At 42.5% G+C, this 143,730-nt stretch overlaps 8 protein-coding genes across 20 annotated transcripts; 5 read left to right on the top strand and 3 right to left on the bottom strand.

Annotated features, from left to right (window-relative positions):
• The first annotated feature begins 3,358 nt into the window (after nucleotides 1-3,358).
• Nucleotides 3,359-19,205, top strand: LOC111979256 (segment polarity protein dishevelled homolog DVL-3). 3 transcript variants are annotated; one of them, XM_024009670.2, is made up of 15 exons: nucleotides 3,359-3,971; nucleotides 8,562-8,631; nucleotides 10,929-11,050; nucleotides 13,863-13,975; nucleotides 14,341-14,473; nucleotides 14,592-14,682; nucleotides 14,775-14,844; nucleotides 15,038-15,177; nucleotides 15,400-15,476; nucleotides 15,714-15,781; nucleotides 15,918-16,067; nucleotides 16,354-16,485; nucleotides 17,024-17,191; nucleotides 17,294-17,515; nucleotides 18,019-19,205. In XM_024009670.2, exons 1-15 carry the CDS (start codon nucleotides 3,811-3,813, stop codon nucleotides 18,387-18,389), a joined length of 2,088 nt encoding a protein of 695 aa, XP_023865438.1. In that variant the 5' UTR covers nucleotides 3,359-3,810; the 3' UTR covers nucleotides 18,390-19,205. The 3 variants fall into 3 exon arrangements, with proteins under 3 accessions (XP_023865438.1, XP_070305069.1, XP_023865437.1); XM_070448968.1 differs by having other exon boundaries at nucleotides 14,308-14,473; XM_024009669.2 differs by having other exon boundaries at nucleotides 10,929-11,059.
• A 24,079-nt stretch (nucleotides 19,206-43,284) lies between these two features.
• Nucleotides 43,285-53,495, top strand: LOC111979606 (AP-2 complex subunit mu-A). The gene is given in 12 exon segments (XM_070449103.1): nucleotides 43,285-43,499; nucleotides 44,523-44,641; nucleotides 49,999-50,264; nucleotides 50,364-50,446; nucleotides 50,598-50,603; nucleotides 50,726-50,861; nucleotides 51,151-51,295; nucleotides 52,239-52,364; nucleotides 52,550-52,685; nucleotides 52,893-52,990; nucleotides 53,146-53,265; nucleotides 53,360-53,495. Coding segments are annotated over 11 exon segments (1,326 nt in total). The 5' UTR covers nucleotides 43,285-43,499; nucleotides 44,523-44,567.
• A 2,094-nt stretch (nucleotides 53,496-55,589) lies between these two features.
• Nucleotides 55,590-61,717, bottom strand: pcyt1aa (phosphate cytidylyltransferase 1A, choline a). 5 transcript variants are annotated; one of them, XM_024010200.2, is made up of 10 exons: nucleotides 61,356-61,717; nucleotides 59,551-59,687; nucleotides 58,766-58,886; nucleotides 58,526-58,625; nucleotides 58,234-58,350; nucleotides 57,872-58,023; nucleotides 57,674-57,752; nucleotides 57,431-57,573; nucleotides 56,583-56,771; nucleotides 55,590-56,367 (listed from the first exon to the last, which is right to left on the bottom strand). In XM_024010200.2, exons 2-10 carry the CDS (start codon nucleotides 59,559-59,561, stop codon nucleotides 56,188-56,190), a joined length of 1,092 nt encoding a protein of 363 aa, XP_023865968.1. In that variant the 5' UTR covers nucleotides 59,562-59,687; nucleotides 61,356-61,717; the 3' UTR covers nucleotides 55,590-56,187. The 5 variants fall into 5 exon arrangements, with proteins under 5 accessions (XP_023865968.1, XP_070305058.1, XP_023865971.1 ...); XM_070448957.1 differs by having other exon boundaries at nucleotides 59,607-59,687; nucleotides 61,356-61,446; XM_024010203.2 differs by lacking the exon at nucleotides 59,551-59,687 and adding an exon at nucleotides 59,004-59,073 and having other exon boundaries at nucleotides 61,356-61,431.
• Nucleotides 61,718-64,344: 2,627 nt separating this feature from the next.
• On the bottom strand, nucleotides 64,345-67,479 carry LOC111978927 (stress-associated endoplasmic reticulum protein 1). The gene is made up of 3 exons (XM_024009175.2): nucleotides 67,216-67,479; nucleotides 66,787-66,862; nucleotides 64,345-65,035 (listed from the first exon to the last, which is right to left on the bottom strand). The coding sequence occupies exons 1-3, from the start codon at nucleotides 67,297-67,299 to the stop codon at nucleotides 64,995-64,997; spliced, it is 201 nt and encodes a 66-aa protein (XP_023864943.1). The 5' UTR covers nucleotides 67,300-67,479; the 3' UTR covers nucleotides 64,345-64,994.
• Nucleotides 67,480-69,004: 1,525 nt separating this feature from the next.
• On the top strand, nucleotides 69,005-73,252 carry LOC111978926 (thioredoxin reductase-like selenoprotein T1a). Its single transcript, XM_024009174.2, has 6 exons — nucleotides 69,005-69,364; nucleotides 70,222-70,332; nucleotides 71,026-71,152; nucleotides 72,135-72,222; nucleotides 72,352-72,517; nucleotides 72,812-73,252. Exons 1-5 carry the CDS (start codon nucleotides 69,225-69,227, stop codon nucleotides 72,474-72,476), a joined length of 591 nt encoding a protein of 196 aa, XP_023864942.1. The 5' UTR covers nucleotides 69,005-69,224; the 3' UTR covers nucleotides 72,477-72,517; nucleotides 72,812-73,252.
• A 7,349-nt stretch (nucleotides 73,253-80,601) lies between these two features.
• On the bottom strand, nucleotides 80,602-91,003 carry LOC111979036 (glutamate-rich protein 6). 2 transcript variants are annotated; one of them, XM_024009322.2, is made up of 12 exons: nucleotides 90,951-91,003; nucleotides 90,742-90,859; nucleotides 90,431-90,489; nucleotides 90,210-90,338; nucleotides 89,773-89,859; nucleotides 89,363-89,532; nucleotides 88,967-89,034; nucleotides 88,609-88,775; nucleotides 86,297-86,379; nucleotides 86,048-86,200; nucleotides 85,730-85,952; nucleotides 80,602-84,331 (listed from the first exon to the last, which is right to left on the bottom strand). In XM_024009322.2, the coding sequence occupies exons 2-12, from the start codon at nucleotides 90,851-90,853 to the stop codon at nucleotides 84,065-84,067; spliced, it is 1,518 nt and encodes a 505-aa protein (XP_023865090.1). In that variant the 5' UTR covers nucleotides 90,854-90,859; nucleotides 90,951-91,003; the 3' UTR covers nucleotides 80,602-84,064. The 2 variants fall into 2 exon arrangements, with proteins under 2 accessions (XP_023865090.1, XP_023865091.1); XM_024009323.2 differs by having other exon boundaries at nucleotides 89,363-89,514.
• A 14,539-nt stretch (nucleotides 91,004-105,542) lies between these two features.
• On the top strand, nucleotides 105,543-111,276 carry LOC111979712 (major histocompatibility complex class I-related gene protein). 6 transcript variants are annotated; one of them, XM_024010386.2, is made up of 10 exons: nucleotides 105,543-105,719; nucleotides 106,374-106,628; nucleotides 106,708-107,004; nucleotides 107,314-107,604; nucleotides 107,823-107,987; nucleotides 108,248-108,313; nucleotides 108,399-108,422; nucleotides 108,608-108,658; nucleotides 109,573-109,602; nucleotides 110,567-111,087. In XM_024010386.2, exons 1-10 carry the CDS (start codon nucleotides 105,548-105,550, stop codon nucleotides 110,596-110,598), a joined length of 1,383 nt encoding a protein of 460 aa, XP_023866154.1. In that variant the 5' UTR covers nucleotides 105,543-105,547; the 3' UTR covers nucleotides 110,599-111,087. The 6 variants fall into 6 exon arrangements, with proteins under 6 accessions (XP_023866154.1, XP_023866156.1, XP_023866157.1 ...); XM_024010385.2 differs by having other exon boundaries at nucleotides 105,547-105,719; nucleotides 108,608-108,667; nucleotides 110,567-111,276; XM_070448956.1 differs by having other exon boundaries at nucleotides 105,547-105,719; nucleotides 108,260-108,313.
• Nucleotides 111,277-121,145: 9,869 nt separating this feature from the next.
• On the top strand, nucleotides 121,146-142,716 carry LOC111979065 (schwannomin-interacting protein 1-like). Its single transcript, XM_070449037.1, has 7 exons — nucleotides 121,146-121,471; nucleotides 127,871-127,983; nucleotides 135,564-135,681; nucleotides 135,937-136,140; nucleotides 141,754-141,877; nucleotides 142,172-142,280; nucleotides 142,665-142,716. Exons 1-7 carry the CDS (start codon nucleotides 121,202-121,204, stop codon nucleotides 142,714-142,716), a joined length of 990 nt encoding a protein of 329 aa, XP_070305138.1. The 5' UTR covers nucleotides 121,146-121,201.
• Nucleotides 142,717-143,730: the final 1,014 nt, after the last annotated feature.

Raw genomic sequence — 143,730 nt, 5'->3', positions numbered from 1 at the left:
TTGATCATTGTTATACAGCCATTTTCATGTCTTACCAAATATTTTCAAGCCGATTTAAGTCAAAACTCAGGAACATTCAATCTCGTCTTGGTAAGCCACTCCTGTGTATATTTGGCCTTGTGTTTTAGGTTATTGTCCTGCTGAAAGGTGAATTTGTCTCCCAGCTCGTTCCAGTGTCTGTTGGAAAGCAAACTGAACCAGGTTTTCCTCCAGGATTTTGCCTTTGCTTATAGCTATATTCTGTTTATTTTTATCCGGAAAAAAAACACTCCTTAGTCCTTGCCGATTTAAAAAAATATATATTAAAAAAATTGAACCTTTATTTAACTAGGAGGCAAGTCAGTTAAGAAAAAAATCTTTTTCCAGTGATGGCCTACCAAAAGGCAAAAGGCCTCCTGCGGGGATGTGGGCCTGGGATTACAAATACAATTTAAAATATAAATCTAGGACAAAACACACATCATGACAAGAGAGACAACACTACATAAAGAAGACACCTAAGACAGCAACATAGCATGGTAGCAACACAACATGGTAGCAGCACAAAACATGGTATAAACATTATTGGGCACAGACAACAGCACAAAAAGCAAGAAGGTAGAGACAACAATAGATCACGCAAATCAGCCACAACTGTCAGTAAGAGTGTCCATGATTGAGTCTTTGAATGAAGAGACTGAGATAAAACTGTCCAGTTTGAGTGTTTGTTGCAGCTCGTTCCAGTCGCTAGCTGCAGCGAACTAAAAAGAGGAGCGACCCAGGGATGTGTGTGCTCTGGGGACCTTTAACAGAATGTGACTGGCAGAACGGGTGTTGTATGTGGAGGATGAGGGCTGCAGTAGATATCTCAGATAGGAGGGAGTGAGGCCTAAGAGGGTTTTATAAATAAGCATCAACCAGCGTCGTCTGGGTTAGGGGAGGATTTGGCCAGCAGGGAAGTCCTTGTCCCATCACGCAATAGCGACTCCTGTGGCGGGCCGGGCGCAGTGCACGCTGACACGGTCGCCAGGTGTACGGTGTTTCCTCCGACACATTGGTGCGGCTGGCTTCCGGGTTAAGTGTGCATTGTGTCAAGAAGCGGCTTGGCTTGGCTGGGTTGTGTTTCGGGGGACACACGGCTCTTGACCTTCGCCTCTCCCGAGTCCGTACGGTAGTTGCAGCGATGAGCCAAGACTGTAACTACCAATTGGATACTAGGACATTGGGGGAAAAGGAGTAAAAAATGTTTTTTAAAGACCCAGATGTTTTTTGGGGGTCAAGTTTCAGGTGCTCTTTTAGCACCTCGGACTCAGTGACAGCCTGCAGGGAGAAACTTTGTAGCGGGGCAGGGGAAAAAGAGGGAGAAGCATCGGGGATAGTCACATTAGAAGGAGTGGGAGATGAGGAAATGTCAGACGGGCAAGGAGGCATGGCTGAGTCAAATAGGAACCCTGACTTAATGAAGTGGTGATTAAAGAGCTCAGCCATGTGCTTCTTGTCAGTAACAACCACATCAACTTTAAGGGACATGTGCAGATGTGAGGAGGATTTATTCTTCAGGTCTTTAACTGTTTACCAGAACTTCTTGGTGTTAGACCCACAGAGAGAGAACTGCTCCTTAAAGTAACTAACTTTGGCCTTCCGGATAGCCTGAGTGCACTTATTTCTCATTTGCCTGAACGAGAGCCTGAGTATGCATGTGCCGAGCCTTTCGCCAAATGCAATTCTTGAGGTGGAGTAACTCTGCAAGATCACGGTCGAACCAGGGGCTGAACCTGTTTTTAATTCAAATTTTCTTTATGGGGGCGTGTTTGTTAACAATACCACTGAAAATATATAGAAAGAAGGTCCAAGCGTCTTCGACAGAGGGGATGAAACTGATTCTATACCATTTTACAGAGACCACTTCATGAAGGAAGGCTTGCTCATTTATGTTTTTTAGCAAGCGTCTATGACAAATCAGGACAGGTCGTTTCACTGAGCAGCCATTATGAACACAGGCTGTAAAACAGTGATCACTAARGTCATTACAGAAAACACCAGACTGATACCTATCAGGATTATTTGTGAGGATAACATCAAGGAGAGTAGCATTTTCTGGGTGTTTGGAGTCATACCTTGTGGAATTGGTAATAATCTGAGAGATTTAGGGAGTCCCATTGCTTTAGGACTTGGTAAAATGGTTTAAGCATGTCCCAGTTTAGGTCACCTAGCAGGACAAATTCAGACTTAGTGTAAGGGGCCAGGAGAGAGCTTAGGGCAGGTAGGGTACAGGCCGGTGCTGATGGAGGACGTTAGCACCCAGCAACAGTCAACAAAGAGCTATTTGAAAGCATACCCATAACATGATGCAACCACCACCATGTTTGAAAATATGAAGAGTTGTAGTCAGTGATGTGTTGTGTTGGATTTCCACCTAACATAACACTTTGTATTCAGGACAAAAAGTTCCTTTCTTTGCCACATTTTTTGCATTATTACATAAGTGCCTTGTTGCAAACAGGATGTATTTCTTGGAATATTTGACTTCCAGTCATTGCACTAACACAAGATTTATAGGCTACAGTCTCAAATGGGAACAAATTAGTCATAGTGGGCAGAACAAGCAAGAAGGTGGGCAGAGCCAGAATGGCGCTTCGGTCTAAGGCACTGCATCTCAGTGCAATAGGCGTCACTACAGACCTTGGTTCAATTCCAGGCTGTATCACAACCGGCAGTGATTGGAAGCACCCATAGAGCGGTGCACAATTGGCCCAGCGTCATCCGGATTAGGGTTTGGCCAGGATAGGCTGTCATTGTAAATAACAATTTGTTCTTAACTGACTTTCCTAGTTAAATAAAAGAGCCGAAAGCGAGATCCTATTGGCGCGTTCTAGCATAATCTGTGTATTTCCGTTAGGGAACACCTCTATGAAGTGCGCGTGTGCAATAACTAAATTCGCCTTTGCACTCCTAAACAACGCGATTTTGCAAAAGGTAAAGTCTACAACACACTGTTCATAACATATTCTAGTTTTGGGAACAGAAAGCTGTATTGAGATCAAATGTTTCATCAATGATAAAATGTTCAGAATGTCGGCCAAAATCCATCTCTTTCCATCTTCTCCCACTGCTGGCCAGTGGGCTTCCTCCCCAGTTTTATGCTACACATTTATACATCCAGTGAAATATCTGTCWCGACATTGTTCTATCTGTGGTGTAGACACATACAATTTAGCAATGACTCGCGAAACTGTCTCTAACTTGCCGAGACATAAATATTTATACATTCGCTTATTGACTCTGGGGAAGTAGAAAACGGGTTTCATTGCCAAAATCCCGAAGTAACGTTATTCCTTGAAAAGCCATTGTGATTCTTTTTCTTTCCTCCTCTCCGGTAGAGGGAGCACTTTTAGCTTAGGGTTGGTGGTTGTTTGTTGTAGACTGCATTCTGAACTCAGGAGGAAAGATTCTTCGTGTTTATTCAACAAAGTAACTGCCAGCTAGCGTGAACAACTACTGCCTAAATTCACATTTAGTCAAGATTGGAAAGTAGATACATTTGGTAGGTTGCGCCCTTTCAAATTGGTAACATAATATCCGGGTACGTAATAGTCTTCGTCTGGCTGAACCTTTGTGGAGCGAGGTGCTTCTAAATAGCTAGCTAATACTAGCTAACGTTAGGTTGCTACCGTAGCTAGCTAAAAGGATTCAAAATAAAAACTGGTAGCTAGCCGGCTAGCCAGAAAGCCAGGGGCATCACAGCAGCACCACGGGGAGCCGAGGCCCGAAAGGGAGCCTTCCAGGACCGCGGCTTGATGTACCCTGCCTGCCTCGCCCCAGCATCCCACAATGGGGGAGACCAAAGTCATATATCACCTCGACGACCAGGAAACACCTTACCTGGTCAAATTGGCAGTGCCCGCGGACAGGGTCACACTTGCAGACTTCAAAAATGTTCTGAAGAAACCTAACTACAAGTTCTTCTTCAAATCTATGGATGACGATTTTGGGTGAGCATTGTTAGCATCTAAACAGTCTGCTACGGGAACGTTAGCTATTCTTTCACAATGAAATTATAATTTGTCAAAACGGGTTGGCTAACGTTAGCTAATCAACGTTTTCATGTTAATCATGGCATGAGTGTTATTCCTTTGTTTAACGTTATTCGTCGCTTTTTTTATATTACACAGTTAACGTTAGTTTGCTAGCTATTGTAACAGTTATATATTTTAGCTAACTAACGTTCAAATGATATACGAAACTAGGCAACATTGTCAATTTTCCTATTGCACAAGATTCAAGTATGGATAATTGAGATAGGTGGGCTATCTAGTTACCTATCGGTTGTATAATAGCCAGTGAAGTGGCTTACATCAGGGAGAAGGCCAACAGACCAGACCAGGATAATGGTCTCTTCTCTTCTCCTGCTGTTGTTGTCAAAAAAAGGGATGCAGTAGACTGGTTGGTTGGACATAAACCGTCGGTCACTTACTCTGGAATGCGCTGTTGTTCACTGGCATGTTTACAAGCCAGCCCTTTGCGTGTGAAATGGTAAAGGTAATGATTCCATGTCCCATTAATCACTGAAAATGGCCTTAAACTTAACAGTAAGGTGATTTGGGATAGATCTTGTGTTCCTTCAGAGCGTTTGGGTGTTTCAAAATACAGTGCATGTCATAAATGGGTAACATCAGTGTTGAATATTTCGTTGAGTAAAATGTAAAAAAGTGAAACACCTCAATGGCCTGTTTATAGAGAATGGCTAAGGCCTAACTGTCTATCCGGACGGTGGGGAACTCCCAAAGGGCTTTGCCAGATTGAGCTCCTGGTAGAAGTCCAACTCCTCAGATTGAGGGTCAGGACAGGTTATGTATTTAATCTCAAACCGGTCTGCAATGGGACTGAATGCACCACTGAGATGCAGTGCATTGGGAAAGTATTCAGACCCCTTCACCTTTTCCACATTTTGTTACACTACAGCCTTATTCTAAAAAATGTCCTCATCAATCTACACACAATACCCCATAATGACAAATCCAAAACAGGTTTTTAGACATGTTTGCCAAACAATTAAAATTATATAAACATAAATACCTTATTTACATAAGTATTCATACCCTTTGCTACAAGACTTGAAATTGAGCTCAGCTGCATCCTGTTTCTATTGATCATCCTTGAGATGTTTCTACAACTTGATTGGAGTCCACCTGTGGTAAATTCAATTGATTGGACATGATTTGGAAAGGCACACACCTGTCGATATAAGGTCCCACAGTTGACAGTGCATGTCAGAGCAAAAACCAAGCCATGAGGTCAAAGGAATTGTCCATAGAGCCCCAAGACAGGATTGTGTCAGTGCACAGATATGCGGAAGGGTACCAAAACATTTCTGAAGTGTTGAAGGATCCCAATGGTCACTCTTACAGAGTTCCAGAGTTCCTCTGTGGAGATGGGAGAGTCTTCCAGAAGGACAACCATCTTTGAAGCACTCCACCAATCTGGCCTCAATAGTAGAGTGGCCAGACGGAAGCCACTCCTCAGTAGAATGCACATGACAGCCCGCTTGGAGTTTGCCAAAAAGCACCTAAAGGACTCTCAGACCATGATAAACAAGATTTTCTGGTCTGATGAAACCAATATTGAACTCTTTGGCCTGAATGCCAAGCACCTCTCATCACCTGGCCAATACCATCCCTACTGTGAAGCATGCTGTGGGGTTGTTTTTCAGTGGCACGAAATGGGARACCGGGTCAAGGGAAAGATCAACGGAGCAAAGTACATAGAGATCCTTGATGAAATCCTGCTCCACTCACGACCTCAGACTGGGGTAAAGGTTCACCTTCCAACAGGACAATGACCCTAAGCACACAGCCAAGCGAAAGCAGGAGTGGCTTCAGTACAAGTCTCTGAATGTCCTTGAGTGGCCCAGCCAGAGCCTGGACTTGAACCCGATCGAACATCTCTGGAGAGACCTGAAAATGGCTGTGCAGCGATGCTCCCCATCTAACCTGACAGAGCTTGAGAGGATCTGCAGAGAAGAATGGGAGAAACTCCCCAAATACAGGTGTGCCAAGCTTGTAGTGTCATACCAAAGAAGACTCGAGGCTGCTAAAGGTGCTTCAACAAAGTACTGAGTAGAGGTCGACTGATTAATCGGAATGGCCGATTTTAATTAGGGCGATTTCAAGTTTTCATAACAATCGGAAATCAGTATTTTTGGACACAGATTTTTTTTTTTTACACCTTTTATTTAACTGGGCAAGTCAGTTAAGAACACATTCTTATTTTCAATGACGGCCTAGGAACGGTGGGTTAACTTTCTTGTTCATGGGCAGAACGACAGATTTTTACCTTGTCAGCTCGGGGATTCGTTTTTGCAACCTTGCGGTTACTAGTCCAACGCTCTAACCACCTGCCTTACATTGCACTCCACGAGGAGCCTGCGTGGCAGGCTGACTACCTGTTACGCGAGGGCAGCAAGAAGCCAAGGTAAGTTGCTAGCTAGCATTAAATTTATCTTATAAAAAACAATCAGTCTTAACATAATCACTAGTTAACTACACATGGTTGATGATATTACTAGTTTATCTAGCGTGTGCTGCGTTGCATATAATCGATGCGGTGCCTGTTAATTTCTCATTGAATCACAGCCTACTTCGCCAAACGGGTGATGATTTAGCACTGTCGTTGCACCAAACCTAACCAGAAACATCAATGCCTTTCTTTAAAATCAATACACAAGTATATATTTTTAAACCTGCATATTTAGTTAATATTGCTTGCTAACATGAATTTCTTATAATTAGGGAAATTGTGTCACTTCTCTTGCGTTCCGTGCAAGCAGTCAGKGTATATGCAGCAGTTTTGGCCGCCTGGCTCGTTGCRAACTKTGTGAAGTCCATTTWTTSCTAACAAAGACCGTAATTAATTTGCCAGAAWTGTACATAATTATGACATAACATTGAAGGTTGTACAATGTAACAGCAATATTTAGACTTAGGGATGCCACCCGTTAGATAAAATACGGAACGGTTCCGTATTTCACTGAAAGAATAAAAGTTTTGATTTCGAAATGATAGTTTCCGGATTCGACCATATCAATGACCAGAGGCTCGTATTTCTGTGTGTTATAATTAAGTCTATGATTTGATATTTGATAGAGCAATCTGACTGAGCGATGGTAGGCAGCAGCAGGCTCGTAAGCATTCATTCAAACAGCACTTTCGTGCATTTGACTGCAGCTCTTCGCTGTGCTTCAAGCATTGAGCTGTTTATGACTTCAAGCCTATCAACTCCCGAGATTAGGCTGGTGTAACCGATGTGAAATGGCTCGCTAGTTAGCGGGGTGCGCGTTAATAGCGTTTCAATCGGTGACGTCACTTGCTCTGAGATTTGGAGTAGTTGTTCCCCTTGCTCTGCAAGGGCCGCGGCTTTTGTGGAGCGATGGGTAGCGACGCTTCGAGGGTGGCTGTTGTCGATGTGTTCCTGGTTCGAGCCCAGGGAGGGGCGAGGATTTGGACGGAAGCTTTACTGTAACACTGGCAATACTAAAGTGCCTATAAGACCATCCAATAGTCAAAGGTATATGATATACAAATGGTATAATAGAGAGAAATAGTCCTATAATTCCTATAATAACTACAACCTAAAACTTCTTACCTGGGAATATTGAAGACTCATGTTAAAAGGAACCACCAGCTTTCATATGTTCTCATGTTCTGAGCAAGGAACTTAAACGTTAGCTTTCTTACATGGCACATATTGCACTTTCTTCTCCAACACTTTGTTTTTGCATTATTTAAACCAAATTGAACGTGTTTCATTATTTATTTGATGCTAAATTGATTTTATTGATGTATTATATTAAGGTAAAAGAAAAGTGTTCATTCAGTATTGTTGTAATTGTCATTATTACAAATATATATTAAAATGTTTTATTTGGTCCTCCAATAATCGGTATCGGCGTTGAAAAATCATTATCGGTCGACCTCTAGTACTGAGTAAAGGGTCTGAATACTTATGTAAATGTAATATTAGTTTATTTTTTATAAATGTCTAACAGTTTTTGTTTTGTCATTATGAGGTATTGTGTTTGTGTAGATTTAGGAGATGTTTATTTTTTTTAATCCATTTTAGAATATTGCTGTAACGTAACAAAATGTCACGGGGTCTGAATACTTTCCAAATGCACTGTGTGTGTGTATGTATGTATGTATGTTCGGCCTGCTAAATAACGTGCTCTATTGACACCAGGCTAAATTGAAATTTGGCACTGCAGGTTTGTTTCGCACACGACACACACGTTGTAGAAAATCAAAGCTTAGTAATTGAACTAGCTAGCGCAGTTATTTAACAAAATTGAGACTTAGATCTTGGCCCATATGTTTCTACCACGAGGTGAATTATTAGAATGTCTTTTGTCTTTATGGGTTTGGCCTAAAGCAGCGAATTATAAAAAAATAAATACCATTTTAAATTTTTTTAGACTGTTGGTTTCCCTATTGTTGGGACTGGGAGTGTTTCACCCTAGTGTCAGTGCATTCTTTACCAGCATTTGTGTACACATGTTGAGTAAATGTTGTTCTCTCTTTTCCTCGCAGGGTGGTGAAAGAAGAGATATCTGATGACAATGCCAAACTCCCTTGTTTTAATGGTCGTGTGGTATCTTGGGTAAGCACACACACACCACCTTTGTCTTAAGTGTTTGTCAATGAAACCCATCTGTTGTGGCTGCTATTGACTCCGAACATCACTCTGTCTCTGGGGAGGAGCCTCACTCATTTGTTTGATAATATCATTATTACTAGGGCCGGGATGATACCAGTATTGCGATACTCGTAAGTATTGTGGCAAGGAAACAACACAAAGCATAATTAACTTAAGAAAACAGCCCAAATGTTGGAAACAAACAACATTATGTTGTCCTCCAGGGTCATATCTATTTATTTTCCTAGTTATAGCACACAATATTATATACTGAACAAAAATAGAAACTCAACTTGTAAAGTGTTGGTTTCATGAGCTGAAATAAAAGATCCCAGAAATGTCCAATACGCACAAGAAGCTTATTTCTGTCAAATTTTGTTCGCAAATTTGTATACATCCCTTTTAGTGAGCATTTCTCCTTTGCCAAGATAATCCACGAACCTGACAGGTATGGCATATCAAGAAGCTGATTAAACAACAGTATAATTTCACAGGTGCACCTTATGCTGGGGACAATGACAACACAATGTCTCAATTTTGATCGAGCGTGCAATGGGCATGCTGACTGCAGGAATGTCCACCACAGCTGTTGCCAGAGAATTGAATGTTCATTTCTCTACCATAAGCCGCCTCCAACATTCCTTTAGAGAATCTGTCAGTATGTCCAATTGGCCTCGCAACCGCAGCACACGTGTAACCACGCCAACTCAGGATCTTCACACCAGGCTTCTTAAAAATAAACTTTTTTATTATATTTTATTAAAACATGCAATCTACTTGCAGTGAAGACACTCAACATTTACACCTGGCTTTTTCACCTACCGGATATTCTGAGACCAGCCACTCGTACAGCTGATGAAACTGAGGAAACTCGTTCTAATTGTTTGGGCCTGGCTCTCCAGTGTGTGTTCCTGGCTCCCAAATGGTTGGACCTATGCCTGCCCAGTCATGTAAATTCCATAGATTAGGGCTTGAAATGTATATTTAAATTGACTGATTTTCGTATGAGCTGTAACTCGGTAAAATTGTTGAAATTGTTAAATGTTGCGTTTTTAGATTTTTGTTAAGTATACATAGAGCAGGGGGTTTAAAAGACCAAAGAGTTTAGTCTGCTTCGTGTTTTCATTTTTGCCATTGAAAAAAATATCGCAATACTGGTATCGTCCCGGCCCTAATTACACACACACGCGCTGTTTCTCATTCTCTTTATTTCTCGTCAATCTTTTTAGCTGTCTTCCAAATACACTTGTTGTTTGTTTCCAACTCATACGTTCTCAGTACACACAGACCAGTGTGTGTCTTCGTGACTGAGATGTGTTTTTCTGCACCTCCTTGCTTGTCCTCTTTCTCAATTGAGTTCTGATTAAGACAAACTGAAATCACAGGATCATAGACATCACTCTCAAATAAAGAACTTCACTGCACCTAATGAGAAGATTGAATCACAGAGAGTGGCAAAAGAAAGTGAGGAGTGAAAGGGTGGTTTGTTTAAGAAGGAAATGGTGTATGTACTCTGAGATTCATTTTGGAGACATTAACAACTAGTGCAGGGTTCCCCAACTGACACCCCCGGGTGGTTTAATTTGGCCCCCCAACTTTTCTGAGCAAATTTTTTAAATAACGTGGTTTTTTGGGGGGGGGGGGCGACATAATAGACTGTAAAAAATCAGCTCCAAGTGATTTTAATTTATGAAATCTGTTCTCAAGTATTCCCACGTGATTTTATACAAATGTAAGCAAGGTTTGAAATGATTGTTTTAGTCAAACATATCTGTTTGGGCTTCTTGCAGTCAATTTTCAGTCTACAAATTATTCGTAATTATTTTCCGGACCCCCCCAACCATCCGCTCAATAAAAAATTGTCCCGTGGCTGAATCTAGTTGATGATCCTTGAACTAGTATGTATTTGTAAGATTGACAAGGAGAGGGACTGTGTGTGGAGGGAGAGGGTGTAGGCCTACCTTCTTACTATAACTAGGAATATCTCTGGGCCCTAGGTTATTGGCTTTCTTCCATACAGTACATGGTCAGGAAAGTATGATCATCATCTCTGGTTGTGTCTATGTATATTTATCTGTCTGTATGTGTCAATTGGCTTTGTCTGTCTCGGTCTCTGTCTGATCAGGCTAAAATTAAGTTCTAGTGAAATGTGTTTAGTATCGTTGTAAAACGCATTTGTAAAAATAGCTGTATAGTGCATGCAAATACAATTTGAGGGTGCATGATTGTTGGAGTCTCAACGTTGGTTTCTGTGTCCTCAGCTGGTGTCAGGGGACGGTGCTCACTCAGACGGGGGCTCGGTGGTTGAGAGTTTGTTGGAGCTGCCGCCACCCCCCCTGGAGAGGACTGGGGGCATCGGGGACTCCAGACCACCATCCTACCAGTTAGTTGTGTGTGTGTGCCTGTTCAGCTGTGTGCGCAATGTACTGTTGTGACTTTACTTTCATTAATCTGATGACTGTTATTTATGTAATCAACTATGTTTATTTGTTACCCGATTTTCAATTAATCATGTAACAATTAACTCATTAGGAATTGGGGCACCACGAAAGTTACCATCTCCCGAATTAAACTCTAAAGGTCTTTAGCTATCACCGCCATAAACAGTCAACGGATTAATCATAACCTCGTATCATATCATCATTCTGAACAGTCGTAACCTCCTGTATCTGCAAAAAACCCAGCCTTATGATTCTGTACTACACAAATTAGTTTAATTATTTATTTACTAGCTAACTAAATGGTAAGACAGGATAAACATACACACTTAATACATTAGAAACAGGTCCCTAGTGGACTGACTCAATATGGCGGCTTGTTACAAAGGAGATGGAGAAAGATAGGCTAGCCAGCCGTGTCGATGGTTCCCATTGGTGATGAGAGTAGTAGAATACGGTGATTTGAGAAGAGTAGCTCCCACTTAAGTTCACTTTTCTAGATGCTTAGCATAGCTAATCAGCCGTACCAGTGATTGTCCGGGAGGTGACTACCTTGTTGAGATTTCAGAGTTCCAACCACTTTGGACGTGTGCTGCAGCTCAACGCCTCTCTGGTCTCATATGTTAATTCTTAACCCACCTTTTTTAGACGGTTCATCCTAAAGGGGTGGTTCGTGAGCCTGACACGATCTCTGACCTCACTCAAGGGGGCGGTGACTACTCACTTGTACAAAGTTATAGAAATAATTCCCTCTTATAGTTTCTAAGATCACATACCTCTCTTAACAAAAATGTTGCGTTTGTCCTATTTCATACACAACGTAGAGGATGGACACTTTGTACATGTAGTATGTATACTTTCTAAGTTACAGTATTTCCTTTATAACAATATTTAATGATGTCACAATTACATTATTATTCTTTAGATGGCCTCTGACCATCCCCCACGTTCTATGTTAGAGATATTGTTCCAGTATTTGCTATAGGATGTTTTAGAGTTTTGTCGGGAAAACCTCTGTGAAACAAAGGCACACTCCTGTGTGAATTTGGAGAAGGAGACAGCTGAAAGTTCTAATCCTTGGTTTACAGCAGGGTATGAGCTGTCGACCCCCCCCTACCAGTTCCCTCCTCCACTCTCTGTGGGTGAGAGAGGGTCTGGTTGAAGTCATCCAATGCAAAGCTGATCCGACCCATCTGGAACATCACAGTACAAGAGAAGTTGTATGTGTGCTTGTGAATGAGTGTGTTTCTGTCTGTCTCCAAGACTCTGTATATGTCTTAGGGTGTGTTTGTAAAATCACCCTAAAGTGTCAGAGTGCACTCTGGGCCCATTCATAAATTGGCAGAGTTTCGTTCTTGGTGCGGTCAGAGTGCACACTGGATGCCCTGACCGAGGTGGACACTGAGGTTTAGAACACTCGAGGTGGACACTGAGGTTTAGAACACTCGAGGTGGACACTGAGGTTTAGAACACTCGAGGTGGAACTGGTGAAGTTTTAGAACACTCGAGGTGGACACTGTGAGGTTTAAACACTCAAGGGACACTGTGCAGGTTTAGAACACTCGAGGTGGACACTGAGTTTAGAACACTCGAGGTGGCACACTGTGAGGTTTAGAACACTCGAGGTGGACACTGGAGTTAGAACACTCGAGGTGGACACTGTGAGATTTAGAACACTCGAGGTGGACACTGAGGTTTAGAACACTCGAGGTGAGACACTGTGAGGTTTAGCACATCGAGGTGGACACCTGAGGTTTAGAACACTCGAGGTGGACACTGAGGTTTAGAACACTCGAGGGTGGACACTGTGAGGTTTAGAACACTCGAAGGTGGACACTGTGAGGTTTAGAACACTCGAGGTGGACACTGTGAGGTTTAGAACACTCGAGGTGGACACTGTGAGGTTTAGAACACTCGGAACAACGGAGGTCAAACGCCCAAGCTAACTGGCTAAAGGTGGCAATTAAAAAAATATGATTATTTAACAGTTAAGAACAAATTCTTATTTACAATGACGGCCTACCAGGGAACAGTGGGTTAACTGCCTTGTTCAGGGGCAGAACGACTGATTTGTACCTTGTCAGCTCGGGGATTCGATCCAGCAACCTTTTGGTACTGGCCCAAAAATAACCGCAAAAGCTACTAGCTTCCAGACACAATGAAAGAACACCATATAATCGCTTGACTCCTAAGTTTACTTTGATGGGTATTCTATCAATATTTGTGCATAAAGGCGTTTCCACCGCCATTTCTCTCATAATTAATTTTACAGACACAAAAAGACCCCACCATGTCGAACGAACAAATTACCTGATGGCATGTACAATTTTTACCAGAACTTCCTGTTTCTATCACAGCTATTGTGATTTTTCTTTAAAATACGGTATGACTTTACTCACAAACTGTGGATGGAAACGTGCTTACTGGCCACAAATATATTTTTTGCCAGTGTTTTCTTAAACCTGCCATAACAACCAAGTTTATGGCGTTTGTAATTTCCCTAAATTATTCTGTGCTTTATCAAACCAGCTCTTAAGTCGGTGTAGATTGACAGGGTGAATTTACAAATAATGTATCCTTTGTGCTTCTAACATCTGCCTAATAACCATGACAACCGTGAGCACAACTACTTGCTCAATGGAATAATTATTACTTTTGTGACACGCCACTCTTTTCTCTCTCCCCCTCTGACCCACTCTCAATTTCTCTCCCCTCCCTCATCCCTTTCTCCATCCGTTTCTCCATGTCGCACTGCAGTGGGAAGGCCACAGGTGGACGAGACTCGTTGGACAACGAGACTGAGACGGGCTCGATGGTGTCCCAGAGGAGAGAGAGGGAGCGCCCGCGCCGGAAACCCACTCACCAGCCTGGTCTGAGAGCAGTCTGTCCACTCCTCTCTTTAGTCACTCACTCAGCATCTCTCTTTCACTCCTCTCTTTAGTCACTCACTCAGCATCTCTCTTTCACTCCTCTCTTTAGTCACTCACTCAGCATCTCTCTTTCACTCCTCTTTGACATACTCTCTTAACTCTACCATCCACTTCCTAGTGGAAGATGTGACAAATGAACGTTTTTGGATAGGCTTGGTGGAATATGCACCTATCAAGGGGCAGTGGGAAGCTATTACCACCATTTGAAACTATCCAGCTTTATAGTTATCCAAACTACATGACGTTTCTAGGGCCTGGGCCTATAGCGTGAGGCCTTTCGCTCAGTGCCGTGTCGCCCCCTGCAGGTGGGAAGAACGGTTACTCACGAGTGGGCCGAGGGGCTGAGCTGAGCCAATACGACAGCTGCTCGTCCTTCATGAGCAGTGAGCTGGAGTCCACCAGCTGCTTCGACTCTGAGGACGACGACGCCACCAGCCGGTGAGGCCCTCCACCTAACCGTCACGCAACGTTTGTCTAACCTCCACTTTCTTGCCTCCTTCCAGTGGGAACCTTTGCCTTATGTCTACTGTGACCCTTTTGGGCTTTCTCCTCCCAGCTTCAGCAGTTCCACAGAGCAGAGCTCCTCTCGCCTGATGAGGCGACACCGCCGGCGCCGGCGGAAACCCAAAACGTCCAACATGGAAAGGGTGAGATGGGCGGACACGCACACAGTATTTTGATATGTAAATTACCTTATGTCTCTCGTCACGCTTCTTTGTCTCCCGCTCTTTTTTTGTAGTCTTCATCCTTCAGCAGCGTCACAGACTCCACCATGTCTCTGAACATCATCACTGTCACACTGAACATGGGTAAGTATTTCCTTTGCTGTATTTCYCACTTTTCCTGATAAATTGTAATAAAACTTTGGATAGTCCTCTCTGTTCATAGTTCTCAAAGCGTTTTTTGACAAACTGGAATATGAACTAATTAACTACAAATATGAAGTAGAAATCCTACACTGTCTCAATGTGCCTCCTCTCTCTCTATCTTTCTAACTTGTAGAGAAGTATAACTTCCTGGGCATCAGCATCGTGGGGCAAAGCAATGAGAGGGGAGACGGCGGCATCTACATCGGCTCCATCATGAAAGGAGGGGCTGTGGCCGCAGACGGACGCATTGAGCCCGGAGACATGCTGCTGCAGGTGTGTCTGTGACTCCAGAAATGTGTGGCCCCCATTCAACATTGGAGCAGGGTGATCAAGCAGTTGAATTCAGGGTTGAGTTCATGATGCATTAAATGGACTGAAACAGGGTGGAACTACCTGAATATGTCCAATAAGAAAGTGCTTGTTTTGCTACAATTTGCTCTGGTGAAACCTAATAGGTACGAACCAGATCAGAGATTGTCTCCTCACTTCTAACAGGTGAACGACATCAACTTTGAGAATATGAACAACGACGATGCGGTTCGAGTGCTGAGGGACATCGTACACAAGCCAGGGTGATTCTCTCTCACATACACACCTGTGTTCTTTCACAAGCACATTTACAAACACACACAAGTTGCAACCACAGTCTTAGGACAGAGAAAGAATGTTGTATTTTATACTTTCACTTTCTTTGGTATTGTATTCTGTCTGTAAAAAGACAGGTGTAGGTTTAGCAGCTTTACCTTATAAATGTGTGTTGTGTGCATAGCCAGCTCTGTGTTAAGTGTGTGTGTAAACTCTGTTTACAGTCCCATCACTCTGACTGTGGCTAAGTGCTGGGACCCCAACCCCCGGAGCTGCTTTGCTCTGCCTAGAAGTGAGTATTCTCCTGCTGTGTCTTCCTCACGCAACACGCAACACACCACTCAAAATATGTTAATGTTTGTKAATATTTGTGGTGGTTTTGTGATATCTGTGTACTATGTCCCTCTAACCCCCTTTTCTCCCACCAGGTGAGCCGATCCGGCCCATTGACCCTGCTGCGTGGGTGTCCCACACTGCAGCGATGACGGGGGTGTACCCTGCCTATGGCATGAGCCCCTCGATGACCACGGTCACCTCCACCAGCTCCTCCATCAGCAGCTCCATCCCTGAGACTGAACGTGAGTCACACCTACACCTGGGTCCCATCAAAACTCATGGAAACACTCTATAATACCTCTTGTTTTATTGCGTCATGAAGCAATCGACAGTCTAGTATGTGAACGAGATCCTAATGTGATACCTTTTAATAAGTTCCACTAATCTTTGAAAGGAACCCACAACTGTCATACTGGGGAAAACCTGCGTCCTAACTAAAGAGTCCCACTGTCCCATTCTAAACCTGTAAGCCATGGTTGCTACCCTGGCTAAACTCAGTAACCCACACCTCCCGTTTGCTCCTCACAGGCTTCGACGATTTCCACTTGTCCATCCACAGCGACATGGCAACCGTTGCCAAGGCCATGGCTTCCCCGGAGTCGGGCCTGGAGGTGCGAGACAGGATGTGGCTAAAGATCACCATCGCAAATGCTTTTATAGGTATGCTCACTCTCTTTTCCTCTTTCTCTCTCTCTCTCTCTCTGTCTACCTCTCTCTCTCTGTCTACCTCTCTCTACCTCTCTCTGTCTACCTCTCTCTACCTCTCTCTCTACCTCTCTCTACCTCTCTCTCTCTCTACCTCTCTCTCGATCTCTCTCTCTACCCCTCTCTCTACCTCTCTCTCTACCCCTCTCTCTCCTCGGCTCTATCCCTCTCTCTGTGTCTCGCTCGCTCTCTTTGTCTGTCTATCTTTCTCTCTACCCCTCTCTCTCTGTCTACCCCTCTCTCTCTCTCTCTCTCTGTCTATCTTTTCTCTCTCTCTCTCTGTTCTACCCCCCTCTCTGTCTACCTCTCTCTCTCTACCCCCCCTCTCTACCCATCTGTCTGTCTTCCTGTCCTCCAGTTTTTCACTTTCTCATTTTGTCTAGATGTCTTTCTAAATTCCCCCTGCCTTACTTTGTCTCTTTTGCAGGTTAATTGCCATTGAATGTGTATGTTTGTGTCTAGACTCATTGTGTGCGTGTGTGTGTCTTCCCAGGCTCAGACGTGGTGGACTGGCTCTTCCATCACGTGGAGGGCTTCTCGGACCGAAGGGAAGCCAGGAAGTACGCCAGTAACCTGCTCAAGGCCGGCTACATCCGCCACACCGTCAACAAGATCACCTTCTCCGAGCAGTGTTACTACATCTTCGGAGACCTCTGTGGCAGTKAGTGTTTTCAGTAGATCCTCATATTTCCTAGTTTGAAAACAGTCCCTAGTCCGAAACTACAACATTTATGTTCTTGACCTCTCTCTGTCTCTCTCTCAGACATGACCCACCTGTCTCTGCAAGACCACGACGGCTCCAGCGGAGGGGCGTCGGACCAGGACACCCTGCCCCCTCTGCCCCACCCTGGGGCGGCCCCCTGGCCCATGGCCCTACCCTACCAGTTCCCCATCGCCCACCCCTACAACCCCCAGCCCCAACACGACCTGCCCCAGGGCTTCCCGGGAGTAGGGGCGGGCAGCGCTGGCAGCCAACACAGCGACGGTGAGGAGAGCTGGGACTCACCAGCAGAATTCAGTCAAACCCAGACACAGAGAGAGGGGGAACTAGTTTCAGTTAACCAACACTACAGCCTAGGACAATGCAACACTTTGAGTTAACACACATTGTAAAAGATAATCATAATACAATCGTAACAATATTTCCTGTTGATTTAAAAGCTATTGAGCTATTTATCTGCCGCATTTGAACTTATTGGCCAGTCAATATCAGTCATTATGTGTTGGCCCCGGCATGAATCAGCACTACCATGCCTGACTTGAGTCACAGCGTAAATAAATGATATAGAAAAACTTCAGAAGGAGATTTTAAGATTATACAGGAGTGTTGCTCTAATAGATAAATGTATTTGAATATATATACAAGTCATGTACGCAGCAAAGCCAGAACGTACACACAGTCAATCATATAAAACATTTGCAGTCATGTATGAAGGTCAAATAGTTGGATGTTAACACACTTTGTTTGTTTTCCTCCCCTGACTCCAGGCAGCAGCGGCTCCAACTGCAGTAAGACCGAGGGCAGAGGCGGTGCCGGGGGCTCCAACAAGTCGGGTGGTAGTGGCAGCGAGTCAGAGATCAGGAGCCATCGTGCCCCCAGTGAGCGCTCTGTGGCCCCTAGCGAGCGCAGCACCCGCAGTTCCTACAGCCATCGAAGCGCCCACTCACTGTCCTACGGCCCCGGCTTGGTCTATGCCCCCCCAGGCCTGCCCCCTCAGCCCCTCCACCTGGCCACAGCTGCCCCCGGAGCACCCCCAGGCCGAGAGCTGGCCAACGCTCCCCCAGAGCTCACCGGCTCCCGCCAGTCCCTGCGCATAGCTGTGGGCAACCCTGGCGAGTTCTTTGTCGATGTCATGTGACGCAGGTCATGTCATAGGCACACCACAAAATGGTGGATAAGAATTGTTTTGTTTAGTGCTGAGAGGGACAGACAGGAGGAGGAGGTCTCTAGAAAATCATTGTTGGGGTCAATTCCATTTCCTTTTTGAATTGGCAGAATTAAAATGTAATTGAGCCCAACCCTGCTGGAAATGTCCTCTCTTGCTCTTCTGCTCTACTTTCTTCAGTGAAGAAACCCCCCGTCAGTTTCCTCCCTGTGAGGAGAGTTGTGTTTGGGTCGTGACCGGGAGGGAGGCCGGGGAAACAGCTGAGGATGACTCCGCGCTTTTCTACTTGGATGTTTTTAATTTGTTATTTTCTGTCTTTCCTCTCCTTATCTGCACGTCCTCTGTCCTCCCCAACCCCAGTCCATCAGAGACAAAGGTTAAAAAAGCTTCCTCCCTCCCTCCATACTTTCTTTCACCTAAAATGGTCCCTTAACAACAGATTTATGTTTGCAAAGTGAAAGAAATAGAAAATTAACACTAATCTTAAATTGACTTGTTTGTATGACTTTGTTTGACTATGAAAATGTAGTGCAAGAGACCTGATTCCCTTTCTGTTCTCTTGTGTTTATCATAGCTGGTTGCAGATACATGTAGTTTATTTTTCAACACTTAACATGAGCTTCCAGCTTAGACTCATTGTTAAAGTATATTTGTCTGTTAACCAGAGGTATATTTGTGTCTCTGTCATGCGATAATGTACAGTGGAGAGAAAAAAGGTTTTCTTACCAACTCTCACTACTCTTTTATTAAGAAATGTGTTTTTATTTATAAATAGTTTTATGACTTTAATGTGTTGTTTTGTGTGTGTGTGTGTGTGTGTGTCCGCAAGAAACCTGGGGAAGGACATTATTTGCACTTTAAAGCAAGCAAGGAATTGTGAGTGTGTGTAGCTTCCTTTTAACTGGTTGATCCACTGCATCAAAAAGCTTCCAAATGTAAAGGTCTGGATATGACACTTTATGAAGGGAAAATGCTAAGGGAGCATGACTTGATCATGCAGTTCCAGGATACATATTTTGAGATGAAGTTGGTAGGACTGCTGTAACATCAAATTCTATTAGTCATGTGTCGAATACAACCTTACAGTGAAATGCTTACTTACGAGCCCCTAACCAACAATGCAGTAAAAAAAAAWAWATAAGTTAAGAATAATAGATAAAAGTAACAAGTAATTAAAGAGCAGCAGTAAAATAACAATAGCGAGACTATATACAGGGGGTACTGATATAGAGTCAATGTGCGGGGGCACCGGTTAGTTGAGGTAATATGTACATGTAGATAGTGTTATTAAAATGACTACGTGTAGATGACAACAAAGAGAAGCAGTGGGTTAAAGAGGGGGTGAGGGGGGGCACTGCGAGTAATCTGGGTAGCCATTTGCCTAGATGTTCAGGAGTCTTAGGGCTTGGGGTAGAAGCTGTTTAGAAGCCTCTTGGACCTAGACTTGGCGCTCCGGTACCGCTTGCCGTGCGGTAGCAGAGAGAACTGGCTGGAGTCTTTGACAATTCTTAGGGCCTTCCTCTGACACCGCCTGGTATAGAGGTCCTGGATGGCAGGAAGCTTGGCCCCAGTGATGTACTGGGCCGTTCGCACTACCCTCTGTAGTGCCTTGCGGTCAGAGGTTGAGCAGTTGCATTACCAAGCAGTGATGCAACCAGTCAGGATGCTCTCGATGGTGCAGCTGTAGAACCTTTTGAGGATCTCAGGACCCATGCCAAATCATTTGTCTCCTGAGGGGGAATAGGTTTTGTCGCGCCCTCTTCACGACTGTTTTAGTGTGTTTGGACCATGGTAGTTTGTTGGTGATGTGGACACCAAGGAACTTGAAGCTCTCAACCTGCTCCACTGCAGCCCCGTAGATGAGAATGGGAGCGTGCTCGGTCCTGCTTTTCCTGTAGTCCACAATCATCTCCTTTTGTCTTGATCACATTGAGAGAGAGAGAGGTTGTTGTCCTGGCACCACACGGCCAGGTCTCTGACCACCTTCCTATAAGCTTTCTTGTCGTTGTCGGTGGTCAGGCCTACCACTGTTGTGTCATCGGCAAACTTAATGATGGTGTTGGATTCGTGCCTGGCCGTGCAGTCATGAGTGAACAGGGAGTACAGGAGGGGACTGAGCACGCACCCCTGAGGGACCCCTGTGTTAAAGATCAGCGTGGCAGATGTGTTGTTACCTACTCTTACCACCTGGGGGCGGCCAGTCAGGAAGTCCAGGATCCAGTTGCAGAGGGAGGTGTTTAGTCCCAGGGTCCTTAGCTTATTGATGCGCTTTGAGGGCACTATGGTGTTGAACGCTGAGCTGTAGTCAATGAATAGCATTCTCACATAGGTGTTCCTTTTGTCCAGGTGGGAAAGGGCAGTGTGGAGTGCAATAGAGACTGCATAAGTTACAAACAAAGCAAATAAACAAACAAAACACTCGGCTGCCTCCTTCTCCGGTGCCATCTTACACATTCATATATGGAACTGATGTGGAATCCTTACATTATGTAGGGATACAATTGAATGTTCTGGAAACAATATTGATTTTGCTCTCCTTTTCCAGTAGACAGAATAAATGACCAATGTGCTTATCTTCAGGGTGCGGTTTGACTGTTCCCAGTTCAGTTCAACCGTGCCTTYTCCCAATGGTATCCAGCTGCAACACCGGCGTAGCTGTGACTAAAACCAATACTAACTCAATCTACTGGCCGTGGTTAATCCCTACCACATTTATTTGTATTTTATTTAACTAGGCAAGTCAAGAACAAATTCTTATTTACTGGCAAAAGGCCTTCTGCGGGGACAGGGTCTGGGATTAAAATGAAAATATAGGACAAAACACATCACGACAAGAGAGACCGCACTACGTAAAGAGAGACCTAAGATGACAACAGCATGGCAGCAACACATGACAACACAGCATGGTAGCAGCATAAAACATGGTACAAACATTATTGGGCACAGACAACAGCACAAAGGACAAGAAGATAGAGACAAGAATGCATCACACAAAGCAGCCACAACTGTCAGTAAGAGTGTCCATGATTGAGTGTTTGAATGAAGAGATTGAGATAAAACTGTCCAGTTTGAGTGTTTGTTGCAGCTCGTTCCAGTCGCTAGCTGCAGCGAACTGAAAAGACGAGCGACCCAGGGATGCGTGTGCTCTGGGGACCTTTAACAGAATGTGACTGGCAGAATGGGTGGAGGATGAGGGCTGCAGTAAATATCTCAGATAGGGGGGATTGATGCCTAAAATACATGTGTACTCATTTTCTTTCCTAGATTGTTTTCCTCTCTTTCCGTTCCTAGCTTCCTCGGCTTAGCTTTTTTATGGTTATTTTTGCATGAATTCTTACTTTGCTTGCTCATGTTCGTGCAATAATTTTCTATGACCGACAAACCTTTCTAGATGATGAATTGGAAGCTACACACTTCTCTCTCAGCCTCCCAGATCAGGAATACTACATTTGCACCTTTGATCCCCGCACAGCGTGTTTACCTGTTGCTGCTGACCAAGATGACCGGTGAAGAGGAATGAAAGGGAGACTCCAAGTTAGGCTGAAAAGATGGGATACACGACCTCTTCCTAGTATCCTGATGGTTAATGTCCAGTTGCTGGAAAATAAACTTTGAACTCAGAGCAAGGCTTCAATCGCGGAGGGACATCAGGAAGTGCTGTGTGTGTTTTTACAGAGACATGGCTTATGGATGATACAGTCTACTCAGCTATTCAACCAGACGGCTATCCCATTTTCCAAATGGATCGAATGGCGGCTTCTGGTAACAGTAAGCAGGGAGGGTTATGTTTCCTCATTAACAATTCCTGGTGTACCGAAGTTGAAAACATCTCGAGTTCCTGTTCACCCGACCTGGAGTGTCTGATGCTAAACGCCGACCCCACTATATACCGAGGGAATTTACGTGTGTTATCACAGCTGTGTATATACTGCCACAAGCAAACACCAAGGTAGCACTCAGCGAACTGAACAAGATCATCCTGTTCTGGATGACTGTGTGATAACGCTCTCGGTAGCCGATGTGAACAAAACCTTGAAACAGGTCAACATTCACAAAGCCTCTGGGCCAGACGGATTACCAGGACGTGTACTCAAAGCATGCGTGGACCAACTGGGAAGTGTCTTCACTGACATTATCAACCTCTCCCTGAACGAGTATGAAATACCTATATGTTTCAAGCAGACCCCCATAGTCCCTGTGACCAAGGAAGCAAAGGTAACCTGCCTAAATGATTATCGCCCCGTGGCACTCACGTCGGTAGCCATGAAGTGCTTTGAAAGGCTGGTCATGGCTCACAGCAACAGCATCCTCCCGAACACCCTAGACCCACTCCAATTCGCATACCGCACCAACAGATCCACAGATGACGCAATCTCAATCACACTCCACACTGCCTGCCCTCTCTCACCTGGACAAAAAGAACACCTATGTGAGAATGCTATTCATTGACTACAGCTCAGCGTTCAACACCATAGTGCCCACGAAGCTCATCACTAAGCTAAGGACTCTGGGACTAAACACCTCCCTCTGCAACTGGATCCTGGACTTCCTGACGGACTGCCCCCAGGTGGTAAGAGTAGGCAACAACATGTCTGCCACGCTAATCCTTAACACTGGGGTCCTTCAGGGGTGTGTACTACGTCCCCTCCTGCATTCCCTGATCACCCACGACTGCGTGGCCAAACATGACTCTAACACCATCATTAAGTTTGCCGATGACACAACAGTGGTAGGCCTGATCACCGATAACGATGAGATGACCTATGGGGAGGAGGTCAGAGAACTGGCAGTGTGGTGCCAGGACAACAACCTCTCCCTCAATGTGAACAAGACTAAGGAGCGGATCGTGGACTACAGGAAAAGGCGGGGCGAACAGGCCCCATTAACATCGACGGGGCTGTAGTGGAACGGGTCGAGAGTTTCAAGTTCCTTGGTGTCCACATAACCAACAAACTATCATGGTCCAAACATACCAAGACAGTCGTGAAGAGGGCACGACAAAACCTTTTCCCCCTCAGGAGACTGAAAAGATTTGGCATGGGTCCCCAGATCCTCAAAAGGTTCTACAGCTGCACCATCGAGAGCATCCTGACCGGTTGCATCACCCCCTGGTATGGCAACTGCTCGGCATCTGACCGTAAGGCGCTACAGAGGGTAGTGCGAACGGCCCAGTACATCACTGGGGCCAAGCTTCCTGCCATCCAGGACCCATATAATAGGTGGTGTCAGAGGAAAGCCCTAATAATTGTCAGAGACTCCAGTCACCCAAGTTACAGACTGTTTTCTCTGCTACCGCACGGCAAGCGGTACCGGAGCGCCAAGTCTAGAACCAAAAGGCTCCTCAACAGCTTATACCCCCAAGCCATAAGACTGCTGAACAATTCATAAAATCGCCACCGAACAATTTACATTGAACCCCCCCTTTTGTACACTGCTGTTACTCGCTGTTTGTTTGTTACCTATGAATAGTCACTTCACCCCCACCTACATGTACAGATTACCTTAACTAGCCTGTACCCCAGCACACTGACTCGGTACGGTGCCCCCTATATATAGCCTCGTTATTGTTATTCTTATTGTTACTTTTTATTATTACTTTTTATTTTAGTCTTGTTGGTAAATATTTTTTTCTTCTTGAACTGCACCGTTGGTTAAGGGCTTGTTGTATTTTGTTGTATTCGGCGCATGTGACAAATAAAGTTTGATTTTATTTGAAAATCATTAACCAGTAAGAATCTTCTCACCCGGAAGCAGTCTTATTGTAGCGTGTGATTTAAACCAAGAACGTTTCAAACACATTTTTCCAAAATATCACCAACATGTATCCTGACCCACAATAGTGCTGACCATCTACAGTATATTTTTTATCTATCTAACTAGACAAGTCAGTTAAGAACAAATTCTTATTTTACAATGACGGCCTACCCCGGCCAAACCCTACCCTGGCCAAACCCGGATGATGCTGGGCCAATTGTGCGCCGCCCTATGGGACTCACGATCATGGCCGGTTGTGATACAGCCTGGGATCAAACTAGGGTCTGTAGTGATGCCTCTATCACTGAGATACAGTGCCTTAGACCGCTGCGCCACTCGGGAGCCAGTGTATAGCTAACAACGTCACAAAGACGATGCACATGGTTCAATGGTGCAGAAGTCTGTGTTGTTCATTCTGGATGGCCAGACAGCTAGCAACATGACAAGAAGTTGCCGTGTGGGGAATCAGGTGGCTCGTTTCAGCTAGTTTTAACTTGTTCTTCATACCATGTCTTGTTTTGACTGATGTCATGTATACTGAACAAAAATATAAATGCAACATAAAACAATTTCAACGATTTTACTGAATTACAGTTCAGATAAGGAAATCAGTCAGTTGAATTAAATTCATTAGGCCCTAATCTATGGATTTCACGTGACTGGGCAAGGGCACAGCCATGGGCAGGCCTGGGAGGGGATATGCCCACCCACTTGGGAGCCAGGCCCACCCACTGGAGAGACAGACTCAGGCAATCAGAATTCGTTTTTCCCCACAAAAGGGGCTTTATTACAGACAGAAATACTCCTCAGTTTCATCAGCTGTCCAGGTGGCTGGTCTCAGACGATTCTGCAGGTGATGAAGCCAGATGTGGAGGTCCTGAGCTGGCGTGGTTACACGTGGTCTGTGGTTGTGAGGCTGGTTGGACGTACTGCCAAATCCTAGAGGAGAGAAATTGGTAGAGAAATTAACGTTCATATCTCTGGCAACAGCTCTGTTGAATATTCCTGCAGTCAGCATGCCAATTGCACACTCCCTCAACATTTGAGGCACCTGTGGCATTGTGTTGTGTGACGACAACTGCACATTTTAGAGTGGCCTTTTATTGTCCCCAGCACAAGGTGCCCCTGTGTGATGATCATGCTGTTTATTCCGCTTCTTGATATACCACACCTGTGAGGTGGATGGATTATCTTGGCAAAGGAGAAATGCTCACTAACAGGGAAGTAAGCAAATGTGTGGCAAACATATTTGAGAAATAATATTTTTATGCAAATGGACCATTTCTGAGATTTTTTGTCCACCTCATAAAACATGGGACCAACACTTTACATGTTGCGTTTATATTTTTGTTCATTATAATATGGAAAAAATGTGCTAGCTAGCTAACCAACAACTGTAACTATGTATGTGAGAGACAGGAGCTCATTGTCCAAATGTATTTATGGTTTCAATAAACATTGGAGACGAAATATACACTACATGACTTGCTCGTTGAACATCTCATTCCAAAATCATGGGATTAATATGGAGTTGGTCCCCCCTTTGCTGCTATAACAGCCTCCACTCTTCTGGGAAGCCTTTCCACTAGAACATTGATGTGGGGAACATTGTTTTGGCGACTTGCTTCCATTCAGCCACAAGAGCATTAGTGAGGTCGGGCACTGATGTTGGTCGATTAGGCCTGGCTCGTAGTGGGCGTTCCAATTCATCCCAAAGGTGTTCGATGGGGTTGAGGTCAGGGCTCTGCATGCCAGTCAAGTTCTTCCACATCGATCTCGACAAACCATTTCTGTATGGACCTCGCTTTGTGCATGGGGGCATTGTCATGCTGAAACAGGAAAGGGCCTTCCCAATAACTGTTGCCAAAAAGTTGGAAGCACAGAATCATCATTGCATGCTGGAGCATTAAGATTTCCCTTTACTGGAACTAAGGAGCCTGAAACATGAAGAACAGTTCCAGACCATTATTCCTCTTCCACCAAACTTTACAGTTGGCACTATGTGGTCGGGCAGGTAGAGTTCTCCTGGCATCCGCCAAACCCAGATTCGTTCGTCGGACTGCCAGCTGGTGAAGCGTGATTCATCACTCCAGAGAATGCGTTTCCACTGCTCCAGAGTCCAATGACGGCGAGCTTTACACCACAATGCCAAGCCAGCGCATGGTGATCTTAGGCTTGTGTTCGGCTGCTTGGCCATGGAAACCCATTTCATGAAGCTCCCGACAAACAGTTATTGTGCAGACGTTGCTTCCAGAGGCAGTTTGGAACTCAGTAGTGAGTGTTGCAACTGAGGACAGATTACTTTTACCCGCTTCAGCAGTCGGCGGTCCTGTTCTGTGAGCTTGTGTGGCCTACCACTTCGCGGCTGAGCCGTAGTTGCTCCTTGAACTTTCCACTTCACAATAACAGCACTTACAGTTGACTGGGGCAGCTCTAGCAGAGCAGAAATTGGACGAACTGATTTGTAGGAAAGGTGGCATCCTATGACGGTGCCATGTTAAAAGTCACTGAGCTTTTCAGTAAGGCCATTCTACTGCCAATGTGTGTCTATGGATATTGCATGGCTGTGTGCTTGATTTTATACACCTGTCAGCAACGGATGTGGCTGAAATAGTCGAATCCACTGATTTGAACGGGTGTCCACATACTTTTGTATATATAGTGTACACTGAGTATACCAAACATTAGGAACACCTTCTTAATATTGAGTTTCCCCTCCCCCTTTTACCGTCAGAACAGCCTCAGTTCGTCTGGGCATGGATTCTACGAGGTGTTGAAAGCGTTCCACGGGGATGGTGGCCCATGTTTACTCCAATGCTTCCCACAGTTGTGTCAAGTTGGCTGGATGTCCTTTGGGTGTTGGACCATTCTTGATACACATGGGAAACTGTTGAGCATGAAAAACCCAGCAGCGTTGCAGTTTTTGACACAAACTGGTGCACCTGGCACCTACCCTGTTCAAAGGAACTTAACTATTTTGTCTTGCCCATTCACCCTCTGAATGGCACACACACAATCCAAGTCTCAATTGTCTCAAGGTTTAAAAATCCTTCTTTAACCTGTCTCCTCCCCTTCATCTACACTGATTGAAGTGGATCAATAAAGGCTCATAGCTTTCACCTGGATTCAGCTGGTCAGTCCATGTCATAGAAAGAGCAGGTGTTCTTAATGTTTTGTATACTCTGTATAGTTTACATGTCAACAATCTAAGCAAACCCTGTCTGTTTTGCCCCATAGTTGCGCACATTTGTTTTTGTTGCTAAACAACCAACCAGTGTGTACAAACTTACAAAGTCATACCCTGCCCCCACTTCGGCCAATCAGATCACGTCTCTCTGTTCCTACTCCCCGCCTACAAGCAGCAACCCAAGAGGGAGGGTAAAAAATAGTGAAGGGCTGGACAGAGGAGGCAGACTCAATGCTACAGGATTGTTTTGAGAATACTAATTGGAATATGTTCAAAGATTTACAATGACATAATCCACTGATGTTTGGTACATTAGGGGAGGAGTGTATTTGTATATATTATGGATCCCCATTTGCTGCTGCCAAGGCAAAAGCTACTCTTCCTGAGGTCCAGCCAAATTAAGGCAGTTATACACAATTTTAAAAACATTACAATAGATTTCACAACACATTAAGTATGTGCCCTCAGGCCACTACTCTACTACCACATATCTACAACACAAAATCCAAGTGTACGTGTGTGTATAGTGTGTATGTTACCGTGTGTGTGTGTCTCTTCACAGTCCCTGCTGTTCCATAAGGTGTTTTTTAATCTGTTTTTTTAAATCAGATTTTACTGCTTGCATGAGTTACTTGATGTGGAATAGAGTTCCATGTAGTCATGGCTCTATGTAGTACTGTGCGCCTCCCATAGTCTGTTCTGGACTTGGGGACTGTGAAGAGACCTCTGGTGGCATGTCTTGTGGGGTATGCATGGGTGTCTGAGTTGTGTGCCAGTAGTTAAAACAGAAAGCTCGGTGCATTCAACATGTCAATACCTCTCACAAATACAAGTAGTGATGAAGTCAATCTCTCCTCTACTAATGTTAGCTCTCCGTGTACATTTAAGGGCCAGCTGTGCTGCCCTGTTCTGGGCCAATTGTAATTTTCAGTCCTTCTTTGTGGCGCCTGACCATATTACTGGACAGTAGTCCAGGTGCGAAAAAACTAGGGCCTGTAGAACCTGCCTTGTTGATAGTGCTGTTAAGAAGCCAGAGCAGCTCTTTATTATGGACAGACTTCTCTCCATCTTAGCTACTGTTGCAGCAATATGTTTTGACCATAACAGTTTACAATCCAGGGTTACTCCAAGAAATTTAGTCTCCCCAATTTGTTCAATTCCCACATTATTAATGACAAGATTTAGTTGAGGCAGGGTTGCAACATTCACTGGGGACAGGGGGACATGTCCCCCCCACATTCTGAAATTGCATTTTTGTCCCCCCCAATTTTATAATTGGAATGTGATACTTGTGCTTTAGGACCATAGGGATGCCTCCAATCGTTGGGTAGGCTGTTTGGAGTGTTTATCCGACTGGATAAAAATATATATATAATTATAATTGTGTCCTCCCCACTTCTATAACTAAAGTTGCACCCCTGAGTTGAGGTTCAGAGTTCAGTGAATGATTTGTTCCAAATACAATGCTTTGAGTTTTTTTTTAAATATTTAGGACTAACTTATTTCTTACCACCCATTCTGAAACAGAACTGCAGCTCTTTGTTATGTGTTGCAGTGATTTTACTTGCTGTGGTAGCTGACATGTATAATGTTGAGTCATCAGCATACATAGACACACAGTCTTTACACAGAGCCAGTGGCAGGTCATTAGTAAAGATTTTTAAAAGTAAGGGGTATAGACAGCTGCCATGCAGAATGCCTGACTCTACCTGGATTATGTTGGAGAGGCTTCCATTAAAGAACACCATCTGTGTTCTGTTAGACAGGTAGCTCTCGATCCACAATATAGCAGGGAATGTAAAGCCATAACACATACCATTAAAAAGTTTGGACACACCTACTCATTCAAGGGTTTTTCTTTATTTTGACTATTTTCTACATTGTAGAATAATAGTGAAGACATCAAAACTATGAAATAACACATATGGAATCAGGTAACCAAAAAAGTGTTAATCAAAATATATTTTATATTTGAGATTCTTCAAAGTAGCCACCCTTTGCCTTGATGACAGCTTTACACATTCTTGGCATTCTCTCAACCAGCTTCATGTGGAATGCTTTTCCAACAGTCTTGAAGGAGTTCCCACATATGCTGAGCACTTGTTGGCGGCTTTTCCTTAATTCTGAGGTCCAACTCATCCCAAACCATCTCAATTGGGTTGAGGTCGGATGATTGTGGAGGCCAGGTCATCTAACAGATGACATTCATATTCTGACTCTCTGAAACTCACTTAGATAATACCTTTGATGATACAGTGGTAGCAATACATGGTTATAACATTACCGAAAAGGCAGAAATGCCAACGGAGGAGGTGTTGCTGTCTATATTCAGAACCACATTCCTGTAAAGCTTAGAGACGATCTAATGTTAAATATTGTTGAAGTAATATGGCTACATGTTCATCTGCCTCACCTAAAGCCCATTCTTGTGGGAAGCTGCTGTAGACCACCAAGTGCTAACAGTCAGTATCTGGATAATATGTGTGAAATGCTTGATAATGTATGTGATATCAACAGAGAAGTATATTTTCTGGGTGAATTAAATATTGACTGGCCATCATCAAGCTGCCCACTCAGGAGAAAACTTCAAACTGTAACAAGTACCTGCAACCTGGATCAGGTTGTCAGTCAACCTACCAGGGTAGTTACAAACAGCACAGGAATTAAATCATCAACATGTATTGATCACATCTTTACTAATGCTGCAGATATTTGCTTTAAAGCAGTATCCAAATCCATAGGATGTAGTGATCACAATATAATAGCTATATCTAGGAAAACCAAAGTTCCAAAGGCTGGGCCTAATATAGTGTATAAGAGGTCATAGAATAAGTTTTGTAGTGATTCATATGTTGATGATGTAAAGAATATTTGCTGGTCTGTGGTGTGTGATGACGAGCAACCAGACGCTGCACTTGATGCATTTATGAAACTACTTATTCCAGTTACTAATAAGCATGCACCCATTAAGAAAATGACTGTAAAAACAGTTAAATCCCCTTGGATTGATGAGGAATTAAAACATTGTATGGTTGAGAGGGATGAGGCAAAAGGTATGGCAATTAAGTCTGGCAGCCCAATTGATTGGCAAATGTACTGCAAATTAAGAAATAATGTGATGAAACTAAAAAATAAACTGCACTATGAAACAAAGATAAATTATATAAAGAATGATAGTAAAAAGCTTTGAGGCATGTTGTGGCATTTTCCTGTATTACCAAATTAGGAGAGTTACAAACTACATACCAGTCAGAGTTATACTTAAACTTCATCTTTAATGAGCTTTAAGCTTTAGCCTTTTGACTCTCAGATCAATTCAGTGTCTATAATGAATTCTGAGAGTGACTACAGAAGAATACAAAGATATTTTATAGCCAAGATACACCCCTCTCAACTTACATGACGAACCACTGATAATAGGAACTGTTCACAAAGAAAGACTTTTACTTGAGAGAGGAGTATCCCATAGCCAGATAGCATTCGCTATAAATTATTGTTCAGTTTGGTCTCTAAGATGAGGTTTTAATCTCGTTCCTGGTACTTCATAGTACAAAACTATTACCTCATCCAATGACATAACTCAATTGTCAACTCTAGATACTCCCATCTCAAGTAAACCCCCTCTTGACCCCACTCCTGGACAAGCTCACTGAGGGGAGTGACTTGCGCACAGACATTGTGGAGACAAGTAATTGGTTCCCCCTTAATCACGCCCTCCCTTCACATGGTTTAACAGACACATTCACATATGAAGACAATGTTCCATCCTGTCCTCTTCCCTTTCTGATATTCTGCATAGCACCAGAGACATGTAAAAGACAAGCCTGACCTCTCCCCTCTCTGGGCCCCAAATGACTGAGCCCCAGCTGAGGGAAGAAATGCAACTGCCAACACTAGAGTCTATTAGAAATACATTCTAATAAAAAGTATATCACATAAGAATATTATGCAGATATGACATCTTAATTACTTATGTTACCCAACTAATTCTGATTCATCCACCACAGGCACCTTAAATGACATTTGTGTAAAAAAGCCAACTTGGCTCCCTCATTCATTGAATCAGATGGCTCATTCATCACAAAGCCCAGTGATATTGCAAACTACTTGAATTACTTTTTCATTGGCAAGAATAGCAAATTTAGGGATGACATACCAGCAACAAACGCTGACACTACACATCCAAGTATATCGGACCAAATTATGAAAGACAAGAATTGTACTTTACAATTCTGTAAAGTCAGTGTGGAAGAGGTGAAAAAATTATTGTTGTCTATCAACAATGACAAGCAACAATGACAGTCTGGATGGAAAATGACTGAGGATAATAGCAGACGATATTTCCACTCCTATTTGCCACATCTTCAATTTAAGCCTACTAGAGAGCGTGTGCCCTCAGGCCTGGAGGGAAGCAAAAGTCATTCCACTACCCAAGAATAGTAAAGCCCCCTTTACTGGCTCATATAGCCGACCAATCAGCCTGTTACCCGAGCCTTAGTAAACTTCTGGGAAAAATTGTGTTTGACCAGATACAATGCTATTTCACAGTAAACAAAGTGACAGCATGCTTATAGGGAAGGACACTCAACAAGCACAGCACTTACAGAAATGACTGATGATTGGCTGAGAGAAATTGATGATAAAATGATTGTGGGGGCTGTCTTGTTAGACTTCAGTGCAAATTTTGACATTATCGATCATAGTCTGCTGCTGGAAAAACTTGTGTTATGGCTTTACACCCCTTGCTATAATGTGGATAAAGAGTTACTTATCTAACAGAACACAGAGGGTGTTCTTTAATGGGAGCCGATCAAATATAATCCAGTTAGAATCAGGAATTCCCCAGGCTAGCTGTTTAGGCCCTTTGCTTTTTAAAATATTTACTAACGACATGCCACTGACTTTGAGTAAAGCCAGAGTGTCTATGTATGCGGATGACTCAACACTATACACGTCAGCTACTACAGCGACTGAAATGACTGCAACACTCAACAAAGAGCTGCAGTTAGTTTCAGAGTGGGTGGCAAGGAATAAGTTAGCCCTAAATATTTCTAAAACTAAAAGCATTGTATTTGGAGCAAAACATTCACCAAACCCTAAACCGCAACTAAATCTTGTAATAAATAATGTGGAAATTGAGCAACTTGAGATGATTAAACTGCTTGGAGTAACCCTAGATTGTAAACTGTCATGGTCAAAACATATTGATGCAGTAGTAGCTAAGATGGGGAGAAGTCTGTCTATAATAAATCGATGCTCTGCCTTCTTAACAACACTATCAGCAAGGCAGGTCCGTTCAGTCGTGTGTTCAGGTGCCACAAAAAAGGACTTAGAAAAATGCATTGGCTCAGAACATGGCAGCACGGCTGGCCTCTGGATGTACACAGAGAGCTAATATTAATAATATGCATGTCAATCTCTCCTGGCTGAAAGTGGAGGAGAGATTAACTTCATCACTATTTTTATTTTTGAGAGGTATTGACATGTTGAATGCACCGAGCTGTCTGTCTAAACTACTGGTACACAGCTCGGACACAATTTATACCCCACAAGACATGCCACAAGAGGTCTCTCCACAGTCCCCAAGTCCAGAACAGACTATGGAGGCACACGGTACTACATATAGCCATGACTACATGGAACTCTATTCCACATCAAGTAACTGACTTAAGCAGTAAAATTTATTTAAAAAACAGATTAAAAAAAACAACTAATGGAACAGCGGGGACTGTGAAGCAACACAAACATTGGCACAGACACACACACAATAACATACGCACCATACATACACATGGATTTAGTACTGTAGATATGTGGTAGTGGTGGAGTAGGGGCCTGAGGGCACACAGTGTGTTGTGAAATTGTGAATGTATTGTAATGTTTTAAAATGGTATAAACTGCCTAATATTTTGCTGGACTGCAGGAAGAGTAGCTGCTGCTTCGGCATGGAGATGGAGATCCATAATAAATAGAAATATAAAATACAAAGCCGCACCATCACTCTCCTTCTTGGTCAAATAGTCCCTTACCCAGCCTGGAGGTGTGTTTTGGGTCATTGTCCTGTTGAAAAACAAATGATAGTCCCACTAAGCGCAAACCAGATGGGATGGCATATCACTGCAGAATGCTGTGGTAGCAATGCTGGTTAAGTGTGCCTTGAATTCAAAATAAATCAAACAATGTCACCAGCAAAGCACCCCCACACCTCTTCCTCCATGCTTCACTTTGGGAACCATACATGCGGAGATCATCTGTTCACCTACTCTGCGTCTCACAAAGACACGGCGGTTGGAATCTCTCAGCCAATCATCAGTAATTTGTATACTGTAAGTGCTGTATATGTTGAATGCCCTTTCCTATAAGCATGCTGATAATCTGGATCTGAAAAGCCCTCAAAGTACGAAAAAGTGCTTGCTTCATGATTATTATGTGTTTGTGTTGGCTTAGCCTACATGTTCACACGTTTTATATATGTAATGTATACAATAACTATGTATTCATACTATGACTCTTCCATATCCATGGGATGTCCACTGCCCTCATATGGCAGGTCTGCTTAAATGTTTTCTGGTTCTTCAATGACAGAACGAACAGACAAGGTTAACTTTGATTCTATACAAGTAAAGGCCAACAAAATCTACTTTATTACATGCAATGTTCACAGGCTTCATGATGGCAAAAATAAGCATAATGTTCTTGAACATTTGAAGAGATTGTCAGCGAATGTGGTTTCCCTGCAAGATCTTCACTTCAAAAAAGGAGAAATTAAGCCTCCCGGGTGGCGCAGTGGTCTAAGGCACTGCACCGCATAATGATTATGGATCATTCTCATGTATCATCTTGCTTAAATACACCAACAGAAAATACACTTAGGGACAAAATATGGAGAATGAACAGAGCGCATCTTCAAGAACCGAAATGTATTAAAAATGTAAAAATAAAGAGACTCTGGGTTCGAGCCCAGGCTCTGTCGCAGCTGGCCGCGACCGGGAGGCCCATGGGGCGACGCACATTTGGCCTAGCGTCGTCCAGGTTAGGGACGGTTTGGTCGGGAGGGATATCCTTGACTCATCGCGCACTAGCGACTCCTGTGGCGGGCTGAGCACAGTGCGCGCTGACCAGGTCGCTAGGTGTACAGTGTTTCCTCCGACACATTGGTGCGGCTGGCTTCCGGGTTGGATGCGCGCTGTGTTAAGAAGCAGTGCGGCTTKGTTGGGTTGTGTTTTGGAGGACGCATGGCTCTCGACCTTCGTCTCTCCCAAGCCCGTACGGGAGTTGTAGCGATGAGACAAGACAGTAACTACTGACAATTGGATACCACGAAATTGGGGAGAAAAAGGGGAGAAAAAAAATAAAGGAGAAATTGAATATTTAAAGAGGAGCTGGGTTGGTGAGGCCTATCCTGCCACCTACTGTAGTACCAGCAGAGGTGTAGGCATCCTGATAAATAAGAATGCACACTTTTCCCTTATATCCCAGCAAACAGACCAAGAAGGACATTTTAAAATGTTTMATTGTACACGTTGATTTCATTGTATATCCCTCCTCGGCTAACAGATAGAATTCAAGTTATATTAGATCAAACCCAGAAAATAGCTATTATTTTAGCAGGTGACCTAAATCAAGCATTCAGCAAGTTAGACAGACAGCAATAAAAAAAGGCCAATTCATGGAGCCTCTAATCAGGCTTAAAATGGTCATCTCTACAAATATTTTACAGGACACCTGGAGATTATTCTTCCCAACTACAAAAGAAAAGACTACTCCTTTTTTTCTCAAAGTAAGAAGCTATTCAAGAATTGACAACATTTTTATTTCCATAAATACACTCAACAATATACTGGGTTAAAAAAATCCATGATATAATGATTATGGATCATTCTCATGTATCATCTTGCTTAAATACACCAACAGAAAATACACTTAGGGACAAAATATGGAGAATGAACAGAGCACATCTTCAAGAACCGAAATGTATTAAAAATGTAAAAAKAAAGACCTTTACCATTACAAATGTAGACACAGAGGACAGAGAAAAGCCGACCCCTGACATAATTTTGCGTGCTTTTAAGGCGTACATTAGGGGAATGGTAATCTCATACTCGGCAAAAGTTAAATCTGAGTTTGTGATTTTGTTAATTTAAATGTATATCTTAGAAAAAGACCATAAAAAATATTTTCAAGGTAAAGAAGAAAATACAATTTCTGAACCTAAGACAGAATATAATCTTTTACTTTTGAAGAGAGCCAACAACCACAGGTTAAACTAAAATAAATCATACTATTTAATGCCAAATAAACCTGRTAAACACCATGCAGCCYTCACAAAATGAAWWCATGCCAAACCAGTTATCATTTTAAAAGATAAGRATACAAATGCTTTAACTAGAAACAGCAATGCTATTAATAACAATTTTAAAAGATCATATGAAAGAATGAAATAACAGTTTGACTGATCCTACTGTCACGCCTGCTCCCTCTCCCGCTCCCTGGCACTCGAAGGCGCCAGGCTCCCTAGCATTACGCACTCCTGCCACCATCATTACGCTCACCTGCCTTCCCCCATCACGTGCATCAGCAATTATTGGACTCACCTGGACTCAATCACCTGTGTCATTACCTCCCCTATATCTGTCTGTTCCCAAGCTCTGTTCCCTGCTTCAGGATTCATATTTGTTTGTCTTTGTATACTTTTCATAAAAATATTATAGAAATATCCTAAAGAAAAAATACACACAAATAATAGATTATCTGATGAAATTGCTTTTGAAAGGGGCACAAGACAGGAATGTCTTCTCTCCCCCATGCAGTTTACAAAGGCAGAAAGAATTAGACAGGACCTAAACATAAGGTATCAGTATTGGTAAACATGAATATAAACTAAACTTATTTGCCAACAATCTCCTGATATACAGCTGACGTCAAAAGTTTACATACACTTAGGTTGGAGTCATTAAAACTCGTTTTTCAACCACTCCACACATTTCTTGTTAACAAACTACAGTTTTGGCAAGTCGTTTAGGACATCTACTTTGTGCATGACACAAGTAATTTTTCCAACAATTGTTTACAAATTATTTCACTTACAATTCACTGTATCACAATTCCAGTGGGTCAGAAGTTTACATACACTAAGTTGATTGTGCCTTTAAACAGCTTGGAAAATTCTAGAAAATGATGTCATGGCTTTATAAGCTTCTGATAGGCTAATAGACATCATTTGAGTCAATTAGGTGTGTCTGTGGATGTATTCCAAGGTCTACCTTCAAACTCAGTGCCTCTTTGCTTGACATCATGGGGAAATCAAAAGGAATCAGCCAAAACCTCAGAAAAAAATTGCTCCTTGGGAGCAATTTCCAAACGCCTGAAGGTACCACATTCATCTGTACAAACAATAGTACGAAAGTGTAAACACCATGGGACCACGCAGCCGCCATACCGCTCAGGAAGGAGACGCGTTCTGTCTCATAGAGATGAACGTACTTTGGTGCGAAAAGTGCGAATCAATCCCAGAACAACAGCAAAGGACCTTGTGAAGATGCTGGAGGAAACAGGTACAAAAGTATCTATATCCACAGTAAAACGAGTCCTATATCGATATAACCTGAAAGGCCGCTCAGCAAGGAAGAAGCCACTGCTCCAAAACCGGCATAAAAAAGCCAGACTACGGTTTGCAACTGCACATGGGGACAAAGATCGTACTTTTTGGAGAAATGTCCTCTGGTCTTGATTGGAACCAAAAAAGAACTGTTTGCCCATAATGACCATCGTTATGTTTGGAGGAAGGGGATGCTTGCAAGCCGAAGAACACCATCCCAACCGTGAAGCATGGCAGTGGCAGCATCATGTTGTGGGGGTGCTTTGCTGCAGGAGGGACTGGTGCACTTCACAAAATAGATGGCAAGGAAAATTATGTGGATATATTGAAGCAACATGTCAAAGACATCAGTCAGGAAGTTAAAGTTAAAGCTTGTCGCAAATGGGTCTTCCAAATGGACAATGACCCCAAGCATACTTCCAAAGTTGTGGCAAAATGGCTTAAGGACAACAAAGTTAAGGTATTGGAGTGGCCATCACAAAGCCCTGACCTCAATTCCTATAGAAAATGTGTGGGCAGAACTGAAAAAGCGTGTGTGAGCAAGGAGGCCAACAAACTTGACTCAGTTACACCAGCTCTGTCAGGAGGAATGGACCAAAATTCACCCAACTTATTGTGGGAAGCTTTGGGAAGGCTACCCGAAATGTTTGACCCAAGTTAAACAATTTAAAGGCAATGCTACCAAATACTAATTGAGTGTATGTAAACTTATGTGTATGTAAACTGAGTTTAAATGTATTTGGCTAAGTGTATGTAAACTTCCGACTTCAACTGTACCTGACTAATATTGAAAACTCAATGTCCCCCTTGTTAAAAATATTTTCGGAATACTCTAAAATCTCAGATATAAAATTGACTTGGAAAAAATAAATAATGGCAATAGGAAAATAAAAAATAATAACTCAGGATCTACAGCAATCCTTTAAGTGTGTCACGTCTCGCTCCCGCTCTTCCTCCCCCTGCGCTTAGGGTGGCCAGGTTGCCCTGCATCACGCACTCCTGCCATCCATCACGCACACCTGCCTTCCCTCGTCACGCGCATCAGCGTTATTGGACTCACCTGGACTCACTTATCACCTGTTAATTTCCTCCCTCAGTTCCCCATGCTCTGTTCCCCGCTGCTGCATTGATTGTTTTTTGTCTTTGTTTTCTGTTTGCTGACGCTGTTCCTGTCTCATTCCATGTCCGTTATTTATTAAATGTTTGACTCCCCATACCTGCTTCGTCTCTCCAGCATCAACTCATGTGACAAAGTGGACCACAAAAAATATGAATTACTTAGGATGTTTAGTAAGTGACAACAAATAAACTCAGCAAAAAAAGAAACATCCCTTTTTCAGGACCCTGTCTTTCAAAGATAATTCGTAAAAATCCAAATAACTTCACAGATCTTCATTGTAAAGGGTTTAAACACTGTTTCCCATGCTTGTTCAATGAACCATAAACAATTAATGAACATGCATCTGTGGAACGGTCGTTAAGACACTAACAGTTTACAAACGGTAGACAATTAAGGTCAGTTATGCAAACTTAGGACACTAAAGAGACCTTTCTACTGACTCTRAAAAACACCAAAAGAAAGATGCCCAGGGTCCCTGCTCATCTGCGTGAACATGCCCTAGGCATGCTGCAAGGAGGCATGAGGACTGCAGATGTAGCCAGGGAAATAAATTGCATTGTCCGTACTGTGAGATGCCTAAGACAGCGCTACAGGGAGACAGGATGAACAGCTGATCATCCTCGCAGTGGCAGACCACGTGTAACAACACCTGCACAGGATTGGTACATCCGAACATCACACCTGCGGAACAGGTACAGGATGGCAACAACAACTGCCCGAGTTACACCAGGAACGCACAATCCCTCCATCAGTGCTCAGACTGTCCGCAATAGGCTGAGAGAGGCTGGACTGAGGGCTTGAAGGCCTGTTGTAAGGCAGGTTCTCACTAGACATCACCAGCAACAATGTCGCCTATGGGCACAAACCCACCATCGCTGGACCAGACAGGACTGGCAAAAAGTGCTCTTCAATGACGAGTCGCGGTTTTGTCTCACCAGGGGTGATGGCCAGATTCGCGTTTATCGTCGAAGGAATGAGCATTACACCAAGGCCTGTACTATGGAGTGGGATCGATTTGCAGGTGGAAGATCCGTCATGGTCTGGGGCGGTGTGTCACAGCATCATCGGACTGAGCTTGTTGTCATTGCCGGCAATCGAAACGATGTGCGTTACAGGGAAGACATCCTCCTCCCTCATGTGGTATCCTTCCTGCAGGCTCATCCTGACATGACCCTCCAGCATGACAATGCCACCAGCCATACTGCTTGTTCTGTGCGTGATTTCCTGCAAGACAGGAATGTCAGTGATCTGCCATGGCCAGCGAAGAGCCCGGATCTCAATCCCATTGAGCACGTCTGGGACCTGTTGGATCGGAGGGTGAGGGCTAGGGCCATTTCCCCCAGAAATGTCCGGGAACTGGCAGGTGCCTTGGTGGAAGAGTGGGGTAACATCTCACAGCAAGAACTGGCAAATCTGGTGCAGTCCATGAGGAGGAGATTACTGACTATAGAATACTGACTGTTATTTTTGATTTTGATCCCCCCTTTGTTCAGGGCCACATTATTCTATTTCTGTTAGTCACATGTCTGTGGAACTTGTTCAGTTTATGTCTCAGTTGTTGAATCTTGTTATGTTCATACATATATGTACACATGTTAAGTTTGCTGAAAATAAACGCAGTTGACAGTGAGAGGATGTTTCTTTTTTGCTGAGTTTATATATAAAAATATCCCATTACTCAACAACATGAAAGCAGATCTAATTAAATGGAACAATCTCCCCATACATCATATAGGTAGAATAAACCTCTTTAGAATGGCATGGCTCCCAAAGTTTTTATTTATTTTCGGTAACACCAATTACCCCACCTAAGACATTCTTTAAATAAGTATACTCAGCCATTGTCACGCCCTGATCTGTTTCACTTGTCTTTGTGCTTGTCTCCACCCTCCTCCAGGTGTCGCCCATCTTCCCCATTATCCCCTGTGTATTTATACCTGTGTTCTCTGTTTGTCTGTTGCCAGTTCATTTTGTCTGTTTTTCTCCTTGCTCCTGTGTTGTCTTAGTTTCTGTTTTCTATTTTTTTTCTCGGCTTTGACCCTTCTGCCTGTCCTGACCCTGAGCCTGCCTGCCGTCCTGTACCTTTGCCCCTGTTGTTGTAATAAACATTGTTACTTCGACACAGTCTGCATCTGGGTCTTACCTTGAAAGGTGATAGCCATAACAAACGTCATATGGGCAAATAAAACTCATAGACTAATTAGGAAAGTTTTACATGTACCTAAATCTGAGGGTGGTTTAAACCTTCCAGATATGGAATTGTATCAACTTGCCACCCAAGGCTTTTACTTTTGACATATTGTTAAATGCACTAATTGTCAGGTTTTGGCCAGGACTGTTCAGGTTTTGTTCACTAGATGTCCCCCTTGCACCTTTTTTGTACCTTTTGTTTTTCTTGCCCTAATTATTGTTTGCACCTGTAAGTCATTCCCTTGTTAGTATTTAAACCCTGTGTGTTCCTTAGTTCCTTGCTCAGTGTTTGTATGTTAGCACCCAGCCCCAGCCCAAGCCTTGTTGTGATCTTATATTTTCTCTTGTTGGATTTTCCAGAGGTTCTCTGGTTTTGTTCTCGTGTATTTTTGGATTAGTCTTTTGAGGTTTGTTTTTTCCCTTGCTGTTTTTACCACTTTGTGGATTTTCTTTGTATTTTGGAAGATATCTATTTTTATTAAACCACCATCTCTAGTACTGCTGTGTCTGCCTCATCTTCTGGGTTCTGCCAATTATTAGTGACTGTTTCTCGCACCGGGTCCTRACACTAATGAGGAACAATGGGTACATGTTGAAGATACGCATACTCATCCCTAGAATCTTTTCACGTGTCTGTTTTCTAAGGATGTAGCTAAGAACATTAACAACTTGATAGTTAAGAACACTATAACAACATGGAAGAAAATTAAACGGATTCCAAAATAACCAATATCCCTCCCTAAAAACACATCTCTATGGAACAATCCTTGGATAGTTTTTCAGAATTCACTAATAAATTGGCGCACGCGGAAAACTAAAGGCATAGCAACCGTAAATGAAGTAGCAATAGGAATTATTATATTTTCCATGACAGAATTAAAAATCAATTTTGGATTGACCATTGTAGACATTTTCAAATATATGCAACTTAAAAGTTTTATATCACAACATTTCGACCTGGAAGCTTTAGGACATCAGAACAATGTTGAGGGAATCCTATTTGTGTGAGAAAAAGATACTCATATGACAGGTAAGATATACAAAAGATATACAAATGCTGAACTGTAGTCAATGAACAGCATTCTCAAATAGGTGTCCAGATGTGTCATGAAGTGCTTTGTGAGCCTGGTCATGGCCCACATCAAGGCCAACATGCCAAGCACACTGGACCCACTCCATTTTGCCTACCACTCCAAAAGATCCATGGAAGCTGCCATTTCCATCACTATTCACATGGTCGTAATACATCTGGACAACTGCAGAAGAGTTACAAGGTGTGTTGAACGAAAATATCCCATCCTCCCAGGCCATCAGCTTGGTGTAGGATCAGTTAGGGTCAAAGTAGTGGAATGGGGTAGTGATTGTTATTTTATGAAATAGTGGTATAGGTGTTGGTTAGTTGGTGGTGCAATTTTTTCCTGTTTCCACTTTCTATTTTCATATCACAAAATGTAACGCGATTGACCACACACTACCTGACAGTAGGTGGAGGTCTGCACAAACAAAATGTGCGAACACCATGATACCAACAAAGAAGAAGGAGTAACAATGGTCAGCTAGTGGGATGCTGGTACATGAGCAGAATTGAGCAATCGGAAATCCCTCTCAGTGGTGTGCTGGGGCCTCCACCTCCTTGCCTCCTTGCTCAAAGAAAATAAATGCCTCTCCAAATTCATTAAATTCATAAAAATCACAATTTAATCAACACCCATCTATTTTTGTGACTACCTGGACCTACCATTTGGTTTTAAAGTATTGAAACCAAACCATATGACATGAATGAAAAGTACTTTAATAAACATGAAAAGGTGAATGTAATAAGCGCTCATCATTTCAAATAGGCTACATGTTATATTAAACAACATATAAACAATCCAAATAGGTCAGGAACCAGACAGGGAGCCTAAGAAGGAACGGCAATTAATAATGTAGGMTATGTTATTTCAATTATTTTAAGGCTATAGCCTACAAAAAATACATTGTGAAGCATTTGCGAGTGTGACACAATAGGCTGGTAGGAACAATTTTACCTTGTGCACTGGTCAGTAAAGGAAGAGGTGGGAAGTATGGGATGTAGGAAGTTTTGTGGAGTAGACTATGGGTTGGGCACACAGGGTTGAATRCCACGTTGTGGATGATAGTGCGACATGAAACAGGTCTGTGTGATGAGTGTTAAGTGGAGGAAACGGTGGAGTATGTGTTGATATATTGGGAGCTGTATGATGTAGATAGGGAAAGATTGTGTGAGGGGTTCGAGACGGTGTTGCCAACTCATTTTCAGGGTAARTTGCTAGTCAGGTTGATTTGTTGCTAAAGGTTGCTAAATGACGTTGTGATGTCATTGCGTGATAACGTAAAACTGCGTCATTACGTAGAATACACAATAACGTTACTCAAATTGACTGGCCATCTCTGCAAAAAAAATGTTTAGGTACAGACTCCCACTCTTTTCTGTACTTCTGGCTGTACATTTTTGATTGAGACATGTTGATTGATGTTGTAAGTTCTGTTCAAGATCAAACATTCGTGACCAACTATATTCATTGGGTTTGGCTCGTCGAACACGTACTACTGCTGCTGCAGTCAGCCAACAATGACTGGCAATTTGCTGAAATTGCTGCTGCCTGTGCACGAACTGAGCGCCTGCTGATGACGTCAATCACAATGCATTTTTGCAGCCAGGCGCGTGTGTTGTGACTGAGTGTGTGACAGAGAAATCGTTTTTGTGTCATTTAGAAAGAAAATGCGTGTATTTTAGAATTTGAGTCACTTTTCAAAAGTTGCTAAAAGTTCAAAATAAAATGTTTAAAGTAGCTAAATTTGTTGCTAGGTACTGTTTGAAAAAAATGTTGCCAGGGTAGTCTGAAAAGTTGCTAAATCTAGCAACAAAATTGCTAAATTGGCAACACTGGTTCGAGAGGCTTTGACGGGGTTTGAGTGGTGAAGTGGGAGGAAAGGGGGCGTGGCCTTCAGGGCTCTATTTCAATTTCTTAAAAGGACTGGGACTAATGAAGATAGTTTAATAACTGGGTCGTGATTGGCCTCACACTCCAGTACAGTTGGTGGCGGTGTACTCACCAAGAAGAAGAAGACGGTGGTCAGCTGACGTCTAAAGAGGAGGGGAAAGCAATAGGAGCATAATTAGCTAGTGTGTGTTGTAGAACTTTTGCTAACGAACCCTGAAATATATCGGAGAAAAAAGGGACGTGAACTTAGGTGTGTGAGAAGACTGAGGTAAGATTGTAATTATATCGAAGACAAACAAGTCTTAACATATGCAACAGTTAACACAGTCTAGCTAGCTACCGGCGTTTATACCAGAGAGGCGCTAGTTAGCTAACGTTCATTTTAGGCTGGCTGGCAGCTAGCTAACTATAGTATCTGTCTTGCTAACTCTCCATCCTGTTTATCCCAAACCGAAGGTCAACTATCCACTAAAGTTGTAACGTTATGTGTAGCTAGCAAGACATGGTGGAGTATACGTGTTCAGTTGTGCGTTAAAAATTGAAGGGAGAATATAAACAATTTATGAAATTGTCGAGCTATCTTTTCCGGTCAGGCAGACATCTTGGTGGGGCAATAAAACAGCGAGTAAACTGCTTAACGTTAGTGGCTTCATGCCAAGCACACCATGTCCGCTAAGTCAAACATCCTCCTTTCGTGGAAGGGAAATTATCTTGCTAATCCAGCTATATGTGTGTCCAACTAAGTAAAATCATGTGCTGGCACGGGAAACTGTCTCGCCTTCTGTTACCGTACCTGGTCACAGCTAGAATTCCAGGAATGTCTTTCATTCATGCATATTATTCGTACGCCTCATTATATTATAAACTACAGAAAATGATTAACGTTAATACGTTATTTGTCCCCCACCGCACTTGGCATAATAAGGAAATTCTTCAATCCAATACCAGCAACCGTCCATATGAACTTGAAACCACTCCCATACTATTCATAGCTAGCTAGCTACTGGGAATTCTGCAAAACATTAAGACTAACTAAAATGGCTCTCATTATCATATCTAAGCTACTACTCATTAAACCTACTTTGGATGCGAGGTGACATGAGTTTCTGTGTGTACACATCACCATTGTGACTGAGTGATCATCACTAAGTGGGAGTTAATATAGGATTCTCTGCTGGAAACATCCTAGATATTTGGGTCGTTCAGAATCACCATTATTTGCGAAGTACATTTGCATGTAACAGGAATTTGACTTGGTGAGATGTCATATCACCCTTTCGCTCTTCGTTAGGTGGGTGTTTTCACCATGGCCAGTTTGGACTAAGGAGCAGCCACGATGATTGGAGGACTGTTCATCTACAACCACAAAGGGGAGGTCCTTATCTCTCGTGTCTACCGCGATGACATAGGGTAAGTGAGGTGGTAATTGGTTCTGGGGATTATAGAAGTGGGTTCTGTTACGAAGAGGGGAGAAGGAGATAGGAAATGGTGTCCATCTGGTTGGCCTGAGGTAAGTTAAAGAGATGACTAAGATGATCACTTTATTTGTAAATTGTACACAAGGGGGGGGGGGGTAGGTGTCTTGCTCAAGGGCATAACGGCTGGCAATAGAATCTAGGATTTGATAGACCCAACCCTTAGCTTGCCAGCTCACTTCCCGACAGCTCTGCCTTGAAGTGATCCCTGAAGTTCAATGTGAACTGATCAGTGTAAGTAATCACACAGCTTTCACCTGTCAAGCCCTGTCTGATCAGGTTTGCTTCAGGGGAGGGATCGGGGAAGGATGCATTTGTATGAGAGGGAGCTGTCCCTAAAATGTTGGTCGACCAAGAGTTTGTTCTTTCGACCCAACGATTGGTCGAAATTTTAAAAAGTGTTTTTCAATGTAGACATCCTGTGTTTTAATCAAGTCAAGTACAGTGTATTCAACGTATTCAGACCCCTTCACTTTTTCCTCATTTTGTTACGTTATAGCATTATTCTAGAATTGATTAAATTACTTTTCCCCTCAAATCTACACACAATACCCCATAATGACAAAGCAAAAACGGGTTTTTAATTTTTTTTTTCAAATGTATAAAAAACAAACTGAAATATTCACATAAGTATTCAGACCGTTTCCTATGAGACTCGAAATTGAGCTCAGGTGAATCCTGTTTCCGTTGATCATCCTTCAGATGTTTCTACAACTTGATTGGAGACCACCTGTGGTAAATTCAATTGATTGGACATGATTTGGAAAGGCACACACCTCTCTATAAGTTCCCACAGTTGACAGTGCATGTCAGCAAAAACCAAGCCGTGAGGTCGAAGGAATTGTCCRTWGAGCTCCAAGACAGTATTGTGTCGAGGCACAGATCTGGGGAAGGGTACCAAAACATTTCTGCAGCATTGAAGGTCCCCAAGAACACAGTGGTCTTCATCATTCTTAAATGGAAGAAGTTTGGAACCACCAAGACTCCTAGAGCTGGCCGCCTGGCCAAACGGAACAATCGGGGGAGAAGGGCCTTGGTCAGGGAGATGACCAAGAACCCCATGGTCACTTTGACAGAGCTCCAGAGTTCCTCTGTRGAGATGGTGTCCTTCTGGAAGGTTCTGCCATCTCTGCAGCACTTCACCAATCAGGCCTTTATGGTAGAGTGGTCAGACGGAAGCCACTCCTCAGTAAAAGGCACATGACAGTCTGCTTGGAGTTTGCCAAAAGGCATCTAAAGACTCAGACCATGAGAAACAAGATTATCTGGTCTGATGAAACCAAGATTTAACTTTTTGGCCTGAATGCCAAGTGTCATGTTTGGAGGAAACCTGGCACCATCCCTACGGTGAAGCATGGTGGTGGCAGCATCATGCTGTGGGGATGTTTTTCAGCGGTAGGGACTGGGAGAGTAGTCAAGACCGAGGGAAAGATGAACGGAGCAAAGTACAGAGATCCTTGATGAAAACCTGCTCCAAAGCGCTTAGGTCCTCAGCCTGGGGCGACGGTTTGCCTTCCAACAGGACAACGACCCAAAGTACACAGCCAAGACAACGCAGGAGTGGCTTTGGGACAAGTCGCTGAATGTCCTTGAGCTGCCCAACCAGAGCCCGGACTTGAACCCGATCGAACATCTCTGTAGAGACCTGAAAATAGCTGTGCAGCGACACTCCCCATCCAACCTGACAGGGCTTGAGAGGGTCTGTAGAGAAGAATGGGAGAAACTCCCCAAATACAGGTGTGTCAAGCTTGTAGCGTCATACCCGAGAAGACGAAGCTGTAATCGCTGCCAAAAGTGCTTCAACAAAGTACTGAGTAAAGGGTCAGAATACTTATGTAAATCTGAGATGGATATCCATCTATTTTTTGTTGTTGTGCCGGGCTCAAACTTACTGCGCTGTCTGTGTTGCTTAAGCTCAACATAATTACAGCCATTTCTGATTGATAAGTTCTGTTAGTGAAATCCCTCATATTTTTGGGAAAAACATTCCCTATTCCATCAACCCTTGCTCTCTACAAAATACATGTATGCATCGTGTGCACATGACCAATAGGGCCTGACCTGTAGCATAGCATAATCATGTCAATAAATAGCTTATAACAAACTATGAATGTTTGGAACAATGTAAACAACACCAAATACATTATAAGCGTACCGGAGTCTGTTTTTTTTGTTTTGTTAAGCCTTTATTACAGCAGCCTAAACAGTCGCAATCATTCGTGAATGCAATTTCCGAAATGGAATGGTTTATTATTGTTTAAGCAAATAAAACATTTTTTAAACTAAAATGCTTGATTGCATTTCAAATCACGAATGACTCATATGCTGTGTGACGATTTATTGATACAGTAGCCTATAAGTATTGAAATATAGGCCTAAGTTACGGTATTAAGACAAAACAGAATGTACTCATATGCCTACAGCTTGACCGTGGTAATACAAGACTACTATACTAAGCCTACTAATGATGATTACATTACTTATTATTAGAATGATCATAATATTAACAATAAGGAAATCAAGAAAAAGGAGCATTATTACCAGAAATATAGTTTTTCGGACTATTTGGAACAATGTAAACAACACTAAATATATGATAAATAATACCAGAAGCTGTTCTAATGAAAAAAAGTAAAGCCTTTACAGCGAAGATTAAAAACAACCATTTGTGTAGTTGTTTACTTGACATGTCGTTGCGTGAGGCTTCGTGCTCACGGATTCAGTAGGCTATTAAACACACTCACAGGAAACAGAAGCAGGATCTGTACATAATTAAGTTGGGATTTCCTCACTTTTCTTAGTCAATAAGGCAAGGGCTGTTTTTTGATCTCTTCATTCTGCTGCTGCCTCCACTGCATTGTTCTCAACACCAATATACTGGTTAACTTTGCTATTATGCACATAGCAACATGGTCTAGGAAAAGATAATTCAACAGCGCATTGATGTGTTTCAGAACCACGGAGAGCAACCAGTATCCAACGCGGGAGAAAGAGCATTTGTTATAAAATATTATTTGTATTATTGTTGCACCATTGTTCTTATGTAATATAACCATATACGATTTCCTTAGACTAATGGACTGTGCCATCCCCACGGCCTCCACAATGGATTAGTCCACACAGACACCAATCAGAGAGGTGTATTGTACACCATGATATTTAGCAACAAACAAAAATTTGCTACTGCTCGACTAAAGAAATCTGTCGACCAACAGACTTGACCAAACAATCGACCAGTCGACTAAATGGGGTCAGCCTAATAAATAAATAATTGTAATTACTTATGTTAACTTTGATCTTAAAACAAGTGTAATGCCATTTAAGTTATTGGTCTTTTCCTCCAATAGGTGATGGAGTGTATGTGTAAAATTTTTACAGGCATCATCACCTCAATGCACTGTGTATCAATCACTCTAATTCTAGCCCCTTGTCAAACCTAACCTCTAATTCGCAAGATCATAGTTATAGTAACTGCTTTCATTAGTCATTCATGTCCTTCCTCTTTATCTAGTGGTTAGGAAAGTGAGGTGGAAGGCAGTTTTTACATGTAGAGGAATTAGTGTAAACCGGTTATTAGAAGTACAGTCGAGCCTTGTAAGGCTTTATTTAACATGGGCTGGTAATTGTCTTTTTTGAAATTGAGAACAATGTTTTTACTACCGAGATATTGGACTAGCATTACAAATATATTGTGAAAGCTATATAAATAACAATGGAACAAGTATTCATAGTTCATATTGCGTCTGAGAAATGTTGGAATGTTTTATTGTAACCTTGGTTGTCAGATGAAAATTTAGAAAAACGTACTCTAAATTGACTCTTTGATAAACAAAACAACTCATCCAACAGGAAGATTTCAACAGATGGGTCCACTGATTTTTGCACCCACCAAAGAAAATAACTGGGCTAATAGCCCGACTATATCATCTTGTGGATAGTCGCTATTGTATCGGGTCTCAGACATGGCAAGCTCTCTGGAGTAGCAAATGCTCAACCAACTATCTAACCACACCACTACAGCTCGGATTGATGCAGAATCAATACATTCAACTGCCAAGATTTTCCAGATGAGACTCGACACATTCAAGCTGCTTAAGATTTTAAGACAAGTCTTAAATTCAACCACATTGGTGATAAAAGTAATTCATTTTAACACAAACTGCATTTGGTTGCCGACTACAGTGTTCCTCTTCCATGGATGGTATTTCAACACAATGTTACTCGCTCTATGTACATGCACAAAAATGTATTTGTGTGCATTTTGTCTTTCTCTCCTTTACATCATCCCTCTTTATCCGTTTGCCATTTTTCCTCCATATCGCCATCTTTGACACTGTAGGAATAGGTAAGCAATGCACCAGCCTATCGAGCATGTCCCCTGACCCATGGTAACCAATTCCTGACTCCCAATGCATGACCTCTGACCTACAGCAACTACCTGATGACCCTTTCAGCATGTCACCTGACATATCAGTGACCGAAGAAAACAAAGTTAATTATTGCAACCAACTAATGCCCCACTGATTTTATACACATTAGCAACAGGTGTGGCTGAAATAGCCAAATACACTAATTTGAAGGGGTGGCCACATACTTTTGTGTATATATAGTGTCTTTTCCCTCCTTAATGGACATTACCTTCTGAAAAAACAGCAGGACAGACTCTGTTAAATGAGCTAGTATGGTACCAGTGCCCCATCCATCTTTACCTCCATCTGTCTTAACTAGTGCAGTCCTGACTCTGCAGAGTCTGTAATCTGAAATTGGTTCCAGAGATTCATATTTCTGGGAACTATTTCCCTGGATCGGCTCTGGTTCCAAATAAAGGTATGATTGACCACAAAGCTACTGCTTAGTAGTTAATATCATTTTCACTACTGTCAAGCTCACAGAAGTTGTGGACCCGGCACCTAAGGATCTATTCCAGAATATTGCACATCACTGATTGAGAATCGTCAGTCTTGTCTGGACATGCTGCCTCATCTGTAGTAAGAACTGTAGTGATTTATACATCTTGGATGTCAAGTAGAAGGTCTGAAAAGGGAATGTATGGAAGGTAGTGTAGGTGATTAGTGTGTGACTATCCCTCTGAAAGCCTAGAGGAGACTGGTAATTTATACACATTACTTTACAGACTACTTATGTATATGTGCGTATTAATCAAGAGCGTGTTATTATGAGTTTGCTTTTGTTGTGATCAACTGCAGATAGGAGGAAGATCCTCTTCCACATTTGCTCCTTACTCCTGACATAAGTCATCCGTATCTTGCTCTCTCTACCTCCTTTTCTCAGGCGCAACGCGGTGGACGCATTCCGTGTGAATGTGATCCATGCCCGGCAGCAGGTGCGCTCTCCTGTGACCAACATTGCACGTACCAGCTTCTTCCATGTCAAGCGCTCCAACATCTGGCTGGCGGCGGTCACCAAGCAGAATGTCAACGCTGCCATGGTGTTCGAGTTCCTCTACAAGATGTGTGACGTCATGGCCGCCTACTTTGGCAAGGTCAGCGAAGAGAACATCAAGAACAACTTTGTGCTGATCTATGAGCTGCTCGACGGTAACTGTCACTTCGCACAGTCATGCCTTTCGGATCTTCTTTACTCTCTCTTACCCTTCATCATTTATTCATGGTTTGGTTTCTTTGTTTTGTGTGCAGAGATCCTGGACTTCGGGTATCCCCAGAACTCTGAGACCGGAGCACTAAAGACCTTCATCACCCAGCAGGGCATCAAGGGCCAGGTGAGGATGAGAAGTATCTCCTTGTCACTGTTGATGAGCTCTGCAATGGGCTCTGTAGCAGAACTGTGTGCCGTCTGTTTTCCAACTGTTTTCTAAAGGTTTCTCCTATTGTTTCTTCTTTCTCTGGGATTGTGGACACGGCCGGCTGCAGCATCAGGTAATGATGAGCCTCATTTGGTTTGGGCTGTTGATTTCAGTTCTATTTGGGACATTGGGCCTGGTTTCAACCATATGTTGTTTTTTCCACTTCATATCATGTTGATCTGCCTCTTTTTCCAGACAAAGGAAGAGCAGTCTCAGATCACTAGTCAGGTGACTGGGCAGATTGGTTGGCGTCGCGAAGGCATCAAGTATCGGCGCAATGAGCTCTTCTTGGATGTGCTGGAGAGTGTCAACCTGCTTATGTCGCCTCAAGGTGAATGTTGGTCATAACACTTGAAAGTAAACTGCCTAAACAGGTGTTGAATATGCTAAGAGCAAAAATAACTAGGGGAAGTGTAGGAGTAATGTTTCAATGGGAGAATCACAATGGCATAGTGCTCACGTCCTCTCTCCTCGCCGTCTCAAAACCCATTGAATGAGAAAGCCAGAGGTCCCTCCCCTCTCAGCTTCTCTTCCAATGGTTTTTGAGGAGAGAGGACACGAGGAGTATGCGATTGAGAAAAGGCCCTAATGATTGAACCTTTCACTTTTATCCCCTCCAGGTCAGGTCCTGAGTGCCCACGTGTCCGGCCGTGTGGTAATGAAGAGCTACCTCAGCGGAATGCCGGAGTGCAAATTTGGCATGAATGACAAAATTGTCATTGATAAGGCGGGTAAAGGCGGTGTCACTGATGAGGTGGGAAAGAGGTGAGTAAGAGGGGCTGTTTTTGGATGGACCCAGGGTTGGTGTTTATTCCTTTTCAATTCAGGAACTAAACTGAAATTCCAATTGCCAATTTCATGAGGAGAATTGGAATTTCAGTTTAGTTCCTGTTCTGAATTGAAAAGAATTTGAYCCCAACTCTGGACAGAGCTTGTCATTAAAGGGCTGGAGCGTAATACAAGAGACTTGTGCTGCAGAATCAGATAAAGAATGTATTTCTCAATTGATTTTCAACTTGGACTATTCAGACTGATAGGCAGTGGTGTTGATTCTGATTTAACCTTCTGTGGAAATAGGAATGTGATCTTTATCAGACCAACTGTCAGTCCCTGGACTAAGACCTCTATATAGAGCTTGTGTTGAGACTTACCATTTTTTCCATTCGATACATCTTTCTTTCCCTCTCTTGTTCTGTACCTCAGTGATTTGGGGGGAGGAGGAAGGTACTGTATTGATATCTGGCCTTACTCACATACCTCCCTGCTGTCTTGTCTTTGGTGTCATTAATGGCGACTGCTTTACTAAGCATTTGAGGAGGCTCCCAACATTTACTGTATTAACCGAATAGTGTGACATTCTCTTCAATTAGCRAACTAGCCTTCTCAAATCTTTAGTGGACTTCCCAATGGTTGTGTATTTCTTAGTCATCAGTGAGAGTCTTTATTACCCACATTCCCACCCGCTTGACCCTTAACCCTGACCCAGTCTTTGACAGGGATAGCATCCACTGGGTTGCTGTGTTGCCATGGTATCCCTTTTTGTGTGTCTATGTGTTGTGAGTGTGTTTGGGTGGTGGTGACGTGTTAGGAAGTGGGGCATGTAGAGTAGTGCGTTTTTAAATGACTGGTTTGTGTTAGTTTTGAATGTCTGTATGAACAGGTGTGTATGGTGCATAGACAGTCAACCCTTCTCCCTCTGCTCCTGTAGTACCAGTGGTAAGCAGTCCATAGCCATCGACGACTGTACATTCAACCAGTGTGTGCGTCTCAGTAAGTTTGACTCGGAGCGCAGCATCAGCTTCATCCCCCCGGATGGAGAGTATGAGCTCATGAGGTAAGTGTCACAGGCTAAACTTCAAACCTATATTACCCTGTGAACGCGCATGTCATTTCGCTTTCTGTGTGCATTTATTCAGATGTGCCCGATGATTTTACCCGGCCTATATCTTTGTACGTCTTTGTACTCTGTTGCCCCCTGCGTGTGTCTGCTTTGACATGAGTTTGGTGTGGTTTTACCAGGTACCGTACCACTAAAGACATCATCCTACCTTTCCGAGTCATTCCGCTGGTCAGGGAGGTGGGCCGCACAAAACTGGAGGTCAAAGTGGTCATCAAGTCCAACTTCAAACCCTCGCTACTGGCCCAGAAAATTGAGGTAGCTATTCAGCCTTTTGTCTTTTTAGATTGTGGTTAGTAACCTTGGGGTAAACCTGTTCCTCTTTTGAAGTTACCTTATGTTTTGTCTCAGACCAAGAAAATACCAGGTTTATGTTCATTTCAGCTATTGTTATAAAAAGTTCAGGTTTAGACTGCTGTATGAGAATTTGTTTATCGTGTTATGACATGTTTTCTGTGGCTCCAGGTGCGCATTCCCACGCCGCTCAACACAAGCGGTGTCCAGGTGATCTGCATGAAAGGCAAGGCCAAGTACAAGGCCAGCGAGAACGCCATCGTATGGAAGTTAGTGTTATTTTAACCCTCTCCTTCTCCATCACAGTATCAAAGATCACACTCTTGTTTTGTATCTCCTTCCTTGATTGTGAATGTCTCTTTCTGATGTTGAATGTGTGTGCCCCTGATCTTTTGTTGTATTGGTGTGTGTTTCCTGTATGTAGGATCAAGCGCATGGCTGGGATGAAGGAATCTCAGATCAGTGCTGAAATCGAGCTACTGCCCACCAACGATAAGAAGAAGTGGGCCCGTCCTCCCATCTCCATGAACTTTGAGGTATGGCTGTAGTCACACGCAATGATAATTGAGCATTTCAGCTTAACGTATTAATATGCAGTTGCGTACAACTCCTAACCTGGATATCTTTGTCCCCCGCAGGTTCCGTTTTGCCCCCTCTGGGCTGAAGGTGCGTTACTTGAAGGTGTTGAGTCCAAGCTGAACTACAGTGATCTATGATGTTGTCAAATGGGTGCGCTACATTGGCCGAAGCGGCATCTACGAGACTCGATGTTAGACCGAGCTGAGGCATACCTAGCATTTCTCCCTCCACACTTTACATTTTTTCTTATGTCCATCTCTCTTCCCTTTATTCCTCAATGTTAGGGGATATTTAAAAAACTGGCATAATGTACAGATACTGTATATGCAAAATGTGAACCATAGTATGGCATCTCTTACTATAGTTAAAGGTAGACTCGGTGATATGATGTAGAAAGTAAACAGCATAGTGGGTCATTTTCTGCAGCAACTAAGAGCGTTGAAGCGCGAGGGCTCAACTTCTCTTGCTATTTTGGTGCCCTGGCTACCACGCTGTGAACCCCTGCACTGTTTGAGCTAAGTGTTGCATCTTGCTCATTTCAATAGCCAGTGCTGCTCATGGCAACATCATTTCGATGAGTCTACCTTCAACTTGCAAACAAACTGCTCCTGTAAGAAAGAATACAAATAACCTGAAAACTGGCAGGGGTGGTATTGAAGGGTCCATAATGTTGGAGGAAAGTGGGGGTCAGTGTTATTGTCCAGTCTGCAGTTTTTATTATAGGGTCAAGGTCTTTGAAGAGTCCCCTTGTGATCCATCCTTTTTCTAAAATGGCCTTTTGAGTCCAACATCCTCTCTTACCTGTGAAATGCATCTAGTGTAGCTTAATTAGCAGTTTGTTTCATTGGGTGGAATACAACCTGAGCACTACAGTGGCTTGGCACTGACCTGCCTTTTCAGAGCCTGTGATGAGGTCGCCCCCCCCCCCCCCCCCCCCCCCCCCCCGGTGTCACATTGCCTCGTCTGGCTCTCCTTGTTTGTAAAACCTGGTGACTGTCCAGTAAAATCCCATCATGTAACCAGCTCCGCTTGTCATTGTCTTTTTCACGTTTTATAAACTGGGTGGTTCATGTCCTGATTGTCTGACAGCATACCACAGATGTTACAACTTTTTACTGCTCTGATTACGTTGGTAAACAGTTTATAATAGCAATAAGGCACCTCGGTGGGGGTTGTGGTATATGGCCAATATACCACAAACCCTTGTGCCTTATTGTAAGGTGAGAAGTGATTGAACAAATTTCTAAACAAAGTGACATGTCAAGCAATGACTTGGGATAGATACATGGTTTCACATGCATAAATGTTTGCTCTTGATAAAAATGCATACGTGCTGTCTGCCTTGCGAGAATACATTATGGAAAAGATGTTTCTGAACGATACAACATGACCTGGCGTAGATTACTGTTGATTTGACGAGGGTCACAGCCCAATCAATCTCAATATTTTACAAAACCCGAAGGATAGGTCCAGCTAATGCACTGAGCAGGGTTCTCTGATTTAATGTGTGGCTGGTCTGGAGTGTAGTAACTGTTTCTCGGTCGTGTGATCAATGAGCATTGAGTTTCACAATCAAGCACATTAATACAGCAGGACCAGGGATTGAGGATTCAACATGGTTAACTTTATTTATWCCATTTACATGTTCTACTGGTTTCTCTTAGCCCTGCACATTCAGGAGCTAAACAAATTCAACCCAAACAGTAAAACATTGTTCTTGTATCCATGTATATAGTGGAAGGATAGTTAGACAACTCTTGCCACCAAGTGATCTATAGCCCATGCCCCTACTGAGAAGCAATTTTAACTGATACATTTTAGTGGACTGATTCTTTAATCTAACATGGTTACAATACTATGCTTAAAATAATCCCATATTTCAGCTACCCTACTGTATATAGGAAATAAAACAAACACTCCTGCTTTGCCACCATCGAGACAAAGACCAGTAAGGGGTGGGCCAACAGCCAAAAACAAACAATGCCCAACTACAGGAGGAGAGATGGGACCGGGATAAAATTGTATTCCAGTCGTTTTTTTAAATGAAGTCTTGTTATTGGGCACATTTTGGGGGGGGGTTTACYAGAACCTCCTGGAAATAAGTTTTCCCTTTGAGCCCTACTGAACGAGATCTAGTTCTGTAGTTCAAACGCTGGGCACTATACTTTGAAGTCCACTGTCCAAAGACTGACCATCAAAACCAACTAAGCATTATTATGTGCAAAACAGGTCAAGCTGAATCCAGGTCAGTCCATAGATGGAGGACATTGACATGCCTACACAAACTAGCAGTTTACACACATACATGCACACACTCAGACACTAACACTTCAAGGGGAGATCAAGGGACTGATGGTTCCTACATTGCAAAGAAAAAGACTCAGCTCTGCTGAGAAGGAATTCAACAGTGCACCGAACACCCCTCAACACAATATGTATGAATATGAATTCCCCACTAAACTCAAGGTTAACAAAATAAAATCACCTCGCTAAGATTAACATCTTGAGTAGGAAGTGTGCATCAGAAATGTTCCTATCAGTGAGAAATAATATATGTGAAATTAAAATTTAAAAGTGACAAATGTAACATGAAGGGTAATGAACACACAGCTCCAAATGCCTCCAGTGAGTAGTGGTTACTGACTGAATAAAATAAAGAGATGTGACCGCTACAATGTGCATTAACCCCCCTCTGACTGATGAAGTAGTACAGTCCATAAATGGACACCAATTGAGAAAGGGAGTGAAAAAATGAAACGGGTAGAGCAAATTAAGTGAGAGACAATGCTATACAGATATAAGTGGACATACTGATGATTTGTTTGGAGGGGTTGAATGCTGATATTGTCGAGGGGCGGGATTAACAGACTAAAAAAAAAGGGGAGCCTTAATCTTCATCAGACTCATCATCCTCGCTGATGGGGTATCCCCGTGCTGCGCTGTGGTGGGATGGAGGGGAAGGTGAGGGCTTGTTTAAGAAGGGCGAGGGGGAGCGCTCGCGGGTGGGGCTGCTGCTGGGGCTGATGGCCTGCAGCATGCGGCCTCTGCCCTCCTTCAACATGTGCTTCTAGAGAGAGAGAGAGAGAGAGGTGGCATCTCAGTCTAGATTTCAAGTTAATTTGTTGTTCTTAGGCTATAAAACAAATCCACGTGGATCTACAGCATGACATCTTCCATTGAACTCTACACTATATTATTCTCCAGAGCAGTAAATTAGGATTGCCACAAAAGACACCATTCTAGTCTACATTACAATACACACACAAAACAAAAAGTTCTCACCAGTGCTCCCTCAGGGCCGAACATCTGCAGAAAGTTGCCAATGAACTCCCGGGACTTCTCCTCCCACTTCTGGATGAGGTCGATGCTCTTGTTCTCCACCTTCTGCACAAACTCTTTACTCTTCTCCTCCACATCTTTCACCTTCCTCTTCACCTTGTCCACACGCTCTTGCAGGTGGTACTTCTTCTCCTGAAAGACAGGGACACAGTGTCATACCAGTGCAGTGTCATAACACCAGACCTTGGCAAGTGAGGCTGCACTAAACTAGTAAACAAATCATGTTTCCTAGCAGCTTTTATTCAAATACAACTAGTACCACAACTAATTCTGATTCCACTGTCACCCATGACAAATATACATTTTTCACCCCAATTTCATGGTATCCAATTGTCCCATCGCTGCAACTCCCCTACGGACTCGGGAGAGGCGAAGGTCGTGAGTCATGTGTTCTCCGAAACACGACCCTAACAAGTCGCACTGCTCGCCTAACCCGGATGCCAGCCGCACCAATGTGTTGGAGGAAACACCGTCCAGCTGACAATCGAAGTCAGTCCGCCACAAGGAGTCSCTAGAGCGAGATTGGACAAGGAAATCCCGACCGGTAAAACCCTCCCCTAACCCGGACGATGCTGGGCCAATTGTGCGCTGCCTCATGGGTCTCCCGGTCATGGGCCGGCTGTAACACAGCCTGGCATTGAACCCGGGTCTGTAGTGACGCCTTAAGCACTGCGATSCCAATGACAAATAGCTACCTCTCACAACTACTGCTCCTTATGACTCATCAAAAGTCGGCACAACCAAATACCATCATTACTACTAATAAGAATGATAGTAACATGAAGTGTTACATTGATGAAGCTGACGTTGAGCTCCTTGGCCGTGTAGCCGCGTTGCAGGTTGCGTCTCACGTACACATCATAGTCGCGGACGATGCGCGTGATGATGTCCGAGGTGGAGATTCCCTCCGTTCTCTGGGTAGGTGCAAACATGCCTGTAGGTACAAGGGGCCAAACGGTGAGAGGTCATCGTGACAGACACACGGTACCAGGACATTCATTTTGGACATTCCTGCTGGTTGTCATGATACCCACCCGCCTCCTTGATGTGCTTGTAAACGTCGTCCTGGCCTGCTGATGTATATGGGATGTCGTCATGGGCAACAAAGTCGATCTGGTGGGGTGAGGGGGGTGAATGAGAGAAGGAATACATTATACACTGCACAGACAAAATACACATTCTGAACGCACAAAATTGCGTTCCATTTCCCCCCATCCTTCCCTCTCTCTCACTCTGTGCTTGGAGAGGAACTCGGGTGTAAGCGTCCAGGGCGCGTTCCTGACTACCTCGTCCACGTAGCGGCAGTGGCTGACTGCGTCGTAGCGCTCATCCTCGTTCATCACCGTGAACCCTTTGAACTTGTGTGTCAGGTCATCACTACACACTGAGACGAGAGGAAAAGAAGCMCGGGGGTTCAGGGGAAGTGAATAAACTTGAATTAGTTCTAGCACTTTACATAGAGGGTGCTTGGCATTATGCCTCCGAAAAACTATTTCCTCGAAGAACCAAATAAATGGACAGACAGTAAACCAGCAAGAGGGCACTCAAGGCATGTTGAGCAAGGAAAGGTTGACAACCAGAGTGAGACACTCACCGCCCACAATGAGGTGTGTGTTCGGAAAGAGGCCCTTGGCCTGCATGAGGGCCCGGGCATGGCCTGAGTGGAACACATCAAAGATGCCATCTGCATATACCCGAACTGGCCTATCAACTGTGGGAGAGTGACATGATGGTGATGATAGCCAATCACAGGTCACGTCAAAAGAGAAACATTCCTTATATTTTCAGAACTGTTCATGTCTTTTGAATGGTGCTGCTTGCTACAGTTTGAGAGTGATTCAGATGTGTTTCTGAGTGTAGTGTGTGTTGATGTGTGTGCGACTCACATGGAGTTCCCCTCTTGGCCTCCTCCATACTGACTCGCAGGTATGGAGTGTCCTCAGCTGACTCTAGCTCATCAGCATAGGGGGCGGGATCTTTTAAACCCTAGTGTACGAATACACATAATTACCATGACAACCATGAGAAGGGTTTCCTTCCTAAGAATCATGACTCACTATCTTATCTTAACCAACACACATCAACTCCCTGTAAATGCTCACACACAAAGCCTCTTTCTCACTCACCACGGTGGATCTTGGGACTTTCCCTGGCCGTTCTACCTCCTCGGTCTCTCCGTTAGACCCATCTCTCCTCCTCTTCCTGGACAGGCTGGACCGGCTTGAGCTGTGGGCCTCCATCCCGGGGCTGAAATGTTACACACACACCATAACAGCTATCATCTTGCTTAAAGAAAAAAAGCAATAAGATGCACTATTCCAAAAAAGATAATTTGCTGTCTGCATGGACAAAAACAACATTCACCTGTAGCGGGATGTGCAAACAAGGAGTCTTATTGCAGCTACTGAAGGTTATACCTTTGTAAGAAATAAGCCTGTCAAAATAAAGGAAACACCAAAATAAAGTGTCTTAATAGGGCTTTGGACCTCCATGAGCCACCAGATCAGCTTCAATACACCTTGGCATAGATTCTACAAGTGTCAGGAACTCTATTGGAGGGATGTGACACCATTCTTCCATGAGACATTCCATCAGCTGTTTTGTTGATGGTGTTGGAAAACGCTGTCTCAGGCGCCGCTCCAGAATCTCCCATAAGTGTTTGATTGGTTTTAAATCTGGTGACTGACACACACACACCCTTTAACCCCCCTGTTTCAAAGTCACTGAGATCTCTCTTCTAGCCATGGTAGTCAAAATGATGGGCAACTGGGCATTTATATACATGACCCTAAGCATGATGGGATGTTTCTTGCTTAAATAACTCAGGAACCACACCTGTGTGGAAGCACCTGCTTTCAATATACTTTGTATCCCTCATTAACTCAAGTGTTTCCTTTATTTTGGCAGTTACCTGTCTGTCATAGATCAGTCTCTCCCCAGTGAGTCTACATTGAATGCAATTCACACCAATTCCATTATCCACCACAGGGCGGCGTCCATCCACTAGGCACTACAAGGAGGTAGAAAGGTCGAGTGGTGTCTTTGCGTCTGCCGGCAGGGTCGAATGGTGCGGTTACATAATAACCCAGGCATGTTCTCGGTGAACACGTTCACTGGCCTTTCAATCACCCACACTTTCAAGTCGACACTAATACCGTTCAGGTTTCATGCACGGACTGGTGTTGAAATAATAAATATGCAAATTTTAAGAATTTAAGATATGTATTTTTTGCCTCGTCTAATTGCACTAACAAAAGTGATAGGCTACTTGAAATGTAAACTGGTGCCAAACTGAAACAGTTAAAACACAACGTTCTCATAACTATTTACCCGTGTGTATGTTCCATGGGACCAGTTAGCCACTTTAAACTACAAAAAGTATTCCATTCCAGTCTACATCATCTAGCAAAGTGACTGTGTGGGCTTGTACTACTATCTTCATGGGTACCGGAAATCCCCAAAAGTCCCCACAAGGATAGAAAAACAAGGAAAAGTCTCCCTCATTGGGACAGTTCCCACTTCCCCACGAGTACAGAGGCTATTTTATGCTTAGCGGTTAGGTTTGGGGCTACAATTACGGTTAGGGGATAGTGATATGAGTTAGGGATTATTGAAAATATGATTTTTAATTTAAATCAATTTTAGGTTCACACACGGATAGTAAAACGTATGGTGTGTGTATGTATCACCAAAGTTGTCACTCACTCACTCCCTCCCTCCCCCACCCACTTTGCTAGAAGATTATTGTCTGTAGACTGGAAAATAATAATACTTGTAAAGTCACAACCCACTACTGATCTCATGGAAGGCTCACCTACAGCTGCACAAGGGTCAGACGGGCTTCCTGTGTCGAGTAAAGGCGTCCGCATGCTTACTTTCCAAAAGTTTTTTCCCCCGGTTGTTCATGCACACAAAATATTTTCTCGAGACGAACCTTCGACCTTCACTTGAAAGTATCTATACTTGAATAACAAGAAAAAAAGCAGCAATATTACTGTTTACCCATCTTGAGTCACTGTAGCCACTTTCTCAAAATAGTCAGAATGAATCTAAAATAACTAAAGAAATCATTAATTTTGACGTTTTTGCCAAGGAGATCTGTCTCGCAATTTTACATCAAACTGGGATGTTTGGTGCAGTATTTCTTAAGTGAAAAAAATTGCATGAAAATGTGTCATCTCTTGTTGACTGACAACAAACACTGACAACAATCACCAATAAAGGAGCATTGACTCAAAAAAAAGTGTGTGCACGACCAGCCAACAAAAACCTTGCCGAAGACCAAAACGTCACAAACTGTTGTCATAAAATATGCTTAACTGTACCAAACTGTTTGGATGGAAGTATGCCAATGGATGCATTTACACGGGAAGCCTGTCCGACCTTGTGCAGCTGTAAGCAAACGGGGCGTATCTGCTGGCTACAATCTACAGCAATCGATTGTCATCTAATAGTAGAGAGAAAGGCGGAGGTAGGGGTTATCACACGTAGCTAGCTTCGTTTAACTGACAAAGAGAGAGTGACCTCGAAGTGCAGATGTCCAGTCTTAACAAGCTGTCTTCCATATATTAGTTTGACTATCTCTGACAATCCAACAAAGTACGTAGCTAGCTAGGTAGCCAGTTGTGCCAAGTATAACTCTCTGGAAAACCAATCTGATCACACTATAGCTAGCTAGCTAAAAATACTTAGCTGTAATATGATTTACGAACTTACCGTTGTGCTTGGCCTGGGGTYTGTAGTGTAGAAGTAGCTAACGTTACTGTTGCAAACTAGCTCATAGGCAGTGTTCTATGAAAATCTTTGCTACCTACTGACTGTGAAGTTGGTGCGCTTTCTGATGCTAACTAGCTAGCTGTTGGCTAACGCTAAATTCAACAACTAGCTAGTATAACAATTTACCGAATCCCAACATGCCGGTAACGTTAGTCCAATGTCACGAACTGTGCCAGCAGCTCGATATGTAGAGGGGAAGAGCAGACGGATTATCAACACAGTACTTCTGCAATCCTCGGATTGACAGGTTTACTCAAAGACATTACAGTATGTGGTTTACTCCACATAGGAACTACAACAACCAGAACATTTTTCCAGGAAATGACGTTATTTTTTATGCGTGGTCTGATGTTTCCGGTGAATTTTACGCTAAAATCTCTGAAGTCGGAGAACGGTATTATTCTGCCACCTTGAGGCAACTAACTATTCAGGCAAATTCTTTTCAGGAAACTACAATATTATGTATGTATGCATGCCAGTGGAGGATGTCTCATAATAATGGCTGGAACGAAGTGTTATGACTGGAATGTAGTGAATGGAATCAAACATCAAAACCATGTGTTTGATATTAGTCCAGCTATTATTTTGAGCCATCCTCCCCTCAGCAGCCTCCACTGATGTATGTGTGTGTACATACAGTTGAAGTCGGAAGTTTACATACACTTAGGTTGGAGCCATTAAAACTCGTTTTTCAACCATTCCACAAATTTCTTGTTAACAAATTATAGTTTTGGCAAGTCGGTTAGGACATCTACTTTGTGCATGACACAAGTAATTTTTCCAACAATTATTTACAGACAGACTATTTCACTCATAATTCACTGTATCACAATTCCAGTGGGTCAGAAGTTTACATTCACTAAGTTGACTGTGACTTTAAACAGCTTGGAAAATTCCAGAAAATGAAGGCCTACCTTCAAACTCAGTGCCTCTTTGCTTGACATCATGGGGAAATCAAAAGAAATCAGCCAAGACCTCAGAAAAAAAATTGGAGACCTCCACAAGTCTGGTTCATCCTTGGGAGCAATTTCCAAACGCCTGAAGGTACCACGTTCATCTGTACAAACAATTGTACGCAAGTATAAACACCATGGGACCACGCAGCCGTCATACCGCTCAGGAAGGAGACGCGTTCTGTCTCCTGGAGATGAACGTACTTTGGTGCAAAAAGTGCAAATCAATCCCAGAACAACAGCAAAGGACCTTGTGAAGATGCTGGAGGAAACAGGTACAAAAGTATCTATATCCACAGTAAAACGAGTCCTATATTGGCATAACCTGAAATGCCGCTCAGCAAAGAAGAAGCCACTGCTCCAAAACCGCCATAAAAAATCCAGACTACGTTTGCAACTGCACATGGGGATAAAGATCGTACTTTTTGGAGAAATGTCCTCTGGTCTGATGAAACAAAAATAGAACTATTTGGCCCTAATGACCAAAGTTATGTTTGGAGGAAAAATGGGGATGCTTGCATGCCGAAGAACACCATCCCAATCGTGAAGCACGGGGGTGGCAGCATCATGTTGTGGGGGTGCTTTGCTGGAGGGGGGACTGGTGCACTTCACAAAATAGATGGCATCATGAGGTAGGGAAATGATGTGGATATATTGAAGCAACATCAGTCAGGAAGTTAAAGCTTGGTCGCAAATGGGTCTTCAAAATTGACAATGCAGACCCCAAGCATACTTCCAAAGTTGTGGCAAAATGGCTTAAGGACAACAAAGTCAAGGTATTGGAGTGGCCATCACAAAGCCCTGACCTCAATCCCATAGAACATTTGTGGCCAGAACTGAAAAGCGTGAGTGAGCAAGGAGGCCTAAAAACCTGACTCGGTTACACCAGCTCGGTCAAGAGGAATGGGCCAAAATTCACCCAACTTATTGTGGGAAGCTTGTGTAAGGCTACCTGAAACATTTGACCCAAGTTAAACAATTGAAAGGCAATGCTACCAAATACTAATTGAGTGTATGTAAACTTCTGACCCACTGGGAATGTGATGAAAGAAATAAAAGCTGAAATAAATCAGTCTCTCTACTATTATTTTGACATTTCACATTCTTAAAATAAAGTGGTGATCCTAACTGACCTAAGACGGGGAATTTTTACTGGGATTAAATGTCAGGAATTGTGAAAAACTGAGTTTAAAAATGTACTTGGCTAAATTGTATGTAAACTTCCAACTTCAACTGTACATGCAAATATGTTCGTATTTATTCTGGGTGATTGGTATCTTACATAAGAAAAGCACACAAAATAATGTACCAATTATCATATTTAATTAATTTCGCTCTTACATTGCCAGCATACTTTATGCACAGTAAAATAACCAGGTTGACATTTTCATCCAGCCCTTAATATTTACTTCTAAACACTGGTTTAGTGAAGATAATTACAGTTTATCCAGTAAGCTTGAGCCTTGAACTGTTTCCGTAAACATGAGGACAGGACGTCAGATCAACTATCAAAGCTTGAAGATGTCCTTCTTACTTTTACTGATCCATATTCAACTGACTGTGGATCAGTTGACAATCCCAAAGCCCCAAGAATAGGAGGGCCAATCAATAGATACAAAATATTTAAAAAGTAGATGAGGACTAGACCGCAAAAAAACAATAGGACTGCTTATCATTACGTACCACTAATTTCTACCAAAACCATATAGAGTTTGCCCAACTTCTTAAACCAACACCATGTTAGCGGCTTTGAGCATTTCATTTATATGACAAGTATTTTAATTATAGACATTCAGTTACATAGCATTGTTTAAAATTTAGAAAATTCCATGAACTGCTATTGGTTAATATTGTCCATAGGGAGCTAACATGGCTGCCATATGGAACTCTTTGATTATACGGTGTCATGTAAATGGATCATAATGCCATAACTTCAATGTCCTAACTTTCTAAATACATGGCTCTGGTTTCTACCATTTAGTTGTTCTTTTGGCATGAGTATTATATCCAGCTTCAAATCTTGTGCTAAGATTTGTGTTGCTGAATTTCTTTCCAGTCTGACCAAGACATTTGGTCATTCTACCAAACAGAAAACATGTTCAAAGCAAAACAGAACATTTCTTTCAATACACTAAATGAAAGAAGAAATTGTAGTTCATATTACACACTGAAATTACAACAAAGTGGTGGCAAATAAGACTTCCAGAAAGGACCACCAAAAACAGAGCTCACAATTCCACAAGATGGCCAACTTGCCTGAGATTGACAGAGCACATCACCTTATTATTTCAGAAACCCCACTATTGGAATGCAGCTTGAATGGCTTTTTGTTGTGTGCTGAAAATTGTTAACCTCTATCATTTAAGGCACAAGGTAGGAATGACTTGACAGAGCTTGCCAAAAGTAACCAGAAAGACAAATAACAAAGGTCAAACAAAATAATACAAATTAAGAACAGAAAGTCACTAAAAGTGCAAGACAGTGGCTCATCGTCCTTGGCCTAGCTGTGTGCAACTTAAGAAGACTGAGAATGTTGAGTGAAGGATAATGGGACGTCATCGAGCTGAGAGAGGTGGTACTTGGTTCGGCGGATACTGAGTGGAATGGACGGGGTGGACATGTCATCCTACATGCCCATCCGAATGCTCTGAATGATCTGGAAGATAGCTGTGGAGAGAGATAATTCTGATGTTAAGAAAACAAATCTACACTGGAGTTCATTGACAAGGAATTTAGCTGAGTCAAAGAATACCTCAGATGACGCTAGAAAACCCTGACCCAAAGTGAAGGTTTTTATTCACTGACAACAGCAGTCGCCATTGAAGCTCGGAACACTGTTGGGAACTGACCAGAATGTACTGCTGGAATAGTCTACTCTACCTTTTCTCCTTTCTTTTAACTCGCCAGTGTGACTATATCCCTCCTTTCCTGCAAAGTATTAATTTATGTTTCCAAGGTGACTAATGTAATTCCTCTATTATATTCTGCTGGAATCTCTGAAAGTGTTGCCAAACCCACTGACTAGTAAAAGCCTGGACTGGGACAAACAGTGGGAGGGGAGKACAAGGGAGTAAGCCAAAATGTCAAATCAGACCACACAGAAACAGTACAAACATTCTGTCTGACCCAGGATAAAAGATGAAAACAGTCTCCCAACAGTTAGCAGGCGGAGTTCTTCGAACACTTATCAAGATTTGTCTTTCCCTAATATTAGCTGAGAGAGGCAACAAACGCATTGATATTGCCTGTTAAAAGCAAATATTGACAAAAAGATAGATGTGCAAAGGCTGACAACCCTATGGCTGTCAGGAGATATAGTGGTCCTTTGTAGCTCAGTTGGTAGAGCACGGCGCTTGTAATGCCAGGGTAGTGGATTCGATTCCAGAGACCACCCATACGTAAAATGTATGCACGCATGACTGTAAGTCACTTTGGATAAAAGCGTCTGCTATATGGCATATATTAAAGAGCCTAACAAACCCCTAATGAGACCATTGCTTGGTTTGAATACAGTATGAAGGTCCTGCCTACTTCCTGGATCATGTCCCACACTGTTTTTGAATGGCCTTATTATAGCATCATGAAACCGTGACCATTTAAGATACTGTATATGTACAATTCTATTAGTATTTGTGGATTAATTTAATTCTACCCAATGCCGTTGAACATGTTCAATTACACAAAAATAAAACATAATTGAAAAACATTAATGAAAGGCATCAGGTAAATGTAAATTATTCCACGAATATGAATATAATCTTACATATGAATTTGATGATATAATCTTGAAGGCCATTCAAAAACAGAGTGGTCCATGATCCAGGAATTAGGTGGGACTTTCATACTGTAGACGTGGGTCTACACTAGGAACCAAACAGAACCAAACAGGGAGAGACCTACCTGAATTTGTCCAATAGAAACAAATTTTTGTTGCAAAAGATTTTCTGTTTGCTACAGTTTGGACTAATGATTATACCCCTGGTCTACTTTAAAGACTGTTTGTGAGATAAGGTTATGATATATGTTTTTTATTTCAATGTTATATTCAGCAACATAACAAGTCGTACAAGACATCACACCTGTGGGAATGTGAACACCTGCACACGGTTGAGAAAAAAAAGAAAAAAAAAGATTCTGTATACGCATGCTCATTTCAGATATGAAGAAAGAAGCAAAGGGAGGACACAATTTGCCCCAGCACTACGATTTCACGTTCCAAATCTACACTTGTAGACCTCAAAGGTATAGATAGGTAAGCAATTTAGTTTTATCTGGCCTTATGACAAGCTCGGCAGAATGTTGGATACACCTTTCCAATCCTTTCAGATCAACAAAAGTGTCTGGAATAAAGTACGGATCAATTTCAGAGTTCTGCTCATCATCACTGGGAAATTAGTAAAATAGTCAACAGAACTCACCTGATCCACACACAACAAAGATGAAGAGTGCCAACAGCCAGGGTCCCACAGCCACCTTATCATCTTGAGGGTTTCTCTGTGAAACCAAATACAGTACACGTCATGCTACTGTACTAACATGTCAACGGTCAAACATGTATAATTCTCAAACCGGTAATCAGAAACATACAGCTGTTTAAATAGAATGTAAACAACTTTGTATGATGTTACATTTCATGGATACTACCGCAACAGCTGACCAAAGATTGAGAGCTGGGCAACTTGGCAATTTGCATATACTAAGGGCAAAGCATAAGTATATGTTGACAAAAAAATGAAACAAAAAAAACTAGCAAACAATCAGACAATTAAGCATTTGCTAGTTACTCATTTTAAGTAACATATTCCTTAACCCGTTTGCAAACCAAAATAAAATAGTTCAAATGTTACCGTAGATTTGGCTACGTTGCCTCTTTGCGTGATATTCTTGCTGTGTTTTTCGTTGGCCATACGAATCCTCTGTTTGGCGACCATCTTCCAAATAAGTAGGTTAKGAATTATTTTACAAAAATGTGGAATGTTAGTTATATGGTTAATATGGCTCACTGGTATGCAGCTGGCACTCGTCTACTCTACAGTACAAAATGTTTCAAAAGGGAGAATAAAAGCAGGACAAATGTCTACGTATGCAAAGTCTTAAGCCCGCCCACACAGGAAGACCGCATTTCGAACTTGCAATGTATATTTGCTATATCTTTCCGCCGCCCACTGTGTCGCGATATAGTTCTTCCCACTTTGATCATTACAAACTATCGCTTACCATATTATTGCATTTGCTAGTGTAGTTTCACAATTCTAGTACTTCAGCTCTTTCGACTTTGATATATGTAGTAAATGCAAACCTAATGCACTTGACTTCGATGGCTGCATTGACAGTGACATGTTCATTTCAAATTAATTTCAGTCGTTTTAAAAAATTAATTTCAGTAGTGTCTTCATTCTTGTATAGGGGAACATGTAAGGTAGGACAATGGTTACCCAAACAAACAATGATCAGAATGTACTCAAGCGGCAGAGTCGATATTCGCGCTTATAAACGCAGGGTCATTACAGTACTAATATATCCAATCCACAGTCAGATGACAGGCAAGGCACTGCACTTGGTTGTGTGCAGTAAGATAATTCAATATTACAATTGACATATTTTTTGTTGTTGATAATTCAATTGTACAGGTAAACGGTCACCTACTCATTGAACGCTCGTTGCGCATCAATTTTAAAGCGTTCGCTCTTGTGATGCGGTTTTTAATGATGACGTGTATCTATTTACCTATGCCAAAGAGTTTTATAACTAAACCAAGATAGACCACAGCTTGTCATTTCAATTGGCTAGAAATGAGTCATAGTGGCAGAACACGCAAAAGCTAGCGAGATCCCATTGGCGTGTTCTAATATATTTGCATATTTCCGTTAAGGAACGCCTACTCTGTGAATAAACAACGGCATTTAAAAAAACTTTAGTCCACTCTGTTAGTAATAGATTCTAGTTTTGGTAACAGAAAACTGTATTGAGATCAAATGTTTAATCGATAAGAAAATTAGCGGAATGTCGGCCAAAATCCATCTCGTTTCATCTTCTCCTACTGCCGGCCACTGGGCTTCCTCTCATTGGGCTACTATGTCATACTTCACTTTTGAATGAAGTAATTTCAATCCCCCCCCCACACACAAAAAAAACCTGACCCCTGGCCCCTTTAGTCCCCTGGGTTGGACTAAACCTTTTTTAGATACATGCGAAATAAATTTACATTCCAATAACATAGAAAGGCACTCTTTCTTCTTAGATGTTTTCTAAACAGACTTTCTCTGGTTGAGCAACGTTCTTTTTTATTTAACTGGGCATGTCAGTTAAGAAAAATATATTATTTACAATGAAGGCTACCCCCTAACCTGGACGACGCTGGGCCAATTGTGCGCCGCCCTATGGGACTCCCGATCACGGCCGGTTGTGATACAGCCCGTGATCGAACCAGGGTCTATAGTGACGCCTCTAGCACCGAGATGCAGTGCCTTAGACCGCTGCGCCACTCAGGAGCCTTAAAACTGGCTAGTGAACGTGTTTTTTGTAAGTGTCTTTAAAGGTGTACTGTCATGTATATTCATACTCAGAAACATTACAGAATTTATTATACATGTGCTTATTTTTTCACTCTGTACTGTGACGTTTCACTTAACTCAATTTCTCGGGCAATATACTGCGTTCATACTAGTCGGAACTCTGAAATGTCCGACTTGCTAACTGGTTGCAGTTACATAAGTGCCGCGTTCAATCAGGTAACAAGTCGGAAATTTCAGTATTTCCTAGTTCCGTCTAGAACGTGAACGCGGCAGTAGTTTCACAGAGCAGAGTGGGGGACGGGAGCACGGGACTGATACAGAAGTGAAGAAATCGTTGCAGAATGGCGGAGAGGTGGCTACCTTTTTCGATCATATTTCTAGGAGTTCTCTCCTTGTACTGTGCTGCGTCGGCTGATAACAGCGGCATTAAGAAGATGAAGATGCAATTTGCAACAGGGCCACTTCTTAAATTCCAAATCTGGTAAGGGAGGACAATACATTTTGAGTAGACCTCTGTTGTTCAGTTAGCATTAGCTACTTGCCTGTGAGTCTAAACCGAATTTGCATTTCCTGTCTCGGAACCAGAATCGTTATAATTTCCATGTAAACAAATTGACTGTCAAACTGGTGTAGCGTCCCATATTTTTGTTCAAAACATGATCTAACCCATTTTTCCTGAATTAATTATTTAGCTAGAGGTAACGAACTAACGAACCTAACTACGGCAGTGCAAAGCTACTGTAGTTAGTTAAATCCTATTAGGTAACTAACTAACTAATTCTGTTCAGGAAGTTGGGTGGGTGTAGTCAACTAACCTTAATCAGCGCAATATTTTTGGTTAGCTAACAACATCCACATGTTTATGTAGCTAAATGACAACCGTGTTTTGTCTGTTAATTAATCATCTGTGGTGAGTTTGAAAAAACATCTAGTTAGTTACTCTACTTCCACTGTCAAATAGTTAATCCTGTGATTTGCATACCCATGTAGGCAATAATTGTTGGATTAATTTATACCATATCAAGAGCATGGCATTAACTCAGACCAAGGGAGATTTGTGTTTGGAATGTGAAATGGTTATATTCAGTAGTTTAATTATGCATTTGTACAATAGAGTAACCGTGTGCCATACAATGAAATGTCACCACATGCTTTACTGGCAACACACCAGTATTAGCATGGAAGTCGCAACAACCAATCAAAGATGACTTTGGACTTTAGTTTGTGTATATGTTTGGCTGTGACCAAGTGTATCTAGCCTTGCCTCTGAGGACTGTGTGTTTTTCTGTCTGTTCCCCTGACTCTGGCCCTGTTTGACTCTCTGTAACTCTCTCTCAGCATCTCCTGAGGGTACAAGAGGGTGTTTGAGGAGTACATGCAGGTCTTGTACCAGCGGTACCCAGACATCCGCATTGAGGGAGAGAACTACCTTCCTCTACCCCTCTACCGGTAAATTACACTCAATGATGTATATAAATCCTGGATTGCTGATGCTATCTATTGGCYATTGAGAGGCTTTGAAGCCACCGGTCGGCCATGTTGGCACTCCCCAGTAGGAGCAGTCCTCCATAGGAATGAATGGAATTCTACAGTATTTCAGTTAAATGTTTAATGTTTCAAGGACAAAATTACATGTATTTACATGTTTGTGTTGTTGTGGGGACAAGTTAGTCATCTCAAAAAATTATACTTTAATTAAAATGTTTTTACTTTTTATTTTTATGTTTAGCTCACAATGTAATAATGCATAATGTCATTACAATATGCATTGAGGTGTCTATAATAATGTAGACATTAATAAATTAATATCTATAGGAGTGCTAAGATGGAGGCACAGTGGCTTCAACACAGTACTCCCTATCAGACATCTAGTGTATATCAAAAGAACTGGTTACACTGTGTGCCACCATACCATGGAAACACTTGACACTTAAATTGGAAGCGTATTGCAATGTATTCTCCCATGTGTGGTTGTTAACAACAAATTGACCCTCAGGTCTTCATCTGTTCTGGGCCTAAGGGCTAACACACCACATACCGCCGGGTGCAAAATCCTTTTCTTTGTTGACGATTTACACCTTGATATCTGCCACTATGTTCTACCCTCTCTCTGGAAGTTGACATCTTGTTTGCTGTCCTCAGACACGTTGCTTCCTTCCTGTCCATGTTCAAGCTGGCACTGATCGGACTGATCATCATCGGCAAGGACCCTTTTGCCCTCTGCGGTATGCAAGCCCCAGGCGTCTGGGTCTGGGGACAGGAGAATAAGGTGAGTCTCTTAAGGAAAAAATGCTACATGRCACTTGGTGTTAGCGTCACAGGCATACCGTATGTTATTGTATAACAATACTCTGCAGTTTAAGTATAGCCATGTTGATTTGTTTATTTAACTCAGTCCTTAAGAGATACATTGAAAATGTAAGAGTAGTCATAGACAAGTGACTACTGAGAGACACTCTCTCATACCTTACCCATGGGAGTTCATAACAACTGTTTGTTGTTTTCCCTGGCTATGAACCTGGATCTCCAAGGTAACATGAGCCAGTGGTGCTGAAGTAGAGTGCACGCAGTATTGAAATCCCATCCATATATACAGTGAGCTCCAACAGTAGAGCGAGAAAGTTAGACGCACAAATATCCTCCCCCCAAGACATGCTGGGTGGGTAGCATTTTTTTGGGGGGGGTGGTATATTTATGATTAACTTTCTCACTCATTATTCATGATTCATTCAGGATTATCTGTAACCATGGTAGCATCCACATTAATGTAGATTCTTATTTACAATAAAATTGAAACCCGATATGGATGAAAATACCCTCCAAATGAAAGCTTTAACCTCATTGTCATTGTATAATTTCAAATCCAAAGTGCTGGAGTGCAGAGCTGAAACAACAAATGTGTCAGTGTCCCAATACTTTTGGTGCCTATAGTATATGCAAAACACACTGTGGGCAAATAAGAATGTACATGGGTTATGTAAGTAGTAACACAGGAGCACTACATTACTCTTGTGTGTTCCTCTGCCTACTGTTATAACATGTTGCTGTTTTATCCTTGAGCTGGGTACACAGACGTAAGGCTATGGAACAATTTGAGATTGTTATCAACACTTATATACATGTTATATACAAACTTTATAACTCAAAGTATTGAATTGACAACCAGTGAACTTTGCCCCAGAGAGGATGGAATCCATGGCAAAACACTCATCGATTGGTGTAGATATTGAGTTTCTGTTTGTCTCTCTCAGATTTATGCCTGCATGATGGTGTTTTTCTTCAGCAACATGATTGAAAACCAGTGTATGTCAACAGGAGCGTTTGAAATCACGTTAAACGGTAAGGCTCACTTTGCCACATTACTTGTTTGCATGAGTATGCACAAATCCTCCACGGACCCTGCATCATTGTAAAACATCACACAGAAAAGAGTGCGGAGAGTTGATTTGTTTGTACCTACCTGGGCAGATGTGCCAGTGTGGTCCAAGCTGGAGTCGGGTCACCTGCCCTCCATGCAGCAGCTGGTCCAGATCCTGGAGAACGAGATGAAGATGAATGTACCCATGGACACACTCCCCCACCACCGCTCCTAACCCTGTCTCACCCCCCCCGGTGGAGCCATAGACCCCTCCACGTACGGAACCATCCTCCACGTCTTCTATCCACTTCAGTCTGCACAGTGGAAAGAACCACCATCTCTCACACACACACACACACACACACACACACACTATCTCAGACTAATTTACTGTGTGGTATGGTGTTTGTGCGCTTAAATGTTCTATTCACATGACCATAGTTGTCAGTTTAGGAATACTGAACCTACTCAACCTCACATCAAAAGTTAGGGTGTCACTTTTTGACAGAACTTCAAGGACTTTTGGATGCGTTTGATGTACTCACTTTTGTGTCTTTTTTTCCTCTGCAGGTTTGAGGTGGGTTTCTCAATGGACTGTGAGGTGATGTTAATGAAGGTCTGCGCTGAAGGCAGGAAGACTGCTAGCTCAGACTGGATGTCCCCATCGCTCCTCACCACGCCCCTTAGACGCCCCGCCCCTGATGCTGGCTTGGGATCTACGGCAACCGCAACAGCCATTTTGTTGTACTATTACTACTGCAGATAGTTTATCTTGTTACAATAAACATTCAGTTTTGTCTCTTATGCTCACATGGATCAATTTAAGCGCAACAATATTGATGTGGATGGTCAGATATTAGAGATTAATATAGATTTCCCCCCCTTTAATTAGCCACACATCGATCCATGTGAGTTAGGCATGACCATAGGTGGCGTGTCCGTAAGGCCAAAATGATATAGCCTAATTAGCCTATTCCTGTCTACAGAAATAAATAAAATCATTTAAAATGGGCTACTAAAGTATGATTTGCCCACAGTGGGCCATAAGCATTGCCTACAGTCGGAAATGCAGCACACGGCAAATACCAAATGCATGATTGTTTAGTTGTGACTCATTGAAAAGCAAAGGCTCATCCAGGCATTTCGCAATATTTCGAAATACAATTGCAAGAAAACCTAGTTTGGAAAGTAAACTGTTATTGCTGTCAGGAGAAAACAATGATAAGACTAATCTGACTTTTACTATAACAATTATCAACTTATTTGAGCTAGTGGACCCCATCTTGACAGTGGTGTAAATAAATAAAACGTTTTAGAGTTAATTTCCTCCAATTCTACACATTTTGCCGCGGGGCAGAGAAGATTTAGCAATTTAACTAATTTCATGCAATTTTACTCATTTTGCCATGGGGCAGAGAGGAAGATTAGCTGTTTTACAATACATTTCCTGCAATAATATATATATTTGTGCCATAGGGTGGAGAGAAATGCTTGCAGTTTAATATATGAATGAGACTAACAAAATCAATGGTGGCTGGTAATTTGACCATGATAACARGTCTAGATAGCTGACCGCTAAACTAATTTAGCAACCCCCCCCCCCCAAAAATGCTGATGTAAAACCACATTTCGAAATTGCTCCTTGTGTATTCTACTATTCCAAGGGCCGACAGTTGCCCTGGCCTAGGCCTGTACGCTATACATGCTCAGCATTACATCCAACAGGGATTGAGTTATATTATTAGCCTAAATTATGACAATCCAATCTACTCATCACATTAAGAATAGTAGGCTTGCATAAGTGCAAATGCGATGATGCATGGAATGCTTTATTATAAAGGTGCATTTTTATGGTGAAAATTTGCTTCCCCAAACTTAACTCACACGCCTCATATAGTCATGACGTTTTGCTTTTGAGCCATTATTTATAGTATAACCATTGTTCGTGTACTACACAGAAAACATTTTACATCATCTGATCATGAGCATTTGAATAACATCTAAAATAGCATTTCAGAATTATTGTAATTTGTATATTTCTTTGCATAGCTGGAAGTGGAGCTAAGAAGATTAATAAAATGTCTGTCTAATGGTGAAAGAGTTGGGTGAGCTTGGTCTGCTTGAGCTAGGACAAGGTTAACTGATTTTGGTTGTTGGTATGACGATAAGTAAATTATTTTCTAACGTGACTAGGCGGATAAGATCAAGAGAAAAACCACACCAGCTGTTTTTCAAAGGTTACGTGCACAGATAAATCCAGGAGGGGATATATTTTTGTAAGAAACATGATCACAGTTTCATTCTAAAGACCTTTGTAAATGCAGGAGACCGATAACTTAGCAGATGTAAAGTGTATTGGAAATGTATTGATTTAGAATTTGCACTCTTCAGTACTTATGGAGGACTACAATGGATAGAAATTATATTGAAGGTACACTATATAATCTACCGTTCAAAAGTTTGGGGTCACTTAGAAATGTCCTTGTTTTTGAAAAGCAATTTTTTTTGTCCATTAAAATAACATCAAATTGATCAGAAAGAAACACAATGTTAACATTGTTAATGTTGTAAATGATTATTGTATATGTAACCGATGTGAAATGGCTAGCTAGGGAGCGGTGGTGCGCGCTAGCAGCCTTTCAGTCGGTGACGTCACTTGCTCTGAAACCTTGAAGTAGTGGTTCCCCTTGCTTTGCAAGGGCCGCGGTCTTTGCAGAGCAAGGGGAACCAGTACTTCAAAGGGAACCACTACTTCAAGGTCTCAAAGCGAGTGACGTCACCGCTTGAAAGGCTATTAGTGCGCACCGCCGCTAGCTAGCCATTTCACATCGGTTACATTCACCCCCCTTTCGACCTCCTCCTTTTCCGCAGCAACCAGTTATCCGGGTCAACAGCATCAATGTAACAGTATTACTTTAGTCCGTCCCCTCGACCCGGGCGCGAACCAGGGACCCTCTGCACATATCAACAACAGTCACCCACGAAGCATCGTTACCCATCGCTCCACAAAGGCCGCGGCCCTTGCAGAGCAAGGGGAACCACTACTTCAAGGTCTCAGAGCAAGTGGCGTCACCAATTGAAACGCTATTAGCGCGCACCACCGCTAACTAGCTAGCCATTTCACATCGGTTACATATATTCCATATGTTCCATTAAAAATCAGCTGTTTCCAGCTACAATAGTCATTTACAACATTAACAATGTCTACACTGTATTTCTGATCAATTCGATGTTATTTTAATGGACAAAAAAATTTGCTTTTCTTTCAAAAACAAGGACATTTTTAAGTGACCCCAAACTTTTGAACGGTAGTGTATAAAAGTATATACAAACCTTTTTGACTCATCCCATACACTAACTACTGTGTATCTTTCCTGTTGTCTAGTCACTTTATTCCTAGTTATATGTACATACACTATATATACAAAAGTATGTGGATACCCCTTCAAATTAGTGGATCGGCTATTTCAGCCAAACCCGTTACTGACAGGTGTATAAAATCGAGCACACAGCCATGCAATGGCAGTAGAATGGCCTTACTGAAGAGCTCAGTGACTTTCAACGTGGCACCGTCATAGGATGCCAACTTTCCAACAAGTCAGTTTAGAATGACATTCTAGATGATTCTGTGCTTCCAACTTTGTGGCAACAATTTGGGGAAGTCCTTTTCCTGTTTCAGCATGACAATGCCCCAGTGCATGAAGCAAGGTCCATACAGAAATGGTTTGTTGAGATTGGTGTGGAAGAAATTGACTGGCCTGCACAGAGCCCTCACCTCAACCCCATTGACCACCTTTGCAATGAATTGGAACGCAGACTGCGAGCCAGGCCTAATCGCCCAACATCGGTGCCCGACCTCACTAATGCTCTGAATGGAAGCAAGTCTCCAAAGCATTGTTTTAACATCTAGTAGAAAGCCTCCCCAGACCAACTCCATATTAATGCCCATGATTTTGGAATGAGATATTCGATGAGCAGGTGTCCCCATACTTTTGGTCATGCAGTGCGTCACTATATCAAATACAATTATTCTAATCTTACAATAAAGCATGAAATTAATGATTTAAAATCTAAAAATTTAATGCAGTGCTTTGCCAGGCCTGTTTGTGGAATAGCCTACTATTAGCACACAATTGGCAATGTTCCAATACCATCTAATAAAATGATTTCCTAGCTAATAACTGACAGTTGAAATGGCTGAAATAGTCTTTGCAGTAATACTTTAAGTTCGGGCCCCTGGATTCTTTCTGACCATGTGACTTGACCAGGAAAAACTCTGGGTTCTAGGCAGTAGTAATTGTACTCTATCACAAGGACCTAGAGTTCTAAAGATTGCGTCTTTGACCAGCTCAAATTAAACGAGCGTCGGTGAACCACGTGGGGATTTTGTCTCGAATCTCAAAAACTTGTCTGAGCAGCTAAATCCTGGCCAAAGTCCTGTAGTGTACACCCGAAATAACTAAGTGTGTTGCATGGAAAGATGCCGCTTCCAATCATTCTTCTTCACACCAAAATCTATCTATACTGAACAAAAATATAAACGCAACATACAACAATTTCAAAGATTTTACTGAGTTACACTTCATATAAGTGTAACAGTATAACTTTAAACCGTCCCCTCGCCCCGACACGGGCGCRAACCAGGGACCCTCTGCACACATCAACAACTGACACCCACGAAGCGTCGTTACCCATCGCTCCACAAAAGCCGCGGCCCTTGCAGAGCAAGGGGAAACCCTACTTAAGTCTCAGAGCAAGTGACGTAACTGATTGAAATGCTAGTAGCGCATACCCGCTAACTAGCTAGCCATTTCACATCCGTTACATAAGGAAATCAGTCAATTTAAATAAATTCATTAGGACCTAATCTATAGATTTCACATGACTGTGAATACATATCTGTTGGTCAGATACCTTAAAGAAAAATCAGGATCARAAAACCAGTCAGTATCTGGTGTGACCATTTGCCTCATGCAGTGCGACACATCTCCTTCGTATAGAGTTGATCAGGCTGTTGATTGTAGCCTGTGGAATGTTGTCCAACTTCTCTTCAATGGTTGTGCGAAGTGCTGGATGTTGGTGGGAACTGGAACACGCTGTCATACAAGTCAATCCAGAGCATCCCAAACATACTCATTGGGTGACATGTCTGGTGAGTATGCAGGCAATGGAAGAATTGGGACATTTTCAGCTTCCAGGAATTGTGTACAAATCCTTGAGACATGGGGCCGTGCATTATCATGCTGAAACATGAGGTGATGACGGCAGATGAATGGCACGAAAATGGGCCTCAGGATCTCGTCATGGTATCTCTGTGCATTCAAAATACCATAGATAAAACGCAATTTTGTTCGTTGTCCGTAGCTTATGCCTGCCTAACCATAACCCCACCATAGGGCACTCTGTTCACAACGTTGACATCAGCAAATCACTCGCTCACACGACGCCATACCTGTGGTCTACTGTTGTGAGACCGGTTGGACATACTGCCAAATTATCTAAAATGACGTTGGAGAAGAAATAAACAGAAGAAATAAACATTAAATTCTCTGGCAACAGCTCAGGTGGACATTCCTGCAGTCAGCATGCCAATTGCACGCTCCCTCAAAACTAGAGACATCTGAGGCATTGTGTTGTGTACGAAATCTGCACATTTGAGTGACTTTTTTATTCCCCCCAGCACAAGGTGCACCTGTGTAATAATTATTCTGTTTAAATCAGCTTCTTTACAGTGCATTTGAAAAGTATTCAGACCCCTTCACTTTTTCCACATTTTGTTACGTTACAGCCTTATTCTAAAATATATATATATACTCTACCATAAAGGCCTGATTGGTGGAGTGCTGCAGAGATGGTTGTCCACAGAGAAACTGGAGCTCTGTCAGAATGACCATTGGGTTCATGGTCACCTCCCTGACCAAGGCCCTTCTCCCACGATTGCCCAGCTCTAAGAAGAGTCTTGGTGCTTACTGTGTTCTTGGGGATCTTCAATGCTGCAGAAATGTTTTGGTATCCTTCCCCAGACCTGTGCCTCGACACAATCCTGTCTCGGAGCTCTACGGACAATTCCTTCGACCTCATGGCTTGGTTTTTGCTCTGACATGCACTGTCAACTGTGGGACCTTTATATAGACAGGTGTGTGCCTTTCCAAATCATGTCCAATCAATTGCATTTACCACAGGTGGATTCCAATCAAGTTGTAGAAACATCTCAAGGATGTGGGAACAGGATGCACCTAAACTCAGCAAAGGGTCTGAATACTTATGTAAATAAGGTATTTCAGATTTTTGTCATTATGGGGTATTGTGTTATAGATTGATGAGGGAAAATTGTTATTTAATCAATTTTAGAATAAGGCTGTAACGGAACAAAATGTGTTAAAAGTCAAGGGGTCTGAATACTTTCCCGAATGCACTGTATATGCCACAGGTGGATGTCAGGTGGATGGATTATCTTGGCAAGCGAGAAATGTTCACTAACCAGGTTGTAAGCAAATTTGTGCACATCATTTGAGAGAAATAAGCTTTTTGATCATTTCTGCAATCTTTTACAGTACTATGCAAAAGTTTTAGGCAGGTGTGAAAAAATGCTGTAAAGTAAGAATGCTTTCAAAAATAGACATGTTAATAGATTATATTTATCAATTAACTAAATGCAAAGTGAGTGAACAGAAGAAAAATCTACATCAAATCAATATTTGGTGTGACCACCATTTGCCTTCAAAACAGTGTCAATTCTTCTAGGTACACTTGCACAAAGTTTTTGAAGGAACTCGGCAGGTAGGTTGGCCTTAACATCTTGGAGAATTAACCACTGTTTTTCTGTGGATTTAGGCAGCCTCAGGTGCTTCTCTCTCTTCAAGTAATCCCAGACAGACTCGATGATGTAGAGATCAGGGCTCTGTGGGGGCCATACCATCACTTCCAGGACTCCTTGTTCTTCTTTACACTGAAGATAGTTGTTAATGACTTTCGCTGTATGTTTGGGGTCGTTGTCATGCTGCAGAATAAATTTGGGGCCAATCAGATGCCTCCCTGATGGTATTGCATGATGGATAATTATCTGCCTGTACTTCTCAGCATTGAGGAGACCATTCATTCTGACCAAATCCCCGACTCCATTTGCAGAAATGCAGCCTCAAACTTGCAAGGAACCTTCACCATGCTTCACTGTTGCCTGCAGACACTCATTCGTGTACCGCTCTACAGCCCTTCGGCAAACAAACTGCCTTCTGCTCCAGCCAAATATTTCACATTTTGACTCATCAGTCCAGAGCACCTGCTGTCATTTTTCTGCACCCCAGTTCCTGTGTTTTCGTGCATAGTTGAGTCGCTTGGCCTTGTTTCCACGTCGGAGGTATGGCTTTTTGGCCGCAAGTCTTCCATGAAGGCCACTTCTGACCAGACCTCTCCAGACAGTAGATGGGTGTACCAGGGTCCCACTGTTTTCTGCCAATTCTGAGCAGATTGCACTGCTGGACATCTTCCGATTGTGAAGGGAAGTAAGCATGATGTGTCTTTCATCTGATGCAGTAAGTTTCCTTGGCCGACCACTGCTTCTACGGTCCTCAACGTTGCCGATTTCTTTGTGCTTCTTCAAAAGAGCTTGGACAGCACATCTGTGTCTTGTTGCTGTGCTCAGTCTTGCCAAGGTGTATGACTTTTGACAGTAAACTGTCTTCAGCCACCTCACCTTGTTAGCTGAGTTTGACTGTTCCTCACCCAGTTTTATTCCTCCTACACAGCTGTTTCTGTTTCAGTTAATGATTGTGTTTCAACCTACATATTGAATTGATGATCATTAGCACCTGTTTGGTATAATTGTTTAATCATACACCTGACTATATGCCTACAAAATCCCTGACTTTGTGCAAGTGTACCTAGAAGAATTGATGCTGTTTTGAAAGCAAAAGGTGGTCACACCAAATATGGATTAGATTTTCTTCTTCTGTTCACTCACTTTATATTTATCAATTAACTAAATGCAATCTATTAACATGTTTATTTTTGAAAGCATTGTTACCTTACAGCATTTTTTCACACCTGCCTAAAACTGTTGCACAGTACTGTATATCAGCTCATGAAACATGGGACCAACACTTTACATGTTGCATTTATATTTTTCTTCAGTGTACCACCATGTTTTGACATGCCACTTAATAGGAGTATATTGCTGCCTAAAGAATATTGCAATCATAACCGTCTAAAATGCTACCTAGACTCGTAAAGAGAAGCATGTCTACAAGAGCATATCTTCCAATTAGGTTAAATGATTAAGGGGTTTAGCAAGAGCTTAAGCAGAGTCTCATCTGGACAGGAACAGTTCTGGTTGAGTCTCTTAATGCAGAGACCCTCCCATCTTGGATTACACCAGACTCTTTAATCCACAGTGAAAGACATAGTACAACCTACTAGCCTCGCTATCAGTGTTACAACCACAGGAGGTTGGTGACACCTTAATTGGGGAGAACGGGCTTGCGGTAATGGCTGGAGCAGAATGGTATCAAATACATGAAAAACATGGTTTGCATGTGTTTGATGGCATTCCATTTGCGCCGTTCCAGCCATTATTATGAGYCATCCTCACCTCAGCAGCCTCCACTCTTACAACGAAACTTCTTGAGGATAGGGTGCAGAGTTTTCACTTAGGGAAAAATAGCGTGCTACTTCGTGCTACTCATCCCCAGAATATAAGATATGCATATTATTAGTAGATTTGGATAGAAAACACTCTGAAGTTTCTAAAACTGTTTGAATCATATCTGTAAGTATAACAGAACTTATATAGCAGTCAAAACCCTGCGGACTAACTTTTTTATTGTTAAGTTCCTGTATGTTCAATGGATTATCATGGGCAAACCAGAATTCTAATCACTATCCACGCAGTTTCTACTGCTTCCACTGGATGTCGCCATTGTATGGAAAAAGGTTAAGGTTTTTCATTAGTCAACTGAGAAAGATATTGACCCGGAAGTGGAGTGACGTCGTGTGTTTATGTTTGAGAGTTGAGTTTGTTGATATCCTGTATTGAAAACAGATTGACCCGTCTTCAATTTGATCGATTATTAACGTTTACAAATACCTTAAGTTGTATTACAAAAGTACTTTGAAATGTTTTGGCAAAGTTTAGCAAATTTTTTAGATATTTTGTCGTGATTTTGCGCAAATTGAACGCTTTTTTTCCTGGTACAACGGCGCCAAATAAATGGACAATTTGGATATATATGGACGGAATTAATCGAACTAAAGGACCATTTGTGATGTTTATGGGACATATTGGAGTGCCAACAAAAGAATCTCGTCAAAGGTAATGCATGTTTTATATTTTATTTCTGCGTTTTGAGTAGCGCCGGCATGGATGAAATTGTCAACAAAGAGAGTGTAGCCATTGCACTACCATCAGATAATAGCATCTTATGCTTTCGCCGAAAAGCCTTTTTGAAATCTGACATGTTGGCTGGATTCACAACGAGTGTAGCTTTAATTTGGTATCTTATATGTGTAATTTAATAAAGTTTGATTTTATAGATTTTTTTTTGAATCTGGCGCTCTACATTTTAACAGGCTGTTGGGACGCAAGCGTCCCGCGATCCCAGAGAGGTTTTAACACATGGCACAATTCAAGACTACAATTACTATTGACCCTGCTCATAGGTGTTTATCACAGGAAGCTGCTGAGGGGAGGACGGCTCATAACGATGGCTGCCATTACCACGAGCCAGTCCTCCCCAATTAAGGTTCCACCAACCTGTGTTAATTTTATGTTGCTACAAATAACATTATTTGATGTAATACATTTGATACACACTGATGAATCTAGAAAAAAATAAAAATCATATAAAATAAATATCTATTGAAAGTCAGAAATTAATATTGAAATTAAGTTAAGTTATTGTGACACTTGAGTAGTTTCACATAATTCATTTCATGTTTAAAATTAAATCAAGCTTCTCACAATTACACATTGCAGAGGTCTCAAAAGTATCAGACACAACTGTAATAAAAAAAAGTTAATATTACAGTCAATATTACACAGTAGGCACAGTCTTATGGCACTATGATGTCACAATGAGCTGAGTGTTCACTGCATGTGACATGATGCAAGTGGTGCTGTGTTAGGTCATAATGAGATGAATGGTTAATAAGGACGATGGGGGTGTTGTGTGATGTCATAATGGGATGGAAGTTTGTACAAGTACACTGCCTTCAGAAAGTATTCACACCCTGGACTTTTCCCAAGTTTTTGTTGTGTTACAGGCAGAATTTAAAATTGATTAACTTGAGATTGTGTCACTGGCCTACACACAATACCCGATAATGTCAAAGTGTGTATTTGATTTACATTTATCATTAATTAAAAATGAAAAGCTGAAATGTCTTGAGTCAATAAGTATTCAACCCCTTTGTTATGGCAAGCCTAAATAAGTTCAGGTATGAAAATTTGCTTAACAAGTCACATAATAAGTTGCATGGACTCACAGATTTTTGAATCATGTTAGACCCCACACAGAATTATTTGTAAGGTCCCTCAGTCAAGCAGTGCATTTCAAACACAAATTCATCCACAAAAACCAGGGAGGTTTTACAATGCCTCACAAAGAAGGGCACCTATTGGTAGATAACAAATCATTTAAAAAAGCAGACATTGAATATCACTTTGAGCATGGTGAACTTAATAATTACACTTTGGATGGTGTATCAATACACACAGTCACTACAAAAATACAGGTGTCCTTCCTAACCCAGTTGACGGAAAGGAAGGAAAACGCTCAGGCATTTCAGGATGAGGCCAATGGTGACTTTAAAACAGTTACAGAGTTGAAAGGCTGTGATAGGAGAAAACTGAGGATGGATCAACATTGAAGATATTCCACAACACTAACCTAAACGACAGAATGAAAAGAAAGCCTGTACAGATTATAAATATTCCAAAACATGCATCCTGTTTGTAAAACTACTAAAAAGTTGGCAAAGAAATTTACTTCATATCCTGAATACAAAGCATTATGTTTGGGGCAAATCCAACACAACACATCACTAAGTACCACTCCTCATATTTTCAAGCATGGTGGTGGCTGCATCATGTTATGAGTATGCTTGTCATCGGCAAGGACTTGGGAGTTTAGGGTAAAAAGAAACAAAATAGAGCAAAGCACAGGCGAAATCCTAGCGGAAAACCTGGTTCAGTCTGCCTCCCAACAAACACTGGGAGACAAATTTCAGCAGGACAATAACCTAAAACACAAGACCAAATGTACACTGGAGTTGCTTACCAAGACGACATTGAATGTTCCTGAGTGGCCGAGTTACAGTTTTGATTTTAAATCAGCTTGAAAATCTATGGCAAGACATGAAAATGGCTGTACAGCAATGATCAACAACCAACTTGAGGTTGAATAATAAAAAAATCTAATAATGTGCAAATATTGTACAATCCAGGCGTTCAAAGATCTTAGGGACTTACCCAGAAAGACTCACAGCTGAATTCACTGTCAAATGTGATTCTAACCTGTATTGACTCAGGGGGTTGAATACTTATCTAATAATATATTTTTTTATACAAATGTTAGAATTTCTCTTCCACTTTGACAGAGTATTTTGTGAAATAGTTGACCATTTCTTTTTATCCCACCGTGTAACACAACAAAATGTGGAAAAGGTCAAGGGTTATGAAAACTTTCTGAAGGCACTGTAGGCTGTGATGTAAGTCAAATCCATATAATTAGGAATTAATTTAATAGGATCTCTATAGTCAAATCTGTGTGGTGTCATAATGAGCTGAAATGTTCAATGTTTCCACATAATGATTCTTTGGTATAGAGATCACAGGCAATCCTGAAGACACCTGTGGACAAAGGCCCTCTCACGCTCCTCAAGCTGAAGAGAGCAACTCAAGTCCAGTAACCTTTTGGCCAGTGAGAGGAGGCTAGGGGCTAGTCCAGCCCTCAGAGGCCTTGGGTTGGAGGGGCAGCGCAGGCAGTGGTGGAGATGCCTAATGACCTGATGGACCCTTATCCGTCCAGCCAACAGAATAAACTCCTCCTTGGATATGGATGGACCTGGAGCCTGAATCATCCCCAGAGCCACTGGCTGTTAAAATCATTTTTACAAATTATTATTCTTATAAGATTTCTAGTTGAATAATTGGGCAAAATGTTGATTTCCGCTTAAATATACACTCACCTTTCTGGTGCAAAATAGTTATAAATTGCTGAGGTGTATTCACAATTGAGGACACAAGTTCAACTACAAAGTACAAATATTGTGAAAAATCATATATTTTYCCCTATTCAACAAAAGTGGGGCAATAGCACTTGAAATTACTGACATGCTTTTAAATATAGTAATAATCAAATTATAAATGACTTAAGATTTCACATAACTGTAAATTAAATATGGTCAGTACAATATTTCATATAACCAAATACATTTTATAACTAACCCAAGATAAACCACAGTGGGAGCAAATTAATTATAGGAGTTGGGCAGAGCCAAGCATGATCTAGAGAGATCCCATTGGCGCATTCTAGCATGTATTTRCATATTTCCATTAGAGAACGCCTACTCTGAAGTGCGCTTGTGCAATAACGCAATTCGCCCTTGCACTCCTTAACACAATCTTTTTGAAACTTTGGCAAAGAGTAACAGTTTTGCAGACTTTACCAACAGATTCTAGTTTTTGGAACAGAAACTGAATTGAGATCAAAATTTTCATCAACGATAACACTTGCATAATGTTGGACAAAATCCATCTCGCTCCATCTTCTCCCACTGCCGGCCACTGGGTTTCCTCTCATCACCATATTTGGTGGTGAGTGGAAATTCCAACCGGATGCTTCAGACTTTTATAATCAGTGAAAAATCTGGCTGTTTGTTCTATCTTTGACATAACTGCCAAAAGATCAGTTTCTCCTAAATGTCCACTGAGCGATGCAGAGACACCATTCAAATGTTTGTTGACTCATTACAACTTCAGCTTTAAGGACTCAGTGATTTCCTCCATCCGTGACTAAGAGAAAGTGATCTTAGTTCAATTCTAATAAATTATTACATATTTTTTCGTGTTGAGAGCTAAATCTGGCTGAAAATATCACAGCGAGATGAAACTAGTATTGTTGCATCCACTATATTCCACAGTTTCATACACTCTACTGCAAGCCCATTTGTGAGTTTCACAGACACAGGAAATCGTTCCTTTGTCTCGATAGGCCAGAAAATGTGACACATCACTGCCTATGCAAATGTCGGGCCTGAAACCTGACATTTCAAGTCAGCCCCGTGGAGAGGAGAGCAGAGAGGTGGGGCTTTCTTGCACTATAAGACACGGGACCCTACAACGTTCACAGAGCACTTTGTACACAAAAAAGTCAGTCAGAACCAGTCCAGAACCGCTCAAAGTCCCCCAAATACATCTAAGAGGATATGTGTTGGTGTGGACAGGTGTATATGAATGAGTACATTTGTCAGTGTGAGTTGGCCTATGCTTACCTGCAAACAGGCCCCCACACTGAACTTGGCCTGTTGGCCAGCAGAAAGGAAGGACACAAACATGTGTTCCTGTCCCAGGACCCTCACCCCCAGGCTGTGGTTTAAAGACAGGAAGACCGGCCGCAGGGGGGTGGGCGTCTGGCTGTGGCCTCTCCAACTCCACCTTCTGATCCTGGCCCCCGCATCATTCAGACACTGACCTCCTGACGCGTCCAAGCTCAACCTGGGACAGATACTGACGTTACGGACAAGACATTTTCCTGAATAAGTACACATTTTCTATTACAAATTACTAATCACAAAGAGTGTCCGTCTTACCAGACATTACCGTTGCCATGGTAACATGTGGCCCTGCCATCAGATTGGAATAGGGCCCTGATTGGCTGCCCAAGGGAGTGGTCATCGTGTACAATGCATACCCTTTCTCTTCCATCAGAGATTATGACCAGGGCCAAGAACCCAGAGGGATAGCTGTTTGGCATTATGATAAGGATGGACGATACAAAATTACATGATCATAGAGTTAAAATCTCCAACAATGAGTTAACTTATGTTGTGAAAGGATACAACACCTGGGCAGAACCATCTGGGAAGACTGTGAGAAACTTGCTCCCACAGGCATAATACTTCTCCAGAAATTGTGCCCCATCCTGCCAACGCAATCCATATACAAAACGCATTGATCAGTTAACATAACCTGTATTCATAAGTATTTTCAGGTGTGACCATCAGTGGCGTGTATTMATTGATGCCAAGGGAAGCAAGGCTTCCTCAAAATATTTGACCATAATTGATCATAATTTTCAGTCAATTCGCAAGTGGCTGAATCTCAGAGAAATCATCAGTGCGAAGGAAACAGCGCCCCCACTGTCTTAGTATGGGTAACCATGTATCTGATGCTGTCTGGACCTAAAGAGTGTAACATGTTGCCACCGTACCATTTGATTGATTGATGCCAACAAGCATTTGGCCTCCCTTGATAAATTAAAAAATTAAAAAATTAGCCAATAAGCATTGAGATGAGCTCAACTGTGGGCTGTCCTGGTGTAACAAAACGCTCGCAAGGGAGGCCAGTTTGGATTTGGCTTCAGACCAATCAAATCTCTTAATCACTTAATTTTCAGAAAAACGTGTCAGTTTCTGGTCTGCTAGTGTTGATCCTAAGCCATGGATGGAGATGGGGATTTGGACTTGTGGTTTTACTTAAWTCTGTGTACTCCRATTTTGACGGTGACTCTGATCTAACCATAAATGAATATGTTGTGCCACTAGACTGAGACTATTGAAGCTTAATATGTAGCCTAGTAGGCTCACGTTAACTAGCTACCTAGCTAACTTAGTGGTTCATTGTTGCCCATGCAAGGCAGTCAGTCTCGCAAGCATTTTAGCTAGGTAGCCTATAACAACAATAACTAAACGTGTACTGTATGACAGAGCCATAGACCGTTTTGACAACATGAAAAAGAGGAGGATCAGGGTATTGGCATTCAACTAGTCTACGAGTAGGGTGAGTCAACATGTTTTGTTTTACTTGCGCGAGCGTGCACACACACAGAGAAATCAGTACAGTGGACAGCCAGATGATATTTAGAAACATTGATTGGACTAAATTGTTTTTGGCATCTTAATTCTTTTTACTTTTAAGTATTATTAAACAAACCATATATAGCCTTGTTGATTTGATGGTGTTTAAATGTTTAAGTTGAAATGGTGCTGAATAGCGGAGGCAGTGTCTGTCTTTGTGCTGACTTGCGGTAACCCTGTAGTTGTAAATCAGTAGTTGTTTAGTAAACTGTCCAACATTAACTTGCTTGACCATGCTTCAGGTGATAACTGTTTGTATGTGTTAGGGTTCGTTCCTGTTTCCTTGTCAATCATTGGTTCATTGGTGAAATTAGCATTATGACAATATCTTTAATTAAATCATTCAAAAACCTTTAATGCAATTGCAGACTGAAGTTGACAATCAGGAACATAGCACGCATGTTTCAGCGTAAATTCTGCATCAAAGAAAAGGTCCCATGTTATTTTATCAAACCCGAAGTCCAGCCCTAGTGATGTCACTGCCTACGTCATTACCTTTTACTCCTGAGACCAAAACCATGCCTACAAAGCTATATAAACAAGGCTTTTAGTGTTATCTAACAGCTTAGCAGTAAATGTCCACTCCCCAAAGTTGATTTATTGTGGAATGTCTGACTAGTCTTATCTCCTTCACTCCCCTGCAGAGTTCTGTCTCAGTCACACATTTCTCAGAGGGGTCTCCTTATAAGAGAGAGAGAGAGAGAGAACTATAAAACAACTGTGGAACAATTCTAAACCTTTATAATGAATATATATATTGTTAATCTGTAGTCTAGGACCCTATAAATGTAAGGAGGAAGGGGTCTTATAACCCCTCCCCTTCTATTAATACAACATAAGCATAATCAATTATTCTAATACATCAAACATTTGTACAGCCCCAATCATGACCCCTAGGTGAACTTCTAACATATGTATAATTTGCTTTGTGGACTTCACCGGACAGATGTTGCTCTCTGGTTTTGTGATTAAACAAACATGTGTAGTTTAATTTATTACGCCGCTGTGTGACTTGTCTTTTTGTTGTCACGGCCTTATTGTATATCGCTGTAGCGTATGAACGAAAGGGTTATAGAGCAAACACAATTATCACAACAGAGGTTGTAATATGGCTTATTTACTGGCTTGGCTTGGCTTCCTCAAGGATTTTACCCAAGCACCTCTCCTGGTGACCACATGATGACACTGTCCTCATGCAAACCTGTACACTAGAATCTCCGCACTTGTCTTGCTGCCTCATCCACCATGTTGTTATATTCAAAGTAAATGCAATAAAGGTTAAAAGTAATTTGTACCTGATGCGGAGAAATGCCAAACTCAAATGACTCATGGTCATAAAGGGGGTCTCCATTTTCTTTTTCCAGGTCCTCCTCAATCCCAGGATGTTGTGTAACAGTCCACTGTCCCTCTTTGGCTGTACAGGTGGACAGCTGGTAGCTGATGGTCCTAGAGAAGGGGGTGTCTATGAAACAGGACAGCAGGTCAATGACATTAAAACTCCATCAGTTTAAAGTTAATGGAAATGTATGGCTTTTAAAATATATATATTTATAAAAATGAACATCCTGAATGAACTTAAAGCAATTAATTGACCATTTCCACAGAAAACAGACTCATATTTAAATGTGTGTTTCTAAACTGTTGCGTACTCACAGGTATCTGCAGATCGGAGGGTTGACTGTGTGTCCTGGTAGAGTCGCTCTCGCTCTTGCTCCTGCTTTCTGAGGAGGAAGAGGTGGAGTTTGCTCGTGATGTGCTGGATTTCAGTCCTAAATTCAAACTCCACCCATCCGGCACACAAGGCAAGCTCAATCAAGCACACCTGATTATGCTTATGGTATTGCAGACTATTCTTCCCAATCCCAACGTGTGGAGAACAATAGAGAGTCAGACACTAAGAAACTAATGGCAGATTATCCATTAGTAAGGAAAACCAATGATCCAATCATGTTCAGGCAGCAAGCTGCCTTAGTGGCACCCGTTTCCTAGACAGAGAATCAGACGCACATTTGTCCCTTATTTTGACCTTTCATCCATGACCCCTCATACCTGTGCTCCTCTCTGTCCCGGGCCTGGGCCTGCAGCTCCTCCTCCTCTCTGGTTGGCTGATTGTTAGGTGGGAGTGTTGCGTCATCCTCCTGATCAGGTCTCTGCAGGGCAAGCCACCTTTCATGGGCCAGCATGTCACACAGCTGCTGGTACTGGGCACAGCAGAAGATCTGTGTGTGTGTGTGAGGGCATGTGTGTGAGACAGATAATGAAAGAGAGAAATAGAGTAGGGTAGGGTATGTGTGTGCATGCATACAGAGTGTGGGGAGGGGCAAATGGAGTGTGGGGAGGGGCATATCATAAAAATCATGTGTCATGCTTTGTTCCACACTCTAATATTCCAAATCCCCTATTTAGGTGATGCTTGTTGCAGGGCGTTTCATTTTACCATCCATGACATTCAGCCTTACCTCAGGGTCCTCTGCAAATGTTGGGCCAAGTGGAGGCCTTGCTTTCTCTCCACAGTACTCACACATCACTGGAGAGTCCCTGAGAGGCTGGAGCAGGACAACAGGGGCGTGTGATCAAAGATGATCACACAATGGATCACTTACAATAATACAGAGTTATACACCGTCTCCAAAAATGTCTCAGTTGTGCTATTCACAATTTCTATGACATACTGCATATGGGTTGCACATTATATTCATAACATCACAATGCCAGTTGTATCCCTGAGTGGAAAACATCTTCCGAGATAGAAGAGCCGGGTTTGAGGGGCGATACTTTGTGACCTCTCATATTCTGATCATTAGTATCTGGCTGACACATGGAACTAATAAAGTAGACTATGAAGAGATTACGGAGACTATGGTGTGGTAGTGGACAGATGGGTAAGGTGTTGTACCTCTGGGAGGATGTTCCTTGGGTTTGGTGCTTGGTCCTGGGACTCCCTCTTATATCTAAGAACTCCCAGAAAACCAGAAGTGGGAGTTGGTGGACAATCAAAAGACTGTACATATTCATCTTGCAGCCCCTACAGAGAAAACACATAGGGAGAGAAAATAAGTAGTCAGGGAGAGAAGGAGAAAATAGCAAGACCTGTCTTAAATTGTACGTTTCTCTTACATGGCCATCCATGAGCAAAAAGACTTCATTGGGTTCCTGCTCTAACCTAGAAGACTCATCTGAAAAATAGACAAATAGGCAACATAACCAATTCAGTATGACATGAGACAGCGTTCATACACAGTGTAAATATGTTGCATTTTTTACTTTTTTATTTTTTTTTACAAATTGTGAGTGATGTTTTCTTGCGACTTTGGTTTCAATTAGTGACATTGATCTCATGCATCCTGCTATAATCTCACCCACTCAATTGATCAAAGTTAAAACTAAGCCCAGAACTATACATCGAAGGATATCAAAAACTGTTCCACCTGTCTCTGTGTCTCGCACTTGCTCCTCTCCCTCACTGGGCAGAGTAGTGACATCACCATCACCGTCCATATGCCAGCCTTGATTTTGGGCACCTGCAACTTCAGCCTCCATTATTTCCTTTTCAGAAAAAGACAGAGGTCATAGAGGTAGACATTTACACACACACACACACGGTCATGTATATGCCTAAACAAATTCGTACACTCACCGCAGTGTTGTGTTTGTTCAGACAGCATGTAGCTCAACTTGCTGATGTTGTCAGTAACCGTGGAGATGAAATGGTTGCGTGGGGCTTTCTGGACCTAATATCTAACCATATTGCCTGACATTATACATTCCAAAATAAGAGACAGCAATAGCATGCTTAGTCCTAGCAGGTGGGTGGGTAAAAGTTAGGTGTATTATTGTTGTAATGTAATTTATGAAAGTTAAAATCAGGAAGGCTGGTTTGAATGCTCGTTTAACTTCATCAAGCAGCATAACATAATGCACTCTTTTCTATTATACAGGACATAGTGGGAATGAATACAAAGGTATCATCATTAGGATAGCGTCTCGTTCTTTTCCTCTTTCCGTTAGCCATGTACGGAATGTCATTCACCTATTTACCTTTAGCCTATAAACACAGCACAATCATGCACATTCTGTATGCTTTCCGTTTAACCTATGGGCTCATTCTTGCAATTATTACTTTCCTCTCTCAACCAATGGGTATAAACCTTTGGATGTATTTATATTTCATCTTACCCATGTTCTCCCACTTGCTGTTTTTCAACAACAGTTTCTGACAACCATCCACCTCCCCACCAATACTACCCTTAAGGCCCACATTTGGAACTCCTTACCCCTAGCAGGGGGATTTCGATGCCAGCTTCCCTGCAAAGGGTTACCTGTCATCAGCATCTGGTTCCGTGGAGCATTCACCTGAGAGGAGGCCATACCCAAACTATTTAATAAAATACCGTATTACATTCTGTCCCTGTTATTCATAATAGTTAAGTCTGTACTCAATTGAATTGTGATTTATTGGGCCTGTATGACACATTCACAAACTAGCATTATTCTTTGGTGGGAAAAGTAACCTACCTGAATTTAGCTTCAGGTGTAGAAACACTTCATAAAAACGAGTGAGGCTACATTTAAATTGATTACATAGTAGGCTTACCAACTTCAGTGTCCTACTCTGTGTCAAAATACCTGTTTGCTGTTGTGGTTAGGTAAAACGCAACTCGCACATGCAATTCTTATATTTTTAGGTAGTTGTATATCATCTAGCCACAACCTGCACCCCAATTCATTTCAGTGTAATTGCACGTGATTTAGATAACATGTTAATCACGCTTTCAAGCTGTGCTAAGGCAATTAATTAAGAACACAAGTGAGAATGATTATCCCGGCAGAATTCGATTGGCCAGAGAATGCCTATACTATAGCTGTGTTCGAATACCCATACTAATATACTGTATACTATATACTTAATGAGTATATACTACATACTATTAGTTCATTTTAGTATACTGTAGTAGACGAACAATATTCTTTCAGTTGAGCATACTAGCTCTTCGCCTGTCTACTGGAAGTTGATGATGTTGCTATGCAACCTCTTGCTAGCTAGTTAGCATAACAAATTACTAGTTAGACATCTTAAATTCTATCTGGGGTGCCAGAGTGCACTCGTAAATTCAGCGCATTGTCAGCTTGTCAGTTTGTAAATTCAGAGCGTTTCGCTCTCGGAGCGCACACCGGATGCTCGGGAAGAGGATTAGGGTTGATTTGAGCGTTCTGACCTTACAACACAACTGCAGTCAAGCACCCAAGCTAACGTTGGCTAGCTTGCTAGCTACTTCCAGACACAAATGAGACCACTCTGACCATTTTACTCGCTCTAGCAGAGCTGGTTAGGCAGTTTTTATGTTATCCAGAGCGTTGGTGACTGACTGTGCTGCTGGCAACAAGTTAATTACGCTTAGGTAGCTAGCTAACATATCGGTAATGATATGCTATGTGGTTCGTAGTTAACAAATTGTCAGACAACATAACGTGTGAGGTAACTTATTTTAAAAGTCATTACTTTATTACATTGTTCAACATTTTCTTAACGTTTGTCATAATTAGTTAAAGCAATGAATTTGTATACACTCTCGTTGTACGTTGTATTTTCTGCCAGAAAACGTATCTCAAAGTAAAAACAAATCAGAGTAGGGTTTAGAACAGGTTGAATCGTATTTTGGGAAAAGTTAAATCAGAATGAGTGGGCTTGTCCTGGTGTGTCTGAGGAACAGAGGAAGAGGGCAGTGGGTCTTATAAGAATCGAGTTACCCGTGGTATTGTGCTTCGAACTCCGGAGTAGGGCACCTGTTACAGTTGAAGTCGGAAGTTTACATACACTTAGGTTGGAGTCATTAAAACTCGTTTTTCAACCACTCCACACATTTCTTGTTAACAAACTATAATTTTGGCAAGTGGGTTAGGACATCTACTTTGTGCATGACACAAGTAATTTTCCCAACGATTGTTTACAGACAGATTATTTCACTTATAATTCACTGTATCACAATTCCAGTGGGTCAGAAGTTGACATACACTAAGTTGACTGTGCCTTTAAACAGCTTGGAAAACTCCAGAAAATGATGTCATGGCTTTAGAAGCTTCTGATAGGCTAATTGACATAATTTGAGTCAATTGGAGGTGTACCTGTGGATGTATTTCAAGGCTGTGGTGGTTAATTTCTGTATTATCAAACGAGGAGAGACAAACTTCACACAAGTCAAAGTTATACTTAAACTATATCTTTAATAATAAGAGCTTTGCAATAGCAATGACTTTCAACGATTCACCATTTTCTAATGATCAGTTGAGAGTGACAACACAATGGCTACTGAGATCTTTTATAGCAAAGATCCACCCCCTAGTCGACATAACAAACCACATATATTATGAACAGTTCACAAAGTGAGACTTTATAAATGAGAAAGGAGTATCCCGTAGCTAGATAGCATTCGCTATAAATTATCGTTCAGTTTGGTCCCTAAAACGAGGTTCTAATCTCGTTCCTGGTACTTCATAGCACAAAAACACCAACTCATCCAATGGCATAACTCAATTGTCAACTCTAGATATGCCCATCTCAAGTAAAACCCCTTCTTGACTCACTCCTGGACAAACTTCCTGGACAAACTCACTGAGGGGAGTGAGTCTCTAGGTCATACACTATCCCAGGATAAGTGCAACATCAGAGAGGACATACAATGGTTCCAGACACTGCCATATACCTCCCCTCAATGCCAAAGGAGGGAGTGACTTGCGCACAGACATTGTGAAGACAAGTAATTGGTTCCCCATTAATCATGCCATCCCTTCACATGGTTTAACAGATACATTCACATATGAAGACAATGTTCCCTCCTGTCCTCTTTCCTTTCTGATATTCTGCATGGCACCAAGGACATGTAAAATACAAGCCTGACCTCTCCCCTCTCTGGGCCCCAAGTGACTGAGCCCCAGCTGAGGGAAGAAGTGCAACTGCCAACACCAGAGTCCAAAGGGATACACTCTAATAACAAGTATATCACATAAGCATATTATGCAGATAAGACATCTTAATTATCTATGTTACCCAACTAATTCTGATTCATCCACCACAAGGCCTACCTTCAGACTCCGTGCCTCTTTGCTTGACATCATGGGAAAATCAAAACAAATCAGCCAAGACCTCAGAAAAAAAATGGTAGACCTCCACAAGTCTGGTTCATCCTTGGGAGCAATTTCCAAATGCCTGAAGGTACCACGTTCATCTGTGCAAACAATTGTACGCAAGTATAAACACCATGGGACCACGCAGCCATCATACCGCTCAGGAAGGAGACGCGTTCTGTCTCCTAGAGATGAGCGTACTTTGGTGCGAAAAGTGCAAAACAATCCCAGAACAACAGCACAGTAAAACAACCTTGTGAAGATGCTGGAGGAAACAGGTACAAAAGTATCTATATCCACAGTAAAACGAGTCCTTAATCGACATAACCTGAAAGGCCGCTCAGCAAGGAAGAAGCCACTGCTCCAAAACCACCATAAAAAAGCCAGACTACGGTTTGCAACTGCACATGGGGACAAAGATCGTACTTTTTGGAGAAATGTCCTCTGGTCTGATGAAACAAAAATAGAACTGTTTGGCCATAATGACCAAAGTTATGTTTGGAGAAAAAAGGGGAGAGGCTTGCAAGCCGAAGAACATCATCCCAACTGTGAAGCACAGGGATGGCAGCATCATGTTGTGGCGGTGCTTTGCTGCAGGAGGGACTGGTGCACTTCACAAAATAGATGGCATCATGAGGTAGAAAAATTATGTGGATATATTGAAGCAACATCTCAAGACATCAGTCAGGAAGTTAAAGCTTGGTCGCAAATTGGTCTTCCAAATGGACAAAGACCCCAAGCATACTTCCAAAGTTGTGGCAAAATGTCTTAAGGACAACAAAGTTAAGGTATTGGAGTGGCCATCACAAAGCCCTGACCTCAATCCCATAGAACATTTGTGGGCAGAACTGAAAAAAGCGTGTGCAAGCAAGGAGGCCTACAAACCTGACTCAGTTACACCAGCTCKGTCAGAAGGAATGGCCCAAAATTCACCCAACTTATTGTGGGAAGCTTGTGGAAGGCTACCCGAAACATTTGACCCAAGTTAAACAATTTAAAGGCATTGCTACCAAATACTAATTGAGTGTATGTAAACTTCTGATCCACTGGGAATGTGATGAAATAAATAAAAGCGGAAACAAATCATTCTCTCTGCTATTATTCTGACATTTCACATTCTTAAAATAAAGTGGTGATCCTAACTGACCTAAGACAGGGAATATTTCCTGGGATTAAATGTCAGGAATTGTGAAAAACTGAGTTTAAATGTATTTGGCTAAATTGTATGTAAACTTCCGACTTCAACTGTATATCTTGACAGTAAAATAAACAAAGAAATAGACAAGATGCTTTTCAAATTTATGTGGAGGAACCGTACCCATTACATTAGGAAAACTGTTGGAATGAACACTTATGGGTGGGCTGAATTTTCTGGACTTTTCTGGACCTTTATCCAATTTATCTTAAAAGTATTATTTAAAACAATTCCTAACAAGACCCACTTTTCTGTGGAACTTTATTCCTCATCATGTCTTCTCTACTTTTGGTGGCATTAACATGTTTGTTTGCAATTATAATATTGACAAAGTTCCAGTGAAACTCTTTCTTATCAGAAGGTTTTCTTGTCATGGTCCTTAATTTATAAGCATAATTTCTTTCCACACAGATATTATATCTGGACATATTGCATAAAAACACATCTTTATTTTTAGAATATTGGTTCTGAAATAATATCCTATTGTCACGCCCTGACCATAGAGAGCTTTTTATTCTCTATGTTGGTTAGGTCTGGGTGTGATTAAGGGTTTGTTATCTAGGTGAATTATATTTCTATGTTGGCCTGGTATGGTTCCCAATCAGAGGCAGCTGTTTATTGTTGTCTCTGATTGGGGATCATATTTAGGTAGCCATTTCCCCATTGTGCTTTGTGGGATCTTGTCTAGGTATAGTTGCCTGCGAGCACTATTTTGAGCTTCACGTTTCGTTTGTTCGCTTTATTGTTTTTGTTCTTTGAATTTTCTCTTCCTAATTAAAGGGATGGAAGCATACCACGCTGCATCTTGGTCCAATCATTATGACGAACGTGACAGAAGATCCCACCACAAACAGACCAAGCAGCGTGGCCAGGATGAGCAGGTATCCTGGGCCTGGGAGGATATCCAGGAGGTAAAGACATCCTGGACTTGGGATGAGATAATGGCAGGAGATGAAAGCCTTCCATGGAAGCAGACGCAAGCGGTGAAGGAAGGACAACGACGACACCAGGGTTCGGCGCCACGACGGAAGCCCGAGAGGCAGCCTCAAAACATTTTTTKGGGGGGGTCACACGGAGTGGTCAGCGAAGCCGAGGGGCGAGTCTGAGAGCGAAGAGGAATATCGGGATAGACTGAGCGAGGAGTATTGTGAGATAGTTGAGGGGAGTGATGAGGTAGAGTGGATGGTTTGGTGTCTGGAGCAAGACAGTCACTGTGAGGAGCGTGGGACCAGTCAGGCACCACTTTTTGCGGAGATACGAAATGTGTCTCCAGTGCGCATCCACAGCCCGGTGCGTTCTGTGCCAGCTCCTCGCACTTGCCGTGCGAAAGGGAGCATCCAGCYAGGACGGGTTGTGCCGGCTCAGCGCTCCTGGTCTCCAGTACGCCTCCTCGTTCCAGGATATCCTGTGCCGGCTCTACGCACTGTGTCACCAGTGCGCCTCCACAGTCCAGTACGTCCTGTGCCTCCTCCCCGTACTCGCTCTGAGGTGCGTGTCATCAGCCCGGTGCCACCTGTACCGGTCCCACGCATCAGGCCTCAAGTGCTCCTCCACAGTCCAGAGTTTCCGGCGACAGTTCCCAGTCCAGAGTTTCCGGCGACAGTTCCCAGTCCAGAGCTTCCGGCGACAGTTCCCAGTCCAGAGCTTCCGGCGACAGTTCCCAGTCCAGAGCTTGTCTCTTATACACATCTAGATGTGTATAAGAGACAGTCCGGCGACAGTTCCCAGTCCAGAGCTTCCGGCGACAGTTCCCAGTCCAGAGCTTCCGGCGACGTTTCACAGTCCGGAACCTCCTCAGACGGTCCGCGGTCCGGAACCTCCTACGACGGAGCCTCCRGCGGGGGTTCCAGGTCCGGAGCCTCCAGCGGGGGTTCCCGGTCCGGAGACTCCGGCGACGACCTACGGTCCGGAGTCCCCGGCGACGATCTACGGACCGGTTCGTAGGAGCCTGCACCTTTGGGGGGGGTACTGTCACGCCCTGACCATAGAGAGCTTTACGTTGGTTAGGTCGGGGGGTGTGATTATGGGTGGGTTATCTAGGTGAATTATATTTCTATGTTGGCCTGGTATGGTTCCCAATCAGAGGCAGCTGTTTATCGTTGTCTCTGATTGGGGATCATATTTAGGTAGCCAACCCCGGTGTCCTGGCTAAATTCCCAATCTGGCCCTCAAACCATCATGGTCACCTAATAATCCCCAGTTTACAATTGGCTCATTCATCCCCCTCCTCTCCCCTGTAACTATTCCCCAGGTTGTTGCTGCAAATGAGAACGTGTTCTCAGTCAACTTACCTGGTAAAATAACGGTAAAATAAAATAAAAWAAWAAWAAAAATTGTGCTTCCCCATTGTGCTTTGTGGGATCTTGTCTAGGTATAGTTACCTGCGAGCACTATTTTGAGCTTCACGTTTCGTTTGTTCGCTTTATTGTTTTTGTTTGAGTTTTCTCTTCCTAATAAAAGGGATGGAAACATACCACGCTGCATCTTGGTCTAATCATTATGATGAACGTGACACCTATTTGTGAGCCAGCTTGTAAATGCAGAGGGTCTTTTACTTAGATGTAAAGAATTATCACTTTATAATATCCCTGTAACACCTAAAGATTTTGCAATTGATTTAGATGCCATTCCCTCATGTGTTGCTTTATTATTCAGGAACATGTGAAGACCTGACCCTCAGAACCAACCTTCGATTACCCCTGTTGACTCATTAGTAGGAAAGATTTGTTTTTCTTTTGGTCCATTCAACAACAATATAGATATACAAGCATTTATTGGAATGGTTTTATTGATAATATCTGTTGGGAAAGAGTTGGGATGTCTCCTCACACGTACTGTACTTACTTATTAACWAAATTAAGGACATTTATTTTTAAATTATGAATAAATATTATCCTGTCACCTACTATATGAAGAAGTTAAAAAATATATATAAATTAATATTGTACCTTTTGTAATGACCACCCAGAAACTGTGCATCTTTTTTGGCATTGTATTCATGTAAGGAATCTGTGGCAAGACATCAGATGTATATTTGAACAAATTTATGAAGATGTTACCCTATTATGGAGATATGTACTGCTTGGATGCTTTACCTACGATAGAAATAATTAGAAACAATTTCATGTAATTTATTTAATTATTTTGGCCAAATTTTCATATTCACAAATTTACATTTACAAACAAAACACCACTTTTTCTTACCTTACAAAAATACATTTAAATATTTTAAGACAATTAAATACTCTACCAACAATTTKTTTTAGAATTATCAATTTGTGTATGTTCCTTAAGGTCTTTGTGTAATGTCTTATTGTACCCCCTAGCCCAACTGCCCTTTGTATATTCTTTAAATATACTTGTGTTCCCCGTGTATCTTTTGTATTGATTTGTTGTTAATAAAAAATAAAAGACAGCAAGTGAAGTTGAAGAAATGGTAGTGGTTGCACCAATGCCCAGAGTGAAAAAGCCTATTTGTCAACCAAGAGAAGCGGACATGCTGTATGTAAAGAAAGTGGATTTGTGGCGTTCATTGCAACTGTGATAAACTGCACGGCTCAAACAAATTGAACGTGATTGTGGCTGCGGCAGAAAAGTATCTGGGACTTCAGGAATTCACAGTGGAAGATTTAGAAGGGTTATGGGCGACAAGCTGTGCCGCACTCCCTCCCAGACTCATGAGCCTGTGTAGGGATCAGACAGGGATCATTGATTTTAACCATTGTTCCTGTACCCAAGAATGCAAAGGTAACTGAACTAAATGACTATTGCCCCGTAGCACTGACTTCTGCCATCATGAAATGCTTTGAGATACTTAGGGGCGGCAGGTAGCCTAGTGGTTAGAGCGTTAGACTAGTAACCGAAAGGTTGCAAGATCGAATCCCAGAGCTGACAAGGTAAAAATCTGCTGAACAAGGCAGTTAACCCACTTTTCCTAGGCCGTCATTGAAAATAAGAATTTGTTCTCAACTGATTTGCCTAGTTAAGTAAAGGTAAAATAAAAAATGTAAAAAAGGATCATATCCTACCTTACCTGTCACCCTAGACCCACTTCAATTTGCTTACCACCCCAATACGTCCACAGACGATGCAATTGCCTGCACACTGCCCTATCCCATCTGGACAAGAGGAATATCTATGTAAGAATTCTGTTCATTGACTATAGCTCAGCATTCAACACCATAGCACCCTCCAAGCTCATCATTAAGCTTGAGGCCCTGGGTCTGAACCCTGCCCAATTGGGTCCTGGACTTCCTGATGGGCCGCTCCCAGGTGGTGAAGGTAGGAAACAACACCTCCACTTCGCTGATCCTCAACACTGGGGCCCCACAAGGGTGCGTTCTCAGCCACCTCCTGAACTTCCTGTTCACCCATTACTGCGTGGCCATGCATGCCTCCGACTCAATCATCAAGTTTGCAGACGACACAACAGTAGTTGGCTTGATTTCCAACAACGACGAGACAGCCTACAGGGAGGAGGTGAGGGCTCTGGGAGTGTGTATCAGGAAAATAACCTCTCACTCAATGTCAACAAAACAAAGGAGAAGATCGTGGACTTCAGGAAACATCAGAGGGAGCACCCCCCTATCCACATCGACGGGACAGCAGTGGAGAAGGTGGAAAGTTTTAAGTTACTCTGCGTACATATCACTGACAAACTGAAATGGCCCACCCACACAGACAGCGTGGCGAAGAAGGCGCAACAGTGCCTATTCAACCTCAGACTGAGGAAATTTGGATTGTCACCTAAAACCCTCACACACTTTTACAGATGCACAATTGAGAGCATCCTGTTGGGCTGTATCACCGCATAGTACGGCAACTGCACCGCCCACAACCGCAGGGCTCTCCAGAGGGTGGTGCGGTCTGCACAACGCATCACCGGGAGTAAACTACTTGCCCTCCAGGACACCTACAGCACTCGATGTCACAGGAAGGCCAAAAAGATCATCAAGGACAACAACCACCCGAGCCACTGCCTGTTCACCCCGCTATCACTCAGAAGGCGAGGTCAGTACAGGTGCATCAAAGCTGGGACAGAGAGACTGAAAACCAGCTTCTATCTCAAGGCCATCAGACTGTTAAATAGCCATCACTAGCACAGAGAGGCTGCTGCCTACATATACAGACTTGAAATCATTGGCCACTTTAATAATGTTTACATATCTTGCATTACTCATCTCATATGTATATACTGTATCTTAGTGTTGTCACCCCCTGCTCCCACTCTAGCACTCGAGGGTGCCAGGCTGCCCTTCATTACGCACACCTGTCACCATCATTACGCGCAGCAGCGATCATTGGACTCAACTGGACTCCTTCCCTTTGTTGATTGCCCTGTCTATAACTGTCTGCTTCCCCAGTTGTTCCCTGTGTCTGCATTGATGTCGTTATTTTTCCCCTGTCCAGACGCTGTTCCTGTCCTGTTTCATGTCCGTTATTTATTAAACGTTCTCCCTGCACTCGCTTCCTGTCTCCAGCGTCGACCCTCACAATTCTATGCCGCTCTGACATTGCTCATCCATATATTTATATATTCTTAATTCCATTATTTTACTTAGATTTGTGCGTATTAGGTATTTGTTGTGAAATTGTTAGGTATTACTTAGTAGATATTGCTGCACTGTCAGAATTAGAAGCACAAGCATTTCGCTACACCCACAATAACATCTGCTAAACACGTGTATGTGACCAATAACATTTGATTTGATTTGAATAATGTACTTTTATTGTATTATTTTTTGTGTAAAAAAAACGATTTAATCCATTTTAGAATAAGGCTGTAACAAAATGTGTAAAAAGTCAAGTGGTTTGAATACTTTCCGAATGCACTGTAAATCATTGGTTAATACAATAGAGAATGACAGAGGCCTCTAGTGGCCAAAAGGCTATATTAGCATGAGCAGCGCCATTGAGGGCTTTCACTATTTTACATAGTCAACTGGGTGGGACTTCCAACTTCATTGGCTCCTTGTGACCCTGTTTGAGTCATGTCCACCTGGGTCATCAGGAGGGGTCAGGTAATCGTGAAGAAGAAATTGTACTACTTCAAATTGAAGATGCTCAATAGATGCGGTAAAGGATATGCATACATTCAACAAATCTGATCTTATAGTGGATATTCGCTAAATCAGTCATGATTTATATATTGTAACAGGCCCACAATGTGGTTACTTAAGTCAGATTTTGATATATTTAGCTGTTTTCCTTGCATAACATGTAGAAGTTGTCTCTTTTCAGGTTTAGAAGTAGTGACTGCTAAATGCCAACTCTTCTTTGTATGTGTGCCATTATAGCCTTTGTGACATCATGGGCAGTGCCATAGATGCGGTAAAGAGGTCAATCAAACTCGAGCAAAACAATGGAATTGCCATTGACTGACCCCTCCTGATGACCCAGGTGGACATGACTCAAACATGGTCACCAGGAGGGATCAGCCAATGAAGTTTGAAGTCCCACCCAGTTGAGTTCGTTTGACCTCTTTGCTGCATCTATGGCGCTGCCCATGATGCAGTACTGTCAGTGTCCTGTAAAGCATATTCTACTTGATAAGCCTACCATAATGTGCAGTGCATGTGAGCAGGAAATTCTACAATGCGGATTGCTTGACTGAGGATTTTCGTTTGCAGGATAGCTTGACCGCAGTTATACACAGGGAAATATTAGTCCATTCGGAAGAGAATAGTTTATGGCTTGGGTGATTGGAGTCTTTAACAATTTTCTGGGCCTTCCTTTCGCTGATATAGAGGTCCTGGATGGCAGGAAGCTCGGCCCCAGTGATTTACTGGGCTGTCCGCACCCCACTCTGTAGTGCCATGCAATCGAGGGCGGTGTTATTGCCATACCAAGGCGTGAAGCAGCCAGTCAAGATGCTCTCAATGGTACAGCTGTAGAACTATTTGAGGGCCCATGCCAAACTTTTTCAACCTCCTGATGGGGAAGAGGCGCTGTCTGAGCCTTCTTCAAGACTCGGCAGGTGTGTTTGAACGATCAGCTCCTTGGTCTTATTGACATTGAGGGAGAGTTTGTTGCTCCAGCACCACATTGCCAGGTCTCTGACCTCCTGACTGTAGGCTGACTCATTGTCGCCGGTGATCAGGCCTATCACCGTCGTGTCGTCAGAAAACTTGATGGTGGTGTTGGTGTCGTACGTGGCCACACAGTCATGCGTGAGCAGGGAGTAAAGGAGGGGACTAAGCACACAGCCCTGTGGGGCCCCTGTGTTTAGGGTCAGCGTGGCGGAGGTGGTGTTCCTTCCTCTTACGCCCTGGGGTCGGACCGTCGGGAAGTCCAGGATCCAATTGCAGAGGGAGGTGTTCAGATTGAGATTGTGTCTTCTATTGATCTGTTGGAGCAGTATACAAATTGGATTGGGTGTAGGGTGTCTGGAATGGTGGGGTTAATGTGTGCCATAACCAGCACCTCAAAGCACTTCGCGATTATAGAAGTGAGTGCTACAGGGCGGTAGACGTGGCATGAAGCTTTAGAGTTCTTGAACAGAAATGATGGTGGTCATCTTAAAACATGGGGATTACAGACTGGGAAATGAGAGGTTGAAAATTACCAAGGATATGCCTGCCAGTTCTGCGCATGTTTGAGAACGTGCCCTGGAATACCGTCAGGCCCCGCGCCCTTGCGGGTGTTGACCTGATTTAAAGACCTTTCTCACGTCAGCCTCGGAGAGTGGCCCTCACACCTGGCATGATGTTGTGATTGTCAAAGAATGCATACAATGCATTGAGTTCGTCTGGTAGAAAGGCATCGTTGGGCAGATCACGGTTGGGTCTTCTGTTGTAATGGACTGCAGCCCCTGCCACATGCCCGTTTATTCCACCTCATTCCTATATTGTCCTTTTGCTCCTTTGTTGAAACTGCGGAGGTCATAGCTGGACTTCTTGTACTTATTCCTGTCCTCAGCCGTAGCCTCAGTGTTGTTTATAATAGCTCTGTGCGATAGCCCTGTCCTTCAGTTTAGCGCCAATCAAGGGCTTTTGATTTGGGAAGCAGTGAACCCTCACTGTGTGGACAACGTCTTTGATGCATTTACTAAGGAAGCCAGTGACGGAGGTGGATAGTTCGTCAATGTTATCGGCGGAGTCTTGAAACATATTCCAATCAGCGCTAGCAAACCAGTCCTGTAGCATAATCTCTGATTCTGGTGACCATTTCTCAACGGAGAGAGTCATGGGTACTTCCTGTTTGAGCTTCTGCTTGTAAACAGGAAGCACGAGTACGGGGTCATGATCTGATTTGCCGAATGGTGGACGAGGGAGGGCCTTGTATGCTTGTTTGTGGGTAGAATAACAGCGGTCTAGGACTTTATCGCCCCTAGTAGTGTAGGAGACGTGTTGATGGAAGTTGGGCATCACGTGTCTTAGTGATGCAGATTTAGATGAATCTGCCAACAACCAGAAAAGCAGCCTCTGAATGTAGGTTTTCTGCTTGTTTATAGTCTTGTACAGTTTAAGTGCCAGCTTGTTATTTTTATTTTCCTGAGGTGGAACGTATATAACAGTAACGATAACAGCTTAAATCTCCCTTGGGAGGTAGAAGGGTCGGCATTTGACCATCAGGTATTCCAAGAAGGGTGAACAGTGGTACTTCCACACGCTGGAGTTGGCACACCAGTTGGTGTTGATGAAAAGGGACCCCCCCCTCGATTTCCCCGACTCCACTGTCCTTTCTGCTCGGTGAATGGAGAATCCATTGAGTTGGATAGCCAATTGTCCGAGAGACATGTTTCAGAAAAGCAAAGAATATTTCAGTTTTGAGAGTCCCGTGGGTAGCAGATCCGAGATCGAAGGTCCTCCATCTTATTATCAAGTGACTGTACATTAGCCAGTAGAATGGAGGGAAGAGGTGGCCGGTTTTCTCTTCGCCTTAATCTCACCAGGATCCCCCCCTCTTGCCTTTGTAATGCCGGCGTTTCCTCTTGGGTAGCCCGAAAATTGGGTCGAAATTACAGAGAGTGCTCAGGGCAGATGAGTCAAAGTTGAAACCGGAATTTGGGTAAGTAACTGCTGCTCTGATGTTCAAAAGTTCTTGTCGGTTGTTCTTGAAAATAAAGTAAAAATAATCACAAAATAGCAAAGTTGGGTCGGAGTTTGCAAAACGGCAGCCATCCAGTACGGCGCCATCTTGCTATAATATGTTACATTTGGTATGGTTACATAAGACAGATGGTTACTTAAGGAAAAAACAAAAGGAGGATGGTTGGTTGTAGCTTACCCTTCTAACCTCAACCCCTTTTAGCTAACCCTAACCTTAACTCTTTAACCAAATTCCTAATCTTAACACAAACCCCTAGCCTTGCTAACGTTAGCGTTAGAAACTTAGCCACCTAGCTAACGTTAGTAACAACAAATTGGAATTCATTACATACTTTTTGCAAAGTCGTAACATATTGTACGTTTTGTAAATTCTTAACCTTTGTACAGATTGCAATTCGAAACATATCATATGAATTGTCATTTGTGCCATATTATACAAAATTCATGATGGACATTCACAAATTAATACATACCATACGAAACATAACATAGTGTACTAAATGGAGGACGTCAGATTTACATACAGAATAAGAAATGCTCTGAGACCAGGTTGCAACATATGGCAGCCTAAAAGGTTCTATATAAAACCCTTTTGTAGGCTATATAGAACATTTTGGTTATTTGGTCGAAATGTTATAAACTTTCAGAAAAAGGTTCTATGTATCCTACAAAAGGGTTTTATATATTAGTGTGGCAAGTGATATAATAATTTGTCCCCCGAAGATTCTAGCCTAATTTACACTGACTGTATTGTGAATCTTTATTTCTAGAGATGGAAGGAACCTATCGCAAGGATTTTCACCTAACAACACGTGACTGTCATATTTGTTGACATGTAATTGGCTCAAACTCTGAAGAAAAATAAATATGTTAGGAGGGGATTTGACTGCAATGCAAAGAATATTCAAACCGCGAGGGTGGTTTGATCGTAAGAATCTAACGCTACCATCATTAGCCCACAAAATTATGTTCCGATACTTATGTATATTCATGCTTTTCTCTTTAATTTACCAAACTGATGTAAAGTCAGGCTCTGAAGGTAAGTTATGTTTTTACAAAATGAATTGGCTAGGGCTGTTTTGAGGTTCTGTTCTGATAGTCTATGTAACTTTTTAACTGAACTTGTTCGTTATAAGGAATACGATACAGAATATCTAGAACATAGAATTAGATACGGAAGGGAATGGATTCTATAAATATACTATGTTTGCATCTATTCACATAGGCTACTGTCCACTGCATTATGTACACCATCAGCTACCCAAAATACCGGGTTTGGTATTTTTAAAATTGTTTTTATGTATAGTAGGCAACTGAAAAACTAGAAAAATGACATTTTTGCATCACCTTTAGGCTACAAAACATTGGATTCTCAACTGATAAGGCGAAATATCCATTAATGTAAAACGAAAATGAAACCTAGAACAAACTCATTAACGTTAATTGCATACGTTTTATTTCACGCTTATATTATCATAGTCAAGCTTATTCTAACAGTTTATATTGTCGAGATGTTTATCTATTCAGACAAGAAATCACTTACATTTATTTTCAATTTCTCGAATGCACTAACTGTAAGTCTGCTAAATGACTAAAATGTAAATGTAGCCAATTATTTGTTCTGTTTTTTAATAAAATAGTTTTAATTATCATAATTTTTCTCCCTTTCTCTCCCAACATCCTCTGCTCACAGAGGAACATATACTTGAGTACATGTACACTTTCTTTAATTCTTCCCACTATGAAGTTGTTGGTTTGTTGGATGGGGAACCAATGGATTTCTACAGCAGTGTTCTCAAGTCCCCTGTACCTAAAAAAATCTGGAATGAAAAGGAGAAAAGCTTTGGGAATCAGTACTGGCAAGACAGTATTAGAAGTCGACAGAAGATTGATAAGTGGCTTTTATCCAGAGCTGAAGAACTGAAGATGCACATGACAAAAAATCTAAGTGAGTTGCAGCTATTATTTCATAGTTTACCATCTTTGCTTTATCAGCGTTGTTTTCATCCCTCTCATCTTTGTTGTAGGCGGTGCTATTGTGCAGATGAGGTTTGGCTGTAAGAACATCCCTGAACGCAACCCTGTTCACGATGAGGAAACCCTGTTTGCTGAGTTTGCCTATGATGGAGAAACAACAGTGAACTTCATTCATAACACAAATAAATGGTCTCCAGCAGATTATGCTGCTCAGTTAATTATAGACAATTGGAACAGAAAAGAGAGCATCAAATATAAAATATCCAACTTTCTGAATGTGGAATGTTATTCGGCACTCGATAATTTTCTGAAATTTGAACTCAATGCAACTCGGTACAATAACTCATGTGAGTGTAACTGTTGGTTTGTCATTGGTTTTGCATATTTATAATTTCATAAGCTGTTCCAGATGTATGTTCGTTCTTTCAGAACATTTTCATTTACATTTTGTCATTTAGAAGATACTCTTATCCAAAGCCACTTAGTCAGTGCATTCAACTACTGTATATCAAGTCATGTAATCACCAACTGTATGAATCACATTCTTATCACCTATCCCACTGTCAATCATATCTGTATTCATAACCTTTTTTCCCAGGTCTCATATTTATGTTCTGTAATTAACCATGTATTCTTATGTCTCTGCAATGTTGTAGCTGATCCACTTATCTACACTGTCCCTCGTGGCTATCTAAAACCTGGGCACAACAACCTGACGTGTCTAGTAACCGGAACCTATCCCAGCTCCTCACCCATCGAAATGAATCTGTTTAGGAACAATGTAAACTTAACAGAGATGGAGGGTGTCCGGTCATCAGGGGTCAGACCTAACGAAGACAATACCTACCAGCTGAGAAAGACAGTGATGATTAACGCCTCCGAGTCTGAAGTGTATCAATGTGTGGTCAATCATAAAAGCTTCCCCGGAACACGGAAAAACACTTGGGGTAAAATGTTGTTTTCAATTCAATGTCTTGAAATTACTTCAAAGCATGGACACTGTGATGTTTATGAGCAATTCAAATGGTCTCTAAGGTCAGAATTAGTAAATGTTGGATAAATTTAGTGGACACCATTCAAAGATAATCGTTGGATTTTGTACACTTGTATAACAACTATGCAGAAACCAATGGAATGACTACTGTGTGTTCTTGTGTGCTTACAGAGGTGAAAAAACATTCAGAAGTAAAGAGTCAAGTGGAGGGATCACATCCAGCTAATATTGGACTATTTGTTTGCCTACTGGCTGTTTTTGTTTTTGTTGTTGTTGTTGTTGTTGTATGGTTTTTCAAAAACAGACTGAGATCTGCGCGTAATGGACATTTGGCTGGTGAGTATAGTCTATTAAACCAAATGAATGTCAGCCTAACATAAACAGAGACAAGGGTGCTCAGCCGATGAATACAGTGCATTATATTAACCAAGGTACTAAGCATGCTGGTTAATTACTTATTCTCTTTATTTAGACTCATGTTTTGTTAGAAGTGTTAAAACACTGGCTTGATCAGAGCCATACAGACTCTTCTCCATGTGGAACCAAACATTGTATGATACTGTACATAGAACTTAGGTTCTAGACTAATGGGAAAGGATTTTTCCCAGCTAATCCTGAAGAGAATGCTGCCCTGGGATCTCAAGATGGAGGGAGTTTGATTGGTGAGTTTTATTCTTGGGATAGGTGTCTCGTTTCCAGGACCTCTTTTCATTGTGTTTTAATGTCTTTGTGTTTTGATTATTTTAGATCAAGGAGGTGAAACCACTTCTGGTAAGTATTCAATTCATGCGCAGTATTATTACATGAGGTCAATTAGAAAATGATAAACAACTCTTAACAAGTGGTGAAAATTAAATAGATGTGTGTATTCCCCTGACTATTTTCATTTTTTATTAGATGTGGGTATCCGAAAAAGAATAATGGCATAAAATGTTTTCTTTTCTTGGCTACTGTAGTCGATCTGTCCTCTGAGAGAGAAGTTCTTACAAATGCCCCCGATGCGAAAGGTGAAAACGGTGAGATCATAACTTCCTGGCCACGTAATGAAAGGTTATCTAGCTCTCACAAATAGAGCTAAATAAAGCCAGAGTAATAATATACTTGTTGAACATAGCTATAGCCATAAGTCATGTGTGTTTTCATGGCCATCACTCACTGTTAATTTTGTCAAGGTCCTGACGTCAGAGTGTAGTATTCTCCTACAGGGCTTTTTGACGCATTGTCACGTAAACAAAAAATGGCTTTATTAAGCCCTAACATACTGACCACATCGCAAAATAAATGTACACACATGTTATTCAATCATTGCATCCACACTGCTCGAGCGCGCCAACGAGCATCTGCGTAGCCAGGCGCTAAAATAGAACTTGGTTCTATTTGTGACGCTTGATACGCTATAAGTCCCGCCTCTCCCATCTCATTGGTTTTTAGGAGCATATACCCACATGGGTGATTGAATGATGAACTGAGGTCCACACGCCAGTCCAGTTGGTGGCGGTAATGCAACTTAAAGTTTGTTGCCAACCGTCATATCAAGAAGAAGGAGGAGAGATTACTAGAAACAAACTCGGTTTACCCTTTTATCTGTGGACGACCTTGTGCCGTTTCATGTAAAATAACAACCCAATGTTTATATCCCAGGACAAATTAGCTAGCAACAGCAACCTAGCTAGCTAGCTAAATTGCCATAAATTAAATTAAATTGCCCAAATTAATGTAATTGGTTCAGAGTTTGTTTTGATATTTCAACCTGCGTGTCCTGATCGAGTCTAGAGTGGTTGGACAAAATCAACCTGCTCGCAAAGGTGGTCTAGTCAGCATGTTAAGCCCATGATTTTCCTTCAGTACAGTACACTATACTACTATAATACTGCTGTACTATACTACTAATATTGATTTCTGCCTTTGCTTATCATTTTAGATGAAGCCTATGGAAGTCGTGGAAGCTCTGGTGAGTATTACAGCACTAGCAAGTTTTCCATCCACTTGTTGAAATATTTAAGTGAATTATCTTCTACCTGCATAAAAAAAGATGCACATTTTACCAGCGGAGGTGCGTTTCCATCAAACTGTCTTGTTGCAGATAAAATGCAGTGGGTATTGATCCAGTGCACATATAAAGAACTTTGCATCATGTCTTCATGTCTCAAATAAAAAAACGAAGTTCAATGTGTTTCCATTGCATTTTCAACTATACTGATGGTTTTGTCACAAATTGTGCTCTGATAAAGCAAACATGCCCAATCTGGTCTTGTTGCATGCTCGCTAGACAACAGTTTGCGGAGAGGGTGTGCTACAATTCTGATCTTTTGCCTATTATGGGCAAAAGATCTGATCTGATTGGTCAAAAGTCCAATTTGTGGCAAAATATCAGAATTGGGCTGCCTGTGTGAACGCAGCCACGATGAGGTTATGGATAAGAATCATGTCACCAGCATAGCCTACAAATAATAATCCTTGATATTTAACCTATTGGAAATGACCATCAAGCTCATCGCCGTGCACTTTCACAATCCTGTGAAGTTCATCTTAATTTAATCTGTAGCCTATTTAACCCTTCATGCTTTTCCAAGTCATAGTGGGAGGACCACAACATAGCATCGCGTGACTGCAAATATACAACAATAAAGTTTTGCTGTTTTCCATCAGGCCTGTCGTGAATTTTTTTATCTGACAGGTTATTTATTCTTTACTTGCATAAAAATGGTTGGATGGGAACATAGTGTGAGGCATAATTAAATAAACCACATCTTTGCATGAAAAGTGTTTTCTAATGTAGATGTTTGTCCCATGCTGCCAATCATAATAGTTCAAAATATAAAATAATCATCAACAAACATTTTTGGACTGACAGTCCTATTTCTTATATTAGTGCTATAGTAGCCCACTAACAAATCTTTCTTTCATTCTCACAGATTCAGACCTGTCACAGATTCAACGAACCTAATTGGAATTCAACACAGACCCAGCTGACAACTAGTACAGGGTCTTAAGTAGGTACTTTGAAACACTCTTATCCGATTGTCAATTTCCAAGCGTTTTACGTGCCAACTGAAGATAACCCAGAGTTTATGATTATGCGTTACCTCTGCCCGGGATCAAGTTACCAGAGGTAACTGACTACAAGAGGAGCCGCTCAACGCTAACATGGACTGACACAATACAGTAAAGAATACTGAGGAAATGAAGGGCTTGTTAGAGACGTTTCCATGTGTCCTGATCGTTGTCTGGCTGTTATCACAGAGCTCATTACTAAGATGGTGATAGATAGGTTATGGTGATAGATATTTTACTATGTATTTGTAAAGCAGGCTAGTTACGTCCCGTGTGGCTCAGTTGGTAGAGCATGGCACTTGCAACACCAGGGTTGTGGGTTCTATTCCCACGGGGGAGCATTATGAACAAAGTATGAAAATGTATGCACTTTCTTCTGTAAGCCGCTCTTGTCTCGTGAATGTACTCGGAATTACACTTCATGCTGTAATTGTCCCAAACTTCTTCGACTTGTGGACAGCTCAGGGATCAAGTATCAAAAAAAGAAGTTACAATTTTCTACTTTTTCATGTACTGTATATATTTTCTGCTATGATCAATTTAAATAAATGCTGCATAGCTTTAAACTCCCGATCTTTGACACTATCTCTGACCTCCCAGAAGGAAACTATATGTTCAAAGAACTTTTCACGGCAATGAATACATAAATTTATTTAACCATCCAGGATAATAAAGATTTGTTCATACATTAAAGTTAATTCTCATTAAATGATTTCCCCCTTTTTAAAATGTCATAAGTCATCTAATTACCGGCTTACACGGTGAATCTAATTACCGGCTTACTGAGACGTGGTTAAGGAAGAGTGTTTTGAATACTGATGTTAACCTTTCTGGTTATAACCTTTTTCGGCAAGACAGATCTTCCAAAGGTGGGGGAGTGGCAATCTTTACCAAGGATCACCTTCAGTGCTCGGTTGTCTCCACCAAGTCTGACCCCAAACAATTTGATTTGCTGATTTTAAGCATTAAACTTTCAAATAGTTCTTTGTTGACTGTTGCTGGGTGCTATTGTCCTCCATCAGCACCGGCCTGTACCCTAAATGCCCTAAGCTCTCTCCTGGCCCCTTAGACTAAGTCTGAATTTGTCCTGCTAGGTGACCTAAACTGGGACATGCTTAAACCACCTGACCAAGTACTAAAGCAATGGGACTCCCTAAATCTTGTGTAACAGTATAACTTTAGTACGTCCCCTCGCCCCGACCCGGGCGCGAACCAGGGACCCTCTGCACACATCGACAACAGTCACCCACGAAGCGTCGTTACCCATCGCTCCACAAAAGCCGTGGCCCTTGCAGAGCAAGGGGTAACACTACTAATACGTTTCAGAGCAAGTGACRTACCCGCTAACTAGCTAGCCATTTCACATCCGTTACACTCACCCCCCTTTCAACCTCCTCCTTTTCCGCAGCAACCAGTGATCCGGGTCAACAGCATCAATGTAACAGTATAACTTTAAATCGTCCCCTCGCCCCGACACGGGCGCGAACCAGGGACCCTCTGCACACATCGACAACAGTCACCCACGAAGCATCGTTACCCATCGCTCCACAAAGGCCACGGCCCTTGCAGAGCAAGGGGTAACACTACTAATATGTTTCAGAGCAAGTGACGTAACTGATTGAAACGCTACTAGCGCGTACCCGCTAACTAGCTAGCCATTTCACATCCGTTACACTTGCTCAGATTATTACCAATCCCACAAGGTATGACTCCAAACACCTAGAAAAGACTACTCTCCTCAATGTTATCCTCACAAATAACCCTGATAGGTATCAGTCTGGTGTTTTCTGTAATGACCTTAGTGATCACTGTTTTACAGCCTATGTTCGTAATGGCTGCTCAGTGAAACGACCTGTCCTGATTTGAAATAGACGTTTGCTTTTATAACTAATGAGCAAGCCTTCCTTCATGAACTGACCTCTGTAAAATGGTGTAGAATCAGCTTGATCCCCTCTGTCAAAGATAGAGTGGTATTGTCAACAAACACGCCCCCATAAAGAAAATGAGAATTAAAAACASGTTCTGCCCCTGGTTCGACTGATCTTGCGGAGTTACTCCACCTTAAGAATTGCATTTGGCGAAAGGCTTGGCACACGCATACTCAGGCTGACTGGCAAGTGAGAAATAAGTGCACTCAGGCTATCTGGAAGGCCAGTTCTCTCTGTGGGTCTAACCCCAAGAAGTTCTGGAAAACGGTTAAAGACCTGGAGAATAAACCCTCCTCCTCACAGCTGCCCATGTCCCTTAATGTTGATGATCTGGTTATTACTGACAAGAAGCAGATGGCTGAGCCCTTTAATCACCACTTCCTTAAATCAGGATTCCGTCCAACACTTCCTCATCTCCCACCCCTTCTAATGTGACTATCCCCGATGCTTCTTCCTTTTCCCCCCTACAAAGTTTCTCCCTGCAGGCAGTCACTGAGTGCTAAAGGAGCTCCTTAAACTTGACCCAAAAAAAACATCTGGGTGAGATGGTTTAGACCCTTTCTTCTTTAAAGTGTCTGCCCCTATCATCGCCAATGCTTTTGATATGGTAGACCGTTCCATTCTTGTGGGCTGGCTAAGGAGTATTGGTGTCTCTGAGGGGTCTTTGGCCTGGTTTGCTAACTACCTCTCTCAAAGAGTGCAGTGTATAAAGTCAGAAAATCTGCTGTCTCAGCCACTGCCTGTCACCAAGGGAGTGCCCCAAGGCTCTATCCTAAGCCCCACGCTCTTCTCAATTTACATCAACAACATAGCTCAGGCAGTAGGAAGCTCTCTCATCCATTTCTATGCAGATGATACAGTCTTATACTCAGCTGGCCCCTCCCCGGATTTTGTGTTAAATGCTCTACAACAAAGCTTTCTTAGTGTCCAACAAGCTTTCTCTACCCTTAACCTTGTTCTGAACACCTCCAAAACAAAGGTCATGTGGTTTGGTAAGAAGAATGCCCCTCTTCCCACAGGTGTTATTATTACTGATGGTTTAGGACTTGAGCTAGTCACCTCATACAAGTACTTGGGAGTATGGCTAGACGGTACACTGTCCTTCTCTCGGCACATATTAAAGCTGCAGGCTAAAGTTAAATCTAGACTTGGTTTCCTCTATCGTAATCGCTCCTCTTTCACCCCAGCTGCCAAACTAACCCTGATTCAGATGACCATCCTACCCATGCTAGATTACGGAGACATAATTTATAGATAAGGGTGCTCTCGAGCGGCTAGATGTTCTTTACCATTCGGCCATCAGATTTGCCACAAATACTCCTAAATAGGACACATCCAGGGAAGCAAACTAGTCACCTTTCGGCAAAATTCGCCATTTTGAATCCAAAATAGGTGACCTACATTTTTTGTGTAGATCCGATAAGAAAATGTTGGGGGAGGGGTGTTGGATCACTACTGGCTGTAAGCGAACGAGTGATGCGCATTTGGAGCAATACTGTCTGTATCCATGGCTCAGCCAATCGTTCACATAACAACAGAATGCAGCACGCGACTGAAGAGAGACGAGACAACCAACTTGCTAGTTACAGCATTAGCGCGCGCGCCCTGGAAAGACAGCAGAGAGTAGAAAGGYCGTTTGTTAGTTACAGCAGCGCGTCCCCTGGACGATAAAGAAGAGGTAGGTGAGAAACCTGACCACGGAGAAGGGGGTGATAAGGTGATGAAGCATACTTCATGAGTAGTAACCGAAAAACAACTGTCATTTGGAAAGTTAGAGGTGAGGGAGAAAGTGTGATGGAACAAGTATTGTTAGCATTGTTAAGTGTCTTGCTAGCTGGATCGAATTCTGAGCTGGCTAGCCAGAGAAATGTTGAGCAACATTTGCCAACTTAACTGATCAAATAATTGAGTTTATGGTGTGAAAATTAGCTTGCTAATAAAGTCAGACAGGTAGCATTAGCTAGCTAATGTTACAACATCATATGAGCTAACGTTAACGTTAGTAACCTAACCAATTCGCTATTGTAATAACTGGTATACGACCTCCTTGCCATTCAAGTTATAACGCGTTAGTTGCTTACTGGACCTTGGCAATCTGTGTGAAATGTTAACTAGCTAACGAACAAACTACTATCTCTGAACTAATATTTTCCCTCTACAGTATGTGGTTAATTTTCAGAATGAGAGAATTAGGTGAAAATGAGGCATGGCTTGTTAAACAAGTCATTCAGCGATCAAGTGTAGCTGGGCCTGGCTTAAGCTGGATGCCACTATAAAGGTGAGGTGAAAGGAACACCACACACTTTCCCTCTTTCAATACAGTGGATCTAAAGGTGTATGCCAGGTGTACTCTGCCTGAAAGAGATCAATTATGCCAACAAAGGGTATCATGCTCTGCTGGCACATTGTAGAACAGAAGTCCACAGGCAGAAAGTCTACAATTGTAATACTGTGCAGTGTAGCCCAAAGATTTTGCTTATGTTGTCTTGAACTTGACACTAACACTTGTGTGTGAGTGACGGGGGGATTATACTTTTTTTTACTCAGTGAACATTATTTTTGCATGCATGTAGCCTTGTGCACTTGATCGATGTCTACTATAGAGGCCACTATAATAGAGTGAAAATAGAATGCCTGTTTGTTTCATTCCATTTCTACTTTAATATGTTTTTTCCCCAAGTGCAATATTTAGATTTGTGTGTGTGGTCACAAGTGTTCTATTATAAAGGCTGTCATGGTAACAAGCGTTCTATTATAAAGGCTGTCATGACTAACTGCAATATTAGTGTATTGTTTTTTCTCAGACTTGACTGTCATTTGCAGCAAAGTCTAGGCAAAAAATAACATTGGATTGCTTTACATTTTTTAGCTGTGAGTTAGGTTCACATTAACCACTTTTTATTTTACACACAGAGACTGATCATGTAGATCATATTCTTTGTTGTTTAATTAGTTAAAACCTGCATTTCCCCCTAGCAGGGATTTYTTGCGTGTTTCAGTGCAAAAAAAAGTGTCACCTTTTTGGGCCCTCACCAGTTTGCATCCCTGCACATCACTGTACTCTATACTCCTCTGTAAACTGGTCATCTCTGTATACCCATCGCAAGACGGTTAGCCTGGAGCTAGCCTCGAGCTAGGCCCATCTCCCGGCTAGCCGAAGAGGTCCATCAGCCAATTCTTGGGCTACAATGCCTCTTTTGCCAATTGGCCTGGACCCTTTACTGCCGACACGGAGCCCCGCCGATCCATCACGACTGGTCTGCCGACGTAACCGTCCGGGGTGGTTTCAACAGGCTCTTCCGTTCCGACGTCCCTGGAAGCCCATCTGCTAGCCCCGGCCCGCTAGCTGTCTGAATCCCGCTGTCTGAATCGCCATGTCTCCAGCTCGCCTAGCGTAGTAGCGACTACTGAATTGGCTCCCTGACTCATCTATTGCTACTCACTGGACCATATGATCACTCGGCTACACATGCCTCTCCCTAATGTCAATATGCCTCGTCTATTGCTGTTTTGGTTAGTGATTATTGTCTTATTTCACTGTAGAGCCTCCAGCCCTGCCCAATATGCCTGCTAGCCCTTTTGTTCCACCACTCACACATGCAGTGACCTCACCTGGATTAACTGGTGCCTCTAGAGACAAAACCTATTTTATTGTCACTCAATGCCTAGGTTTACCTCCACTGTACTCATATCCTACCATACCCCTGTCTGTACAGTATGCCTTGAATCTATTCTTCCGTGCCCAGAAATCTGCTCCCTTTACTCTCTGTTTTCCGAACGCACTAGACGACCAGTTCTTATAGCCTTTAGCCGTACCCTTATCCTACTCCTCCTTTGTTCCTCTGGTGATGTAGAGGTTAACCCTGCAGCCCCCTGCACCACTCCCATTCCCCAGGGGAACTATAAAAGCCTTGGTTTCATGCATGTTAACATTAGAAGCCTCCTCCCAAAGTTTGTTTTATTCACTGCTTTAGCACACTCCGCCAACCCGGATGCCCTAGTGTCTGAATCCTGGCTTAGGAAGGCCACCAAAAAATCAAGAATTTTCTATCCCTAACTATAACATTTTCCGACAAGATAGAACTGCCAAAGGGGGCGGAGTTGCAATCTACAGCAGAGATAGCCTGCAGAGTTCTGTCATACTATCCAGGTCTGTGCCCAAACAATTTGAGCTTCTACTTCTAAAAATCCACCTTTCCAGAAACAAGTCTCTCACCGTTGCCGCTTGTTATAGACCCCCTTCAGCCCCCAGCTGTGCCTTAGACACCATATGTGAAATGATTGCCCCCCCATCTATCTTCAGAGTTCGTACTGTTAGGTGACCTAAACTGGGACATGCTTAACACCCCGGCCGTCCTACAATCTAAGCTATATACCCTCAGTCTCACAAATGATCAAGGAACCTACCAGGTACAACCCAAAATCCGTAACCATGTGCACCCTCTTAGATATCATCCTGACCAACTTTCCCTCTAAATATACAGTACCTCTGCTGTCTTCAACCAGGATCTCAGCAAAATGTCATGGAAATTCGGTACTGAGAGATTTCTTCAAACAATCATCTTTTTTTAATTTWAAAAAATGTTATCCCCTTTTCTCCCCAATTTTCGTGGTATCCAATCGCTAGTAATTACTATCTTGTCTCATCGCTACAACTCCCGTACGGGCTCGGGAGAGACGAAGGTCGAAAGCCACGTGTTCTCCGAAGCACAACCCAACCAAGCCGCACTGCTTCTTAACACAGCGCGCCTCCAACCCGGAAGCCAGCCGCACCAATGTGTCGGAGGAAACACTGTGCACCTGGCTCCCTTCGTTAGCGCGCACTGCGCACTGCGCCCGCCACAGGAGTCGCTGGAGCGCGATGAGACAAGGATATCCCTACCGGCCAAACCCTACCTAACCCAGACAACGCTAGGCCAATTGTGCGTCGCCCCACGGACCTCCCGGTCGCAGCCGGCTGCGACAGAGCCTGGGCGCGAACCCAGAGACTCTGGTGACGCAGCTAGCACTGCGTTGCAGTGCCCTGGACCACTGTGCCACCCGGGAGGCCAACAATCATCTTTATTTAATATAGATTAATTATTGTAATAATGAGACCGTCAGCCCACCAGTCTTGACTGACTGTTAGGCTGAGAGTCTAGCCTTTACAGATGATGCACAGTTTTTATATAGCTGATAGCAAGATTGCTTAGTCAGTCACTTCTAACCTTCCCATAAGCCACCTTGGTTATTCACACAGGATGGTCTTTTACTTAGTTTCCCAGATGCCAGAAGATGAGACAATGAGGCATTKTTCTTAACTCTTCCAGGCTCTCTCTATATCAAGTCACACACACCACATCTTGTCTACAGAATGCTAGCTTTTACGTTTTTATCACCAACACAAGTCAATTGTCAGCTTCAAGCTATCTCTAGTAGAACCCATGTCCTCAACACCCAGAGGTAGGTAAATCCTTGCCTTATCTCAGCTCACTGATCACCATAGCAACAGCCACCCGTAGCACACGCTCCAGCAGGTGTATTTCACTGGTCATCCCCAAAGCCAACACTTCCTTTGGTCGCCTTTCCTTCCAGTTCTCTGCTGCCAATGACTGAAACGAATTGTAAAAATCACTGAAGCTTGAGTTTTATATCTCCCGCTCTAACTTAAGCATCAGCTGTCAGAGCAGCTTACCTGTAACGGAATTCGTCCTCCTCATCTGAAAGGTCGGACCAATGCGCAGCGTGGTAAGTGTCCATTATATTTAATAACACTGAACACGACAACAATACAAAAATAACAAAGTGAATCGATAAGAAAACCAAAACAGTTCTGTGTGGAACACACAAACACGGAAGACAACCACCCACAAAACACAACAGAAAACAGGCTACCTAAATATGGTTCCCAATCAGAGACAATGACTAACACCTGCCTCTGATTGAGAACCATATCAGGCCAAACGAAAAACCTAACATAGAAACACAAAACATAGATAACCCACCCAACTCACGCCCTGACCATACTAAAACAAAGAAAATACAAAAGAACTAAGGTCAGAACGTGACATTACCGATCACTGTACCTATACACAGCCAATCTGTAAATAGCACACCCAACTACCTCATCCCCATATTGTTATTTATCCTCTTGCTCTTTTGCACCCCAGTATCTCTACTTGCACATCATCATCTGTACATCTGTCACTTGTTAATGCTAAATGTAATTATTTTGCCTCCATGGCCTATTTATTGCCTTACCTCCCTACTCTTCTACATTTGCACACACTTTACTTAGATTTTTCTATTGTGTTATTGACTGTACGTTTGTTTATGTGTAACTCTGTGTTGTTGTTTTTATCGCACTGCTTTGCTTTATCTTGGCCAGGTCGCAGTTGTAAATGAGAACTTGTTCTCAACTGGCCGACCTGGTTAAATAAAGGTGGAATAAAAATAAATAAAAAGACCCACTAGTTTAGTGCTTATTTATAAAACCCTCTTGGCCTCACTCCCCCCTATCTGAGATATCTACTGCAGCCCTCATCCTCCACATACAACACCCGTTCTGCCAGTCACATTCTGTTAAAGGTCCCCAAAGCACACACATCCCTGGGTCGCTCGTCTTTTCAGTTCGCTGCAGCTWGCGACTGGAACGAGCTGCAACAAACACTCAAACTGGACAGTTTTRTCTCAATCTCTTCATTTAAAGACTCAATCATGGACACTCTTACTGACAGKTGTGGCTGCTTTGTGTGATGTATTATTGTCTCTACSTTCTTGCCCTTTGTGATGTTGTTTGTGTCCAATAATGTTTGTACCATGTTTTGCTGCTACCATGTTGTATTGCTACYATGTTGTTGTTATGTTGTGTTGCTACCATGCTGTGTTGTCATGTGTTGCTGCCTTGCTATGTCATTGTCTTAGGTCTCTCTTTATGTGGTGTTGTGTTGTTTCTCTTGTTGTGATGTGTGTTTTGTCCTATATTTATATTGTATTTGTTTTTTCTTTTTAATCCCAGGCCCCCGTCCCCACAGGAGGCCTTTTGCCTTTTGGTAGACCGTCATTGTAAATAAGAATTTGTTCTTAACTGACTTGCCTCGTTAAATAAAGGTAAAATAAATAAATACTTTTTTTTTTTAATCTCCAAGTGTATATGATATGATACACTTCCAACACACAATTTTAAACCATTCTGGTCTTGACTTTGTTTATCACTCGGAGGTGGTTTAGTCAATTGTTCAGTGAATTATGCTTATGTTTTTTTGCCAAAATAATGCCTAGGCTTTAGCTCAGTGGACTTACACAGTTATGTTTCACACTAACAACCTGGGTTTATACCCGGTTGGACTTTTCCCTCTTCCCTTGCTTCAATTCCACATTTTGTCCACTATGGGAGAATCTCAATTGCATACTCCTTGCGTCYTCTCGCCTTGCTTCCTTCTCAAAACCCATTGGAGGAGAAGGTCAGAGGGGCGGGACCTATGGATTTTCACATCTTCTGGATTTTTCATCTCCTTTTGAGGAGGTGAGAAGAAAGGACACGAGGAGTATGCCATTGAGATTCTCCCTATATTTAATACCGGTCTGTTCTTTGTCTTCATTGTCACCTCCAGTCTTATCGTTTCACTCCTGATGATACTGTTTGACTACACGGAGGCCCCTCTCGTTCACCCCATTCTGTCCACCACTATATATTTTCATATCCTACTCTACAGAACACACACACAGACAATTGAACATTGCTGTGTCGTCATCCCTGGAATTGAGTCACAAGAACTACGGAACATGAAGTGTCAGCGTCTTTGAAAGTCTAGCATAGATCAGGGGTGTTTGTCTTCGTGTATCTTTTCTTGAAAGTCTTSAATGTCAGCTGGTTAGTTGCCATAGGGCTTTGAGTCTCCGGCTCTAGTGATCCAAGACAGATGCTGGAGATGACTGATATCCTTGGGCGATCACACTACATCTCTCCCTGTAGCGTCCAGAAGCGGTCTTGGTTTCATCCGGCTCAATGGTTTCACTCTCGGCTCATCGCTGTCCCTCGGTGGGTTGGCATTTCGATCACTAGTCTCTTCAGAAGCAAGTGTGTCTCTGCAATGACTGTAAGTACCATTTTTTGTGTTATTTTTGGCATGGGTAATAGATATGTGATGGCATGGCATGTCAGAATTACATTATATGGWTCCATGATACTCGCATGGTAATTTGATTGTTTACTGACCGTTCTCTGTCTTTGAGTAACACTGTCGTAGCAACACTATATCGGTTCTCTGTGAGCCCTCACTCTGAAGGGATGTTTACATACAGTATGTTCAGATGGAGATCCGGTCAGCTTTTTGCTGCTCTCTCAACATCACATTAGATGTAATCACGTATGGGGGCCTATTTGTGAGCGACGTATGATGTTACACAAATGACATCAGAGCCTAGTGTAAACCTTTGCTGTGTTGCCTAATGAGAACATTTGCATACCAATAGCACTCCTTTATCCATCCTCTTCCTCTCAGGAAAATGGAGGAAAGGATGGAGATAAGAATTGACCTCTATCCCAGGCCTGCCTCAGGSCCCAACCAAGACTTCAGCCCCTCCCCCATGCTTGAACCAGGCTCTTTCCAAGGTCAGGGTCATTTAATGGAGGACTTTGACATGGATGTAGAGGAAGAAGGCTACATGAAGAAGGTCACAGAGCAGTGGTACGAGTGCAACAAAGATGCATGTGAGGAGATGGAGGAAGGAAGAAGAGAAAAGGGCAGAGGCAGGATGGTTAACAGTCTGAGCTGGGCTGAGGAGCTGCAGGACATTCTCATTCCTGTGGCTGAGGCTGACTGTCAAAGGAGAACAAGCAGATTATTCGACATCACTGTAAGTGCTCTCTCTCTCTCTCTCTCTCTCTCTTTATCTCTGTCTTATGATGGTGGTGATGAAAGGTAGAGAGTGTGTGTGTGTACAGATTGTCTAGTTGATGGCACTGTTTTTCTTTTAGTCCCTTCCACTCCAACACAGACTGAATATAACACAGCATACCTCAGCCAGCCAGTGATAGAATAGAGTAAGCAATTACCTGGAAACTGATCCATCCTTTGACCAATCAGAGGTCATGAGGAAGTGGGGTACCATTAAAGAGTGTTGTGACACATCTATCCCATCACTGGGTTTCAATTGTACCATGTGGACTAGTATTTCCTCTCCAACTCTTTTATAGTCACAGTATATCGCTAATAGATGAGGGGAAGTAATGGAGTATGACTCATAGGTTAATTAGTTTAATCAGCCACAGTGAGCCACTGCTGCATAGTGACACAGCAGCCTCTGTGTGTTTGTGTGTGCGTGTGCGTGTGCGTGTGTGTGTGTGTGTGTGTGTGCGTGTGCGCGTGCGCGTGTGTGTGTGTGCGGCGTGCGTGTGCGTGTGCGTGTGCGTGTGCGTGTGTGTGTGTGTGTGTGTGTGTGTGTGTGTGTGTGTGCGTGTGCGTTCGTGTGTGCCTTCTATGTGTCTTATGACTCACCACACGAGGAATGATGGTCAAGAAAGAAGAACAATTCTCTAGGAGGAAAACAAACAAAGTGTACACTGAAAAACATACAGGAGCAGTCCAAAGTTTTGACACGCCTATTAGCCTGGTCTCGCCACCATTGATTTTGTTTGTCTTCCATTCACTCCCATCCTAATTCTTTATCTATCTCAACATGTCCTTGAATTTCTCCCTTCACATTTCTTCATCATGCCATCTTTCCATGTCACGCTCTATCAATCATGGTGYTCCCATGGTGGAATGGAGAGATAGAAAGATGGAGGTATAGAAAGACAGAGAGATTTSAGTCAGAAAAGGATATTCATATGATAGGTAAGATATATAAAAACCTCTATGTAACTGACAATCTCTTAGAAAAAAATATWAACTATTGGAATCAAGACTTAAAGATGTCTAATAATGGCACAATATTGAGGGAATATTGGAACATAAATAACGAAATTACAGTTAACGACAACGTAAGCTTAGTTCAGTATACATTCATGTTTAAAATGTATTATAGAGAAGACGACGGCAGGGTCATGTCTTAATTGTAACACTAACAATGACTCAATAATCCATGCCTTCTGGGAATGCTACAAAGTCCAAACGTTATGAGCCGAGTTAGAAAGTTGTCTGTCAGAAGTATTCCAATGTAAATCTACTTTTAATCCGTCTGTCTGTATATTTCAAGACATGGCATATGAGGGTACAGTGAGATACCCGATGGGTTGGACGATTCTGTTCTCGTCAATTCTCTTTAAAAATATATATACTTAACTGTAACTCTAGCAAATAATATGCTTCATTATCCTAATATTGAAAGAGTGTGGGTGACGGAGAGGAACAAAATGGTGCAATTTGAGGAGATAGGTGTGAGAACAGCTGGGTCTGGGCAGGTGTGAGAACAGCTGGGTCTGGGTAGGTGTGAGAACAGCTGGGTCTGGGGTAGGTTGTGAGAACAGCTGGGTCTGGGTGGTGTGAGAACAGCTGGTCTGGGTAGGTCTGGGTCTGGAGGTGTGAGAACAGCTGGGTCTGGGTAGGTGTGAGAACAGCTGGGTCTGGGTAGGTGTGAGATGGTCGGTGTGTGATGTCTTGTGTGTGCGTCTGTTTATTTTTTTTTATATCTTTAATAGGCAAGCAATTAAGAACAAATTTTATTTACAATGACGGCCTACCCCGGTCAAACCCACGACGTGGGCCAATTGTGCGCCACCCTATGGGACTCCCAATCACGGCCGGATGTGATACAGCCTGGATTCGAACCAGGGACTGTAGTGACGCCTCTTGCACTGAGATGCAGTGCCTTCGACCACTCGCCACTCGTGAGCCCTTTACTGTGTATGTTTTGTAATGTTAAAACATGTAAGACAGAAGAGAAAGAGGGAATGGAGGATACAAGAGAAAGAGAGAGGAGGATAAGGAGGGGGAATGGAGGAAACAGAGAAAGAGAGAGATGGAGGGGAATGGAGACACAGAGAAAGAGAGAGATGGAGGAATGAGACAAGAGAAAAGAGAGAGATGAGGAATGGAGGATAAAGAGAAAGAAGAAGAGGGAATGGAGATACAGAGAAAGAGAGAGATGGAGGCTAAGAGAGAATAGATGGAGGAAATGGAGGAACAGAGAAAGAGAGAGATGGAGGATGGAGACACAGAGAAAGAGAGAGATGGAGAATGGAGGATAAAGAGAAAGAGAGAGGGGAATGGAGGATACAGAGAAAGAGAGAGAGATGGAGGGGAATGGAGGTCAGAGAAAGAGAGAGATGGGGAATAGAAAAGAGAAAAGAGAGAGGAGGGGAATGGAGGATACAGAAAAGAGAGAGATTGGAGGGGAATGGAGGATACGAGAAAGAGAGAGATGGAGAACAGAGAAGCAAGAGAGGAAAGAGGATAAGGAGAGAGAGATAGGGATGGATACAGAGAAAGAGAGAGATGGAGGAAACAAGAGAAAGAGAGAGATGGAGGGAATGAGAAAAGAAAGAGAAATGGAGGATAAACAGAGAAAGAAGAGGATGGAGGATACAGAGAAAAGAGAGAGATGGGAGGAATGGAGGATACAGAGAAAGAGAGAGATGGAGGACACAGAGAAAGAAGAGAGATGGAGGATGGAGGAAGAGAAAGAGAGAGATGGAGGGGAAGGAGGATACAGAGAAAGAGAGAGATGGAGGATGGAGACACAGAGAAAGAGAGAGATGGAGATAACAGAGAAAGAGAGAGATGGAGGGGAATGAGGACACAGAGAAAGAGAGAGATGGAGGACACAGAGAAGAGAGGATGGAGAGAGACAGAAAAGAGTAGCAGAAGGTTGAAGCAGCACATGCTAAACAGTCACACGGAGGAGAGTAGTGGAGAGCGCCTACGTCTTCCATCAGCTGAGCAGAATCTCTCCCTCCCTCTATCATCCCACTCCCTCCCCTCTCCCTCTTCTCCCCCCTCCTTCTGCATGTAGCTGAGGTATATGAGTGGGTCTCCTGGGTCTGGTCACTGCAGTGTTGGAAGGGTAGGGCTGCTGCCTGTATAATGTGCTGAAGAATGGTGCACCAGGAGAACGTGTTTACCAGGTGTGTTTTGAATGGGTGTGTGTATGTTCTTGTAGTATAATGTGTTTACATGTATTGAAATACTGTATGTTAGGTTCATATAGCTATGTTTAGGTTCATATAGGTTGTTAGATGAATCTGTGGGTAATGTATTTATGTGTGTGTGATTGTATCACACCAGGGTGTGTCCGTGCGTATATTTGACAAGATTGCACGTCTATTTCGACTACATATATTAGCCTGTAGTTTTTGGTTTGCCATCCTGTCTGTGTATATTTCTGCTGTGTAGTTGTTTGGAGGTGTGCATTTCTGCGAATGTGCTGCAGGTGTATGTGTACGTGTGAGGTATTTAGTGTTTCGCCTATGTGGTGTGTACATTTTGGTGTGTACATTTTGTACAATGCGTGAGACTTTGTTTGAGAGTATGTTAATCGCATGCTTTTTACAGTTAAGACATTCAGTATCATATACCGAAAACATCATACAGTGTGTGTTGTTTATGTTTCATATGGGCTTGTGGTGTAGATGGTCTATCTACCCAGTAAGACAGTACCTGGCTGTGTGTAGATGGTCTATCTACCCAGTAAGACAGTACCTGGCTGTGGTGTAGATGGTCTATCTACCCAGTAGACAGTACCTGGCTGTGGTGTAGATGGTCTATCTACCCAGTAAGACAGTACCTGGCTGTGGTGTAGATGGTCTATCTACCCAGTAAGAAGTACCGCTGCTGGGTGTAGATGGTCTATCTACCCAGTAAGACAGTTACCTGGCTGTGGGTAGATGGTCATCTACCCAGTTGCGACAGTACCTGGCTGTGTGTAGATGGTCTATCTACCCAGTAAGACAGTACCTGGCTGTGTGTAGATGGTCCTATCTACCCCAGTAAGACAGTACCTGGCTGTGGTGTAGATGGTCTATCTACCAGTAAGACAGTACCTGGCTGTGGTGTAGATGTCTATCTACCCAGTAAGACAGTACCTGGCTGTGTGTAGAAGGTCTATCTACCCAGTAAGACAAGTACCTGGCTGTGGTGTAGATGGTCTATCTACCCAGTAAGACAGTACCTGGCTGTGATGTAGATGGTCTATCTACCCAGTAAGACAGTACCTGGCTGTGTGTAGATGGTCTATCTACCCAGTACGACAGTACCTGGCTGTGGTGTAGATGGTCTTCTACCCAGTAAGACAGTACCTGGCCTGTTGTTGGGGTTTTTAACAGATGGGGTCTATCTACCAGTAAGACAGTACCTGGCTGTGTGTTAGAATGGTCTATCTACCCAGTAAGACAGTACTGGCTTGGTGTAGATGGTCTATCTACCCAGTAAGACAGTACCTGGCTGTGTGTAGATGGTCTATCTACCCCAGTAAGACAAGTACCTGGCTGTTGTGTAGATGTCATTCCCATAGACAGTACCTGGCTGTGTGTAGATGGTCTAATACCCACTAAGACCAGTACCTGCTGTGTGTAGATGGTCTATCTACCACAGTAAGACAGTAACCTGGCTGTGTGTAGATGTGCTATCTACCCAGTAAGACAGTACCTGGCTGTGTTGTAGATGGTCTATCTACCCAGTAAGACAGTACCATGGCTTGTGTAGAAATGGTCTATCTACCCAGTAGACAGTACCTGGCTGTGTGTAGATGGCTATCTACCCAGTTAAAGACCAGGTACCTGGCTGTGTGTGATGGTCTATCTACCCAGTAACGGACAGTACCTGGCTTGTGTGTAGATGGTCTATCTACCCAGTAGACAAGTCCTGGCTGTGTGTAGATGGTCTATCTACCCAGTAAGACAGTACCTGGCTGTGTGTAGATGGTCTATCTACCGTAAGAACAGTAACCTGGCTGTGTGTGAATGGTCTATCTACCCCAGTACGACCAGTACCTGGCTGTGTGTGGAATGGATCTATCTAAACCCCAGTAAGCAGTAACTGGCTCCGGTCACTCCAGTGTGAGGAGACCTAGAGGGGGTGGAGCGTTGGCTGCTTCCTCTACAATGGGAGCGTCCATCTGTGATTTATGACGTTACATCACAGCACCATCTCATCACTATGCGTGTGTGTGTGTGTGTTTACACATCTGATGTGGCACAGTCTACGAGTGGGCTTGAGGAAGTGTGGGTAGAGTCTAAATGTGTTTTTGTGTGTGTGTGTGTGTGTGTGTGTGTGTGTGTGTGTGAGTGTGTGAGTGTGAGTGTGAGTGTGAGTGTGAGTGTGAGTGTGAGTGTGAGTGTGTGTGTGTGCGTGCGTGCGTGCGTGCGTGTGTGCGTGCGTGCGTGTGTGTGTAACATACATGTGTTCATACGTGTGTGATGTCCCAAACTGTGAGTGGCCCTGAGGGATGTGGGCTCAGTCACAGACTGTAAACATAAAATTTGGAAAGGAAAATCATGTTTACTGTTGCATGATGCATTTCCATTGGATCTCTATCTGTGTGGTTGCAGGAGCAGGCCTCTAYGAAGAAAGGATCTGTATGTCGACCTAAAAGCTATATGACACAAACAACCTGCCTAGGACACAATGTTCTTTGGATGTAGTGTGTGTAGAGTACAAACAGAAAGAACAGAAAAATAGAGATACARGGAGATCAAAAAGTAGTCAGACATGGGAGATGGGACAGACCAGGTAAAGAGAGGAAGAGGAGAGGAGAGAGTATATGAGAGCTAAGATGACAAAAGATTTTAAAGGCGAGGACAAAGAAAGATGAGATAAAATCAATGCGAGGTGACTGGACATTTATCTCTGTGTGTTCCGCCTGGATGCGTTGCTCTTTCCCTTCTCTTCACGACTCACTGAGTCCGCAGTGATTTAGCATCCCAGCAAGTCAGACTCCATTAAAACGCYCCGTCCATCCCTTCTTCTTCATCCTCCCTCCATTCCTCCACCCATCTCTTCTCTTTGTGTGCTTGTATGACCATACCCCAACTCTACATCTCTCTATTCCCTTGGTTAAAGCAATAGTATACTATGTGTTATTCGTTGTTATACTGACTATAGTTTTCACATTTTATTTAATTGKCCCACCTACTATATATTTTAATGTTGTAGGCTATATTTTAATGTTGTCCAGTCATCTTAGTTTTCTATGCCTCTTAAAAACGCCAATGAACTGTTTTTATCATCAGGGTTTTTACTTCAGGTTTATTGTGGTATTGTTGTATTATTGTACTGTGGTATTATTGGAGTATTGGTCTCTTCTATATGCCTCCACCAGGCCCAGAGGAATGACAGAGAGTCCATCAGGCAGAAGCTAGCCTTTGGCAGTTTCTATGACGACGAGGAGCCAGGCATCTACACCAGCTGCAGCAAGAATGGCATTTCCTCCCGGTGGGTTTGTCTGATGGTGATAATGCATGAGTATACCTGATAGTGTGCGTGTGTTCGTGTGTGCATGTGTCTGGCTGCTTGCTTGAGCTCTTTATCTGAAATAGGTAGGTTCATTTGTAATTTTGAGTTTAATTTAGTGTGTGTTGTAGTATTATGAAATATGGGATCGACCATAGTTTTAAAACAGTTTTAGCTGCTGCGGTATCAGTATGCGATAATAGCGATAAATAGCGATAAATATTGAGTCAGTTGTGTTGCACCCTTTCCACCACTAGATGGTGTGATGCTGTGGAGCTCAGTGAGTGTTTGACGTACTTTCTAGCGGAAGAGAACTAGGCACAGGTCTAGGATCAGCATTCCTTCTGTTAAAAACTGATCATCGTCTCTAGGGGTAGCCTCATTCTACTCCCTGAATAGAGAGCAGAGACAGTAGAGAAATCGATACACCCCACTCCCTATTTTTTATTTTTGGGGCAGGTCCATTTTGTCTACTTATTTACCCTGGGCAAAACATCTCACTGGCGAACGAGAGGGGACAATAAGAGAGTGAACGTTATTTATAATAAGGTTTACATGGAGAAAATCAGACCTCTCTGAAATAGAAATGGATTGCCCTCCCTTCAGCAAAACATATTTTCCCTAAACCCTCCCTGAACGCTTAAAAACAAATGACCCTCCCCTATTCAAAAAATAATAATAAAACATCAAGTGGATAGCAGAGAACATGCCTACCGTTTACTCTCACTTCTTGGACAGACCAGAGCCTAGATATGCACTTTTAGAAACTGTTCTTTATCCTGTAAGCATTAGATGGCAGCACACAAATTTTGATAGAGCAAAGAACTGTGGGCCAGAAGGTTGTGGGTTTGCAGACCAACCATGGACAAGAGCAGGGGTGGAAATATCTCCTTTATAGTCAAAGCATTGCATGAATCTATCATCGTGTTTGCAGGTCCGAGAAAAAATAGCCTTTTATAAAAATGTCATGCAATTCTATGCCATGTACATATTAGCTGAATCTTTTTTATTACCACACAAATGACCGAAATTACAGGCTAAGAATGGACAGAGAGATAGGCCTGTGTGTTCATTTGATCATATTTCTTAATGCCAAATCAGTGTGTCGTGTTTGCAACGAAACTGTCCCTGTTTGCAAATAATTTAATCTGAGATGTCATTAGGAATCTGAGCATGGTACTTTCAAAAATTAGGCCTATCTTTCCACCCCACACAGAGTAGGCCTACTGACGGAAAGAAATGTAAGCGTTAACTGCTGGCTAACGTTACTCTTCTTCCATGGCTTAACCCAACGAGACAAGGTCACAAGTGTTTCCCTATAAACTGTCTGGGTTAAAACATACTCTAGGCCTGTTGTACAGGAAGTGAATACCTTCATCAATTGATAGTGACAGAATTATATTACTTCCCAAGCAAAGTCCATGTTTTGTCCCCTCGGCTATAGAAGGTTGTAGCTCAGCATCTGAATATCAAAGAAACAGGACAAAATATCCCCATATGCATCCGAGTCACGTCTTTTACAGCTTGTTTCTAGCATAAAGCATTGCGGGCTAAAGCACTAATTGTCAGGACCCGGTGCGAGAAACAGTCACTAATAATTGGCAGAACCCAGAAGATGAGGCAGACACAGCAGTACTAGAGATGGTGGTTTAATAAAAAATAGATATCTTCCAAAATACAAAAGAAAATCCACAAAGTGGTAAAAACAGCAAGGGAAAAAACAAACCTCAAAAGACCAATCCAAAAATACACGAGAACAAAACCAGAGAACCTCTGGAAAATCCAACAAGAGAAAAATGTTCACAAAGGCTGGGGCTGGGTGCTAACATACAAACACTTAGCAAGGAACTAAGGAACACACAGGGTTTAAATACTAACAAGGGAATGACTTACAGGTGCAAACAATAATTAGGGCAAGAAAAACAAAAGGTACAAAAAAGGTGCAAGGGGGACATCTAGTGAACAAAACCAAACAGTCCTGGCCAAAACCTGACACTAATGATTGGTTTATTTTCTTCAAAACTAACAAGGGGTAGGCCTGTGCATTTTAAAATGTTCTTTAACTTTACAGCTCTTCACCGACACGGAGGTAGGCTATTTAAAGAGTGTATGGCGAGTGGAGGAATTGACCGACAAATCTATGGATATAGCAGCTTATAGCCTAATTTAGTCTGTAAAACAGGTAGACCGACCTCATATTTCGTAAATAGGAAGAAATAGGCTCCAACACAAAGCCCTCTTGTTGTTAGTAAAGTCTAACTAAAATTAAGACGGTTTAAATTAATAATGCCTACTTGAATTTGACTACTTTCAGCACCATGAGCGGTCCATTTCCAATTCATTGTGCTGCGGCTGCTGCTTCAAGTTTCAGCACCACAATGTACGTTACTGAAATCTGGCTTAATTGTGATGTCAATAACTCTGATAAATGCATCATGGGCAAGAAACATATTGTTTTTATTCAAATCAATTATAGTAGTAGCAAGCTATCAAATTAGTTCTCTTCACCTTCGCGCTCTCCTCAAACTGAACAGAACATAGGCTATAGACTAGTCCATTGTATGATGCAAGATAGTGCATTTTTTTAGGCTAGGCCTAATCAACAATTCTTTTCGGGAGAAGCCTTTGACTCTACTCCTGAACTGCAACCGTAGGCCTACAAAGCACAGCAATTGGTTAGGCACAGAAAAACGAGCAAACAGGCCGGGGCTCAGGGTTGTAATGTCCAATGCAGCCTAGTTTTATTTACACCATCCTAGCAGCTATCTTAGAAATACAACTTTGCTCTGTGCTTCTCCGAGCATGCACTTCGTAGCCTATAGGCTATGGATCATTTGATTGAGACCACACTAAATAGCCTATAGGCGCACTTGATATTGCACAGTCAGCAGAGAATCAGAGATGAGGGGCGGCATCGGGCACACATTGATATATATATCCTAATAAGCAACTGATTCTAAAACACCGAGAAATATAGAAATTCCATCAATTACAATGACAAAATACTAAACCCTCCTTTGACTGAAATGTAAAAAGCGATGACCCTCGCCCATCTTCCTCCAGGTAACCATGCTGTAAATTCTGATCCCTCCCTAAGTAGACCAGAGCCAGGTGTTACATCTCTCACGTGAGCATGCCAGATATTATGGAGGATCCATAAACTCACACAGGAAAAGCATGCTCACAGTACACAGAACCAAAATATTAACACAACAGTTTTGGTCCCATGTTTCATGAGCTGAAATAAAATTTCCCAGAAATATACCATACGCATAAAAAGCTTATTTCTCTAAAATTGTGTGCACAAATTTGTTTACGTCCCTGTTAGTGAGCAWTTCTCCTTTGCCAAGATAATCCATCCACCTGACAGGTGTGGCATATCAAGAAGCTGATTAAACAGCATGATCGATACACAGGTGCACCTTGTGCTGGGAACAATAAAAGGCCACTCTAAAATGTGTAGTTTTGTCACACAACACAATGCCATAGATGTCTCAAGTTTTGAGGCAGCGTGCAATTGGCATGTTGACTGCAGGAATGTCCAACAGAGCTGTTGCCAGAGAATTGGATGTTCATTTCTCTACCATAAGCTGCCTCCAACGTTGTTTTAGAGAATTTGGCAGTACGTCCAACTGGCCTCACAACCGCAGACCACGTGTAACCACACTAGCCTAGGACCTCCACATCGGGCTTATTCACCTGCGGGATCGTCTGAGACCAGCCACCCAGACAGCTGTTGAAACTGAAAAGTATTTATGTCTGTAATAAAGCACTTTTGTGGGGGAAACCTCATTCTGATTGGCTAGGCCTGGCTCTCAAGTGGGTGGGCCTATGCCCTCCCAGGCCCACCCATGGCTGTGCCACTGCCCAGTTATGTGAAATCCATAGATTAGGGCCGAGTGAATTTATTTCAATTGACTGATTTCCTTATATGAACTGTAACTCAAGTAAAATCGTTGAAATTGTTGCATGTTGCTTTTATATTTGTGTTCATTATAATTACCAAGCCATTGAGCGGGTTACTTCTGGGCAACAACAGAACCACTGGCCTAAGGGATAGGGGGAAGTTTGGGATTGGCCCTTTGTCTGGAAGCAGCAGATGCCTTTTTAAAATGTATATTCATGTCAAAGTGTTAGTTTATCCTCCCTGAAATGAGTCATTTAAGCGGAGAAAATCCCACAGGGGGAGACAAGAAAATGTATAGAGAAAGACAGAGTGGCTTCCCGGAAAGCTACATTGTTTTCTCTGTTTTTCACCCAGTAACAGTAACACAAGAGCTTCATTCTAAAGGGCAAGACGAGAGTCACTGACTGTAAATGGCTGAACGGGGAAGCATACAGATGTAATAAGCATACAGCACATGCACACACTGATCAATGTAATCTTCTCACACTGACTTATAAATACTCATCAGCTCATAGCATAGTGCAAACACACAAAAACAAATGCACAATGTCACTTCAAATGACACAAATGTCACACTAAAATACTGTGCATTCACACGTAACCACTGAACCCACAAACACAAAGCATACTACACCCTCACACTAGGTTTATGAGTATAGACACACAAGATTACGCCATGCCTTCAGAAACGGCAAGTCTCTCTGGCGAGTGAACTTGAGTACCTACACCTACACATTTTCCTGGAAAAGGGGTTGGTGTTTATCCTAAATAAAGGGGACCACCCCTTTTCAGTCCAGTTTAGGGAAGTGCTCATCTGTCTGTGGTCAAGCTACTGGAAATAAAGAAGTGTTGCCTCTTTCTGTCCACTGCTCCTATTGAACGTTCTCTAGTCACATGACCCTTAGTGGAGGTCAAAGTGTACCTACCGGTACATTGTAAGGTGGAAATTCCAACGCTAACAGGCTTTTAGGGGTTGAGTGCGGTTCCTATTCCAACTTTGAAGCAAGGAGTCTAGGTTTCAACCAAATTCTCACATCTTGTTTAGTGAGAGCTTCTTGAATGAATGACGTATGGACTGTTATGATGACTGAAAAGTCTTGCTTACTGAAGGTGACTGAGAGTCTGTTTGACTCGTCATCACTGTGGCTGAGAGATTTCAATGGTTCCAATTATTATGTAATTTTATGGGTCTGGTTGTTTAATTTACCTTTTTGTTATTGCTTGTGACAATATATGATGTTACCAAACGAAACACAATGACCAAGGTAACATAGTAAACATAAATCCAGGACACTCAAGTTAGTATGATATGTTACTGTTGGTATGGTTGCATAAGACAGAAGGTAAATACAGCGAACTTCTAGCAACCCAAAGGTTGTGTGTTCGAATCTCATCATAGAAAACTTGAGCAGTTTAGCTAATTAGCAACTTACTACTTTTTAGCCACTTTGGAACTATTTAGCATGTTAGCTAACCGTTTCCCTAACCCTAACCTTAACCCTTTAACCTAACTCCTAACCCTAACCCCTAGTCTAGCTAATGTTAGCCACCTAGCTAATGTTAGCAACAACATTTCGGGAATTCGTAAAATATCATACGTATTGCAAATTCATAACATATTAAATGAATTGCAATTCGTAACATATATAAATTGTAATTCATAACATATTATACTTAATGGATGATGGACATCCACAAATTAATACATACCATACGAAACATAGCATATCATACTAAATGGAGGGTGACCATTCACTCCCCTGTGTGGATCTGAGTGAAGGGAAGGGGAAAGGGGGATACCTAGTCAGTTGTACAACTAAATGCCTTCAACTGAAGTGTGTCTTCCGCATTTAACCCAACCCCTCTGAATCAGAGAGGTGCGGGGTCGCTTTCTTAATCGAAGGCTTGTTGTCGGGGGCTAGATTTTTCCACCTTTCCGGGTCGGGGATTCAAACCAGCTACCTTTCGGTTACTGGCCCAATGCTCTTCACAGCTAGGCTACCTTCCGCCTCTATGACTAGGTTACTGGTGTAAAAGCAATAGCTCCACCTTTCATGTTTTTTGAAAGTCAGACCTCAGATTAGCGAAGGACAGTGAATGAAATGCAGCCAGGATTTGTAGGGGTTATATGGTTCAGGGGTAGGGTTATATGGTTCAGGGGTAGGGTTATATGGATCAGGGTTGGGTTATATGGATCAGGGGTAGGGTTATATGGATCAGGGGTAGGGTTATATGGATCAGGGTAGGTTATATGGTTTCAGGGTAGGTTATATGGATCAGGTTAGGGTTATATGGATTCAGGGTAGGGTTATATGGACAGGGGGTAGGGTTTATATGGATCAGGGGTAGGGTTATATGGATCAGGGTAGGGTTATATGGATCAGGGTTGGGTTATATGGATCAGGGTAGGTTATATGGATCAGGGGTAGGGTTATATTGGATCAGGGTAGGGTTATATGGATCAGGGGTAGGGTTATATGGATCAGGGTAGGGTTATATGGATCTAGGGGGTAGGGTTATATGGATCAGGGGTAGGGTTATATGGATCAGGGTAGGGTTATATGGATCAGGGTGGGTTAAATGGATCAGGGTAGGTTATATGGATCAGGGTAGGGTTATATGGATCAGGGGTAGGGTTATATGGATCAGGGGTAGGGTTATATGGATCAGGGGTAGGGTTATATGGATCAGGGTTGGGTTATATGGATTCAGGGGTAGGGTTATATGGATCAGGGGTTAGGGTTATATGGATCAGGGGTAGGGTTATATGGATCAGGGGTAGGGTTATTATGGATCAGGGGTAGGGTTTATATTGGATCAGGGTAGGGTTATAGGATCAGGGTAGGGTTATATGGATCAGGGGTAGGTTATTATGGATCAGGGGTAGGGTTATATGGATCAGGGTGGGTTATATGGATCAGGGGTAGGGTTATATGGATCAGGGTAGGGTTATATGGATCAGGGGGTAGGTTATATAGGATAGGATGGTAGGGTTATATGGATCAGGGTTAGGTTATATGGATCAGGGGTAGGGTTATATGGATCAGGGTAGGGTTATTATGGATCAGGGGTAGGGTTATATGGATCAGGGTAGGGTTATATTGGATCAGGGGTAGGGTTATATGGATCAGGGGTAGGGTTATATGGATCAGGAGGTAGGTTATATGGATCAGGGGTAGGGTTATATGGATCAGGGTTAAGGGTTATATGGATCAGGGGTAGGGTTATATGGATCAGGGTACGAGGTTATATGGATCAGGGTAGGGTTATATGGATCAGGGTAGGGTTATATGGATCAGGGTAGGGTTATATGGATCAAGGGGTAGGGTTATATTGGATCAGGGGTAGGGTTTATATGGATCAGGGGTAGGGTTATATGGATTACATTTGGAAATTGAAGCGATTATCTCGCACCCTTCCTTCATCTAACTGTATGCCTCTCCCTCCTGCTCCCCTTTTTTTTCAGACTGTGATTTGATTGTTCAATCTATCTCTCCCCTCTTCCTTTTCTATCTCCTGTCTCCTCTTTCTCTCTCCTCTCTCTCTCTCTCTCTCTCTCTCTCTCTCTCTCTCCTCTCTCTTCTCCTTCTCTCTCTATACATCTCTACTCACTCCGTCTCTCTCCTCTCTCTCTCTCTCTCTCTCTCACTGTCAGGCCTCAAAGCGGTGTGAACCTGCAGGTGTGTTTTGTGAATGACAGCAACAGTGACAAGGACAGCGATGCAGAGGACAGCAGGACAGAGACCAGCCTGGACACGCCGCTGTCACCTGTGGTACACGCTAAAGATGTAGATGTGTGTGTGGCGTGTGTTCTCATTCACACAACTGATACTTTGGAACCTGACATAACAGGACTTAACAGGAGAAAAACAGGCTAATTGACTGTGGAACGTGTGTGTGAGCACACACACCAATGTGTTTGTGTTTGATGACCATGAAGTATGCATGTATTTACATTACAATCTATGATTCTGTATAACTAGCATGTGTATGTGTACTTACTGTGGTGTATGTGTGCGTCCATCCAGAGCAAGCAGAGTTCATCCCTGTCAGACCGGGACACGGGAGAGGAGGACTCAGACCCCCTGGAGGATTGTGGCTTCTGGCGGGTGCAGCGGCGGCTCCAAGAGGAGGCACGGGTGGCCCTGGCGTTGGCTCGCCCTATGGCCCGCATGCAGGTAGAGGTGGAGAGACAGATCCAGATCCACCGCCGCTCGCCCGTCGCCGACCTGGTCAGTGTGTGTGTTGTAGACCTGTCATTTCTGATAAGTTGACTTGGCTGGAGGCCATGGTGCAGTCAGAATAACACATTTAATACCTAGGGTGGTGTAGCGGTCTAAGCCGCAGCTTAAGGCACACGTGTCTAGTGTTGACATAGGTTAGAATCCAGGCTACTGCCCTTTGACACAACCTCTATCTTTCCCCATGTCAGAAAAATATGTATTTAGAATTATTCTGGGTACATGCATTTACATTCAATATGCAAGATGCGAGATCAAGTTACATCTTAGATGCAAGGGCATAGTACAAAATGAATAGCATGGTATTTCCGTTTACAGTTGTTGGTGTTAAAAGCACTTGATAAAAAGYCCTAATGTAATGGCTAAGAAGCCAATTATTCTCAAGATCAGATGTTGGTTGAAATGAAACTGATACCACTTTCAGTCAAACAATGAGAACAATGAGACTTTTTCATGTTTCCTGGTACAGAGAGTGAAATTCTGCCGTCTCAGCCAGTTCCACATTGGATTGTCATGAGTTCCTGAGGCCTTTGAGAACTCTTTCCTGTGTGATCTGAGGCCCAGGGTGATGGAAAAACACTTGTACTTCAAACCATTTTAACTTACACTACCGTTCAAAAGTTTGGGGTCACTTAGAAATGTCCTTGTCTTTGAAAGAAAAGCAMWTTTTTTTTGTCCATTAAAATAACATCAAATTGATCAGAAATACAGTGTAGACATTGTTAATGTTGTAAATTACTATTGTAGCTGGAAACGGCAGATTTTTAAATGAAATATCTACATAGGAGTACAAAGGCCCATTATCAGCAACCATCACTCCTGTGTTCCAATGGCACATTGTGTTAGCTAATCCAAGTTTATAATTTTAAAAGGCTAATTGATCATTAGAAAACCCTTTTGCAATTATATTAGCACAGATGAAAACTGTTGTACTGATTAAAGAAGCAATGAAACTGGCCTTCTGTAGACTAGTTTATTCTGAAACTCATCAGTCTATTCTTGTTCTCAGAAATGAAGGCTATTCCATGCAAGAAATTGCCAATAAACTGAAGATCTCGTACAACGCTGTGTACTACTCCCTTCACAGAACAGCGCAAACTGGCTCTAACCAGAATAGAAGGAGTGGGATGCCCCGGTGCATAACTGAGCAAGAGGACAAGTACATTAGAGTGTCTAGTTTGAGAAACAGACGCCTCACAAGTCCTCAACTGGCAGCTTCATTAAATAGTACCCGCAAAACACCAGTCTCAACATCAACAGTGAAGAGGTGACTCCGGGATGCTGGCCTTGCTGGCCTTCTACGCTCGGAGTCGGGAAGCAAGTACAGGGAGTGAGTGTACAAACACAAAACTCAAACAACGCACCAACATAAAACAGAGTCAATAACACCTGAGGAAAGAACCAAGGGGAGTGACAGATATAGMGAAGGAGGTGATGGAGGTGATGAAGGAGGTGATGGAGTCCAGGTGAGTGTCATGAGGCGCCTGTGCGCTTGACGATGGTGACAGGTGTGCGGGATAATCAGCAGCCTGATGACCTAGAGGCCGGAGAGGGAGTATACGTGACATATTCCATTAAAAATCATCCGTTTCCAGCTACAATAGTCATTTACAACATTAACAWTGTSTACACTGTATTTCTGATCAATTTGATGTTATTTTAATGGACAAAAAATATGCCTTTCTTTCAAAAACAAGGACATTTCTCAGTGACCCCAAACGTTTGAACGGTAGTGTATGTGCAAGCAATTAACTTATAAGCACGCAATTAACTTATGAGCAAGCAATTAACTTATGAGCACGCAATTAACTTATGAGCAAGCAATTAACTTATGAGCAAGCAATTAACTTATGAGCAAGCAATTAACTTATGAGCAAGCAATTAACTTATAAGCACGCATTTAACTTATGAGCAAGCAATTAACTTATGAGCAAGCAATTAACTTATGAGCAAGCAATTAACTTATGAGCAAGCAATTAAGCAGGTTACTCTTATTATGATTGCAAACAAAGATAAGTAGAATATGGCATCCGGATTGGGTTGTCCTCCGTCCTCAGTGTGTGTTTGTGACTTGTGTGTGTGACTATGACAGTGTGCGTGTGACTGTGTGCGTGTGACTGTGTGCGTGCAAGAGGCCTGACAGGTAGCCGGGGAGGGACAGTGCGTTTATTAGCCTCAGCCGGTCGACCTAGTAATTTACTGGAATAAACTTGGTAGTCGACTTAGTGCTTTTTTTGGAACAAGCTTTAGCACTTCTAAGAAATTGGTAGCTACCTAGATGTAGTGTAATTTTTATATTTTCCCCGCCCCAACGATTGTGGTGAATTAGTTGTAAATACGACCATACAGTCATTATGTGTCAGACCGAGCAAATTCCCCCCTGACTGGAGTTTCACTGAACTGTTGATGTGTGTGTCAGTACCTAAACAAATAATGGTGAGATGATGGCATTTAACTCGCCCCGGTCTAAAGAAACTGCTCTAAGATCAGGATAACAGAAAGGATTGAATTATTTGCATATACACTGCCTTCAGAAATTATTCACACCCCTTGACTTTTTCCACATTTTGTTGTTGTTACAGCCTGAATTTAAAATGGATTACATTGAGATGTTGTGTCACTGTCCTACACACAATACCCCATAAAGTCAAAATGGAATTATGTTTTTATTTTTTTATTTACCAATTCATTAAAAATCAAAAGCAAAAATGTCTTGAGTCAATAAGTATACAACCCCTTTATTATGGCAAGCCTAAATAAGTTCAGGAGTAAAAATGTGCTTAAGAAGTCACATAATAAGTTGCATGGACTCACTCTGTGTGCAATAATAGTGTTTAACATATATTTTTTTATGACTACTTCATCTCTGCACCCCACACATACAATTATCTGTAAGGTCCCTCAGTCGAGCAGTGAATTTCAAACACAGATTCAACCACAAAGACCAAGGAGGTTTTCCAATGCCTCGCAAAGAAGGGCACCTATTGGTAGATGAGTAAAAAATAAAATAAAAATCAGACATTGAATATCTTTGATCATGGTGAAATTGTTTATTACACTTTGGATGGTGTATGAATACACACAGTCACTACAAAGATACAGACGTYCTTCCTAACTCCGTTGCCAGAGAGGAAGGAAGCCGCTTAGGGATTTCACCATGAGGCCAATGGTGACTTTAAAACAGTTACATGTTTAAAATGGCTGTGATAGGAGAAAACTGAGGATGAAACAACAACATTTTAGTTACTCCACAATATTAACCTAAATGACAGAGTGAAAAGAAGGAAACCTGGACTGGAAAAAAATATTCAAAAACATGCATCCTGTGTGCAATAAGGCACTAAGGTAAAACTGCAGAAAATGTGGCAAAGAAAATGACTTAATGTCCTGAATACAAAGCATTATGTTTGGGGCAAATCCAACACAACACATCACTGAGTACCGCTCTTCATATTTTCAAGCATTCTGGTGGCTGTATCATGTTATGGGTATGCTTGTCATCAGCAAGGACTAGGGAGTATTTTAGAAATGGAATATAGCTAACCACAGGCAAAATCCTAGAGAAAAACCTGGTTCAGTCTGCTTTCCAACAGACACTGGGAGACATTCACCTTTCAGCAGGACAATAACCTAAAACACAAGGTCAAATATACACTGGAGTTGCTTACCAAGACGACATTGAATGTTCCTGAGTGGTCTAGTTACAGTTGTGACTTAAATCAGTTTGAAAATCTATGGCAAGACTTGAAAATGGCTGTTTAGTAATGATCAACAACCAACTTGACAGAGCTTGAAGAATTTAAATWATGTGAAAAATTATGTGCAAATATTGTGCAATCCAGGTGTGCAAAGCTCTTTGACATTAGAGAATTTTGTGCGTATTATATTGACAACAAAAAAAGACAATTAAATCCATTTCAATCCCACTTTTTAACACACACAAAATGTGGAAAAAGTTGGGGGCGTGAATACTTTTTGAAAGCACTGTAATCACCCTAACCCCAAAGGCCCAAATACAGTGCATTCGGAAAGTATTCAGACACCTTCACTTTTTCCACATTTTGTTACGTTTTAGAAATTTGTGTGATTTAAAAATATATATTTTAAATGTATTTTTATTTTTCACTGAAATATCACATTTACATAAGTATTCAGACCCTTTACTCAGTACTTTGTTGAAGCACCTTTTGCAGCGATTACAGCCTTGAGTCTTCTTGGGTGTGACGCTACAAGCTTGGCACACCTGTATTTGGGGAGTTTCTCCTGTTCTTCTCCGCAGATCCTCTCAAGCTCTGTCAGGTTGGATGGGGAGGGTCGCTTCACATCTATTTTCAGGTCTCTCCAGAGATCTTCGATCGGGATCAAGTCCAGACTTTGGCTGGGCCACTCAAGGACATTCAGAGACTTGTCCCGAAGCCACTCCTGCGTTGTCTTAGCTGTGTGCTTAGGGTCGTTATCCTGTTGGAAGGCGAACCTTCGCCCTATTCTGAGGTCCTGAGCAGGTTTTCATTAAAGATCTCTCTGTACTTTGCTTTGTTCATCTTTCCTTTGATCCTGATTAGTCTCCCAGTCCCTGCCACTGAAACACATCCCCACAGCATGATGCTGCCACCACCATGCTTCACTGTAGGGATGATGACAGGTTTCCTTCAGACGTGATGCTTGGCATTCARGCCAAAGAGTTCAATCTTGGTTTCATCAGACCAGAGAATCTTGTTTCTCATGGTCTGAGAGTCCTTTAAGTGCCTTTTGGCAAACTCCAAGCGGGCTGTCATGTGCCTTTTACTGAGGAGTGGCTTCAATCTGGCCACTCTACCATAAAGGCCTGATTGGTGGAGTGCTGCAGAGATGGTTGTCCTTCTGGAAGGTTCACCCATCTCCACAGAGGAACTCTGGTGCTCTGTCAGAGTGACCATCGGGTTCATGGTCACCTCCCTCCCCAAATTGCTCAGTTTGGCTGGGTGGCCAGCTCTAGGAAGAATCTTGGTGGTTCCAAACTTCTTGCATTTAAGAATGATGGAGGCCAGTGTGTTCTTGGGGACTTTCAATGGTGCAGAACGTTTTTGGAACCTTTCCCCATATCTGTGCCTCGACACAATCCTGTCTCGGAGCTCTATGGACAATTCCTTCGACCTCATGTCTTGATTTTTGCTCTGAAATTAACTGTCAACTGTGGGACCTTATATTGACTGCTGTGTGCCTTTCAAAATCATGTCCAATCAATTGAATTTACCACAGGTGGACTCCAATCAAGTTGTAGAAACATCTCAAGGATGATCAATGGAAACAGGATGCACCTGAGCTCAATTTCGAGTCTCATAGCAAAGGGTCTGAATACTTATGTAAATAAGGTATATCTGTTATTATTATTTATTTTTTGCAAAAATTCCTAAAAAACTGTTTTCGCTTTTTCATTATGGGGTATCGTAGATTGAGGATTAAAAAAAATCAATTTTAGAATAAGGCTGTAACATAACAAAATGTGGAGAAAGTCAAGGCTGCACTGTATGTTGCCTTGTTTCTCTCTAAACATGACTGTACCTAATGTTCCCCTGCTTGTCTAGTTAATGTTCTAACGATGTCCCCATGTCTGTTTGTGTGCAGCTGCCCCACCTGCCCCATATCAGCGAGGGTCTGATGAAGAGGAGTCTGAGGAGGGGAGACATGAGGGACATGAGCCTGGGCCAGCTTCAGGTCATCACCAACGATCTGCACTCGCAGATACAGAGTGAGTACACACACGTACGTATGCACACGCACCACCGGAGGCTGGTGAGGGGAGGACGGCTCATAATAATGTCTGGAATGGAATAAATGGAATGGTATTAAAACCCATAGAATGCATGTGTTTGATATTATTCCATTAATTCCGTTCCAGCCATTACTTTGAGCCCRTCCTCCCCAATTAAGGTGGCCCCAGCCACCTGTGGTACACACCCGATCTACCTTTCATCACCACCATCATAACTCTGTTGTTCCAGGGGCTATGAGATGTTAAGATAACGTTGTGGTGACGTTGCAGGCCTGAATGAGGAGCTGGTGCAGCTGCTGCTGATGAGAGATGAGCTCCATGTGGAGCAGGACGCCATGCTGGTGGACATAGAGGACCTTTACCAGGTGAAGATCATATTGTAGCAGTACTGTGAACATAGAAGCACACACACATACATGCATTAAAGCACACACACACACACACACACACACACACACACACACACACACACACACCACACACACACACACACACACACACACACAACACACCACACACACACACACACACAACACACACACCACACACACACACACACACACACACTTGCGCTCCAACACCCCTAATAGCACCACCATTAGGCCTCTGTAGTAACCTTAGTTCTGGAGGTCAAATGCCATGGAAAGTCTCAGCTAAAATACAATCTTCTGAAAACAAACTAGTCTTTTTTAAAAAGGATCTAATGATGATTTTTCATGCATTCTTTAATGTAACTGTTATTTGTTGTTCTTTCTTGTCACAGGCATGCTCAGAGCCAGCAGAGACACATGGCAGAGAAAACCCTCTCCAAATAAAACCCATAGTCACCTGTCCCCATCATCACCTATGTCACATGACAGCCACAACCAACTCAGAGCAGTGGTCAACAACCCTGGTCCTAGAGACCAATAAGGCATGCAGGGTTTTGTTCCAGGTCAGCACTTTCACACCTGATTTAACTGGTTAATACCTTTGATGACTAGGCAATTGGTTGATGCAGGGTTGTTTTAGTGCTGGAACAAAAGCCTGGACATGCTTTAACTCTCCAGAACGAGGGTTGCTGTCCACGGCTACAGAGGGACCAAACCCAACCAGGAGTCATACAAAGTCCTGAGTTTTAAGTGTTCAGGCAAAACTCCGGGCCCCAGTCATAAACCATGTGTCGTAGTGACAGTTTGATCACAGAAGATGACTAGGGTTCTGTTTGTTGCCCAGCTCAGCCAGTCATGGTGCTTTGTAGAATACTAAACACACATAGCTGTTTGTGCTGTTGCTAAGGAATTAGCTCCTAGGCTTCCCAGTGTATAAACATTGCGGCAACTACACAGATCTTGTATGAATAATTTAGACACACAAATAGATGTAGTACAGCTGTTGKTGCATAATTCCACCTGTTTAAACATTCTGATGTTTTGAAGCTCTACTGGTTGACCCTTGCTTTTGCCAAATGTTTACAGACAGATTGCAATGACCTTATTTTKGTCTGCACTTTAAATTAAATGGAAGATAAGAGTCCTTTTGGTGTTTTTTGTGGCAGACTTCAAATAATGGGGGTGCTTAACTAATATTGATACCCATATGTTCAAAATATTAACATATTTTTAGGGCGCCACCAAAGGTCGGTATGTAATTCGATCCCTGCTTTGTGACCCAAATGCTACTCCACAGAAAAACGATGTATTTTAAGACAAAATATTATTGACAAAGTCAAATCTCAATGGTTAAGAACTAAAGATGTCTGAGCTGACTGTTCTTGACACTGGTAAAGTGATAGCTGGTCGGTCTGGGCTAAATAAAAAAACGTTGCTGAGCAGGAAAGAGACTTGGAT

The sequence above is a fragment of the Salvelinus sp. IW2-2015 genome, linkage group LG19 (assembly GCF_002910315.2).
Source record: "Salvelinus sp. IW2-2015 linkage group LG19, ASM291031v2, whole genome shotgun sequence".
NCBI classification, from domain to species: domain Eukaryota; kingdom Metazoa; phylum Chordata; class Actinopteri; order Salmoniformes; family Salmonidae; genus Salvelinus; species Salvelinus sp. IW2-2015.
The sequence above is the reverse complement of the archived record's forward strand: the minus strand, read 5'-3'. Positions and strand labels throughout refer to the sequence as shown.

Coding starts and splice junctions, on each gene's coding strand:
- LOC111978927 (XM_024009175.2), bottom strand. CDS start 67,299: ATGGTCGCCAAACAGAGGATTCGTATGGCCAACGAAAAACACAGCAAG. Junction 66,863..67,215: donor GCAACGTAGCCAAATCTACG/GTAACATTTGAA, acceptor TTGGTTTCACAG/AGAAACCCTCAAGATGATAA. Junction 65,036..66,786: donor CTTTGTTGTGTGTGGATCAG/GTGAGTTCTGTT, acceptor CTCTCTCCACAG/CTATCTTCCAGATCATTCAG.
- LOC111979065 (XM_070449037.1), top strand. CDS start 121,202: ATGCTTGAACCAGGCTCTTTCCAAGGTCAGGGTCATTTAATGGAGGAC. Junction 135,682..135,936: donor ACACGCCGCTGTCACCTGTG/GTACACGCTAAA, acceptor GCGTCCATCCAG/AGCAAGCAGAGTTCATCCCT. Junction 142,281..142,664: donor TACCAGGTGAAGATCATATT/GTAGCAGTACTG, acceptor TTCTTGTCACAG/GCATGCTCAGAGCCAGCAGA.
- LOC111979036 (XM_024009322.2), bottom strand. CDS start 90,853: ATGGAGGCTGAAGTTGCAGGTGCCCAAAATCAAGGCTGGCATATGGAC. Junction 90,339..90,430: donor TTTTGCTCATGGATGGCCAT/GTAAGAGAAACG, acceptor TTTTCTCTGTAG/GGGCTGCAAGATGAATATGT. Junction 89,035..89,362: donor CGGGACAGAGAGGAGCACAG/GTATGAGGGGTC, acceptor CTTCCTCCTCAG/AAAGCAGGAGCAAGAGCGAG.
- LOC111979256 (XM_070448968.1), top strand. CDS start 3,811: ATGGGGGAGACCAAAGTCATATATCACCTCGACGACCAGGAAACACCT. Junction 3,972..8,561: donor TCTATGGATGACGATTTTGG/GTGAGCATTGTT, acceptor TTTTCCTCGCAG/GGTGGTGAAAGAAGAGATAT. Junction 16,486..17,023: donor CATCGCAAATGCTTTTATAG/GTATGCTCACTC, acceptor GTGTCTTCCCAG/GCTCAGACGTGGTGGACTGG.
- pcyt1aa (XM_024010200.2), bottom strand. Junction 58,626..58,765: donor AAGTCCCAAGATCCACCGTG/GTGAGTGAGAAA, acceptor TTCGTACACTAG/GGTTTAAAAGATCCCGCCCC. Junction 57,574..57,673: donor CAAGCACATCAAGGAGGCGG/GTGGGTATCATG, acceptor TTGTACCTACAG/GCATGTTTGCACCTACCCAG.
- LOC111979712 (XM_024010385.2), top strand. CDS start 105,548: ATGTTAGGAGGGGATTTGACTGCAATGCAAAGAATATTCAAACCGCGA. Junction 107,605..107,822: donor AACACGGAAAAACACTTGGG/GTAAAATGTTGT, acceptor GTGTGCTTACAG/AGGTGAAAAAACATTCAGAA. Junction 109,603..110,566: donor TGGAAGTCGTGGAAGCTCTG/GTGAGTATTACA, acceptor TCATTCTCACAG/ATTCAGACCTGTCACAGATT.